At 48.3% G+C, this 144,179-nt stretch overlaps 2 protein-coding genes, 1 long non-coding RNA gene and 2 pseudogenes across 3 annotated transcripts; 2 read left to right on the top strand and 3 right to left on the bottom strand.

The window, feature by feature from the left end:
* Positions 1–1,583: 1,583 nt before the first annotated feature.
* On the top strand, positions 1,584–2,377 carry LOC144110737 (uncharacterized; annotated as a pseudogene).
* A 10,689-nt stretch (positions 2,378–13,066) lies between these two features.
* LOC144111052 (uncharacterized) lies at positions 13,067–27,536 on the bottom strand. Its single transcript, XR_013309973.1, has 3 exons — positions 27,340–27,536; positions 16,164–16,216; positions 13,067–13,539 (listed from the first exon to the last, which is right to left on the bottom strand). It is a non-coding gene; the product is annotated as an uncharacterized LOC144111052 (long non-coding RNA).
* Positions 26,257–26,964, bottom strand: LOC144110852 (uncharacterized). Its single transcript, XM_077643930.1, has one exon. The coding sequence runs from the start codon at positions 26,962–26,964 to the stop codon at positions 26,257–26,259; it is 708 nt and encodes a 235-aa protein (XP_077500056.1).
* Positions 27,537–40,923: 13,387 nt separating the features above from the next.
* On the top strand, positions 40,924–127,677 carry LOC144110661 (uncharacterized). The gene is made up of 2 exons (XM_077643719.1): positions 40,924–41,665; positions 127,157–127,677. The coding sequence occupies exons 1-2, from the start codon at positions 41,602–41,604 to the stop codon at positions 127,510–127,512; spliced, it is 420 nt and encodes a 139-aa protein (XP_077499845.1). The 5' UTR covers positions 40,924–41,601; the 3' UTR covers positions 127,513–127,677.
* On the bottom strand, positions 106,272–107,784 carry LOC144111337 (uncharacterized; annotated as a pseudogene).
* Positions 127,678–144,179: the final 16,502 nt, after the last annotated feature.

The following is a 144,179-nucleotide window of genomic DNA, read 5'->3' as shown; positions in this document are numbered from 1 at the left end:
ACCAGGCATAAGCTTCCACTTCTATCCGAAAGACAGGAAGCTACGAGAAGCCTGGTTAGTCAAGTTGCGAATGGGCAAAGATGCGAGTGTACATTCTCGTGTGTTCAGCAAACATTTCACCGAACAAGATTTCGTCTATGGAGTTGGCGCTAAACTGTTCGGCGAGTAGCGGCCGAAGCCGCCGCGAGCATTTACGTCCGCGCATGTCTCTCTTGGGGAGCTAACGAAGGTTAATTGCTGACAGGATGGAAAAGGCGCTGGCTTCTACGCGACGCAGTGCCGTCCCATAACCTGCCTGTTCGACCTTTGGATCGTCAGCCGTCTGCTCGGCGTCGCCGAAACAGGGCACAGGGCGGAGGTAAGCTGAATGTGCGTGGTAGCAACGGGCGCGATTACGCAGTTTTAATGTCGCGCACAGCACGCCGTGCGTAACATATTTACATGTTTAGAAACAAGTATTGCACTATGTCTCAAATAACTGTTTTTGCTTGCTGCGCTTGTTTTGTGCAGTGATGCTTTAGGTAACGTTGGCGTGTAATTGATGAATGGATGTATTCATTGTGTCGCGATACTCATATAAGTGCACTAATGCTTGCCTGTGGCACGCGACTTCTATAATTAAGCTAATTTTGTATTTTGGCGCTCCTATGCTTGATGATGTTACCTTTTCTTACAAGTGTTAGATTCAGTGTCTCGTAATGATGCTCATGTCACTGCTTTGCATTTCGAGCCCCTTGCACGTGCGTGACAAGCACGTACGAGGGTATTTTAAAACGGCTTGGCTAAATGTCCACTGCATCTATTCTTAAAATCATTGTACACCATAAGCTAAAATTTTGTTTCCACAAATGAGCTAAGCAAACAGAAGCACAGTTTTAACAACCAACGTTAATAAATACAAAGCCCTGGTGCTCTTCAGGATGTTGGCAATCGTATCTTTATTGGTGTTACATCATCACCTATGTATCAACTGCGAGCTTCTTTATTTGTTAATTAAGAATGTCAATAGAGAGAAATTAAGGCTGGTATTGCAGTGCATGCAGCAAGTTTGGAGAATTTATACCTACTTGCATAGCAAAGGCTGTGGCCAACTGTTTTAATTATTGGCTTTCATACAGCTAGAGGTTTGCAGTACCATTTTGGGAGAAATGCATATCTGAATCTGACATTTTATTTCCAGAAGACAGGGCATTGAGCGACATTTTTTCTAAAGAGAAGCCGTTTCCGTTGCCTGCATGTGAGCCAGAGATTGAAGCAAGTGCATCTTCCTCGGGAGAAATCGAAGACAGTGCACCTGACTCACGGGGCAACGCAGATATCAATCCCAGTCCAGGTGGCAATCAAGGTATCATTGTCAGCTGTGTTATTTATATATTTATTGCATTTGTTGACTGCGAAAATAATTTACATTATCTGCTTCAGATATCCCCGCTGAGCTTCAAGCCGTAAGGAAGGAGATTGGCGTGCAAGCCAACACGCCCAATGCTGCACGAAAACAACCGCTGAGCACGGCAAGCATTCAGGGAGAATAAGATCTGAACATCTTAACTGGGATTCCCTGCTTCCAGCTGTTCTATAACATATGCGATGTTTGCCGGATGCTCATGCAAGCAAAACGGTTTTGCTTATCAAACGAAGACGCGGTGTTGTTAACGCTCATCAAGCTTCACCACAACATGTTATTCGCATTGCTTGGTGTGCTTTTCGGCATTCATCGCACCACAGCATCAGAAATATTGAAGGCCAGTGTAATAATCTTGGCTGAAATAATGAAAAATGCAGTTTTTTGGCCGAGCAAGGAAGCTGTTGTTGATAACTTGACGGTGTACTTCAAGGAGTACTCGAGTGTGAGAGCTGTGCTAGACTGCACGGAGATCCCAATTCAGAGGCCAAAGGATATGGAGTCCCAGCTGCTGACATACAGCTGGTACAAGGGTGTGTACACAGCCAAGGTTTTAGTCTGTGAGACACCGGGAGGTCACGTAAGCAAAGCTTATGGTGGCCGGGCATCTGACTCCCATATAACGAAGGAAAGCAAGATACTAGAATTGTTTCTACCTCAATTGACAGTGTCATGGTGGATAAAGGGTTCTTAATAGACAAACCTTGCCTTCAGCATCAAATCAAAATGGTGCGTCCCCCGTTCCTACGCAAGAGAAAGCAACTTACAAAAAATGAAGCTGAAAAAAATCAAAGCATCGCCGCCGCTCGCGTTCATGTGGAGCGTGCAATCCAGCGAATGAAAGTGTTTAAGATATTGACGGGGAACTTGGGCACCGAGCTTTTTGCTTACATTGATGACATTATACAAGTCATTGCGGGAATTGTGAATCTCTCCAAGCCCATCTTCAGCAGCGACAAGTTTTTGGTACAATAAAGGGCTACCAAAGTGCATGGAGATAATGTTTCAGTACAGTTTCTTCTTAGATTCTTTCCTACGGCTCCTTTATATGTTTGCTTGAACCAAGTGGTAAGCATTTTTGCAATATTCTTTTAAGTAAGTTGTACATTGCATTTGCTTCCTTATGTTCTTATCACCAGTTTTCATCATATGCCTTACTTTTGTTACTTCCGTTACATATTTGCTTGGTGTCTTGCTTCTCTTGACCAAAATGTTTTTCTGTAATCGTTTAGTGTTTTCATTCTGTACACGCTTTTGACTTCCTTGTGTCAGTCCCTCCAAATGTGTTCCCCCTTTGGAATCACAGGGCATTCCTGTATATCAGTAATTACGCAGCAAACAGCATGACATTAAGTACGCAAGTTGCATTTTTCATAGTGTCAGTAACAGCAAAGTCCGAAATGCTCTAAAGTAAACACATTTTTTACTGCCAGCTATGGGCATAGTAAAAATGAAATAATTGTGGACACCAGTGTTCATTGAGAGACAAGGGAAGGCAACACATATGACTTGAAAAAGTAGACAGCCCTCTCCACCACATCATTGAAGAAAGAAGCGTTGAACTATACAGGGAACAACAAGTAGTTTTCGCTGTCTTGAAACACAAAAACATCTGCACTATACACCCCTGCCAAACCCACCTGGACCTGCACTTGACAGAAATACCTGCTGGTCTTCTTCAGAGACAAGCTTATGCCTTCACTTGTTATTTCTTTTGCCTTGAATTTGTCTAAACTCATCGGGCACTTCACTTCAAGAACTCTTGGAGCGCAGCAGTCGCATGTGACTACCCCATCTGGACTGGCGCCAATGCATGGATGCTGGTCTGAAATTAAAAGTCCGCACTGTTCAACTTTCACATTTTCATGCTGACTTGCAGCTAAATAAGCCATCTTTGCTGTTTCTTCTGGAAGAGTGCCTCTTAACATTGCAGGTGTCTGCACTGAGTTTTCTTTCAACACAACTTTCAGCAGAGGTCGCACATCATGTGGGCCCATCCTTGTTCTGAGTGTATGCACTCGTGTATAAACAGAATACGCAATTGATGCTGTTACCATTCCTTTCCTGTATATCAACCAGCCTGGAGAATTTGCTTGGGCTTTTTTTAAATTATTTATCATGTCAATTTCTGTGTTTGTGTATGTTTGTTGGAGGCAGCGGTAAATTTCTTCTGCTGAGAGCACTCCTGCTGCAATGACCTTCTCAGCAGCTTCAACAAGTGCTGGTGGGTTTCTCACGCCAAGGTTTGCTCGTCTTCCTGTGCTTGTTTGACTGTCTTCTCATGCAGCTGGACAGTGGATGAGATTGGCTGTATGGGTAGCAGTGGCGCTGTATCGCTGCATGATGGATCCACAGTTGTATTGCCTGAACCTTTACTTGACAATGGGTATTTCAATTGGTCACAGCGACTTCCGGAAATGAAAGAAATAAAAATTTATTCCTATACTTTTAAACACAAAATAAATTGGCCTGCATTTTTTGTATTTGGTTATGTTGCTCTCACTAAAAGACGTATACTGAAGCATCTGCTTTTTCCTTAAACCATTTATTTTATGGGTAACATAACAGTAAGCTCGAATAACAGGCACGAACAGTGACAACGCACTATATGAAAATGCTTACACACAGTAAATAAGCTTGCTAATTGTTGGCATTGGTAAGTTTCAATTGCCATGCTATAACAAGGTGCTAAGTCACGAAGCAGATTGCATCAAACTAAACTATAACAATATATCCACTTACTGCCTTCATTGTGGCGGAGTGCAACACAGTTGTATGGCAATTCTTGAAGCAACCTCTTCATGATGTTGCCATCAGGCACCTTGACATTATCTCTTTTAGCCTGAAAGGCGAAAAGTTCCATCAGCGTATTCTCCTGAGTACACTAATAGCGTTTTCACTTCACGTGAGCACTTTTTAATCATCATTATGATGATAAAAACTGAACTCAGTACAGCTCTGAGGCTGTTGGATGGCTGCTCTCAACAAACTTTCAGCTGCTTAACTTGATCGGTAGTCCAGAGATTCTCAAGGTACATTGGAAGAGGCTCTTGTGGCGCCAGGCTTACTAAACAGTCACGCTCGAAATGAGAAAGTTTCACTTAAAATTACAGATTAATATTTTTGTGAGTATGTCAGGCAACATTTCCAAGAATTTTTTATTTTGATGCTTTTTCTCCTTGCTTAACACATAAAACCTCATAGAAACAATTAAAAAGCATCTATTATATTATTTTAACCGTCTTAAATCAAGTATTCCAGCTATGCTGGACGAACAACTTTGATAACAGCCACGGCTTGTTAGTCTCAATGCACTCTGTGCGAGACCACAAAAAGCATTGACCTCAATGATCATTCACAGCACTTATCTGACACTAGTATTATGAACAAAGCAAGCACTTGAAACCACAAAAAGAGTCCCTGTTAAAAAACTATTGTAACTTTGACTAACCTGCAGCATGCATTGTAGAGACATTGGCACATATAAGTGCGCGAGTACAAATACCTGTGATACTGTGTTCATAATCAAATGAAACAGCAGTAAACGGCTCTCTTTTCTTATAAAGGGTACAGAAACCTGACAATACTCTGCCTTGGTGTATCTTAGTTTATAAGCAAAATAATGATGACAGACTATGCACCTTATTTTGCCGCTGCAAATTTCGTGTATGATTACGCCAAAATCAAACTTGCGCCACAAAAACAACATCTAACGTTGCTACAGTTTGAAGTGCAGTCATAACTGCCAATCAATCATATGCTAATAAAATAACATTCTGTAACACTCTATCCACCTCTTATTTCAAATTTGATGCAACATGTATCATGACTTTCCTTTTTGGTACAAGGCAGGTCCACTATCTTCATTGGTGCATATTTTCCTTTCACACCAGCTTTCTGATCTTTTCCCCATTGCTGATGCAAAACAGTAGATGACATGAGGTCGAAGGTCTCTGCATCATTAATGTGCAGCAGAAGAGCGACCATGTGCTTGCACTTGTGCTGGCTAGAAAAAATAAAGGCATAACTAACTTTTGTTTCCTAAAACAAAGCACGCATATCAGCATGAATTTGTAAGCTTTACAAAACACACCTTACTTTACAATGTTCTCACTTGTTTCAGCAGTAGATGCAGATTGCATGTTACAATGTTTCATAATATTCGTTAGTAATATGTGGAATTTAATTGACAGAAAACTGTCTGCAGAGCAAAAGATAAACTACAACAGTTATATTCCATCCATGAAACCAACGTTAGTATTCATACCCTGCTTTGCAAGTGCAAGATGCAGCAGTCACTGTCCTTCCTTTTATTTTTATCTCCAGTTCATGAGGATCTTTGTTGATAGCCGAGGTCTGAAGGATAAGCCCAACAAACGTGACCTCATCGTCTTTGCAAAGCTTCACGCTGCACACCACCACGTGCTTCGCCTCATAGACGGCCTCCCCTTCTATCAAAAGCCGGGAGGTCTCAAATTTCTTCTCAATGAAGTCATTGATGCTCGGCAGCGGAAGTTTCACTGAAATGAAATAGAAGATTGTACAGCGTAACAGACAAAAAATAACATGCACGCAGCCTTAAACGAAGTGGTAATTTTAAATGGCCGAGAAAGCCGTAAACACGAGATAGAACATTACAAATTGTGACCTCATGAGGAAAGGGTCAACAAAACTAGTCTGCGCGGATTAAACACACATTTTGCCCAAAGCTCGAATGAGAATATGATCGTGGTCAATAAGCACGAATGCGCGGCGTGAAATACAGCAAAGTTACTTTTAAATATTTCTCCGCGTCGTCTCCGCCGTCCAACCTGACTGCTCCAAGTTCAGTGGTGCAGTCGAACGGCGCCGCTTCCGCCGGCACTGCTCGAAATCGCTCCGCACCTGTCGCGGAGAAATTTCATTACCGAGATTAGTGACCACTTACCTCTGACTGATGGTGTTGAACCTTCAGTTCTCTCCATAGCATCACCATCAACGGTGGTCGATGTACGCTCGTTGCCAACAGCTCGCTCACACGGTAACGCGTGCTTTGCTTTTGTCGAGTGAGTGAGCTTGATGCCTCAAATTGAGCTTAAGCAGGTCCAGAACCAAGTGTATTTATTAAATGTATAAATAAACTACTAGCGCGCAACTAAACTACACGGGAAAGCGTCACACAGTAGCAGTTCAACGCCGGTTATCCCACTTAGTGCGTTAGGCGCGCGCCGCTTTGTTTCGTTCCCTTTTCTGTCCGTCCGTGTTTCGTGTGCGCTGCAAACACCTACAGCATGAGAGATGGCGCCACAGTATGTCCTCGCGCCCAATACGGTAGTGGCGAGCCTATCGGGATTGCGGAGAACGAGAACATCGAGAAAAGCAATACTTCCGGCGGCTTCTTCTTCCATTGGGAACTGAACTTTTGGTTGAAAAGTGTTGAGGTGGTCTAAAAAAGGTTTGGCATCCTTGCGTTGAATTACGCAGAAGCAATCGTCCACATATCGTAAAAACAGTTTCGGATGAGTATGGAACGATTGTAGGGCCGAACTTTCGATACACTCCAGCGCGAGGTTGGCACAGGTTACGGACACAGATGCACCCATGGCCGTACCAAGCACCTGCTTGTAATATACGTTGCTGAACACGAAATATGTGTTCGGAAGACAGAAGCTTAAGAGGCGGCACAGATCAACTGCTTCAAAAGGCGTACGGGATGGTAGTGATGGGTCTTCTTCCAGTGCCCTCTCACAGCATTCAACAGCGAAGTTTACTGGAACGCATGTGAACATCGATTTCACATCGAACGAGACCATGATGTCTTAGTTGTCAACCGCCACGACCTTGAGTTTAGCAACGAAATCAGCGGAATCTTTCACGTATGTCGGCGTACGTCCAAGAAGAGGTCCAATAACCTGGTGCAGATACTTGGATAGGTTATAGAATGGGGAACGCGTGAAGTCAACTATCGGCCTGAGTGGTATGTCCGGTTAAGAATCTTAGGTGTTTGGTACGGCCATGGGTGCATCTGTGTCCGTAACCTGTGCCAACCTCGCGCTGGAATGTATCGAAAGTTCGGCCCTACAATCGTTCCATACTCGTCCGAAACTGTTTTTACGATGTGTGGACGATTGCTTCTGCTTAATTCAGCGCAAGGATGCCAAACCTTTTTTGGACCACCTCAACACTTTTCAACCAACAGTTCAGTTCCCAATGGAAGAAGAAGCCGCCGGAAGTATTGCTTTTCTCGATGTTCTCGTTCTTTGCCCTCCCGATGGGCTCGCCACTACCGTATACCGAAAGCCCACACATACCGGCAAGTACCTCGATTTTAAATCTGCCCATCCCATAGGCCACAAACGCTCCGTCGTGTCCGCTCTGTTAAAGCGAGCTGGTCGTCTATGTTCTAGTCCTGGCCTTCTTTCTTCCGAGCAGCAGAAAGTTCGCGTCGAACTTGAAAATAATGGCTACCCCCGTCAGATGCTAAACAATCAAGAACGCCGCTGTAAGGAACCTGCTCAGCACCAGTTTGTTCGGCAACAGAAACGCGCGACTGTCCCGTATTCCCGGGGTACAAGTGAGGCTCTGGCGCGAATATTTGCCAAATACCGCGTTCGAATTGCGCACGTACCGTCCAGCAAGCTGAAACAGCAGCTGTGTCACGTGAAGGACCGCCTAGAGCGCACATATTACCCCGGCGTTGTATACAAGATCCCCTGCAAGGATTGCGATGCATCATACATTGGCGAGTCAGGCGCTTTTAAAAGAAGAATAAGGGAATACAAGAATGACGTCAAGAAAGGCCGCACTTCCTCCAACGCACTTGCAGAGCATGCCCAAATGATGCAGCACTCGATTGACTGGGAGAACGCCACAATCTTGGACACGAAGAAACCTTTATCTTCACGATTACTTCTCGAATCATTTTACATACAGACGACCAAGAATGCTATCAACAGGACGAGAGGGAATCTCCCCGATATCTACGCCCACTCACTGTGCAGTCAAGTCCGCTTATAAGTAGCGGCCCATTCCGCCCATCCTCATTGCGAACAAGGGACCCGTACGGGTCTCGAAACGTCATGTGTTAAATATTTTTTTCTTTGGAGAGTGTACGTTTCTTGTGCTTCCAATATGCTTCCCCCTCGTCAGACAGGATTCTGTCGAACCCTTGATTATGTAACTAAAGAATGTCATGGTTGTGTGAAAACGGGTAATGGGCTGTACAGCTACCCAATTCACAACGTCCAGTGTCAGTTTTCAAGCATCACTTATTTGCTGTCGCATACATAACATCAAGGCTGAGAAAAGGGAGAGCAAATCATGCCTTTTGCTGTGGCAGGAGCAGATTTGTCACATTTACTCGTCAGATGGTTGCACCAGCGGAGATTGGAAGCTTGTATAGCACATAGAATCCACATTTCGCTTATGATGGGGCCTAGAGAAAGGGTACCAGCCTATCAAAGATATGAAACTTTTGATGCGCGGTTGCGTAGCTCAGCATGTATCCGCAGGAATACTATTTCTTCCGTTTATTTTATCTCCTCTTCATCGAACTGACCTCTTCTGATAAAAGCGTGTTGTTCAAAGCCACGTTGGTTTTCTCGGGCATTTTTTTAATCTTGAAACCTTTGTCCGCCATGACAACATCACCATCATTGAAAGGTAAAGCCAAGAAACCACTCTTGCTCACGCATTCTTTGTCAGCAACAGAACCTGGAAACAAATTGGAGACAAAAGTCACTGTACTATTGGGTGAGATGCCAATCAGTCCTTTGAAGGTGTTCGCAGATTTCTACGATGAGAATGCTGCCGACTGCTGTGCAAGTGAGCTGGCTGGCTGACATTTAATTTCAGTTGCATCCAGGATAATTCGTGTTGCAGAATACTTTCCTTGGAAGGAAAGTGGCATTTCCATTTCAACATGTTCCTTTGACATCCACAGAGGTATCTGTATTAGTTTAGTGAAAGTAAAATTGGCCCAGGTAATACAGATTCTTTATACTCTGGCAGTTGACACACAGAACCTGTCAGCAAGGTCATTTTCAAAAAGTCCAAGGCGCATTCTTACAAGAAAAACGAGAAGCTCGTTTTCAACTGTGAGGCTTCTTGACCTACCTGCCTGCGATGGGTGTGCTTGTTATGAAGGCTTGAGTCTGATGTTTTCACGCTGTTTCCCTTGGATTACAGAAAATAAAAATCTTTTAAACATTCCATACGATGGCAGACCGGAAGAAAATTCATGTCATCATCACTGGGCTTTAATCGGTCAATAGAAAACTCTCTTCCAACTTTCTTTTCAAGCTTCTCTGTTATTTCTTTGGTGAGTTCCAGTTCTCTGCTGGTACGGAACAGCATTTATTTCACTGATTTTATTTCTTCTTCCTTTAATTTTGCTTGTTGTTTTGATCTTTGAAGTTCCACATGAGCATGTCGGAGTTGTTCTTCGGTAACTTGCACCTCATTCTTCTCTGTTGTGGATGATTTAATGACATTTTGCGCTTCTTTTTGTCCGGTGCAATCCCGCGTACATTGAGGCGGCTGTGATTTAAAGGAGCTGTAGTAAACTTCAGCATCCAGACATGATGTTGGTATATGAGACGCTCCAGAAAGTTCACAAATGTCGTCGGCTCGCATTCCACTGGCTGTTGTCACTTTTCCATTCAGAGCAACATTCTGCACGCAACGCTCTTTCGGTGGCTTCCTTTGCACCTTACTTTGCTTGTGTGCGAAACTAAATATGCTTGGCACCTCATCATCCTTGAGGCGCCTTGTGCCGGTAGGGTAGTTTGCATAAAAGTCACCATCGGCAAAGGGCTTTGAGCACACTTTTGTGTGCTTGTTTATGCGGAACTCTTTGCCCCCGTCTCTCCTCATTGCGAAAATCTATTTTTTTCATACTAGGATGAGTGGGGAACCCTAGGAAAGAGACCCGCAATAGTACAGCCCACTTAGTAATTGGCCAAGGTGCACAATGTAAAAGCATAAACAAACATGCGCTTTGAAAATTGGTATCAGATGTCATCTTGCAATATTCATCAAAGTAATGAAATGAAAAATGAACATTTTCTTCACCTCTTCGGTACGTACAGTTGAAGACAGAATAATGTGGACCACGCTTGAGCAATCAAGCTCCTCTAAGCATCGTCTCGCAATATTAATGTAGTGTCTCATATTTCTGCAAGTGTCACGTGCACTTGCACATAGAGGAAGAAAACCTTCACATGCTCATTACTAAATGCGAGGCAAGAGTTGAAGCCTCAGAGTGGCCCATAATATTTTGTCTGCGAATATGCTTCAGTCTGGCACAAAGTTCCGGCGATGCATATGTGCAGGAAAAGTCTGTCCGTAGCGCAGTAGCAGAGTTCAGTGTCTTTCAGCGCACCTGCGTACCATTAGTTACTACTAAGCTAGTGGGACGACTTTGAACACACTAATAAGGCTGCTAAAAGCTGACCGCTATGCACACGAAACTTCGAGCGAACGCCCTAGCGACGAGCGGCGCTGTCGCGTTCTTTTGCCCGTGTCTCGCTAGGTTCTGCGTTCAAAGAAAATGTTGCCGGTAGCCCAGAAATGCACGCCGCTTATGCTTTGTTTTAGGCTTCCAGCTTGTGCACTCTTCCCCATGATCCGCCGTCGCCTGAGCAAGCGCACCGGCTCGGGTCATCGGCGTTGCCGTAGAGAAAATGTTCCTTTTGCCGTGACTGTGAGGCAGAGCTGTAACACTTAGCTTAACTTAGTGAATTAATGTACTGTCTTCAAATGCGGGGTAACAACACCTGAAGCGGACTCGACTACGAGCAGGCGCACTGCAGGACGAAATGCTTGTCAATCCGGGTTCGGGCACTCGATCAGCAGTGCCGGTGCGCTAGCCGTCGGTGCAAAATCACTCGCGGTTTGCTCACCTCAGATCAAAGTGACAGATTACGGGAGTGTTTGCTAAGCCGGAGTGCGCAGGCACTGACCCAACGAAAACACACAACCGCTGCTGCACTCCGCTCATGTCGCCGTCGTTTGCCGCAGGTTCGCAACGGAGAGAACGACGGCGCTCCTCGCCGCGCCGCATCGTCGTGCTTTTTTTCGCGCACCCACAACTCATGAATGGTTGAGACGCGGATGCGAGCAAATATAAATTAAGCGCGCATGAGCAACGTTTTGATCGTTGTACGCGCCGAAACAGTCGACAGCATCGGAAACAATGCATCTTCTCGAGTGCACCGAAGGTGGCACCTTTATATTTGTGCTCACTATACAGCGGAAGGGCTACACGGCAGGAGGAACTTTTCGCTGCTCTTGCAATACTTGCAATGTGAACGCGAACAGCTTACGGACGAGAAGCAACAAGCATGCAGCTATTTCATGCGCTCCATGCTGAGGATACACACGTTTGTTCCGTGTGCGTCTCTTACGCCGCGCTGGCTGCAGAAGGGCACACAGCAGCATGCCGGCACCGCGACTGTAGCTTGGAGGGGAGAACCAATGTGAAGGAAGATGGCTAGAACGCAGAAACAAGAAAACTGCGCTTGTTGTGGCTGCGCCGGGCGCCGTACCTTTCAATCCGGTCCGAGCTCAGTCCGGCAAGCGTATGCCCAAGTAATGGCGGAGGCACACCGGTTCGCGCGCCACATACTAGATGGCGCTGAATTTTCTAAACAGGCAACAGCTTTTTTGGGAACCCAGAGCTCTGGGGGAACCAGTGTAGAGAAGGAACAACCGAGGTCAAAGAGACCATGGAATCATAGGAGAAGTAATAGACACAAGCGCCAGGGCCAAGTTAATTCAGATATAGGTTACATTAACATGCAAGGTGGCAGGAATAGACTGAAATGGGAGGAAATAGAAGAACGGTTAAAACAGGAGGAATTATTGGTATATTGTTTAGTGGAAACGCATCTTAGAGACATGGAGCAACCACCCTGTAACCCAGACTACTCATGGGAATATTGCAATAGAACAGAGGGCAGCAGAAAGGGTGGGTAGAACTGGGGCATTCATTCATAAAAAGTATGAATTTTCGAAGGGTTAAACTGGGATGCAAGGAACAGTTATTGCTAAAAAGAAAAGTGGCAGGGGAGCAAACATTCCTTGGCTTTTTATACCTGTGGACGCGAGCTAATGCCAAAGAGGAAAACAGAAAAATGTTAGAATGTATTGCAAGCGACATTGATGAGCTAGGAGGACAGGGCGAGATAATTATATTAGGCGACATGAACGTACATACAGAAGACCTGGATGGGTTCAAATTCCACAGGAAGCATGCTGCAGGATATATACGACAGGCATGATTTAGTTTTAATCAACAGAACCGAGAAGTGTGACGGGCTCATAACATAAGAGGCAGGGAGTCTGCACACGACGATAGATTATGCACTTATGTCACAGAGGATGTAAATAGATTAGGGGTAACGAGCTTAGATGAACATGGTCCCAGAAGTCTAGGTAGCGACGACCACAAACGTATAAAGTTGAGTTTCAGAAGAGAAACCAATGTAGGACTGAAGCGAGGTGAACAACCAGAGGGGAATTTTTACTCAGAAAAGCAATTGGAAGCAGCAGCCAAACAAATTGAGAAAGTAATTTTTGAGGATAATGAAACAAAATGGACTTATACTAAATTACCTCGATTACTTGCGCTAGAGCTAGCTAAGGTGTGAGTAAAGCTAAAAGGGAAAAGACGTAAACTGAAGAGTTGGTGGGATGAGGAGGTCAAGAGGGCGATAGAGAAACATAGAATGGCTTTGGCATACTATTCCGGATGATTGATCTTTTACGCCAAACTACAACGTTTTTTCATAATGGTGCAGAGCACCGACAGCACATGTTTGAAAATGTTGAAGACACTCCCTACACATATTTGAAATATTCTAGCCAAGTGCCCGTAGAGTAGCTCAAGACGCAGTCGCATGAGGGTGAGCAGCAATTGATCTTCATAAGGCAGCAATGAGAAGACCTTTTTTGATTCGACTATCATTGCTGTTTTTTAAGTTGTGAAAGTCGGTTTTGGCCAGCCCAGTATAAAAGACACAATCATCTTCTGCTAATGTTGGTGCAGACAACTGCTGCTTATTTTTTCCTTTGTAGAGTCCAGGCCTGCAATAACTGTGCTTGTTGTGCATGTCCTCCCTCTGAGTAGAAGTTGCCTTCATTGCAGTAGATTTTTCCTGCACAAAAAAAGTTCCAAGAGTTACTAACAGCACAAAAAGAAACAAAATATTGTGCAATTATTGTGGCTATGGTCTCGTGATTACCCAAGCCCACATGTACACTAGCCAGAAATCAAACTGAAATACTTTTTACCTCCATATCACAAGGCTGCCTATGCACAAGATGGAGCTAAAGGTTAATATGGGCCGGATGCATTACAAGAAAGGGTTTATATACAAATGAAGCAAGCAGAAGCAGTCAGTGAAACCAAGGAAAACACAAGGGCGTGTTTCTATTTTTGTGAGGGAGGCACGTCATAAATACTTTGAAATAATCATGTAATGATTGTTTTTCTACTTTATAATAAATTATCTTTACGTCGTGAATGATTACATGATCATTTGAAAGTATTTATCACGCAACCCCCCCCCCCAAAAAAAAAACAAAAAAAACACGCCCATGTTTTCCGTGATTTCACTGACAGCTGGTCTCCTTTCGTATATATGTATTAACGAGTCCCTCAGTTCCCTCCCTTTGTCTGCTCATCAGCTTAATGGGGGCCTCAGTTCAGGCAGCCTTGATGTCATAGGTAGCATAAAGGACTCTCACACGGATGGCGCCCTCTCCTTTCGGTCACGTACCACGTAACACTTGCGGTAATAAAGGACGTGCCACGTCCGCCGCTTTGGAGGAGGGTGGCACTGGTGAACACTCTCATACTTAGCCTACACTCGATATGAATACCCAAAAAAGTAGAAGATTTAACAGCCGCCGCTGTAGTTGTTGGTAGAGCACCGGGTGCGTATTTCGGAGGTGGTGGGTTCGGATCCCACCAGCGCCGCATGGTTGTTTTTCTTCTACTTTATAATTAATTATCTTTACATCATGAATGATTACATGGTTATTTCAAAGTATTTATCACCCCCCCCCCCCCCACAGGAAAAATATAGAAACACGACCCTAAAAAGGGATTTACCTAACTATTATAGAAGTATTTCCTGTAACATTGAATTTACTGCTTCGCAGTCACCCTCAATATATTTGCATCACCTACCGGGATCAAATATGCCCTTAAGTTAGAATGAACTTTCATCCATCTATAGGAACCCTTTTACCACCTTCCCGACTGATCATAAGAAAATTGTTGCCCATGACGAAATTTCTTCACCTTGCAATTAATTAAAGAACTAGGAACAAGGTGCTAGGTCTGGATTTTGCCATGGATGGTAAACCGATGGAGAGTATTCCCTGACCGAAGATTGCAAACTGCCAATTTTTTGTAAAGCAGTGGCGCGCCTGGTGACAACTTTTCAGTGGCTTTTTCCGAATACCCTATGCAACACTTTTGTTAATGAATCATAGCTGTAAGCACTTGAAGTGCATTCTGGTAATAAAATTATCCCTGTACTTTAAGGAACTATTGTCTTGAATGTTTCAGCTGCACAGTAGCTATTTCTTGTAGTAGTTGGCTGCTTGTACTTCCGCTTTATTACAATTTTGGTCTCATGGTGTTGGACCCAAGCCTCAGCACCCGTAACAACCCGGCAGTATAAAATTCCTACACTTTCTCTGAGCATTTAAAATTTCTCCGTGCAAAATTGGCGGCGACAGTGCTTCTGCTGAGGCGTCAAGTGTAGTACACTTGACATCAGAACATCATGGAAGATACTTTGAAATTGGCTGACAGAAGAGCCCCAATTACGGCCTGCAGAATTTATTTTGAGCATGTGGTTTCCTAAAATCACCTTCTGCCCGTGTGCTATGCGAAGTCAGTGCACGTTAAAGATCCCCAGGTGGTCTAAATTATTCCGGAGCCCTCCACTACGGCACCTCTTTCTTCCTTTCTTCTTTTACTTCCTCCTTTATCTCTTCTCTTAAGGCGCGGTTCAGGCGTCCAACGATATATGAGACAGATACTGCGACATTTCCTTTCCCCAAAAAACGAATTATTATTATTATTATTATTATTATCACTCCACGTCTCCACTGAAAACGCTCTAAAAAAATAACTGAATGGGGGTAATCTTGATTTCTTGTGCCATTTAAATTGCTTGGCCCAAAACATTATTTTGCAATCATCTTTTCATACATGTTTTTTTTCTTCCTTTGCATACAATTTAATCACGAAATGAAGCTCCTAAGGCCCCAGTTTCTTTTTGCAACCACTGCAAATTGCATCTGTGATCGCGATGTGCCAGCGTTTATAAGGAGGCTGAACAACTCTTGTGTTGCATGTGTGGATGTGTAGTGACATGTACGCCCCGCGTCAAAGGCGTACAGCCCAAGGGGATGGCTTCTGAGCTGTTTAGCAGGGATTCTTAGCGCATTTTGCAGTCCAGCGCCTGGAAAGATTGAGCAATCGAGGACTTTTCACTTTCAAGATTACACTTGCTGAAGATAAAAAACGAGGCACGCTACATGACTCGGTAACAAACCCTTGGGCTGTATTCTTTTGATGCAGAGTCTATATAATAAATCTCGGCTTTCTAGCACTGGAAAAACATACTGGTGTTGACAACCCATTATGAGGCACTTGTACATAATTTTGAAATTCAAAGCTTGTGTGCTGCGTGCAACCACTGCCATTAGCTTTGATGCCAACATTGTACCTTGGAGGGCATATCGGCGTGTTGCCACTTACCATGGTAGGATCACTGCATCTGGCATCCCCTCATCAGGCATCTCAGGTGCTGCCTGAATAATGGAACAATAAAGGAGGGGTGTAAGGCAGGAAGATGTGATCTCTCCAATACTATTTACAGCGTGTTTGCTCGAGGTACCAAGGACACTGGATTGAGAACAGTTGGGAATAAGAGTTAATGGAGAATACCTTAGTAACCTGCAATTCGCTGATGATATTGCCTTGCTTAGTAACACAGAGGATTATTTACAAAGCATGATTACTGATTTGAAAAGCGGAACAGAATGGTGGGTCTAAAAATTGTAATGCAAGAAACACGAGTAATGTTTAACAGCATCGGGAGAGAACAGTGCTTTTCGACAGGTATCAAAAAACTGGAAGTGGTAACGGAATACGTCGACTTAGGGCAGGTAGTCATCCCTGATCTCGTCCATGAACCTGAAGTAACCAGAAGAATAAAAATCGGCTGTAGTGCAGGCATTGTCAGATCATGAATGGCAGTTTGCCATTATCCCTGAAGAAAAAAGTGTACAGCAGCTGCATCTTACCGGTACTTAGCTACGGAGCAGAAGCCTTGAGAGTTATGAAATAGGTTCAGCTTTAATTGAGGGTTACGCAGTGTGCAAAGAAAAATGATAGGTGCAACTTAAGGGACAAGAAGGAAAAGAAGGGAGCAGATTTGGTAAGGAACCAATCGCGAGTTAATGACATCTTATTTGAAATCAAGAAGAAATGAGCGCGGCATGTAATCAGACGGCAGGATAACTGGTGGGCGTTAACGGTAAAGTTAGGTTGACAGATGAGATTAAGAAGGCAGATAGCGCAGGGCAAGGTAACTGGAAAAATATTACAGAGCATTTGCCCTGCAATGGGCGCATGCCAGACACACACTATTCTCGCATGTCAGAGAGTGGGTCCCACCATGCAGCCATAGTTATAGATAGATAGATAGATCTTTATTTCAGACAACAAGGTCTCGGATACAGGGGCAAAAGGCAGATGCGCTCTGCCTGACGGGGCCCAAGCACCCGATACAATGCTCAGGACAAGCGGCAAAAAAACATAATTATACAAGGTAAAACTAGGAGGAAGGTGCATACTCTTGCAATGACATAATTATAAAGTAAATATTTACAAGGCATAACACAATAAGAAAAACATGAAAATTCACAGAGTTGACGGAAAACAGGGACATCAAGAATTTCTGCGTGAACATCCCTTTAATTATCCGGACGAGAAAGGAGGTATGCTTTAGCATTTCTATTGAAAGACTTTTGGGAAACAGATTTCTGAATAATTTCTATAGCCTGTGTATGTTTATTTAGAAGACTGGGAATTAAATATGAAAGCATTTCGGTTCCATAGTTAGTCCTTACGAATGGTACTCTGTAACTGACGTGTCTTAGTTTATAAGGCACGTCACTACTAGAGTTTAATTGAACATATTTAGTGGGATGATGTTTGAAATCGTTAAACACATAAGAAAGCAGTTTCAACTCAAATAATTCATTGACTTTTAGAATAGAATGCTTAGAGAAGTACAAACCTGTATGATCATTGTATGCAAGGTTTTCTACGTATCGTATTGCTTTCTTCTGTAATGTTATCAGCCTCGTGAGGTTAGTTTTCGTTGTAGATCCCCAAACAAGTAAACAATAATGAAGATGTGATTGAATTAGGGTATAATATAATTGCCACTTCAGCCATTTCGGAACAAGGTCTCGAAGTTTATGCAATACACATAATGACCTTGATATGCTGGCATGAATCTTATCAATATGCAGGGTCCAACTCAAGTGTTCTTCAAAGATTATGCCTAAAAATTTGTAGGAAGAAACACGCTCAATTACGCTATTCTTGCCCATCTTGAGAAAACGAAGCAGCACGAAAAAACGGGGACGAAAAAGACACACATACGACAGGACGTCGTATGTGTGTATTTTTCGTCCCCGTTTTTTCGTGCTGCTTCGTTTTCTCAAGATGGATGATTACCAACTGGCCCAAACTTCGGTGCTTACGCTATTTTTGAATGTAAGCTTAATTTCACTGTTATCAGGCTTGTTACGTGCCTTAAATACAATAAGCTTTGTTTTATTAACATTTAACTCTAGTTTATTTATACTCAACCATAAAGACAATTCTTGTAACCATGCATTTGCCTCAGCCTGAATATTAATAAGATGCATGCCAGAAAAAAATACACTGGTATCATCTGCATATAAAATTATTGTGGGAGTTCGAGGGATGGTTATTATATCATTGATATAAAGAATGAAAAATATTGGACCCAAAATAGACCCTTGTGCAACACCGTATATTAATTGGCCAGGTTGTGATTGGTGACCATTCAAACATGTATACTGCATGCGACCGGAAAGATAAGTACGGATCAGATTTAAGGCAACTCCTCGAATGCCATAAAACGGCAGCTTAAAAAATAAAATGTCATGTTTAACTGAATCAAATGCCTTCCTGAAATCTAAAAAAAGTCCAACTGTGAACTGTTTGTCATCTATATTAGAAAATATTTTTTCCTTTATACTAAGCAATTCCATTTCTGTTGACTTCTTCTCACGAAATCCAAACTGTTCGTTAACAAAAATTTGTTTGTCGTCAAAGAACTTACACAGTCTGATTTTGATCAAATATTCCAGTAGTTTAGAAAACAAAGGGAGTACAGATATAGGTCTGTAGTTGTTTATATTGTCATAAGGGCCACCTTTGTGCAAAACAACCACTCTGGCAATTTTCATACCATCTGGAAAAGTACCTTGAACTAACGCGTTGTTACATATATGCTGCAAGGGCAAGCTAATTAGATCGGCAACAGCAGTAATAGGCTCGGCCTTAATTTCATCTGCGCCTGCCGCAGTGGATTTGTCTAGGCTTCTAAGGAATGTGAATACTTCATGTTCACTGCAAGGATTCAAGAATATGGAAGTACCAATTGGAGAGGCAATATACTGAGCAATTTCATGATTTCTATCCTGCTTTTGAGATGATTCGCCAGAGGATAGGAAATGAGCATTAAACTTGTCTGCCAAAGCAGCGCCACTGTATTCAACACCATTGAATGTTAATGTGCTGGGAATATGGGTCGTCGCCCTTCCCATGAGGTCGCTCAAACAATCCCATATTTTCTTAGGGCAATTGGAGACTGCTTAAAATTTATTCTGACAATACTGTTTCTTAGCTTTTTTAATATCAGAGCCTAACTTATTTCTAAGTTTTTTATATTCCTTAAGTATGACTGGATCTTTTGATTGGATGAATTTGTCAAAAAGCCTGTCACGGGTTTGAATTCGTCGATATAACTCTCTCGTAACCCACGGCTTTCGAGACTTTTTGTGAGTTTTTCCCACTGTCAAAGGAAATGCGGTGTCATATTTGCTTTTTACTAACTGAAGAAAGATATTGTACGCTATACTAGGATTTAACTCATTGTAAACTTCGCTCCAGGGAGTGCTTGCAAGAGTGGCAGATCGGGCTAGTTGGTAATTTTCCATAATGCGATAAAGCGCGAATAAAGACGGGGACGAAGCGAGACAAGACACCACAGCGCTGACTTCAACTGAATTTGTATTGCGGAAAGGGGATATTTATACAGGAAATGGAAGGGAACGCATGATGCCGCTACTGCTGGAATTGATACGCGGGATAAGATATTTACAGGCGAAAAGAAGAGGCTGCAACAGCGCACAAGGATGACTGCTAGTAACAAACAACAACGCAGTGCAAGTCAATGATGAACGATAAGACAAGGCACCGGCATTTTGCAACAAAAACACAAAAACAAGAGCCAAAGGGCCTTAAACCGCAGTACAAGGCGAGGAATGAAACTAGGGAGCAAAAAGCAGGGCACTAACAATTTGCTAGGAGAAAATAAAGCCAAAAAAAGGGTAAAAAAGATCTAAAACCGTGCGAGAGAGACTAAAATTGCAGGGCCAAAAGGGGCAAATAAGAGGCTGCTCATGACATGGCGGCAAACACCCTGAAAACTACTAAGAGCCAAAAGGTTCTAAAATCGCTGAAAATCAAAACCGAATGAAGAAATCACCGAGATGACATCTGGCTCAAATAATCTACTTCTCGTTTCGTCAGGGCGATCGAGGGAGAGCTGACACAGTCCTCTCCTAGTTTCAAGATGTGCAATGCCTCCATGATTTCGCGAGTGCTTTGATGGGCATTTTTATCTAGAACAGTGCAATCTTGAAACAACGGCTTGCAAGGGCGAGACGGACACTTCAAGCAATGCACTCCAAGGTTCCTCTTTGCTGTGTTGCTGACGTCATTAGAGTGCTCCATCAGTCGCTCATTAAGGCACCGACCAGTTTGGCCTATGTAAGCCCTGCCACAACTCAAAGGAATTTTATACACGACACCGACTTTGCAGGATACAAACGGTGAACGGTGTTTGACCGGGCAGGCTGGTTTACGCTCTGCAGGAGCGTTTACTCTGTGGCAGAGCTTGGAGAGCTTGTCGGGAGCCGAAAACGCCACTCTAACATCAGCCCGCTGGCCTATTCTCTTCAACCGGTGAGACACCGCGTGCAGGTAAGGAATCACAACAACCTTGTTGTGCTTATCTGGAACCGCCACTTCGCGTATTCCTCCCTTAAGCTTCTTCAGGAGGCCTTCTGCTACCGAGATGAGAAGTGTCTTAGGGTAGCCTGCTCTTTCCAGCCTAGAAGACTGTTTGTTAAAGCTGTCACCCATAGAGTGCAGACAAGATTTCTTTAGAGCATTAGTAAAACACAGGTTCGCGATGCCGCGCTTAACAATCTTAGAGTGGGCAGAACTATAAGGAAGCAGGGACTTGCCCCCTCTCGGCTCATACCGCCAGCATAAGTGTCTTTCTGCTAGAGAAAGCCTTAAATCAAGGAAGCGTAGTGACCCACTCTCAGGTGTCTCATGTGTCAACATGAGAGGTGACAAGCACTGCTCAAAGGAGGAGAGAACACGAGAAACAGTACAAGGAAAGGAGCAAACATTGTCAGCAAGTAATACTAAGTAATCGTCTACAAATCTAAAAACTTTTGTGACAACTGAAGGGAGTCGTTCAGCAAGCAGTCGGTCATGATGGGCAAGGTAGATGTCACTGAGGATGGGAGCAATGCATGAGCCAATGCACACACCGCTTTTCTGAATGTAACTGCTCTCGCCCCATTTAACAAAAGTGGAATTAAGATAGACCGTCAACAATTCTAAGAAGCCACCTACCGACATACCGGAAGAATTTTGAAATGCAACCGAGCCGAACGCATCGATGCTACTTTCAACGCAAGACAAAAGCTTGTCATGTGGCAAAGAATAATAAAGATCTTTAATGTCAACCGAGAATGGCATGAGAGCTCTGCGGTTAGATTTCAGGAAGTCAAGAACTTTACTCGAGTCCTTCAGAAGGAAGGGATCGTCAAGGGTCAGAACCTTGAGCCTAGACTGAAGGAATTGCCCCAAAGCTTTCTGCCAAGTGCCATTCTCAGTGACAATTACCCTCAATGGGCAGTCTGCTTTATGCGTCTTCGCTGTGAAGAATATGTCCAGACTGGCCTTGCCAGCAGCATTTATGTTTGTAACAAGTTTTTCTAGATTTAAGCGGCTGCAGATTTGCTTAGCTTTTGATTTTATCCTTGACAAAGATACCCTTTCACGCCGCTCAAACACTGATTCCAAAGCATCAACAGCTTTTGTGCCAAACATGTCTTTGGGCAGGACCAGGAAGCCATCTTCTTTGTCAGCTGCTAATAACGAAAGATCATGGCTTCTTAAGTAAGAGACGACATGATTGAAGGGCCTAGTTTTGTCCTTCAATTTGTGGCGAGACAACACGTCAACTCCTTCAGACAGGCAGCTGGCGAAATCAGAGTCCTGAGCACGATGAGCCACTTGCCTGACCAAGCCCAGTAGATCCGGTGGCGACTTCTTGGGTTCCACGGCGAATTTCGGACCTAGGCTGAGAACACGAGCCACTTTGTCCGGGAGCACCACATCTCCAAGGGTGTGCACTCGATTGCTGTGACTTGAGCGCTGTTTCGGTGAGATGGCACGAAGGTAGCAAAGCTCATGTTGCCATAAGGCTTCAGCAGTTCTGTCAGTTCTGTCTGTCTTATCCCGCGTATCAATTCCAGCAGTAGCGGCATCATGCGTTCCCTTCCATTTCCTGTATAAATATCCCCTTTCCGCAATAAAAATTCAGTTGAAGTCAGCGCTGTGGTGTCTTGTCTCGCTTCGTCCCCGTCTTTATTCGCGCTGTATCGCATTATGGAAAATTACCAACTAGCCCGATCTGCCACTCTTGCAAGTTATATTTCTAGTTCCTCGGGCCCTTTCATGTGTTTCTCTGCTGAACCTTCCTGCCTCATTGCCCTCTTCGCTACTGCTGTCTGTCGCGCTCGCTCTCTCGCCTTTTGCATCCGTGTCAAGCTGCTTCCTGGCGCGATTAAGACCCTCCTGGGAGGTTTCCAGCCCTCGCTCCATCATGGCATAAGAATCATGAAGATCCTACGGTCAGAGTGGCAGCGCCAAGCACGCTTCTTCCGAGAAGCGCTGTACCTGCAGCTTCATCGCCTCGACAGGTTCCCAAGGGCCAGGATGAAGTGGCGTGAGCTTTCCGCGCTTGCTGACAGAACTGCTGAAGCCTTATGGCAACATGAGCTTTGCTACCTTCGTGCCATCTCACCGAAACAGCGCTCAAGTCACAGCAATCGAGTGCACACCCTTGGAGATGTGGTGCTCCCGGACAAAGTGGCTCGTGTTCTCAGCCTAGGTCCGAAATTCGCCGTGGAACCCAAGAAGTCGCCACCGGATCTACTGGGCTTGGTCAGGCAAGTGGCTCATCGTGCTCAGGACTCTGATTTCGCCAGCTGCCTGTCTGAAGGAGTTGACGTGTTGTCTCGCCACAAATTGAAGGACAAAACTAGGCCCTTCAATCATGTCGTCTCTTACTTAAGAAGCCATGATCTTTCGTTATTAGCAGCTGACAAAGAAGATGGCTTCCTGGTCCTGCCCAAAGACATGTTTGGCACAAAAGCTGTTGATGCTTTGGAATCAGTGTTTGAGCGGCGTGAAAGGGTATCTTTGTCAAGGATAAAATCAAAAGCTAAGCAAATCTGCAGCCGCTTAAATCTAGAAAAACTTGTTACAAACATAAATGCTGCTGGCAAGGCCAGTCTGGACATATTCTTCACAGCGAAGACGCATAAAGCAGACTGCCCATTGAGGGTAATTGTCACTGAGAATGGCACTTGGCAGAAAGCTTTGGGGCAATTCCTTCAGTCTAGGCTCAAGGTTCTGACCCTTGACGATCCCTTCCTTCTGAAGGACTCGAGTAAAGTTCTTGACTTCCTGAAATCTAACCGCAGAGCTCTCATGCCATTCTCGGTTGACATTAAAGATCTTTATTATTCTTTGCCACATGACAAGCTTTTGTCTTGCGTTGAAAGTAGCATCGATGCGTTCGGCTCGGTTGCATTTCAAAATTCTTCCGGTATGTCGGTAGGTGGCTTCTTAGAATTGTTGACGGTCTATCTTAATTCCACTTTTGTTAAATGGGGCGAGAGCAGTTACATTCAGAAAAGCGGTGTGTGCATTGGCTCATGCATTGCTCCCATCCTCAGTGACATCTACCTTGCCCATCATGACCGACTGCTTGCTGAACGACTCCCTTCAGTTGTCACAAAAGTTTTTAGATTTGTAGACGATTACTTAGTATTACTTGCTGACAATGTTTGCTCCTTTCCTTGTACTGTTTCTCGTGTTCTCTCCTCCTTTGAGCAGTGCTTGTCACCTCTCATGTTGACACATGAGACACCTGAGAGTGGGTCACTACGCTTCCTTGATTTAAGGCTTTCTCTAGCAGAAAGACACTTATGCTGGCGGTATGAGCCGAGAGGGGGCAAGTCCCTGCTTCCTTATAGTTCTGCCCACTCTAAGATTGTTAAGCGCGGCATCGCGAACCTGTGTTTTACTAATGCTCTAAAGAAATCTTGTCTGCACTCTATGGGTGACAGCTTTAACAAACAGTCTTCTAGGCTGGAAAGAGCAGGCTACCCTAAGACACTTCTCATCTCGGTAGCAGAAGGCCTCCTGAAGAAGCTTAAGGGAGGAATACGCGAAGTGGCGGTTCCAGATAAGCACAACAAGGTTGTTGTGATTCCTTACCTGCACGCGGTGTCTCACCGGTTGAAGAGAATAGGCCAGCGGGCTGATGTTAGAGTGGCGTTTTCGGCTCCCGACAAGCTCTCCAAGCTCTGCCACAGAGTAAACGCTCCTGCAGAGCGTAAACCAGCCTGCCCGGTCAAACACCGTTCACCGTTTGTATCCTGCAAAGTCGGTGTCGTGTATAAAATTCCTTTGAGTTGTGGCAGGGCTTACATAGGCCAAACTGGTCGGTGCCTTAATGAGCGACTGATGGAGCACTCTAATGACGTCAGCAACACAGCAAAGAGGAACCTTGGAGTGCATTGCTTGAAGTGTCCGTCTCGCCCTTGCAAGCCGTTGTTTCAAGATTGCACTGTTCTAGATAAAAATGCCCATCAAAGCACTCGCGAAATCATGGAGGCATTGCACATCTTGAAACTAGGAGAGGACTGTGTCAGCTCTCCCTCGATCGCCCTGACGAAACGAGAAGTAGATTATTTGAGCCAGATGTCATCTCGGTGATTTCTTCATTCGGTTTTGATTTTCAGCGATTTTAGAACCTTTTGGCTCTTAGTAGTTTTCAGGGTGTTTGCCGCCATGTCATGAGCAGCCTCTTATTTGCCCCTTTTGGCCCTGCAATTTTAGTCTCTCTCGCACGGTTTTAGATCTTTTTTACCCTTTTTTTGGCTTTATTTTCTCCTAGCAAATTGTTAGTGCCCTGCTTTTTGCTCCCTAGTTTCATTCCTCGCCTTGTACTGCGGTTTAAGGCCCTTTGGCTCTTGTTTTTGTGTTTTTGTTGCAAAATGCCGGTGCCTTGTCTTATCGTTCATCATTGACTTGCACTGCGTTGTTGTTTGTTACTAGCAGTCATCCTTGTGCGCTGTTGCAGCCTCTTCTTTTCGCCTGTAAATATCTTATCCCGCGTATCAATTCCAGCAGTAGCGGCATCATGCGTTCCCTTCCATTTCCTGTATAAATATCCCCTTTCCGCAATAAAAATTCAGTTGAAGTCAGCGCTGTGGTGTCTTGTCTCGCTTCGTCCCCGTCTTTATTCGCGCTGTATCGCATTAGGGAGTGCTTTCCATCATGGATCTAAACCTAGCTAAGTTTTCTTGATTGAAACTGCGATATACTATCTGGGGAGGTGGTACTTGCTTCCTTTTTCTTATCGCTCGAGCAAAAAAACAGAATATAGGCAGATGGTCGCTCAAATCAAATGTAAGCACACCTGATATCACACCTGATAACTCATGATTTGTAACACATAAATCTAATAATGAGTCCCTCTCTAAGGTTATTCTTGTTGGTGACTGAATAACATTGGTGCAGAGAAATGCATCAATGGCTTCACAAAAGAGACGTCGCGAGGAGCTATTTGTCAAAAGATCAATGTTAAAGTCTCCAACCAAAACAACAGGGATATTTATGATACAAGCATATTCATGAAGATCACGCACAAATTTGATAAATTCGGCACTTTCACTAGATGGGGGTCGATAAATACAAGCGATCAGTGTTCCATGACATTTTATAGCAACCAATTCGTAGTTGGCATCGACAAGAGAAAAATCTGATAAAACTTCATAGTCAAGGTTTTCTTTAACATACAATGCGACGCCACCTCCTCTACGGTTTTCTCTGAACACGCCTTCAAACTTGTAGCCACGAAAGAAAATAACATCATTTTGATTTGTGAACCATGTTTCAGTGTACGCTAGTATATCAAATCTATGATTCAGGGAATCCAAAGCTGATTGCATTTCAAAGTGCTTATTTTTTAGACTTCTAATATTCACATGAAAGACTGACATCCTGTCATTTTCGTGAACCAGACAACTGCGCACCGTAGAGTTAAAAGATAAAGCATCGTAGTAAAGAGGCTTTGTTTGTGATGCCATAAAAGAAAAATGATAAAAAAAACTGATCAGTAAGACGAAGTAGAGGCGGTGCTTGCTTAGATGATATTTTCCAGGTCAGCAACACACGCGATCCGTATTGCCGTTTCACCCTGGCACTTGCGCACAAAAAGCTTTCCATTACTGTGCCAAGCATATTCGTACTGCTTTTCTGTGGCCCTTGTCTTCATCATCCATATGAGCCTTTTGTTCTGCGCTGTTAAATTGTCAAGAAAGTACACTGTGGATTCAGCTTCCCGCATACTTTGCTTCTTTTCCATCCATTGGTCCTTCGTTACACGTGAGGAAAAGCGAACCAGAACTGCCGGGGTTTTGCCACGTTTAGCGGGCAGTCTATGAAGGCCTTCAACGTCGTGCTCAGTCAACTGAGGAAGCTCTAGGTCCTGGGCTATAGCATTGATTTTTTGGAACAAGTTTTCATTTTTGGTTTGTGCAAGTCCATGTACTTCCAAGTTATTCCGCCTGCTGTATTGTTCCAGACTGTTTATTTGCTGTCGTAGTTCGCAGATTTCCGGGTTAGTGTTCTCTGACTGAATCTGTGCCTCAATCTTTTCAACCCTTTTTGATAAAGTGACAATCTCAGTCGACTGAAGCTGCATTTTGGCCAGCACTTCATCATACTGATCTGAAAGATGCTGAACAGACTTTTCCATACTTTCCACTGTCTCTTTGACCTGGAAAAGGATATCTAACTTCTGTTTGATTTCCGGTAGTTCACAGAGCTTTTTGTTGATTTCCATTAGCATCCTTTCTGTCAGAGACAGCTCATTCTGTACCTTTGTTACAATTTTTGAGCCTCGAGCAGCTGAAACTACGCATGTTTGACACTTCCAATTCTTTTTATCGATATCTGTCATTGCTTTGTGGGCAGTGTTCGTCGTATTAGAACAAGCGCCTAAGTGGTAACCGTATCGGCATTCTGAGCAGGCAAGGGACGAGCCCTCTGCTGGAAGTGACTGATTACAAACCAGGCATATATCACAAACAGGATCACCCATAGCACTCGCGATGGAAAAGCATGCGGCACAATAGAAAACAACTACAGCAACAGCACAGACTCAAGCGGCGGCGGCGTTTGGCAGAAGGTTTCTTATGACTTCAATAAGTGAAAGCACACAAACCTGCAAAGCGAAGGATTTTCAGTTATTCTCTGCCGATGTTGCTTCCGCCACCGCCACTGAGCAAGTGTGGGGGGCACAGGTGAGCCTCGTCCTTTTATATGCTCCTGGCTGGCGCTGCTTGTGTCGTTATCTTGCGGGGCCGATCGTCGTCGCTCTTGCCACTTTAGTTCACCAGGTGTATCGCTGTAGGCCTGGCCAAGAACTGCAAAGCGAAGGATTTTCAGTTATTCTTTGCCGATGTTGCTTCCGCCACCGCCGCTGAGTTGAGGCACTAACACGTAACCAGAAAATCGCGCATAGCCATCAGTAGGTTGGCACTTCCCACGGCATATGCCACTTTCACTTCCATCACCTCCTGAGGTGTTTGAGAAGCTGCCTGCATTATAGAAAAATGTTGTGCATTCATAGTCAGTTGCGGGTGATGGCGGTAGCACCGGGTATGGCTTCTAATGCACAAGATAACCTCGGAGCCATTTTTACAAAGCACTGAAAGTCCGGTGTGCTAAAGATTAATCTGCCTGGCTGCAGATTAAAAGACCATTTTAAGTCGCAACCCTTTCAAGCATTATCTGGGAGATGTCATACAAAAGGCCTTTATCACAGAGTGCTTCTGCAGAAGTTGAAGCACGACTGTCTTCGCTGCTGTGCAGAGCTGCAGGTACTTTACGTCACGCGGCACAAGCATTCAGAGTGTGGCCATTTAACCCTTTAGCTGTTACAATGTTAAAACAATGTGCAAAATGCAGCTGATAGGTGGGCACTTGCCATTGTAGGTGGAGCTACATCAGAAATTTCCTCCTGAGCCACGTCAGGCGCTACCTGTATTAGAGAAAAATTTGTCAACTGTTACTGTATTATTATCAACTCGAACTACACATTAGGTTGTTAGAATTTACCTAGCAGCTAATGCAAACATGGACACTGTGGAAGGCACTGACACTAATACTGAAACAAAGGACCGCACACAGGTGACAGTATGGGGGCACTTACCACAACAGGCGCCACTTCATCTTCTATCACCTCCTGAGCCATTTCAGGAGCTGCCCGCATAATGTAAAAACATTTTACATTCAGTGTCAATTGCAATCTGATATGCAGTAACAATCAGAATGGCTTGCGATACACAAGATTTACTTGGTGCTTCTTGTTTTTTACGCAGCACTGAAAGACCAGTTTGGTAAAGGTTTATCTGCCTAACCGCAAATCTAAAATACATTTTTAGCCGGACCCCTTACAAGCATTATTTATCCGACATTATACAAAAGTCGTTTTATCTTATCACAAAGGGCTTCTACAAAGGTTTCAACACAACTCTCCTCATCACTGCATAGAGCTACCTGTGCTTGTCACAGCATGTGGATTCTAAGTATACCCATTAACCTCTAGCTCTAGTACCATTAAAACAAGGAACAGAACGCAGCTGATTTACGGGGACTTGCCATAGTAGGTGATAATATATGTGGAATTGCCGCCTCAGCCACATCAGGCGCAACGTGCAGTAGAGAAGAATGCACGTCAACTGCTAGTAACAGTATTATGCACATCTAAAACTAAACCTTCGCTTGTTGATTTATCTAGAAGTTAGTCGTAGCATAGACACCAGAAAATGCACTGGGCTTATGCTAGAAAGGCACTCAACACAGCAACGGCCAAATCATCTAATTTCAGCTCCTCATTGATGTCTTCAACAGCCTGCATCAATGGAAAGTAAAACACAATTACCATTGTGTGGTTTAAAGGAACCTGAAAACTGAATAAGTGTTCCGGATTACACATCCATATTTGTCACATTTCATTTGCAATATGCAAGGTCAGTTTTCTGCTGAACGAGAACGTCTCTGAAAGAAGTGTCATATGGTAAGTTAATCACGACAGAACATGATACCAATATGCTCAGGTATGTAAGTTTTACACCTACTTGCAAGAAAGAAAGAGTAAAGCATTTTAGGGCACTCACTTAATGCTGTTGTGCATTTATCAAGAAATTCTTCTGCCCATGAGGTGCATGCCTTACAATTGGACATATTTGGCTCTGAAAAGCACACACAATAGCTATGTAATAACCTACAGTACTCAGTGGAAGCAGGGGCTTGTCTGCTTTGCTGTTCTGATAATTACCAATACAACTATATAAAAGTGCCAAATAGTTTGGTGAGTGTTCAGAGTATTTTCTGCAACTCAGCACACATTCAAGTGGCCCAGGACGCGAACAACTTTTGACTGCGCATGCTCATATGCATGGATCTCGGCTCGCTCCTCTTCGTATCAAATATCTGTACACGCAGACAGCGACGATGCCAATAATTCGCAACAAAGCACGACATTGGAGCGCTCTAGGAAAGTATGAACATGACTGTGCCATGCTCTGGCTGCTTCGCTTTCGCTGATATCATAGCCCCAAGTGAAGTCAAACAGGTGCTAAAGGATTCGCTGACCGATGGTGGCATAATTTGCGCTCGCATTAGGTCGCAAACGCTTGCAAAAAAAAATGGTAGGGCCAGGGTGAACTATTCCCCGAACTACTTACATACGTGAAACGATACTGCGCCACTAATTTCGACATTTCGCGACGTTGCTGCCGAGCGCAAGCTTCGAAACCTAAGACATCATTTCACCGTGCCCTTCGCATTATGTCTGGGCCTGGCACTGCAAGAACTTAGTAAATCAAGGCAGGCTTGCGGGCTGGCGTCACTTATCTGCCCAGCATCGCTGCACACTCCCGTCTTGGAGCCAGCAGATGTGCGCTTCTGCAAAAAGATACGGGGTGTCACGCTGGAAAAATATATGCAAAGCGCGAAAGCATACCCTCTTCGCTTGCGCTGTGTTCGCCTGCCTGACTAAGCGCCGGCGCCCAACAATTACCTGCAAAAAACACGCCGTTACATCGCAGTAGCATGCGCGCTTTCCTCGGTCATATTGAAAGACGATGGAAACTTACTTTCCTCTCGTAACCCAAATCCAGCATGAAGACAGCGTTTTAGTCCGTCTTCTTCCCTCCGACGAGGTGTCGCGAACACACACGGGATGATTCTGTGACGTTAAAGCCCTTCCTGTTGATGGCACCGATGCACTGCCCCCGCTGTTCGGGCGACTTTGGGAAACGGTGCAATGTAAACATATCACACCGACACTCCTCTCGCGTTATGCTGTGGTCTGGGCACACGATGACGCCTACAGTATTTCATTTGCGCTGGTCGTTGGCGCAGCCGTAGACAGCGCAATGCCGCCGGATGATTTCCGATTACAGTACGACATCGCAGAACCACGCCGCATCTAAAACCTCACGAAGAGGCGCGCGAACGCTGCACGGGTTGGCGATGCCACAGCTCGGCGGGAGGTGGCAACCATGGTGGCATACTCTTCACAGCAGGAGCGCCGGCGCTGGCACGCTGGTTCAAGGATAAGTCGTGAAAAGGTCTATAGGCGGCTGCGTTTTTATGGAGAAAAAACGATAAGGCGCCCGTGTGCTGTGCGACGTCAGTGCACGTTAAAGATCCCCAGGTGGTCGTAATTATTCCGGAGCCCTCCACTGCGGCACCCCTTTCTTCCTTTCTTCTTTCACTCCCTCCTTTATTCCTTCCCTTACGGCGTGGTTCAGGTGTCCAACGATATAATGAGACAGATACTGCGCCATTTCCTTTCGCAAAAAACAACCAATTATTATTGTGCAAAACGGTTAGAGGAGTGTGAGGCAATAAAAGCGGCGATAACTGTTGCGGTAAGTGTGAGGAAAAGGACAGCGACTATAACTGTTGTCGTAGGCTGGTGTGACGTCATTCCGATGTAGCACCTCCAATGACAATTTTTTCTCTCTTCTTTGTTCAATTTTATCTGTACCTTGTGCCCTGCTCCTCTTGCCATGAATTCTCAGGGGGACTTGTCTTCCGCATTCCTTTCCAACCCCCTCCCACTTCCTTTCATGTTTTTTCTCTCTATACGTTAAAATGTTTTTTCTGGTATTTGTTCCTCCATGCAGAGTAATCCCTTATCTGAGTTTTGCAGGTCAGAACAGCCAGTCATATCAAGCCCCCTGTGGCAGCTGGACACCCATCCTTTCAAGACCACGATCGCTTTCTTCCGCGCTCCACACCACCGATTTCTTTTCTGCTTAGCCAGCCTTTTGTAGCGAAGGCTGCACTAGGCTAGTCAGCGGCGCATTTCAGGCGAGCTAAGCTAGTCACTACTGCGCATGCGCCACTAGTTGCACGGAGCCACACGCGTTCCGCCGCGGCACCGCATCTTTCCTCAAATTCAAATTTTCAATTTCCTCTATTGAAGCGAGAAGCTTCACTTCGCTAGGTAAAGTAGCCGTCGCGTCGGCCGGAGAATGACCTTGTACGACCTGCAGCCCGGCCACGTTAGCCGTGTATGACCGTATGTGGTACAGTTATGGTGTCGAACCTTTGACACTGACCCATGACCTTTAGTGGACCTTTGATATTGGGGGCCTTTGGGTTGACGTTCGACCTTGAGAACATCCGATGGGGTGACGTGAAGCCACCCGAGGACATCTGATGGGGGTGTCGTAAGACCATGTAATACACGTCATAGCCACGTAGTGGAACACTACACGCACCTTCGTCTACTTTTTAAAAGAGACGAACTGCGCAACAAGAACACGGACGAAAGGGAGGCAGACACACACTAACGCAGACTTACAACTTTACTAAAGGAAGGAATACAAGGCAAATATATATAGCGATCCCCAACGCACTTCAAATCTGATCAATATGGCACGTGACAATCTGCCCAGGCGATAAACAGACCACACAAGAACCAACCGCTTACAAGATAATCTTATACCGGGCCGGCCCTTTCTATGAAAACAAAAAGCAAAGGAACGCTTAGCGACAGTGCACACTTGAGAATTACGCGTTCTGCAAAGTAAGGAAATTCATAGCAAAAACCACACCACTGTAGCCATCTGATACCACTGAAGCTCGAACCGCTTACAAGCGCAGGTGCTGACACCAAAACCAAGAGACGAAGCACTCCCCCTTTTGAAAGCAAACAAAACGGGAAACAAAAACAACCACATCGGTCATCGTCAAAAACAAAAAAACAGTGAAAAAAGGCACCAGGTCAAAAGGGTAAAAACCATGAATCAGCTCAAGAAGCTACGTCACAAAAACAGTGAAAATAGGCACCGAGTCATTTAAAAAAACAAAAAGATGAAAGACAGGACAACAGTTTAAGACAACAACGGTTTTAAAAAAGGGGGGTGAATGGAATCCAAAGCGTAGGAAAACATCTCAAACCATGACATAACCGAAACAAAACTGAGATCTCTAATCAAATGAACGCCGAAAGCATCAAACGCAATCAGGAGGCACTGCTCAATCACCAGGGCACAAACAGGCCACTAGGCTACACATGCCCCCGCAAAAACGAAAATTCTTTGGATGATAAGGAAATGGAAGCCTTGCTAACACAGTTGTCCGTAGTGCCGATGTAAAATGTTTCGACGACGAGACGCTCCCATTTGTCATTCAATCTGGCCAGAAATTCCGTCTTTTCGAACGATGGTACACAGTCCCGTTGCTTCATTTTTGTGCAGTCCGCACAATGCTTAGCCAAAAACCCTCCATCGTTGTTTGCCACGCTCAGCCGGTGCTCCCTTGCTCTTTCATTAAAGCATCTGCCGGTTTGGCCTACGTAGACTTTTCCGCAGCTAAGGGGAATGCGGTAAACAACGCCAGAAACGCAATCTTTGAACTTCCTTAGATGTTTGATTTTGCAAGGGGTCTTCTTAGAGTTCATCATCACGCACACCTTGGACAGTCTGCATGGAGCCGAGAAGACAACGTTGACGCCTCCTTTTCTCGCCACTTTCTTGATGTTGTGCGAGAATTTGTGGATGCATGGAATCACATGGGCCTTCTTTTGCTCGGCGTCTTCTTTGTCTTTGCGTTCTCTCTTAATTTTTTGAAGCACATTTTCACACACACTCGAAATGACGTGCGGAGGGTATCCAGCTGCTTGCAAACGCTGAAGCTGGTGCTGGAAGCTCTCTTGGACTTTGTGGTCACAAGTCTTTTTCAGGGCCGACTCAACACATAGGGAAATGATGCCTCGCTTGACCAACTTCGAATGGGCACTAGTGTAGGGAAGCAAAGCCTTTTTGGACCTGGGTTTGAAGGACCAGCACAAACGCTGTTTCTCAAAGTGCAGATCTAAATCCAGGAACTGAAGATGACCATCAAGCGGTAGCTCACTGGTAAACCGGAGCCCGAAAGATTCAGATGAAAATGCCGAGAGGATCTTTGAGGCCAAATCCTGAAAATTGCCGTCCTCCGGTGGGGTCAGGAAGACCAGGTAGTCATCGACGTACCTGCACACGCTGGTGACAGCCATCCCTCGCTGTTTGTCTTGAAGACGTCGGTCAAAGGATGACAGAAAAATGTCGCTTAAGGCTGGAGCTATGCTGGAACCTATACAAATGCCTGCTTTTTGAATATGATAACTCTCATTGAAGTGGATGACGGAAGACTTTAGATAGAAATCTATAAGTTCCAAGAAGTTGCCAGTGTTGAGGCCAACTGAGTTCCGGAAGTTCGTCTCTCCGTGAAGCTCCACGCATTCTCTGATGGCAGCGAACAGTCCTTCGTGCGGAATGGAATAATACATGTCCTCGATGTCGACGGAAAAAGCCGTCGTGGAAGTTGGTAGCCCTTTTCCCATCAGCTCAACGACTTCTTTGGAGCTTCTAACGAGGAACGGGTCATTGCCTAATAACACATTCAAATGTATCTGCAGGAAGTTCCCAAGCTTCCTCTGCCAGCAGTTCCTGTCCGACACGATTAGTCGAAAGGGGCAACCAATTTTATGCGTTTTTCCAGTGAAAAACACTTCAAGGGTTCCGGCATCCTCGTTTTTCACGGCCTTCATCAAATGCTCCAACTTCAAATCCTTTAAAGGTCTCACCGCTTCTCGCTTCCTTTTCTTCGGATCGTGCTTGACTGGCGTGAAGTTCTTTGTAACGGCATCCACCGCCTTGCTCTGGAACAAGCCTTGCGGTAAGACTACAAAACCCCCTTCCTTGTCCGACTGGATGACCGTTAAGCCATTTTCTTTAAGAAAATTGACAACCTTCTTGACAGGTGGCTTAGAAGTTGTCCTGTTACTCGCATGGCGGTAGGCGCACTCCACACCCTCTCCGATGATTCTCTCCTTTTCTTGTTCGGTCACTCTCTCGCCGATACCGTGGACTAACCCGAGAAGGCTTGGCCTGGAGCATGGTGGTTCGAAGCAGTACTTGGGGCCTTTGTCCAGGATGGTCTCGATATCCTTTGGGATGCTGGCTCCTCCTAAAACTGTGACCGAGCTTGACGTATCTGCTGGACGAGGAGTGGCGGTCAGCTTCAACATAACCTGCCTCCACAGGAATTCTGTGGACCGTGCTGCCATTTTGAGGTGTTCAAAGTACCGCACGGACAGCGTCGGGGGATCGCTTTCTTCTTCAAAAAGAAACTTCATCCAGTCTCGCAAGAGCCGCACTTGTCGCCAAGCTTCAGACTTCATGAGCTTGCAAATCCTCCTGGCATGTGCCCACGACGGACCGATGTAACCAAAAAGATGAAGGACTTGCAGAGGAACGAGTTTCTTCTTCAGGCAAAAAGACAAAAACCTGGACTGACATGTGGCCACGGCGATGAGACAAGTGCATGAGATCGCTGCATTTTGCCTTGTTTGGGTACATAGAAAAGAGCCCATGGTACTAGAAAGATGTTTCAACAGGACTTGTCGAGCTAGTTGGTTGATCATAATGCAAAAAAGACGAACTGCGCAACAAGAACACGGACGAAAGGGAGGCAGACACACACTAACGCAGACTTACAACTTTACTAAAGGAAGGAATACAAGGCAAATATATATAGCGATCCCCAACGCACTTCAAATCTGATCAATATGGCACGTGACAATATGCCCAGGCGATAAACAGACCACACAAGAACCAACCGCTTACAAGATAATATTATACCGGGCCGGCCCTTTCTATGAAAACAAAAAGCAAAGGAACGCTTAGCGACAGTGCACACTTGAGAATTACGCGTTCTGCAAAGTAAGGAAATTCATAACAAAACCACACCACTGTAGCCATCTGATACCACTGAAGCTCGAACCGCTCACAAGAGCAGGTGCTGACACCAAAACCAAGACACGAAGCACTCCCCCTTTTGAAAGCAAACAAAACGGGAAACAAAAACAACCACATCGGTCATCGTCAAAAACAAAAAAAACAGTGAAAAAAGGCACCAGGTCAAAAGGGTAAAAACCATGAATCAGCTCAAGAAGCTACGTCACAAAAACAGTGAAAATAGGCACCGAGTCATTTAAAAAAACAAAAAGATGAAAGACAGGACAACAGTTTAAGACAACAACGGTTTTAAAAAAGGGGGGTGAATGAAATCCAAAGCGTATGAAAACATCTCAAACCATGACATAACCGAAACAAAACTGAGATCTCTAATCAAATGAACGCCGAAAGCATCATACGCAATCAGGAGGCACTGCTCAATCACCAGGGCACAAACAGGCCACTAGGCTACACATGCCCCCGCAAAAACGTTCGTCTTTTTTGCATTATGATCAACCAACTAGCTCGACAAGTCCTGTTGAAACATCTTTCTAGTACCACGGGCTCTTTTCTATGTACCCAAACAAGGCAAAATGCAGCGATCTCATGCACTTGTCTCATCGCCGTGGCCACATGTCAGTCCAGGTTTTTGTCTTTTTGCCTGAAGAAGAAACTCGTTCCTCTGCAAGTCCTTCATCTTTTTGGTTACATCGGTCCGTCGTGGGCACATGCCAGGAGGATTTGCAAGCTCATGAAGTCTGAAGCTTGGCGATAAGTGCGGCTCTTACGAGACTGGATGAAGTTTCTTCTTGAAGAAGAAAGCGATCCCCCGACGCTGTCCGTGCGGTACTTTGAACACCTTAAAATGGCAGCACGGTCCACAGAATTCCTGTGGAGGCAGGTTATGTTGAAGCTGACCGCCACTCCTCGTCCGGCAGATACGTCAAGCTCGGTCACAGTTTTAGGAGGAGCCAGCATCCCAAAGGATATCGAGACCATCCTGGACAAAGGCCCCAAGTACTGCTTCGAACCACCATGCTCCAGGCCAAGCCTTCTCGGGTTAGTCAACGGTATCGGCGAGAGAGTGACCGAACAAGAAAAGGAGAGAATCATCGGAGAGGGTGTGGAGTGCGCCTACCGCCATGCGAGTAACAGGACAACTTCTAAGCCACCTGTCAAGAAGGTTGTCAATTTTCTTAAAGAAAATGGCTTAACGGTCATCCAGTCGGACAAGGAAGGGGGTTTTGTAGTCTTACCGCAAGGCTTGTTCCAGAGCAAGGCGATGGATGCCGTTACAAAGAACTTCACGCCAGTCAAGCACGATCCGAAGATAAGAAAGCGAGAAGCCGTGAGACTTTTAAAGGATTTGAAGTTGGAGCATTTGATGAAGGCCGTGAAAAACGAGGATGCCGGAACCCTTGAAGTGTTTTTCACTGGGAAAACGCATGAAATTGGTTGCCCCTTTCTACTAATCGTGTCGGATAGGAACTGCTGGCAGAGGAAGCTTGGGAACTTCCTGCAGATACATTTGAATGTGTTATTAGGCAATGACCAGTTCCTCGTTAGAAGCTCCAAAGAAGTAGTTGAGCTGATGGGAAAAGGGCTACCAACTTCCACGACGGCTTTTTCCGTCGACATCGAGGACATGTATTATTCCATTCCGCACGAAGGACTGTTCGCTGCCATCAGAGAATGCGTGGAGCTTCACGGAGAGACGAACTTCCGGAACTCAGTTGGCCTCAACACTGGCAACTTCTTGGAACTTATAGATTTCTATCTAAAGTCTTCCGTCATCCACTTCAATGAGAGTTATCATATTCAAAAAGCAGGCATTTGTATAGGTTCCAGCATAGCTCCAGCCTTAAGCGACATTTTTCTGTCATCCTTTGACCGACGTCTTCAAGACAAACAGCGAGGGATGGCTGTCACCCGCGTGTGCAGGTACGTCGATGACTACCTGGTCTTCCTGACCCCACCGGAGGACGGCAATCTGCAGGATTTGGCCTCAAAGATCATCTCGGCATTTTCATCTGAATCTTTCGGGCTCCGGTTTACCAGTGAGCTACCGCTTGATGGTCATCTTCAGTTCCTGGATTTAGATCTGCACTTTGAGAAACAGCGTTTGTGCTGGTCCTTCAAACCCAGGTCCAAAAAGGCTTTGCTTCCCTACACTAGTGCCCATTCGAAGTTGGTCAAGCGAGGCATCATTTCCCTATGTGTTGAGTCGGCCCTGAAAAAGACTTGTGACCACAAAGTCCAAGATAGCTTCCAGTACCAGCTTCAGCGTTTGCAAGCAGCTGGATACCCTCCGCACGTCATTTCGAGTGTGTGTGAAAATGTGCTTCAAAAAATTAAGAGAGAACGCAAAGACAAAGAAGACGCCGAGCAAAAGAAGGCCCATGTGATTCCATACATCCACAAATTCTCGCACAACATCAAGAAAGTGGCGAGAAAAGGAGGCGTCAACGTTGTCTTCTCGGCTCCATGCAGACTGTCCAAGGTGTGCGTGATGATGAAGAACTCTAAGAAGACCCCTTGCAAAATCAAACATCTAAGGAAGTTCAAAGATTGCGTTTCCGGCGTTGTTTACCGCATTCCCCTTAGCTGCGGAAAAGTCTACATAGGCCAAACCGGCAGATGCTTTAATGAAAGAGCAAGGGAGCACCGGTTGAGCGTGGCAAACAACGATGGGGGGTTTTTGGCTAACCATTGTGCGGACTGCACAAAAATGAAGCAACGGGACTGTGTACCATGGTTCGAAAAGACGGAATTTCTGGCCAGATTGAATGACAAATGGGAGCGTCTCGTCGTCGAAACCTTTTACATCGGCACTACGGACAACTGTGTTAGCAAGGCTTCCATTTCCTTATCATCCAAAGAATTTTCGTTTTTGCGGGGGCATGTGTAGCCTAGTGGCCTGTTGTTGCCATGGTGATTGAGCAGTGCCTCCTGATTGCGTTTGATGCTTTCGGCGTTCATTTGATTAGAGATCTCAGTTTTGTTTCGGTTATGTCATGGTTTGAGATGTTTTCCTACGCTTTGGATTTCATTCACCCCCCCTTTTTTAAAACCGTTGTTGTCTTAAACTGTTGTCCTGTCTTTCATCTTTTTGTTTTTTTAAATGACTCGGTGCCTATTTTCACTGTTTTTGTGACGTAGCTTCTTGAGCTGATTCATGGTTTTTACCCTTTTGACCTGGTGCCTTTTTTCACTGTTTTTTTGTTTTTGACGATGACCGATGTGGTTGTTTTTGTTTCCCGTTTTGTTTGCTTTCAAAAGGGGGAGTGCTTCGTCTCTTGGTTTTGGTGTCAGCACCTGCGCTTGTAAGCGGTTCGAGCTTCAGTGGTATCAGATGGCTACAGTGGTGTGGTTTTGTTATGAATTTCCTTACTTTGCAGAACGCGAAATTCTCAAGTGTGCACTGTCGCTAAGCGTTCCTTTGCTTTTTGTTTTCATAGAAAGGGCCGGCCCGGTATAAGATTATCTTGTAAGCGGTTGTTCTTGTGTGGTCTGTTTATCGCCTGGGCAGATTGTCACGTGCCATATTGATCAGATTTGAAGTGCGTTGGGGATCGCTATATATATTTGCCTTGTATTCCTTCCTTTAGTAAAGTTGTAAGTCTGCGTTAGTGTGTGTCTGCCTCCCTTTCGTCCGTGTTCTTGTTGCGCAGTTCGTCTTTTTCGCATTATGATCAACCAACTAGCCCGACAAGTCCTGTTCTACTTTTCCAACGCCTCGATGACCACGGCCTACTCGTCAATGTCCTAAAGAGCACGCTCTGCGCTTCAGTCGTCTAATTCCTCGGCCATGAAATTTCATCAGAAAGAACTCGACTCGACCGTTTTCCTCGAAGAGTTGTTATGCAGCGCCCGTCCTGTCGTCACTGTTATTTCTTCTCGTGTCCTCGTCTGTTTCCGCGCTGGTCATTTCGAATCATGTCCCACCAACTCGCCCAATCGGCAGTTTTGTTGGAACCCGACCTTTGCTTCAACGCATCTCAGACCTGAAAAATTACCTCCAACCCACCACCTCTGAAGACCTTCGCCGTTTCCTCGGCATGCTGAACTTTTACAGGCGTTTCTTGCCACACGCAGGCGACTACTAGGCTCCCCTCCATGATGCCTTGGCTAGTCTATGAGGAAACCAACCCGTCACGTGGACACCGGCTTTAACGCAACTTTTCGAAAAATGCAAAGCTGCTCTCTGCACCGCCCCACTTCTCTAACATCCCGTGCCAGACGTCCTCTGGGGCTCTTCACGGACGCCTCTAACTTCGCCGTCAGCGCCGCCCTTTACAACGCGTTGACAACACCTGGCATCCCTTCGCGTTATTCTCCAAGAAACTCTCAGCTCGGAAAACGACTCCTTTTGCGGCCAGCCCCACCAACGAAACCACGACCCCGCCCCGTCGAGTTCGCCAGCTTACTACAGAGAACTTCTGGCTATATACGAAGCAGTTCAACACTTTCGCCACATTCTCGAACCACAGCACTGCACTGTCTACGCCGACCATAAACCTACGCCTTCTCTCAACGCCGCGACAAACTCCCGCCTGTCCAGCAGAACAAGCTCTCGTTCATTGTCCACATCCAACATGTCAGCGGGAAGGACAACGCGGTCGCCGACGCGCTTTCACATGTGGCAGTTATCAGTTCTTCGCTGATAACAGCAGATAACAGGCTGTTTCAAAACGCCAGCTTTACAGCTTTTTGCTGTAGCAGACAAAGCAACGGCTCTGCAACCAACTGCGCAGAGCATCCGCGCTCGAAAGTTTGGCCTTCTGGTACCGTCGTCCGAGAGCGCGGCCCGGCGGGCAGCGTCTCTCGAGAGAAAAGCCGCCCGCGATCGCTTATTCAAAGCGACGCCACCTGCACGAACACGGCTGCCTGATCGATGTGTCGAACATGGGCCACTACTCAGAAATGACTTCTTTTGTCTTCGACCTTCGCTCTTACGAAATACTGATCCACGGGGAGAAGAGAGAGCCTTCTCCTCCACCGCCAACGCACAAGGCACGCTTTTTGGCGGTCAAATCGTGTGCGAAAACGATCGACTCCAAACGGGGAAAGCAGACGAAAACAAAGGCGCTCGAAATCGAACGAGGGCATGCCGGCACTGAGCACTAGCCTTATCTATCGAGCTTCCTTTCCGCACCACTTGTTTGTGCTTTCTTGGGCTCCATTGACCCAAATCTCACGGAACTTTGGCACGCAAGATGTTAAGGGCAAGAATTTCTCCCCCCCCCCCCTTTTTTTGCTTCTCGTTTGACAGCACCCCCAGCTCACCCGCCCGCCGCTGCCTCTTTTCTACAGGTTGGCTGTCCGGTTGATCGTCATATCGTGGACTCTGTAATTCGTCCCCCTCGCCTTAACGCTCTCTCCCCTCATGCTCGCGGTGGAATCGTCGTCATGGCAACTAGGGGGCGTCCCTAGCGTTTGGCGCACGCGCGAATCTGAAGCAGCTGCGCCAGACGACAGCACGGCGTCCAGCGTCGTCTGCTACTGGAGCGTAGGCGATGCTGCGCGCGGTGCAGAAGCCGCCCGCACCACAGAGGCCGGTTAAGAAACTTCCCTTTGGTGGAGAGTGCTGTCTGCGCGAGAAAAAAGCTTCGAAGGAATACTCCGTCGTCCTAACCAAGGTGTTGCGGCCAACGCATTGCTCACCTAGCGACGCCGTCTGCTGCTCTCCGCTTACCACAGCCGTTGTCTTCAGTGATAAATAGTCGTCCTTGGCGTGCAACATGACATTGCAAGTGGCGCTTCTTAGTGTACAACATGTGCTGCAGCTGCTAGAAAGTCACTGCTTTCAGCGAAGACTACATATATCTCTTATCCCTGTTTAGCGATCTTGGCGCGTGCTATACTGATGGCATTTTCTCTTCGCAAGGCATCGTAAGAAAGGAACCATCCTGTGATGACTACCGGCCGTTCGCTGCGCGCAAGAAATTGTCGTGCTTTGCTGTTACTTTCGAGGTGCATCTAGACACGCGGCGGGGTTTTCTCGCAACTGTGGCGCTGCCTTGCAAGCGGCGCCGTTCGTGCCGCACAACACACTCGCTTTACTGAGGTCACACGCGAGCGGCTGTCCGGTGACTGGAGCAAGGGTGAAGAGCGGGAGACTGGCACTCAAATGACACACGGAGCGGCACTGTCAACGTGACTGCGACCTCTATCGAGCGACAGACATGTCACGAGTGAAACTCAAGGTCTATCAGCCGCTCCTAGGCATTGTCGTGGCAATAACTATAGGTGAGTGGTATGCGTCAATATTATTGCTTGTTTGCTAGTATTTACTTAGTACGCAGGAGAATTCGTGTGTGCTGTAGGCAGGATGAGCGAATGGACCACGACAGGGACTTGCAGGCCAGGCTAGCAGTGCTTTCAGGAAATGACGGACTAAGTGGATGGCATCTTTACTGGTACTACGCCAACCACGTTTCCATAAACAGTTTTCTGTTCGCCCTTCCTCTTCACCCTGAGCCACTTTTGGCAGAGCGGGGCAGCGGCGGCTGGATTTTCCCACTCTTCAGCAAGAAGTGGGCAGGAGTAGCGGTTTGAGAAATATCGCGGCGCTCAAAACAATCACACTGCCTGCGAGGCGTGCTTGAGCAAGGTCACCGACGCCGAACGACCACTTGGAGGAAGGTGGCCAATGCATTATCAGCGAGACGAGGGTCAGCCGATGAAGAAGTGAAATATTGTCGTCTAAATCAGGTGGCCGCAAAGCATGAATAACATTTTCGTTTTTTTTTTGTTTTTCGCTTTCGCACTTCATTCACGGCTCGACTAGAGTCGCCTTTTTTGAAGCCTTGACGCTGTTTTTCTGCACGCAATGACAACATATTCATCGCCACGATAAAAAGGAATAGGCTGCTTCTTCTGCCCCTTAAGCGCGGAGAGCCATGAAGTGGGCAAACCACCTTAATGGTCTCATTTTCACGCGCAGGTAGAGAATCACTAGAAATCAGTACACCTTTATGCAGTATGCTAAATGCAAAACGTATCGGGACTCGGTTAAATGTAGCCAGAATACAGCATTTTGTATACATGTGTAAAGGCCATTTTCAGCAACAAGCAGAGAGAAGAATGAAAAATGATCAGGCAAGTATGGTGCCTTTCATATTTAACTCGGCAGGATCTCTAATGCTGACAATACTGTCTGGTTCCAATCGCATGCAGGGCAGACATATGAAACCTTCGTACGTTATTATCAAGGCAAGCCATGCTCACCCGCCGCCGTATCTATGTTGAAGGTCGCTCTTGTGCTGCGTGATGCCAGAGCATATTCAAGGGGGGGAATTAACCCTTTGAAACGGCCTCTCGCGTAGACTGCACGCAGCTTGGGGGACGCTAAGCCGCGTTGGCGAGTGAGATACCGAAAACAGGAGGGAAAAGCGTACACAAAATTGGAGAGGACACTACTCGTAGTGCGTTAGCCTGTCCATTCTGAGCAGTTTGAAACCTTTGAACCCATTTTTCATTTTTTCAATTGTTTCGATTAAATAATTCGCAATTACACACTCTAAACTTTCTTAATTAGCATCATCAAGCATTGGCTTTTCATTCTGAGTATTTTAACACCATTGAACTCCCCTTTTCCAATGTTTTCATTTCTTTGATTAAGCGATTCATTACAATGATTTCATTAACTGGACATCGCCTATCACCTGGTCATCACCTGGTCATCATTAACTGGTCATCGCCAATCATCAATCACTTGACGCACAAATTACCATGATACAGTGTTTTTTACGCAGCTCCTAATTACTTCCTACACGCGGTGCCCACGACTACTACGCAGACGGCTTTTCCACCGAACGAGCTCATCGCGTATAAACCGCTCTTTATTCACACCGCGCCATCCACCTCGCATGCTGGGTGTAGTCTACCGTGATTTGAAGGTGATTTCTTCAGACTTACTTCATTTTCTCATGAAAGCTGCAACTGAAAAGCGACCTTTGCTAGCCGAAGAAGTCATTTAGCGTCATTTTTGTTGCAGACTAAGTGACCGTCACCCCAGGAAGAAGCGTTGAATGTGAGTACCGTCGAATCGCTCTAGACTGTGCAATGCTTCACGCGCTTTTCATTTACGAACGGAACCAATATCTTAACTTTGCGTGCGCTTTGCTTACCATTGAGATACGCATACCGAGCTGGCCAAAAAGCGAAAGGTATCCCGAGCGCGCACAGTTCGATCGCTCTGAACGGGCAACTGCAGACACTGTTGCGGAAGAGTCCGAAGCAAGAGACGCTGGATGAATGCAGAGACGATGGATATGCAAAAGATGGGTGGGCACTTTTTTCCTCGCATCCGCACACGGAAGCGTCACCATAATCGTCATCAGCAGCCCTGCTACGCCCAGTGCACTCTGTTGACACGCTTACCACCGATCGAAAATTCCTCGAAGAGCACAGTTGCGTCGCAGCGCCTCATTCGCGTCAGTGACTGCATGGCTTTCTTTGGAGTCGTATTGTGCGGTGCATACCTGCGGCTCCCCTGAAGACCCTACTGGGATTCATAGCTTTGGGGAAGCTTTGAGTGCAGGGCAAAAAGGGCATGTAGCCTGAACGCTTTTCACCTGGGCAGCATTTGACATTTTTAAGCGCGCGAAAAAGCTTGAGTCAGCTTGCCTGACGAAGCCAGACGGCCCCGTCTTGGCGTCTATAGGTGTTATGCACTGACGCTGCCATTACCGCGACTTATGCACGTGGATGATATAGTGCCAATGGCTGACAACAAGGAAGATTTGCGTAGGTTGATGGGCATCTGCGGTACATAGGGAGATATATGAGGTTTCAAGTTTAGCAAGGAAATATCTGCAGTCATATCATTGAATGTTGAGGGCGGCGAACATAGAATACGAGAGATCACGCTGGAAGTAGTGGATGAGTACGAGCATCTTGGGGTGTGGAGGGTGCTTAGTATCTGACAGAGCATGGAAAATATGTAATGACTAAAGCTAGCAGGAATGCAGCGGTCATGAAAAACAGGGCACTGGGGAATTACGATAGTTACGAAGTGGTAAGAGAGATCTGAAAAAGGGTGACGGTTCCTAAATCTGACTTCAGGGAATGAGGTTCTGTGCATGAGACAACATGTTCAAGAAAGCTTAGAAATCAAACAACGCGGTGTAGGGAGGCTCGCTTTGGGAACACGTGGCAATACACCAAATCGGGGGGCACAGGGTGATATGGGATCGTCGTCATTGGAGAGCAGAGAGGCTAGCAGTAAGATAGAATTCGGGATGGGAGCGCTTGAGAGAAATTGGGGAAAAGCGGCGAGCTAGGAAGGTTTTCAGTTACTTGTACATGAGGGATGTCGAGATTAAATGGAGAAAGCGAACTAGAAAACAAATATCTGGACCACAGTTTGCGGGCAAAAGTTGAATTATCGGTGAAGAAAAAGGTTAAAGAAACAGAGAGCTCTGTGGAACACACGGATGCTGACTAAATCGGTGCTGGTAACATAGAGATTGTTTAAGCAGGAAATTGTTAAGGAAAGCTATTCTAGTGGAAGCTCGTGGAATTCTAGTGGAAGCTATTTGTTGTTCGAGGCCAGGACAAGAGTTTTGCGCACTAAGACATATCGCGTCAGGTACCCCATGCGATAGGCACGTTATGCGGTGCGTGCGGAGAGGAAGAGGAAAGGGCTGAACACTTGATACTTAACTGTAAAGGGCTTCACTCTAGAGTAGAAAGAAGCGGGGCTGAATAATTCAAAGCATTGACGTTTAAGGATAGTGGAGGAAGAGTAGATTTTAGGCGGGTAGATATAAGCAAGCGAAGGTTATCTGATTAGCGGCTAAAATCAAGATAAGATTGAAATTTCACGAGCCATGGTTAGGTGGCGTGACCCATGCATCGCCCGATTTAAGCGGTTCAGCCTTATCCATCCAGCCAGCCAGCCAACCGCTATGTTCGCGGTGCACACTGCAGATAAACTCCTGCTCCGTAAGCATGTTTTAATCGCGTGCCGCATTCAGATTGCCGCTTGGAATCCGCGTTCATCAGAGACTGGGCCGGTAGTCGATGACGACACGAAACTACGTCGCAAACGAAAGCCACTCCGTGTGGGTTGGCGCTGCTCGAGCCGGTAGAGGAAGGGCACAACAACGACTGTTCCTCACGACTCAACAACAGTTCGTCACGATTCCAGAATCGGATAGTGGTCAGTGAAAGCAACGCTCCCCTGAAGAGAAGCACGTGGTTCAGGCGCATTCACGGGGAATAGATGGCCGTGAATCGAACAATCGATCCCTGCAGCGCGTGCGGAACTGTGGACGGCGTATCTATAGCCACACTGTGCTCACCTGAGCACAACCTTCGATTCCCGTACTAGCGTGTGTAAAGCCAGATTCAGTGACCGCTCCTTTCACTGGCTAACATAACTGCTGTGAGAAAGGCACGATGAACCAGAAGTTACGTACTTATAGACTGACACACGCTTTAAAAAATGGCTGTGGTTTAGGTCTGGTTAAACCTGGAGGGACGCGATAGCTACAGCTGGCCGAGTGGAACTCGCTCAGTCGAATTGCAAAGTCAGTCTTTCGCCGCTGTGTTCCGCTGTGCGTTCCTTCTGCATCTTCGTCCCTGGACATGGATTCACTCTCTCTCCCCTCTCCACTCCTCCCCCACTTGGTTTCGCCGGCGCGCCGCGCCGCCGGCAGCTGCCACGGTGGCCACGGCGCCGCCACGCTGAAGGCTCGAAATGCTAGCGTAATGTAGGCGCGCGCCGCGCACACCAGATGATGCTGATGATGATGATGCCAACTTTATTTTCCACCAGATAAGCTTCGTGCTCTGACGACACTCCGCGCATGCGCATAACTGACGAGACTGGCGGCGTCTGCTCCGCCGTGGTGAGGAGCACGGCGCGTGGCGCGCACACCAGCTGCGAGCTATGCTGTCATCTTCGACATTGTTATTGCGCTACTGATGGTTTACACAAACAAGAACATTGTATGTATGTGTCTGTATGTGTCGTTCTTGTTTGTGTAAACCATGAGTAGCGCAATAACAATGTCGAAGATTGCAAACCAACTAGGCCCATTTGAAGCTCTTCTTAGATTCTATGACGTCACTCCGCGCATGCGCGCAGCTGGCGGATCGGTGGTGCCACGGCTCAGCGCGCAGCCAGGCTGACCTCGCGAAGTGGCTGGCGTAGTGTAGGCTACAAAAACATAACAAGGGTTTACTGACATTTCGACTGGGGACCAGTCTTCTTCAGAGTGTTCCATGATTATTTCAGACGAGTATTTATAGGGGTTGGAAGAAGGCTGCGACAATGCGCCCGAGTTAATCCCCCCCCCCCCAAAAAAAAAGAGAAAAGTTATACAAATGGCATCTAAGCGCCTGGCGCGTGCTGAGTCACAGTCCAAAAGGGTGTCCAGAGGCCGTACTTCGGGCACAGCACAAAACGCCTAAATACACACGCACAGCCCACAGCGCAAAATGCTGGAACACACATTCCATTCCAGTGGAGCTTCCAATGAATGCATTGTCGGCGGCGGGTGGTGACCGGTACAAAACACGTTTTCTTGATCGGTCTTGTCGGATCGTATCCTCGCTTAGATCTCTACTCGAGTTGGTTCCGCAGTGCATGCAGCTGCCTCTTAATGTTTCCTCTTATTTTCCACCTCGTAGCGCATTCCAATCTGCTTGATACATTACGAAGCTGTCGTGTTATCCTTCATATAAGAGAGTACTGGCGAGATGCAACTTTCGCGATTCTTCTTGAAGGCCGTCAGCACGGTGCTCTTCATGTGGTACTTGAGAGAGTCTGCCAAGTGCACCTCCAGCCGTTTTCGAAAGCAGTAGCAGGAGCCAAAAACCGCAATTCAGGTCCACCTTACGCGTCGGCCGTCTCCCATTGCTTGTATACCTGGTTGCGCCTAAACTGCTTTCCCTTGGTGTAACGTTTTGGTAGAACTGCTGCCAAACGTGTGCCGCCATGTTCCTTGGAGTGTTGTTCAAGGTGTGTTACGTAGTTCCACTCCCCAAGTTAGCTCAAATTCATTGCTGCGTCTCCGAGTGGTTCGAGAATGGCACGCCGCCGCGGTTGCTCAGTGGCTATGGCACTCGGCTGCTGACCCGAAAGACGCGGGTTCGATCCCGGCTGCGGCTGTCGAATTTCGATGGAGGCGAAATTATAGAGGCCCGTGTACTATGCGATGTCAGTGCACGTTAAAGAACCCCAAGTGGTCGAAATTTCTGGAGCCCTTCACTACGGGATCCCTCATAGCCTGAGTCGCTTTAGGACGTTAAACCGCATAAACAAAACCGGAAATGGCGTGTCCGTTTCGGGCCCCAAGGGCTGCTCGTCTGGAAGCGTCTACTCATTTGTGCTTGGTGCGAGAAGCAGCCCACAAGAAGAAGCATGCGCCCTTCCTGGCACAGGCCACCACTCTTATATGGCGTTGGCAAACTGCAGTTTTTTCTTGGCCGGAAGCTCGCTTGTAAACTCCAAGCCGACAGATTGGGGCACTCTCTCGGGGTCAGTATCAGACAACCACCCCGTCTAGCGCGAATAGATAAAACGATACAAAAATATATTCCAGCCAGCAAAACATTTTTTGTCCACGCCCGCACGTCTTGGGAACTTCTCTCTCTGACAGTACGTTTTTCACACCACTGCCTTGAAGCATGTCCGAAGCTTGTCCACAGCAACACAACGTTGGGCGCGTTTCATTTGAAAGCGTTCCCAAAAAAGGTGCAAAAAAGGTGCCCTTTTCGAGAACAGACGCCACCGGCCTTCTTTCCGGTTTCATGAGCAGCTCCACAGCGAAGCACTGCACTGATACAGAAAAAGAAAGGGCAGAAGAGGAAGAAGACAGACCAGCAGCTAGCTCAAGCACTAACCCTTTCGAAGACATACAATTCGCGTATAGTATTCGGCCTAACTAGGCAAGCCTCCCACGGAGACTACGACTGGGCCCTCACGGAATGCAGTTCATGCCACGTCACTGAGACTGCTGACCGCGTAATCTGGGTATGTGCGCGCGAAATACGGGCGTTCGCCTTGGCGCGTTTCGAGAGCAGGGCACCACGTGCCCTCCAGACGACGGGCGCGCTCCCGCGTTTCTTGCGCAACATGGCTCTCGATTCGAGGCGCTCTCCTCAAGTGACCACCAACCGTTTATTCAAGGAAACGAAAGTAGAGGCTATTTGAGGCGCGAGCCCAGGACGCGCGACCACCCAAGTAAATTGCACATGCGCAGATAAACGCAGGGGGGAGAAATCTACAAAAAGCTGGTCACAATACTTAGGGCCTGATGATGCGCCAAGTAAATCTGAAATCACACCTTACTAGAGCTAATATATAGATACTAAAAAAAAACTATCATGTAAGCACTGCATACTGTCGCTTAACCAATAACAGGAGAACAGGTGAAAAGAGACGGAATAAAAACACTCACCGTGGCAACCTAAATGGTAAAATGCAGATCAACAGTTAAAAACAGTTAAGATAAATGCGAGGCTATAAAACGCCAGATGACGACATAGATGCAGAAAAGAACAATCAACCAGAGAAAAGGGTGAAGATTAGGCAGTACAAAGTGATAAGCCAAGTGCCAAGCCGTGCCAAGGGTACGGCGAGACCGCCACGGACGCAGCAATGAACCAATTCTTGCTATTTGCATAGGCCACGCTGTGGACGTTCGACAACGAATTCTTCCAGCGACCCCCCCTGGCTCACAGTCGACCACAACCACGTGCAATTGGAAGCAAGTCGTGGCATCGTGACGCAAGCAGCTCCACCCCCGAAAACAACAGCGCCACCACATTCCGTACTTAAAAGGAGCTTCGAGGCTGGAATCTTCAGAGGGCACGGCGGTAACGCCACGGATGCAGCAATGAACCATTTCCTGCTATTTGTACAGGTCACGCTGTGGACTACCATAGTACGTTCGACAGCGAATTCTTCCAGCGACCCCCCATGGCTCACAGTCGACCGCAATCACGTGCAATTATAGTACGTTCGACAGCGAATTCTTCCAGCGACCCCCATGGCTCACAGTCGACCACAATCACGCGCAATTGGAAGCAAATCGTTGCATCGTGACGCAAGCAGCTCCACCCCCGAAAACAACAGCGCCACCACATTCCGTACTTAAAAGGAGCTACGTGACTGGAATCTTCAGAAGGCACGGCGGGACTGCCATGAATCCAGCAATGAACCATTCGAATGGTATTTGTAGCTTTTAGGTGGCAGAGATTAACGTCGCGGAATGCCAGGATGCTTGTAAATGATTCGCAGAGGTCATACTGTATTTGGTGCATCAATGTTACACATGCGAGGTTCGTAAAAGGATGTTCTCCTTGTTCGTAATTTCGCCGCTTTCTTGCGTTTCGCCTGTTCGCAGAGTATTTTTGTGCAAGGTTCATGAGAGTGACACATGCTAGTAATTGAGATTGTTCAGCTGACGACAAGCACTGCTGTGAGCCGTGTTGCATTAACAATGGAGGCCCAAGAAGCAGCCTAGTGATGCGCCAAATGGCGACGGCAACTGCGTCGGTTTGTTTCTGTGTTCACGTGGAGCAAAATATATGTTCATTTCACAAAACATCCGGTGTCTTTTCTGCATTGGTACTGTTTGAGATAGGCCGTGCCGAAGCTGAGTTCATGGCTGGTCAAGAGCGCCCTGAATGAAATTTTTCCTTTTTCTGGACCGAAAAGAGATAATAGTGTTACATGACAGCCAGCCGAAGAAGGAGACACGATGATCGATGGCAATGAGATGATTTAAGGGCTGCTGGCTTAGCGCGAGCGCTCCTGCCTTCGCCACTGCACAGTTCGTCTTCGTCACACTACCCGGGGCCACCGAGCGATCGTCCCGATCTGTGACAAAGAGGCGCGCGAAGTGGTTACGGGCTTAAGAGGATGGTTGGACAGGGACAAGAAAGGGGTGAGGTGCTGGCCGCCACGATGAATGAGATGGCTGAATAATTCCTGCTCCACGAAGCTTTCGGGCCGCAGGTTGCCAGGAGCCAACAACCGAGGCCCCAGGACGCGCCAAACGGCCTGGGAAGGGGAACGGTGTCTTCAGATGTAAGTGACGTCTCGGATCGGTGGGGTCGGTAGGTCAGGTCCTTGCATCGGGTTCAGTTCGTCGTCTTCTTCGTCACAATAGGAGGCCATACTGAAGAGAAATACTGCGCCATGAGGGCATAGCACGCTACAGTGCATGCTAGCATTGGAAGTGCGCGCGCCTGGAACCGAAAGAGGAAGTTTCTCACTCAGCTGTTCGGTGCGCTACAGTCAATTAAGCCCACCTATGGGCGTGTCCGCTCTTTACGAATCCCTTTCTCTATGGTACAAGCAAGAAGTGTGTCAGCGCGGCATCACTCTGCCCGACAAAAGGGGAACTCGGTTTCCCATGGCAGGACGAGAGCGCTCTCGGGGATGCAATAAATCATTTAACGTTTTCATTTTATCGCATCTTTCGCCGTGTTACTGTTGGCGTTTTTAGGTTCTAATGTTTGGATCTGTGACCTCTCATTAGGTCTTTTTCTTTTTATTGATGAAATTCTGATTCAACCACATGAATCAAGGAGCAACAGGCAAACGACGTATAAAAACGCCTGTCAGAAGTCTGTCCTCCTGAAAGGCATAACACGGCGTTTGGCAATTGTAATTAATTAAATCATGCAGGTTCGGCGTTGGATGATTGCAAGTAATGTACATAATATTCTTACACAAAATGACACTACACGGGCGTGCTTGTACATCATGTGTTGCGAAGTGGTAATGCGTCCCCGACTGCCGAGCGGGAACGCTATCGCGTGCAGGTTCGAACGAAACAACAGAGAGAACAAACAAAAGAAAACGACGCCGTACTGATAATTTGAAGCAAAGGGCCAATAGGAAACAAACAAAAACAAGAGAAACGCGCACTCAACACGCGTACAACACTACATAATAAAGGAAAGAGTTCACCACGTACTGAGCGTCCCAGGTGAAGCGGGGATGCCTTGCAGACAGGGCGAACGCGGGTCGATGTAGTGCGACGCGTCGCTGGCGAAGCGTAAAAGCAAGTAGCGGAAGGAAGCCAGGTGGTAGTAGGAGCGGAGAGGAACACAGGGAGACGCCGGTGGTCTCCCGTCAACAGCCCGAAAAACTTAGCAGCAGCAGGAGAATCGTAGCCACACCCCGTCGAGGGTGGCCCAAAACGCCGCAGGCTTAAAGCAGTCTATCTAAGAGTGCCTTTCCGCAGCACCGACCCTCAGTCCATCGGCTGCCACCTCCACGCTTGCAAGGAACGCAGTAGGTTTCCGTCAGTGATCCAAGGAAGGTCACAGCAGCAAGGACCTAACGTCCGACGGCTGCCACCTCCACGCTTGAATGACACGGCCTCCGCTGCGCTGTCTCCCTTTACACCTGGGTTTTCTGACACGTCAGCTCTCCGCTCCTCGTGCTCGCTGCGCTCTTCGTCGCCGTCGCCTCGCACACACCATTCGCAACGCCATTCCACGCGCAACGCTGGGTTGGCACGTGTATCACTCCGCTGTCCGACGCACCACTGTAGACGCACCGCGTTCAAAAATAACCCTACGATTTCGTGTGTACATCACATAAGACCCCCCCCCCCCCCCTTTTCGGAAAAGTTTTTTTCACATAGAAAAAACTGCCGTTGGTGCACGCAACGCTTATGTTCATGTTAGACGCCGCAACAGTCACCGAAGGCACATTACAAAGTGACACTGGAGGCACATGGAAATGCGCACAGAGGTAACATGGGGTCAAACATGTTCAAAACTTGTGACAAAAGGGAAAATAAGAACAGTACAAAATATCAGACACAAACTTTAAACATGTCTGTACCATGAAGGTGAATATGTACACACTGAACAACCCATAACCAGAGACAGAAGAAAGAAGAAAGAAAAAGAACCCACAAGCACTACCACACTGCATTTGCACAGGTAACCATTGCAAACACCGGATAGTTGTACTGTACATTGGGTATCAGCCTCCGGCAATTTACAAACGACTGATGCAATCAGTGCCTACGCTTTCGGAGCCCTTGGTGCACTCTACATGAAAGGTATACTCTTGTAATGTTAAGCTCTAACGCAGTACCCTGATGTTCAAGCGCTTTGCCTTTGTTAAATATCGCAACGGTTGGTGGTAAGTCTGAATGATGAAGAACGTCCCGTGCAAGAATAAGTAGAATTTCACAACCACCCAAACTATCGCCGAACACTCGCGTTCAATCGTTGTGTAGCGAGACTCGCGAGGTAACAACTGCCGACTCGCATATGATACCGGGTGGAGGATTCCATCATGCTCCTGCAGGAGAACGGCGCCTATGCTGACCTCGGAAGCATCTGTGCGAAGCACGAACTGCTTACTGAGAATTGGAGCTCTTAATACGGGCCTGGAAGTTAATGCGTTCTTTAGCTCGTCAAAAGCGACTTGCCGCTGTGGTGTCCAAAAGACAAGGTTGCGCTCATTTTTGCGTGTCATCAACACGAGCAGTTGGACTTTGTCGGCATAGCCTAGGATAAAATCGTGGTAGTATCCGGCAAGCCCTAAGAAGGAACGCACTTGCTTCTTCGTCTTTGGAAGCGGTACGTTGACAAGCTTTTCCACCACCGTTTCCAATGTTCGGATGGTCCCTTCTCCAAGCTGGTGTCCAAGAAAGGAATTGTTAGTGGCTCCGATCTCACTCTTCTGCGGCTTGATCGTGAGGCCGGCCTCGCGCACCCTGCTAAATAGCCTGTTTAAAGTCCAACGACGTTCTTCCCAAGTACAGGTCGCTACGAGAACATCGTCGATGTAAAGAACGACATTATCTATGCCTTGTAATATAATGCGCATCAGGCGCGTAAAGATAGCCGACGCTGTCTTAATGCCGAAGGGCACATAGACGAGCTGGTAGGGACCGTGACCAAATTGGTTAGAGAACGATGTTTTTGGTCTCGGTCTTTCCTCTAAGGGTACTTGCCAGTAGACTTCAGCCAGGTCAAATTTCGAAAACTACACCTTGGTTCCAACCTCAGTAAATATTACGTCTGTTCTTGGAATAAGCTCTGCATCAGACAAAAGAACATCATTAATGCGTCAAAACTCGATGCAAGTCCGATAGGTGTCTTTCTTTTTAATGAGAACGAAAGGGGAATTGTATGGAGATTTTGAACGTTCAATGACCCTTTGAACGCTCAAACCGTCCACTTGCACTTTCAATTGAAGCAGAACAGACAGCTTGGCGCTGATATCAGTGATTTGACCGCTGTGGTCGCATATGTGTTAATTCGAAAGTTTGTCCCTCGGGTCTTTGCAATTTTTCAGGTCGGTCATTTCCATGCACTCTTAGCTGCTCCTTTTCTCTTTGCACTTTTTTCAATGCCTCCTGGGCAATTTCCACCATCACCATCATCAGCCTGTCTACACCCAATCCCGGGCAAAGACCTCTCCCATGTTCTCCAATTAACCCTGTCGTCATTTGTGTTTCTTCTCTGTCCGTGTCCAATTTTTGCGCCCACTTCTTTTATATCTCTAAGTTAATTAAAGTTAATATAGTTAAAGGGCGCAGATTACAGTATAGGGGAGGACTTTCCAAGCCTTGTCCATGCTGCGCGGAAGCAGCTCGTTGCATTCACACGAACTAAATCAACAGCATTTCATAGCCAATTGAGTCCTCCGATGCGCGGCGCCACCTAGTTTGTGCGGAGTGACGAAAGAGCTCCTGGATCATCGGACGCGTCATTCCAAATCAATGGCCTCGTCTCTGCACTCCTCCGCCCACCCGGATCGATGCGTGCCGCCGCGTTCGGGCCGGCTTCATTTCACCTTCGTGACTGGACTGTCGACTGCCCGCCCCTCCACATCGCGTGGTAAACAAGGCCGTCGCTCCATCTGCCCGAATGACACGCGGGGAGGGGCGATTTGTGCCACGACAGCTCCCTTCCCCTCGAGAACTAGCCCTACGGGACATAGCACTCGGTCCCTCCAACTGGGCGCTCAGTCAGAGTGCCGCTGCTTGCCGACTAAGCAGAGCACGTTGAACAGCGCTTTGCATAAGCGCTACATTAGATGACTTAAGCATATCATTTCATTTTCATGTTTTATTCTTTCAACTGAAGCGTTGGAAATTAGAATACATGGATCACCGTGTGGCATCTGGCTATGAGGGCTAGCAACTTACAAATTTATTCTCTTATGTTGTTTCGCTTTCAGGAAACGAATGATGACTGTGTGCGGTAGGTCACGTGAGAGACGAAAAGAACGGCAGTATGAACGCTGATGCGTAGTTTCCATTCATTACTACGTTTAAACTAAAGTGACTCAAAAGCTGAAATGGTAACAAACGATGTATCAGTAATTATATTGCAGTTTTTTTATGCCTGACGTCACCAACTACGCGTCACAGCCATCATTCGGTTGACGAAGCCGAAACAGCAGCAAGAAGAAATTCAATTATAAATTAGAGGTCCTGGACGAATACCACGGGGTGATCCATGTATATCGATGCTTAACGCATCATTTGAAATAAAAATTAGGGAAGCAAAATTTTGATGTATCTAAGACCACATATTCGGTCGGGACGAAAGCGCGAAAAGCTTATTTTATGTGCGATCGCCGGTTTGCTAATGCTCGCGTTTGTTCTTGGACTCGTCCGTTAAATTTTTTTTGTGTGTGAACTAAGAGCGGAGGCACACGGAGAAACTGTGCACTCCCACCTCTCAAATGCCTACAAGGCAGAAGCCGCCCACCTTCTCGAACTCAAAATCAAAATTGGCTGTGGTTTCGCTCTGGTTAAACCTAGTCGAGTAGCGATAGCTACAGACCCCCGGCTGCTCTTAGGCCAAAGTTTGATCACGCTTTGCAAGGCGGGCTGCCTTCAGAGACGCAGAACTCGAGCAGCATTCATCATCAGAGGCCGGCGCTGTAGATTCATAGGCTAAGACAGCCAGTCTAGCGTCATCGCTTTCACGGCGTTTGGCCGACCATTTGGCACGCTCCTCTTGAGTCTCTTCGGTGCGCTGTCTCTTCATTTCTACGGCAATCCCTGGTCTTCTTCAGGCTGGCCGACTTTTCACCATCCATACTGCGGCCTCAACTATGGCTGTGGTGACGCGTGCTCTCCCCTTCTATACTCCTGGTTATCACAGCTGCGGAGCGTGGGTGTAACGTCATACAGAGGGCGCAGCGGCGAGGCGCTGGAGCTATCTCGCTAATGCGCGCCGTAGAGAACTCCGGAAGAGTGGAGAAAAGAACTCCGGAGAGCGCCTAACCTTGTGTGTTTTGCTGCCCTCCCCACCTCATTCGCTGGCGCAGCGCGAAAGGGAACATGTCCGCGCGCGCCGTCGAACATTCGAGAATTTTGGAAAAAGAGAAGAAGGAGGAGGAGGGGCAGGGAGATAAACCAGCCGAATAGCCGGTTTGCTACCCTGCACGCGGGGAAAGGGGTGAGGGGAGAAAAAGATGAAGGAGAAAAGACAGTTGTAGGAAATTAAACTCACTATGTAAAGTCCCAGCGTTGAGTAAAGTCGCAGCCTATCGTGCAGGTCAGAAGTCTTCAAAAACAGGAGCTGTGCCTGGGAGGCCTTCACCGCCGACGACCGCCTCGGCCAGTGGCCGAGAATCTTCTTTTCCGTCAGTGGGAGCAGGTCGAGATGCTCTAGTGCACGGCAGAGAGACTGTCTTTCGGCGCTGTAGGCAGGACATTCATAAAGAATGTGGGCTATAGTCTCATCACACCCGCAGATGGCACATGCGGGGCTGTCAGCCATACCTATTAAGGAGTAGTGCTTGGTGAAAGCTGCACCAAGCCACAGGCGACACAACAAAGTTGCTTCACGTCGTGGTAGACCGGATGGAAGCCGAAGCTTTAGATCTGGGTCTAAGGTTTTTAAACGGGAATGTGAGAATTGACCTGAATTCCACGCGGCAAGCGTGAGGTCCCGCGACAGTGGTCTAAGCCTACCCGCTGCGTCGGCTCTCGAGATGGGGATGGACACACAATCACTCTCATAGTGAGCAGTTCGCGAGGCCTCGTCCGCGCGGTGGTTGCCTACGATGCCGCTGTGTCCTGGCAGTCATTGGTAAACAATATCGTGCAATTTGTTGATGGCTGTGTGGTGAAGCACTCGGATTTCGGCGACAAGTTGTTCATGGGACCCATGACGAAGAGCAGATTGTAACGCTTGGAGGGCTTCGTTTGAATCTGTGAAAACAGACCATTGCTGGGGTATGCTATATATATATATTGTAGGGGTGTGTTTATTCGGTGAACCCAGATGATTCCAGCCGCTCAGGGGAGACTCGCAGCGAAGCGTCAGGCGTGGCGAAAGAGCAAGGCAGCGAACAACTTCTTCGTCCTTGAGAGCGGCAGCACGCGACGCATGTCAGTGGTTATATCGATGAAGATTACCACACTACAGTTTCCCCCCGGGCAGAGAAGGAGCCATCCTGGCGACTCATGGTGCCGAAAGGACAGACGGATCGTAGTAGGGCTTGATTCGGTCCACATGAACTATTTCGCGTCCACGGCGACGCAAGTCCGCAGATGGCGTAACGGGCTCAACTACGTAGTTCACAGGAGATGTTTTTTGAAGCACTCGGTATGGACCGTGATACCGAGCAAGAAGCTTCTTTGACAGGCCGGCGGTTGTGGCAGGAACCCAGAGCCACACCAGGGAGTTGGGCGCATATGAAGGCGCCTCACCAGTGTCACGATGGTGTTTTTGTTGCCATTGATTTTCCTTTGTGAGCGAACGAGCGAGCTGACGGCATTCTTCTGCATACTGGGCGGCGTCCGAGAGTGGCGTCGATTCAGAAACATCAGGGCGGTAGGGAAAAAGCGCGTCCATTGTGCAGGTTGGCTCGCGCCCGTAAAGAAGAAAAAAGGGAGAGAATCCAGTGGTGGTCTGTATCGCAGTGTTGTACGCGTAGGTTACGAAGGGAAGAACGTGGTCCCAGTTGGAATGAGCGTCGTTGACGTACATGGCCAGCATGTCACTCAGAGTACGGTTGAAGCGTTCTGTCAGGCCATTCGTCTGAGGGTGGTAAGAAGTAGCGGTGCGATGAATGATGCGACATTCTTTCAGTAGGGCCTCGAGAGCGTCGCACAAGAAAACGCGTCCGCGGTCACTGAGCAGTTCCTTCGGAGTCCCGTGGCGAAGAATCAAGTTGTTGAGAATGAACAAAGCAACGTCTCTTGCAGTGGCAGAGGGTAACGGTGATGTTTCAGTGTAGCGAGTCAGATGGTCTACTGCCACAATAATCCACCGGTTTCCAGCAGGAGTAGTCGGAAGAGGGCCATAGAGATCTATGCCAACGCGGTCAAACGGACGAGCAGGGCAGGGTAACGGCTGCAACGAAACAGAGGACTTCTGAGGAGTTTTTCGGCGTTGACAAGATTCGCAAGCGCGCACGAAATGTCTTACGAAGCGGTACATTCCACGCCAGTAAAATCGCAGACGTAGGCGTGTGTAGGTTTTCAATACGCCACCGTGAGCACATTGTGGGTCACCATGGTACGCAGCACAAATGTCGGCGCGGAGATGACGCGGGATGACGAGAAGCCACTTCCGTCCATCAAGCAAATAATTGCGGCGATAGAGAAGACCGTCACGAATGGAGAAGTGGTGTGCTTGGCGGACGAGCGCTTTGGAGGAATGACCGGGAGTAGGACTTGAGAGAAAATTCAAAAGTGCATTGATCCAGGGGTCATTCCGCTGCTCGGTAGCCATGTCGTAGGCACAGACGTGGTCAGACGAATTATCTCTAGGCAATGGCGAGCGGGAAAGAGCATCCGCGTCCGTATGCTTCAGCCCTGATCGATAAATGACATGAATGTCAAACTCCTGGAGACGAAGAGCCCAGCGAGCAAGGCGACCGGATGGGTCTTTCAGAGAGGCAAGCCAGCACAAAGCGTGGTGATCGGTCACAACGTAAAACGGTCGACCATACACATAAGGACGAAATTTTCCGATAGCCCAAATAATGGCCAAACATTCCCTTTCTGTGACTGAATAATTAGATTCTGCCTTTGTCAATGTTCGGCTGGCGTATGCCACAACATACTCGCTGTAACCAGGCTTACGTTGGGTAAGGACGGCACCAAGCCCAATACCGCTGGCATCAGTGTGGATCTCCGTAGGCGCAGCCGGATCAAAGTGGCGTAGAATGGGCGGCGAAACCAAAAGGCGGCGTAAAGTGTCAAAGGCTTTATCGCAGGCTGGAGTCCAGGCGGAAAGGTCGGAGCTGCCGGCAAGGAGCTGGGTCAGAGGAGCGATGATAGAGGCGAAGTTCAAGATGAAACGTCGAAAGTAGGAGCAGAGGCCGATAAAGCTCCGAAGCTGCTTCAGGGAGGTTGGCTTCGGGAACTCTGCAACTGCGCGAAGTTTGGTGGGGTCGGGAAGAATGCCGTCCTTAGAAACTACGTGGCCTAAAATTGTGAGTTTTCGAGCGGCAAAGTGGCACTTCTTCAAATTCAACTGAAGCCCAGCGCCGGCGAGACACGTGAGGACATCCTTTAGGCGGAGAAGGTGAGAAGAAAAGTCGGCAGAAAAAACTACGATGTCGTCCAGATAACAAAGACAGGTCTGCCACTTGAGTCCACGAAGAACAGTGTCCATCAGGCGCTCGAAAGTAGCCGGGGCATTGCAGAGGCCAAAGGGCATAACGTTGAACTCGTATAATCCATCCGGTGTTATAAAGGCAGTTTTCGAGCGGTCATTATCAGCCATCGGTACCTGCCAGTAGCCGGAGCGCAAATCCAAAGAGGAGAAATACTCGGCTCCCTGTAAACAGTCCAAGGCGTCGTCGATTCGCGGCAAAGGATAGACATCTTTGCGCGTGATTTTGTTAAGCCTACGGTAATCGACGCAAAACCGGATGGAACCATCTTTCTTGGTGACCAAAACAACCGGAGAAGCCCATGGACTGTTAGATGGCTGTATGACGCCCCGGCGAAGCATGTCGTCCACGTTGTCAGCAATGACTTGGCGCTCAGAGGCCGACACGCGATAAGGACGCTGTCGTAAAGGTGCGTTTGTACCAGTGTCGATTGCGTGCGTAACGACAGACGTGCGACCCAGAGCAGTGTGAGGAAGGTCGAAGGCAGAAGTGAAGTTCTGTAGAAGAGCAGCGAGTTGATCGCGTTGTGCGGGTGGGAGATCTGCGTCAATAGCTTGTTGAAGAACATCGGGTGGCGTCGAAGCGGTCGCTGTATCGCAAGAGCTGAGCACATTAACGTCTAATGAAGTAGGCGTTGCAGGAAGAGTATTTACAAGCGCGGGATCAAGTTCTTCAATACGACCGAGACACTCGCCGCGTAGCAGGACGGACGGGCACGAAAATGGATTTGAGACGTACATTGCACTAAGGCCATCTTCGATCTTGAGGACCGCAAATGGAAGCAGGAGGCAGGGATGGCGTGAAGCGGCGTCGGAAGGTGTGAAGAAGACAGTCGAACTAATAACGCTTTCACAGGAGAGTGGAACGAGGGCAGCAGAAAATGGAGGAATGTCTGTGGCACTGGCGACGAGGAGTTTTGCAGGCCGGGTAGGGACGTCACACAAGACGGTATCACAAAGAGGTAAAAAGGAAACTTCCGCGCGGGCGCAGTCAATAACGGCATGATGAGTGGAAAGGAAATCGTAGCCCAGGATGATGTCGTGTGAGCAGCGAGACAGTACAATAAACTCGATGGTGTAGAAGACGTCTTCGATGAGAACACGGGCCGTGCACGCCGCTGAGGGATGAATGCGCTGTGATGAGGCGGTGCGAAGCGAAAAGTCGGAAAGTGCGGTGGTCACCTTACGAAGACGACGGCAAAGAGCTTCACTGATGACTGATACGGCAGCGCCCGTGTCGACTAGAGCGAGTACTGCGACGCCGTCGACAAACACTTGAATTACGTTAGTGGGAGAACACCGAGGACTTGAAGAGTTCGAACCAAGCGCAGTTCTTGCCCCGGGAACTGCGACTGTTAGTTTCCCTCAACGGTGCCGGTAGAACGTCGGAGTGGGGACGGGGAACGGCGACGAGGGGAAGGTGATCGGCGAGCTGTGTACGGTTGATTGTCACGAGATACAAATTCGGAACTGGGCGGATTTCTCGGCGAGGGCTGGTCTGTATTGTAGGAGTAGTTCCATAGTTCAGGTCGAGAAGGTGGAAGGCGTTGGCGGCAAAGGCGTGCGACATGGCCCGGCAGCCCGCAAGAGTAGCAGATTGGTCGGTTGTCCGCGGTACGCCAAGGGTTCGTAGGGCGTTGGCGTACCCTTGGAATAGGGACATGGAATGCAGACCCAGGCAAAGGCGAAGGAAGGTTGGAAGGAGCGGCCTGGTAGGAAAGAGATGCTGATGGCATGAGCGGCCTGGCCGCAACTTGGGCGTAAGTCAGTGGTGCCGTTACTTGCGCTGGCACGGGGCTGAGCGGCAGCACAGGGCTGGGCGGGAGCATGGAGCTGGGAGGAAGAACGTCAGCGATGTGATCTTGAACGGCACGCCGTATGGTAGGGGCCAAAGACGGAGCCATGTCAGGAACAAGGCGGCCACTATCCTGTAACTGAGGGACCAGCGATAGCTGGCGGGCGACCTCTTCTCGAACGAAGGCTTTGATTTGCTGAAGTAAAGGGCTGTCCTCTGATGGGGTAGAACCGCCCAGCGCAAGTGTAGAAATGGCGTCGTCTCTAACACCGGACCGCCGGGTAGAAGCGCGCTTCTTACGAAGCACGTCGTAGCTCTGGCAAAGCTTGATCACGTCACTCACCGTGGCAGGATTTTTTACCCAGAGCATTTGGCACGCGTCGTCAGAGATGCCTTTCATGATGTTCTCGATCTTATCCGCTTCAGTCATTAGCGGATCGACACGCTTGCATAGGTCCACGATGTCCTCTATATAACTAGTGAACGACTCATCGACTTGCTGAGTGCGCTCACGCAAGCGTTGTTCTGCCCGGAGCTTGCGAACTGCAGGGCGGCCGAACACTTCTGCAAAATTCTTTTTAAATGCAGACCAAGATGGCAGGTCTGCCTCATGGTTGCGAAACCAGAGGTTCGCCACGTCAGTCAGATAAAAGATTACATTGCTTAGCTTGATAGCGTCGTCCCATCTGTTGTAGCTACTGACGCGCTCATATGCCGCCAACCAATCGTCGACGTCCTGGTCGGCTGTGCCACTGAAGAAGCACGGATCACGCTGCCGTAGAGCTCCAGAACACAGCACGGTGGTTGGGAGGGGCGACGATGTCGTGGCAGTGTCATCCGGCATGCTGGAAGCAGAGGGTAACGTGCGGCTTCTTAGTTCCAGGGTGGACGGGAACGTACCCCGCACCTCCACCAATTGTAGGGGTGTGTTTATTCGGTGAACCCAGATGATTCCAGCCGCTCAGGGGAGACTCGCAGCGAAGCGTCAGGCGTGGCGAAAGAGCAAGGCAGCGAACAACTTCTTCGTCCTTGAGAGCGGCAGCACGCGACGCATGTCAGTGGTTATATCGATGAAGATTACCACACTACAATATATATATATGTTATATATATGATATTCTATAAATATGATAGACCGGTGTGATGTTATCACTTTCTTAGCTATGGTCCTTACGGGGATGACTACGGAGCCCGAGGAACTAGAAGGGGTCACTGAGCCATCGGTGTATACGTGCAGTCGGTGTCCGTGTTTCTCATGCAAATATTCTAGAGTTGTTTGTTTAGTGCTGCCGTCAATAAATGAGCCTTCTTTTTCATGCCCGGTATGGAAACAAGCACACGAGGTTGGTGCAGACTCTATAATGGAGAAAACGGTCTAGAGGCTAGTGAAAATTGGGTTGGTAGGAAGTCGCGATGGGCATCAATAATTTTCGCAAACGATGTACTCGGCCGGTTAGCAGGAAGACTGGCAAGACGGTGCGCGGGAATCCGAGAGAGGTGATGAATATGCGCTCTCAAGGCTTCGATTGGGACATAGGCAGTCACTGGATTCGCCTGAGCGATGAGTACTGTTGCGGCTGTAGACACGCATTTTGGCGGTCCTAGACACGTCCGCAGAGCTTGAGCCTGAACACTTTGCAGACACCGTATGTTCGTTATCCTCAAATTTCCTAGTGCAGGGATACTGTACCGAAAGAATCCCTTGAATAATGCGGTGTACAGCTGGAGCATCGACAGCACTGATGCTTCCCACGACTTCCCTCCGAGAAAGGAGAGAACGTGAACGATCGATGTCAGTCGCCTTTTCATGTACGAGACATGTGGGCTCCATGTTAGATTACGATCGATGATTACTCCGAGGAAGCGATGGCTTCTTTCATAGGGTATTGTTCACCCATTTATGCGTACTGGTTAATAGGACATGCTCTTACTTATGAAGGCAACAACTGAACATTTTTCAGTAGAAATCTCCAGGCCTTGCAGGCGGAGGTAGGCCACAAGAATGCTTGCCGCCTTTTGAAGCCTTGCTCGAACTTGTGGTCGCCTAACTCCTGATGCCCCGATACAACTATCATCTGCATAGAGTAAGACTCTCGCCAACTATGGTAGTACATCGACAAGGCCGACAAGCGCAAGATTGAAAAGCGTTGGGCTGAGTACTCCACCCTGTGGGACCCCACGGGAAGTGTAATGTGAAGATGTTGGTCCGTCCTCAGTCTGCATAAATAGTGATCGGTTGGATCCAGCACAACATGCGACCACCAAGTTCTGCAGCTTCCAGAGTCCAAAATAGCTTGATGAGTGATGTTATCATACGCCCCTTTAACATGCAGAAACACCGCCGCGGTCAAGCTCTTCAGATGTTGTTGATGTTGAACTGATGAAACCAGGTCAATCACGCTATCAATAGAAGAATGTCCCCGCCGAAACCCGGACGTTAAATCTGGGTATATTTGATAGCGCTCCAGACACCACTCAATTTGCGTTAGTACCATCCTTTCGATGAGTTTGCCCACGAAACTAGACAATGCGATTGGGCGGTACGATGCTAGGTCAAGCGGTGATTTTCCCGGTTTAAGGACTGGAACCAGACGACTTGATTTCCACACGTCCGGAACTGTACCCGCACGCCATAATGAGTTGAAGTCGTCTAAAAGAACACGTCGAGCCTCCTGACCAAGGTTTGCAAGTGCAAAGTATGTTACTCCATCGGGACCCGGCGATGAAGACCGTCTGCAACCGGCCTTGGCGTCGTCTAGTTTGTCCATGGAGAAAAGAAGGTCCATTCGTGAATCCCTAGATCTAGGCACTTCGCAGCAATTCAGAGTTGTGGATTGGTTTCTGGGACCTGCTATTCTTGAGCAAAAATCTTCACCAATCTCCGCTTGCTACGTGAAGTGCGAGAGACTTGAATGGTTGGAGCTGCTGAGGAGATGTTCGCAAACCACGCACTACACTCCAGATGCATGAGAGGCTTTCGAGGATCCAGTGATTCACAGAAATCTTTCCAATGGTCAACCTGCAAGACTTGAATTCTGTGCTGAATTTTCTTCTGTGTGCGCCTTGCATCCCTTAAGTCATGCAGCGACTTTGTACGCCTGTATCTTCTCTCTGCTCTTCGTCGAACTGATCGGAGGCGCTGAGGCTCCACATCGAAGTCTGCGAAATTTGGCATTCGAGTGAAGAAGCATCTCGCGTGTTTCATAGCCTCCTTGATGCGCTCTTCAATGCATGTTGTAATGTCTTCTGTGCAGGCTTCTTCCATAAAGGTTTTAAAATTGATCAGTCTATTCGTTGCAAACGTTTGGCAGATCTGCATCCAGCGAAACCAGAAACAATAATATATGTGGGGATGTGGTCACTTTCATGCTTTTCTACGTCGGCAAACCACCGGACGCGTCTCGCAAGGCACCGAGACACAAACGCTAAGTCCAGACAAATGCTGTAAGACAGCCCGCGAATGTACGTTGGAGAACCGTCGTTAAGGCTTTGCAGGTCGTGGTCAGATGCGAAACAGACAAGACTTCTTCCCTTCGAATTCATCCGGATGCCTCCCTACATGGCGTGATGCGCATTAAAGTCACGAGTGACGATATAAGGCCCAGGTGTTGCAGCCAACAAGTCCCTCAGTCTGTCGGCGTCAAACCTTATTGTTGGAGATAAGTACGCATCCACAAGCGTAAACGCCAGGGTGCGCCTTTTCACCGTTACACAGACATACTGGTTATGGTTGTGAGGGGGAACCATATGGTGCACATAAGTAAGCTCCCTTCAAATGTAGAGGATGATCTTGCTATTTTCCCCGTGCGTGGAGGATGCAAACGCTTCATAGCCAGAAATTCGAATGGGATTCTGTAAACTGGGCTAACAAATCACAAGGATTGGAAATCTGTGTTTATAGACGTATTCGCGAATGTCCGAAATGCGTAAATTGAGTCCACAAGCATTCCAATGGAAAATTGCCGCTTCTCTGACTTGACTTTCAAATGGTAACGCTGGGAGAGCCATTGTGTCTGCTACTGAAAATCTGGAAGGACTGGATTTAGCACGTTCAGTACCTGCAATGCATTCCGTGCTGCTGGCGACTGAAAGCTAGACAGCATCACACGCATGGCATTCATAAGGGACCTCAAGATGGCGAACACCTGGACTTCCTCTCCTAGGGCTGGATCTCTGCCTTGGGCTCGCTCAGCTGTAGGCGTGGGACAGTGGGGGCGTGGTGCCTGCTCAGACACCAAGGTCGAGCGTGGCTTCGGCAATGGTGGCCATGTCACCTCTGAAGCACTCGTTCCGGCTTCACCAGTCACCGGGCTTGCATTACTCGGTGGAGGGGGAGGACAAGTAGCAGGAGCGATGGGGGCTTCCCTGCCGCGGTCGGCCTTTTGGCTAGCAGATCGTCGACGACGCGAACGACGCCGACGCATCGTAGCTGCGGCCTCTCTCTGCGTTGAATGGTCTCGCACCATGTGCTTCAACACCGCCCGTTCTTCAGGCGGGGACAGACTTGCGAAGAAGCGTCATGAGGGCCACAGCAGTTGGCGCACTTCAAGACAGTAGCGCGGCAACTGTCCCCACTATGTGCTTCAGAGCAGCGCGGGCACGCTATGGTGTTATTACAAACACCACTTACATGCCCAAATTTCATGCACTTCCGACACTGAAGCGGCTTTGGGACGAATGGGCGAACTGCATGTCGAAAGTGGCCAACCTGCACGTGCATTGGAATACAATCACCCTTAAAAGTGAGCTTGACGCGCCTTGACCTGCCGAGGCGCTGAACCTTGGTTATTTCGATGCTGTTCGTCGCTGGTTTAATGAGTATCGGCAGGTCGGAGTCAGAGATGTTCGCATCGATGTTGTAAATGACGCCAGCGGTTCTGCCATTGCTTTCAAGAGCAAGAGAGCGGACGGGGATGCCTCCGGTCTTCTTGATGGTGGCTAGACTTTGCAAGGCGCTCCGCTCCATTACATCGATGACAAGGAGGTTCCTTCGGCTGTTGATCCTCACGTCCTTGATCACCCCCGGGACGCGAGCCTCCAGGAACACCGACGTAGCCTGTCTGTTCAGCAGGTTGAGGTTGTCGGTGGGGGATTCAGGCGTAAACAGGACTGTATGCGCCAATGCACCACGAGTCGTGATGACGGTAGATGTGCTTGATAAGGACGAGTCCTCACTCTTACAAAGCCTTCTCTTGGCTTTCTTGCTCATCACTGGGACGAACCCGTCGTCCGCCGAGGAGTCCTCGCTGGTGCCTGAGTACGGCACGGTGGCCTGGCTACTTGCCTCACTCGATTGGTGGAAGCGCTTCCTCTGGGCAGCTGCCGCCGACTCACTGGGTTCCAGAGGAGGCCTGACGTCCTCCACTTCCATCGCCGTCACGAAGAGGGAGCGGCGCCTCCCTCACACAGGACGGGGCAAGAAACATGCATACACTCACGAGCGCGCGCGTGAGTGTGTGCGTGTTTTTCCCTCCCGTCCTGTGTTATTCTGCGCAAAGTTTTATTGAATATGTCGCCACACCAAATGGCCCAACGTTGTACCCTATGAAACGAACAGACGCGGAGTGCACCTATATATGAAGGATGTTATCCGCTCTCTGTCAGCCCGAGCCACCTTTTACGCTTCGGAGAAGCGCGTGCCCGCACGACTACCGGGTCAGCACCGCTCGCCATGCCACGTCCGGTGAGACAGCGCAAGCAAGTCTACGAGACGGCCCCGTCGTGGTCCTCTGGTCACCGGGCAGTCGCAATGCCCGGTTAACAACTTGTGTTCTTTTGTTTTTGTCTCTCTCGTGTATTAGTGCACTTTAGGTGCAATATCTCTCTTGTATTGTAGTCTCATTCGAGGGTTACTTTGCATGACTTGCATTGTTTTGCGTATCAATTTGTATGTGTTATTACGAGTGATTGGAAATTGCTCTGTATCATCGCTGTGCTATACAAAGTTTGTTTTCTTTGTAAACCTTTGGCCCCGACCTATTCTCTGGCTTGCGACCGGCGAAGGCTGGGCACCAAACGACCACCCGCTTTGTAACATGGTAGCTGGTCTCCGGCTGAGCTTGCCACACTGAGTCGAGGGCACCTGCTCTGCGACCGCTACCCCCCCCCCCCCCCCACGCTCTAATGGCGTCTGGGAGTGCATGCACAAGTGCACGACAGGTGACATCCAAGAAGACGATATCTCGCAGCAAATCTCCTGACACAGAAAATCCGGCGTTGTCGTAAACGTCATTCACCGTCAGCGAAAATTCCGCATAGATGCACCCTAAGAGGTGGGGGAGTCGGCTAGGTCACTGGACCCTGTGGCGACATCATAACCTGCCCATTGTGGCAGGTGGCAGTTTAAGTAATGATTGGCCGCGAGAGGTTGATGAGAAGAGCAACCTGGAACGCAGATGACCCACCGGTGGCAGCACCTGCCATTGCTGGGCAGACGCATCGCTTCACCGTGGCACCACTGCGCCAGGAGTGGTAGGAGCACTCCCAGGGATCAATGAATATTAAGTAGTGAAGGAGTGTACGATGGGGGGCTAGTTGGTAATCCATGAACTAAGAACGAAAACCACGCAAAGGACGATACACAGGGAAGAAGTAGACAGGACGAGCGCGGACTTGCAACTGTTTATTGAAACACATCTTCCTTCCATCACCAACCCTGCGCATGCGCAACAAGCAAACTCTATCTTATCGAGTTCAAGAACTTCAGCTCCTTCTTGTACAGATAGACCGAAGCCTCGCTTACACACTTCTCGGGCCCATATCTATCAATCTGCCAGGCTTCGATGACCTCACGTGTTTTCTGGTCTTTGGCCCTTCCGATTATCTTTGTACGCTCAAAGAGTGGCGTGCATTTATTGTCACAAGAAAGACCGTGTTTGGGCAAATGCATGCCGCTGTGAGAGCCCAAAGAATTTTTGTGTTCTTGTAGGCGCTTATTAATGCAGCGTCCCGTTTGTCCCACGTAAACTGAGCCGCAACTAAGCGGGATTTCATACACTACTCCCATTCGACAGGACACAAACTTGATTTTGTGGTTTACACCACAGCCTGCTTTTGTTCTCGTTTCATTGTTAGTTAGCGCGCACAAACGGGACAGCTTACAAGGCGCCGAAAAGAAGATTTCCACACCGAATTTTCTTGCCACCCTCTTCAGGCCATGCGAGGTCTTATGTATATAGGGCAGTACTTCAAATTTCCCCCTCTCACGAATGCCAGATTCTCGAGCACTGGAAGTTGGGATGACGGTTTTCAACAGAGACCCGGCAGCGGCCTGCCGGGTGAATAGCCAATTGTGCATATATGAGCATTAACCCATTAGCTATCGCGTCATACTCTTAAGGTGTAGCTTAAGTGTCCCCTCCTATTCTCGCGCTATCGAACCTCATGTGAATTACCCACTAGCCCGAACCATCACCCTCCTCCAAAGAAAGGAGGGAACTAGAGAGGTATGCTCAAGGCACCCGGAACCACTCCCGCGCCCATCTGGGTAGCGTTCAAACAGTGAACGCGGAGCAGGATGATTCTAGAGCTGTCCGGAAACTTGGACGCGAGATTCATAACGGAGTGCAATCGCAAGAACACTGTAAAAGAACTAAGAAAGAGCAAATCGGGTGCTGTTCTCTCGTAAATGGGCTAGTTGGTGAATATTCATAGTGAAAAAGAGCGTAAACTACATCGAATAACCGCAAAAAGTCAGCTCGTGTGGTGTGTGTTGGGTCTAGTTGGCGCTCTTTTCCCCATCATATACTTTCTTCAGCAGCTGCTCCTCCGCCTAAATCGCCCAAGCAGCGAAATCATGCCTTCGGCGTAGCGCGGAACTCTCAACTTTGCACTGTCAGGTCGGTTAAGGAACGAGGCGGGCGGTGTGAGAGCCGGAGCGTGTTGACAAGTACCCTACAGGTTTATTTGCATTTTTTACAACGTCAGAGCCTTTTGGTCGCATTCGTTCCCTAAATAACCTAGATGGAGTACCGCCTCGCCGAAGAGGGAGCGGTCACTCATATTCAGTTTTTGCGCGCAGTCTCACACCCCCCTCCCATTCATGGTGGGCCCGCCCCCGTCACACGTTGAGGATGGGGGAAAGGAGGATGCTGTGGAAGTTAGGTCAGCAGGTGACGTTCCATGGTCAGCTGGTTCCATGGTTCCGCCACTGTTCTTCGTAACATCCAACGCGCAAGGCAAGTAGGCGGGAGAAGAAGCGCCAGAAATTGCTCCTTTGTCTTCAGACATACTCGCGACGGATGGGAGATCAAGCACGCCCACTCGCAGCTGCCGGGTTGGGCACCGGAAATGAGGTCTTCTCTGCTCAAAGTTCGGCGCGACGTACTCTGGCGTTGAAGGCGGCTGCGGTGTGACGCGGCCAAATACTGTCATTGGACCCAGGTGGCTCCTCTCCGGGAGGTTCATTCCGGCAGGTATTGAGAGCAAAATTCCTACGGTGCACTCGCAACGGTGTGCCTCCAAACCAGATTTGCTGTCGCCGCCACCGCCGTGGCTACGTTGGAGTCGACATCGCGTGCTAATTTCCGTAGGCTGGAGGTAGCGGCCCGATCATAACAGCACTTCCTGTGCTGTCAAGATGAGTTGAAGGATGGTCGAGGGCGCAGGTCCTGCTTTCTTCGCTTGCATAATGCGGCATAGCTTTTTGGTGGCCTGCACCTGTCTCAATGTAAACAAAGAAATCTCTGCAATGGCTATCGATGGGTTCCGTTCAGCAAAGGCTTGCATTTATGTGCACATGAATTTGAGAATGGGCTACGGAGGAGAAACTCCCAGGCGGAAGAGTGTGCCTGGTGTCCACAATATATGCTTCGAGGAGTCACTCAGCCCCGAGAGAGTGAAACCGTCGGCCGGCCTAGAAAGCGCCGCTGGCACCAGCCAGATAGAACAGGACTGAACAGGTCCGGATAGATTTATTTGACATCATGGGTCGACAATGCCGCCAAAATTGGCAAAATGCCCAAAAATGCTTGAAGGGATAGCGTTAATGGGTGCCTTCAGTGGACTCTCTCCACACAGACTCGCACAGGGGGAAATCAAACAAAGACGACGTGCATCAGTGGGGGAAACGGCGTACATCAGATCGCGATGGCTCTCCGGTGGCCGCACATGCCGGCTCCATTGTCAAGCAAGGAGGATATGAAACGCCAATATGCACTTTCCAGGTCGCTTCCTTCCGTTGTTACAACCTCTCTGAATAACGCATATTCTGACTAGCAAACAGTCGTAAGCTAGCACTTTGCGTGAAAGACCACACGACATGCCCCGCTCGTCGAGGCAATTTGTTTCTCTCTGGTCTTCAGCATTTGTTTGTCCGTCAGCTAGTTTCAAGGATTTTTTTCTTTTTTGAAACGGCAAGTCATCCCTTCCTCATAGCTGAGCTGAACAGACGATTAAATGCTCGTTTACCTATTTTGTTCGTGTCGACTTATCATTGACAGGGGGAGCCTTTGTAGGATCATGAGGGTGACGGATCGGGCTAGTTGTTGCATATATAAGTCGTTTTCAGAAGGGCTGCAAACAACGCGGACCCAAAGGGAGACAGACAAGAACGAGCGCTACTCCCAACCGATTTATTCAGTGAAAACCGCATACGTACACTCAAGCACTGGAATGACAGCAGCAACAAGAATGCATGTGAAAGATTATTAAGCTGTACTAAGGAAGGCGAGCCGTTTTAGTGTGGAAGCACTCACACGCTCACCAACACGGACCAAGAATCTTGTCACCAGCATACCTACGTGCGTCTTTAAAAGGAATCAAATAAATATCTACGACTCGGAGTAAAACCTACGGTGGCGCAAACAGATCAGCTTCGAAGGCCACTGCGCGAGAGCACTAGGCTAACGCAGCAGCCGGTCATGCCTCCTGTTAAACTGCAACACTGTCTCGCGCTGTACATTCTTTATTCTTTATTCAATTTTTACCCCGCTGCGCTACAGCAGGGGGATTACAGTTATGAAAAAAACACTTTCATTCATTGAGCACACTTGCTGACCGGAAAGGCGATTCCATTCACTGATAGAGCGTACAAAAAATGAATTTGCATGCATATTAGTTCTGGTACAGTATTCCAAACTCTTAAAACAGTGATCCATACGAGAAGCGACATAATGGGGCCTGTGTAAATATTTTTCCTTTTTAATGCCGGTTTTATCATAAAATGTTTGATACAGCAGTTTAAGCGCAATTTTCTTCTTCGAGCAGAAATACTTTTCTACTCTAATTCGTTTTTCATGTCGGTGCAGCTATTACCTCTGGAGTATCGACGTAGGGCAAACCTTGCAACCTTGTTTTGGATTTTTTCAAGCTTATTGCTCAGTGTCGCCATCCATGCTCAGCGTGAACAGACCAGATCAGCTTAACCGGAGTCTAGTATCGCTGCCAGACTTTCCGACGACCCGTCAAAGCAAAACCATGAGCCAACAAGGTTAAACAAAAGTTTTCGCACGTCTACTCGGTTTGACTCGGTTAAAATCATGCCAAGAGAAAGGGTTTATTGACGGGAAAGGCAGAGAGGTTGGACGGAAAAATAAATATCTGGCCCGCTACTCTGAACTGGAGAACGGGAAGGGGAGAGAAAAGAGGGTCACGTTGGGGTTTGATGATGATGGGAGGAGGCAAAAAAAGGCAAGGCACACTTTCTAATGCCACAAACGCGAGTCAAGGCCCGTGTCGCTTAAAAAGCGTGAGAGCGCTCGCGTTGCCTGTAGAGTTTTCGAACTATGTGGCCAAGCGCCGAGGATCAAGTCCTCCGAGAGAGGCTTGGTGTCGAAAGACTTCAAAGCAGATGCTAGCATGAGTCTTTCTCGTGAATATTGTCGCCGACAAACGTAGGGCGGCCGAAGGCCAGAAGGCCAGAATCCGAAGGCCAGAAACCCAGCAGCGCGCGTTCGAACGGGAACGTCCTCTTCTTCGCTCCCACACGAGCCCAGTAATGCCGCTCGGCCGCATGGCGGCGCTCGCAGAATGTGAGCAGTGTGGCATTGCCCCCCTCCTTTCAAGAGGCATCGCCTCGATGCCTCCGGCAAGGGGGATAAAGAGTGTGGAGACACCTAAAGTGCGATGGCGTGTGGTGGCAGCACTGAATGTGAACTCCGGGGGGCTAACGGGCGTAATACGGTTTCATGCGGGACACGTGGACGACTTCAGACTTGGGCGGGCGAGAAGACCGGACAACTCCTTGCGGGTACACTTCATAGTTCACATCGCTGAGTTGACGTAGCACCTCGTAGGGACCGAAGTAGCGCCGCAGAAGCTTTTCAGAGCGACCGCGCACACGTATAGGGCTCCATACCCAGACGTGCTCGCCGGGTTGGTAAATCACCTCCCTGTGGCGGAGGTTGTAACGCCGGGCGTCAGTTGTCTGCTGGTGGCGAATGCGTTGTCGAGCAAGGTGGCGAGCGGCTTCTGCATCGCGAACGAATTGGTCAGCGCCTGGGACAGACGAGGGGGTACAATCCGGGAGCAGCATGGCGTCAAGCATGGTCAGGGCATCTCGGCCATACACCAAACGGAAGGGGGTGAAGCGCGTCGTTTCTTGGAGGGCGGTGTTGCACGCAAACGTGATGTAGGGAAGTATTTCGTCCCAGTTGCGATGGTGAGCGTCGACATACATAGACATCATATCTGTGATGGTCTTGTTCAGGCTCTCAGTAAGTCCAGCACAATAGCCAAACGGGCGAGTTGGTGGTACATATTGGTGGCAAACAGCGCAACGACGCGGACATTTTCTTCCACTCTGTCCGCGTCGTTGCGCTGTTTGCCACCAATCAGTAAGACCATTCGTTTGAGGATGGTAAGCAGTCGTCTTTCTATGACTGGTGCCACTAAGACGGAAGACCTCGTGTGTAAGAGCCGACGTAAACGCGGTTCCCCGGTCAGTTAATACAACCATGGGGGCGCCGTGGTGAAGCACGATGTGGTAAACAAAGAACTGTGCAATTTCAGCCGCGGTGCCACGGGGAAGAGCCTTGGTTTCACAATAGCGGCTTAGGTAGTCCGTGGCAACAACAATATACCGGTTTCCCATGGAGGACACCGGGAATGGGCCCAGTAAGTCCATGCCGACTTGTTGAAATGGGATTTGCGTTGGATCAATTGGCCTCAGAAGGCCGGCCGGTTTTGTCGGTGGTACCTTCCGTCGTTGACACTCACGGGAGGTTCGAACGTAGCGTTGGACGACCGCAGCAAGCCGTGGCCAGTAGTACTTGTGGCGGAGGCGTCCCAAGGTCCTGGAAAAACCGAGGTGGCCAGAAGAAAGGTCGTCGTGGCATGCAGCGAGAACTTCTTTACGAAGCACGGTTGGGACAACGAGGAGATACGCAGTGTCGGTCGGACCGTAGTTTTTCTTGTAGAGGACTCCATCTATTAAGCAAAACGACGAAAGTCCGCGCGAGAAGAGTCTGTGCGGAGACGGAGCGGTTCCTTCGAGGTACTCGATTAGAGGCAGCAGTTCGCAGTCGGCCCTCTGGTGGTGGGCAAGGTCGGATGTGGTGACAGCGCCGAGGAAAGCAGAATCGTCGTCGGACTCATCTGGTGGGCACGGAAGAGGAGCTCGGGAGAGACAGTCTGCATCGCTATGTTGCCGACCCGACTTATACACGATGGTGACGTCGAACTCTTGCAACCGAAGGCTCCACCGTGCAAGTCGCCCCGATGGATCTTTGAGGTTCGCAAGCCAGCACAAGGAGTGATGATCGCTGACGACTCGAAACGGGCGGCCGTACAGGTATGGACGAAATTTTGTGATTGCCCACACAACAGCGAGACACTCCTTTTCCGTTGTGGAATAATTCACTTCGGAACGGGACAAAGTGCGACTTGCGTATGCGATCACGCGTTCCACACCGTCTTGCCACTGCACAATCACCGCACCGAGGCCCACATTGCTGGTATCTGTGTGCAGTTCCGTGTCGGCCTGCTCGTCGAAGTAGGCAAGGATAGGCGTAGATTGGAGGCGGGCCTTAAGCTCTCTGAAAGCTTTTTTTCTGATCTTGGCCCCAGACAAAGGGTTCGGAGTCTTTTGTCAGGCGAGTCAGCGGCTCTGCGAGCTTGGAGAAGTTTTGAACGAACCTCCGATAATAGGCGCAAAGACCCAGGAAACGTCGCAAGCTTCGTTTATCTGTTGGCTGGGGAAATGCAGCAACGGGGGCGGTCTTTTCTGGGTCGGGGCTAACGCCCTGAGCGCTCACAATGTGGCCAAGAAACTTGAGCTCCCGAAATGCGAAGTGGCACTTTTCAGGCTTGAGAGACAGACCCGCAGAACGAATTGCTTCGAAGACGGCACGCAAACGTTTCAGGTGCTCCTCGAACGTGTTGGAGAAAATCACGACGTCGTCGAGATAGACAAGGCAGGACTGCCACTTCAGGTCAGTTAGTACGGCGTCCATCATACGTTGGAACGTCGCAGGGGCTGAACATAAGCCGAAAGGAAGCACCTTAAATTCGTACTGTCCGTCAGGAGTAACGAAGGCGGTCTTTTCTCGGTCACGTTCGTCGACCTCGATTTGCCAAAAACCGCTACGAAGGTCGAGTGACGAAAAGTAGGTAGCATGGTGGAGGCGGTCTAATGAGTCATCAATGCGCGGCAGTGGATAGACATCTTTTTTGGTAACGTTATTGAGGCGTCTATAATCTACACAGAACCGTAGGCTGCCGTCCTTCTTTGCGACGAGAACAACAGGTGACGCCCAGGGGCTCGTCGATGGTTGTATGACGTCGTCGTGGAGCATTTCGGCAACTTGGCGGCGGATAGCATCGCGCTCCTTCGACGAAACACGATAAGGACGCTGACATAGCGGTCTCTGGTCACTGTCGACGATAATACGGTGCTTAGTTATTGGCGTCTGGCGAACCTTGGATGTTGATGCAAAACAGTCGCGGAAAGAGTCAATAAGGCTTTCCACGCGGCGTTTCTGATTGGTCAGAAGGTCAGGGTTCACGTCGGTCCTAATGGCTGTTGCAGTGTCCTGTTCAGCTATTTCGGGAGCCGTTGTTGATAAGGCACATTGGTCGGCATGTTCGCCAAGTTCTTCAAAATGGGCAATCACCGTGGTTTTCGTCAGATGTTGGGGTTCACAACTAAAGTTGGTCACTAAGAGCGTGGTACGCGCGTGAACAAGGTCGACAAGGGCGCGAGCAACGCAAACTTCCCGAGACAGTAGCAGCGACATATTCGCTTCTGCAATGCCCCGAGTACCGGAGCTGGTATCACACTGGACTGTGACAAACTTGCTTGCTCTCGGCGGTATCGTTGTGTGGTCATCAGAGATGCGTAATGGTGCTCTGTGCGGCTCGGGGTCGGTATCAACGGCTCGCTGTGTCGAAAACGATACCAATTGCTCGTGCAGGTTGATGACCGCCCCATACTCTTTAAGGAAGTCCATGCCGAGAATCAGTTCTTTAGAGCACTCTCGTAGCACGGCGAAGGAGCCAGTGAAAGTTGCACCGCGGATCTTTATACGGCTGGTGCAGACGCCAACCGGCGTTACCACATGGCAACCAGCTGTGCGTATCTGCGGCCCATGCCAAGGTGTTAGAACCTTTCTGAGGGTTGCGGCTAGGTTACTACTCATGACAGAAAAGTCGGCTCCGGTATCGACGAGTGCAGATACGTCATAGCCATCGGCGGCAACAAGAATTTCGGCGGCGGAAACAATTGTTTGACAATTTGTCGGCGAGGTTTTTGGTGCCGTCGTCGATGGGGTCGTCGCTGAGGTCGTCGGTGAGGTCGGCGGTGGGATCGTCTTTAAGGTCGGCGGGTGGGGTCGTCGCATAAAATCGTTGGATGGAGGCTGTTCACTGTCTGCGGCAGCGGCGGTCCTACCCCCAGAGGACGCCGTCTTCAGTTTTCCCGACGTGGGGACGTACCTCTGAACTGGCCAGAGGATGACGGGCGGCCGGGCGAAGAGAACCGCCTTGGGGATGGCGATCGGGACTGGCGTCGCTGCGAGGTCGAAGATTGCACGTTTTCAGCCAAGTACTGTTCGATATCCCGTGGTCTTTCACCGTAGCGTGGTCGAGGTGAGTCAGGTGAAAACCCCCTTAAACCCATCCTGCGGTAGGGGCAGTGGCGGAGGATATGGCCAGGCTCTCCGCAGTGGTAACAGAGCGGCCGATTGTTTGGCGTACGCCAAACGTGCGCTTTGCTCACGGGGGGCCTGAACTTCTGCGGCACGGAGGGTGCTGTTGCGATTGGCTCCTGCAGGTATTGCACAGGAGCGATGGGGAAAAAGGCTCGCATCGCTGGCCCGGGACTTCGTAGCGCCTCGCTGTACGTCATAACGGAGGGCGCCGGGTGTGGAGCTGGGGGTGGCTGCACAACTCGTCGGATTTCTTCGCGGACCACGTCCGTAAAGGCAGCGACGCTGACCTGTGGAGCTTCAAAGCGAAGTTTCGCCAGTTCCTCGCGCACCAGGCTTCTTACAAGTTCCCGAAGGTCCTCGGCGGGCAGCGACGTAGGCGTGTACTGGGACTGGGAAGAGGCTGCTACAGTAGCCTGACGTCCGTAATGGGCGCCCCGTTCCTGTAAAGAGCGCTCGATACCCATTGCCTCCTTGGTGAAGTCGGACACTGTTCGTGGCGGGTCACGGACCAGTCCGGCAAACAGCTGCTCTTTTACGCCACGCATTAAGTGTCGTACCTTCTGGGCTTCGGGCATACCAGGGTCGGCCCGGTTGAACAGTTGCGTCATGTCCTCGATGAACATCGCGACGCCCTCGTTCGGCTGCTGTGATCTCGAGCGCAGGGCGATTTCCGCTTTCTCTTTTCTTTCGCTGCTGGTAAATGTCGCTAGCAGCTCTCGACGAAAAGCCTCCCAGGTGGTAAAGGAAACTTCGTGGTTCTCAAACCACGTTTTGGCTGAGTCCTGCAGCGCAAAGTAGACGTTGCGCAGCTTGCGCTCGCCGTCCCACTCATTGAAACCCGCCACTCGGTCAAAGCTGGCCAACCAGTCTTCGACGTCCTCGAACCTGTCCCCGTGGAACGGTGGCGGCGATCGAGGTGCGTGAAGGACAAATGGCGGGGCACTCCCGGAGTGCTGACTTGTCTGGCTAGCCGCGGTGGATGTCATGGCCCTTACCGGCGCTGTCAGTTGGCCGAACTCGGGTTGTAGGCCTCGCAGGCGGCGGCTCGCTTTGTGGACGGGTGTTGCGTCCAAGCTTCGCTGATCAGCGTCAGAGTTGCCCTCGGGGTGAGCGTTCATAGAACGATACCCAGCGGCTCCACCAAAATGTCGCCGACAAACGTAGGGCGGTACGAAAAAAGGGCTTTTTTTAATCCGAAGGCCTGAAACCCAGCAGAGCGCGTTCGAACGGGAACGTCCTCTTCTTCGCTCCCACACGAGCCCAGTAATGCCGCTCGGCCGCATGGCTGCGCTCGCAGAATGTGAGCAGTGTGGCAATATGCTGGATACGCCACTAAAACATGCTCTACAGTGTGGCGTGCTAGAGACTGTAGAGCAGGAGTCCGCTTGTCCGCGACGAGTCCGCTTGTCCAGTTAAGCGCAAGTACTTGCGCGTGAAGGCGACGCTTCAAACTAGCCTATGTATTATACATACAATAGGGCGTGGTGTTCCGCGAGGAGCAGTCAAGCCCATCGCCGGATCTAGCCGTTTAAGGCGGATGTGTCGAGTGTCGGGCTGGGCCCAGTATCTAGCCGTAGCACTCCTCATAGATCTCGACAGGAGACAAGTGATGTCCGGTCTAGAGAGCGGCACCGCTGCTGGCAGGCTACTGCCGAAGGCGCTCCTTGCTTCAGCGTCGGCGGTCTCATTTCCACCGAGTCCGCAGTGTCCCGGGATCCACTGGAACACTATGCGGTGGCCTTTTTCCTGAGCAGATGACAGGAGTCTAGTGATATCAAGAGCCAGAGCCTGGTAGGCGGTGTGGCGTAGGAAGCAACTCAAAACTTGTAGCGTCGGTTTAGTCTGTGAAAATGCACCACCTCTGAGGCGGTTCTCCGCAGATATGGCGAATCGCTTTCCGAAGGTCCGCAAGCTCTGCAGCGGTTTAAGTACAACTGTGTCCTAAAATAAATCTTCGGGTCGTCTGCTGAGCAGGGATTCCCAAAGCTGCTGTCGATGCCATTAGTGACGCAGATCCATCAGTGTATACGTGGACACAGCTTTGGTATTCTGACCAGATGTAGGCAAGAGCAAGTTGCTTCACTTTGCTCACTGGCATCAAAGGTTCCTTTAGTATGCCAGGGACATGCAGGCATAGTGAAGGCTGAGCCATCACCCATGGTCCGTGATTGCAATGGATGATGCGGCAGGGCATAGTCTGACGACAATTCGGATTGATGGCAGTGCAGTGCACGTGCAAAACTGCTGTCCAGTCGCTCATCAAAAATCTCCGTCAGTGGGTGAAAGCGATGCCGTGTAAGCGCGCGTAAATATACACGAAGTGGTTCGTGTGACAGAACGATAATGGGCACGCACGATATTTTTTCAGGAGGACACAGGGGCGCAACAGAAACACACGGACATAGAAGTAGACAGGGACGAGCGCTTACTATCCTCCATATTCCTCCATCGTGCCTTTGTTCGAACCACAACGTGATAATCCGAGGCATGTCTTGAGCGCCTGTGCTTGAACACTCTCTAATATCCGCAAGCAGGAAATGCTCATCGTAGAGAGTACAGGGAGGCTGTAACGAATGTAGCCTATAAAGAGAGTATAGCAAAGTCATAGCAAGGAGCGCTCCCTTGGGTCCCATTTAATGCCTGCTACGAAGCGAAGGACATAGGAAAAAAGAGTGAGTCTTTTCTTTAGCATATTTATATGCCGCCTCGACCATGAGCGATCACGGTCAATGATAATGCCCAAAAATCTGGGGTGGAAGACGTATGGTATTACAACCCCTTGAAGTGTTACCGGGTAGCGGCAGACAGACTTGCGCGTGAATGCGACCAAAGAACATTTTTCAGCTGCCAAGTGCAAACCCTGACGCCGTAGGTGCCGTGAAGTAGATGACACGGCACGCTGTGATCTCAAGCGCATTTGCGGACGTGTCGAACGCGAAGCCCCTATGCAGATATAATCAGCAGAGGCACTGATGTAAATGGGAGTGGGAAGTTCACTCACCAGTCCAATAAACGCCGCGTTAAATTGGGTTGGACAGAGAACTCCTCCCTGAGGAACTCCACGGCAAACCTGATGACGGGTTGTCTCTTCATCAGGCGTAGACATGTAAACGAGCCGGTCGTTGAGGTAGCTCCCATTCCACGAGTACATCCGGAAGCCAACGCCCTTCGTCAAGGGCATCGAGGATGGTGGCATGAAGAATGTTATCGTAGGCCCCTTTTGATGTGTAAGGAGACAGCAGCGACGAGTCGGCGACTACGTTTTTCATGTTCCACTGTCGATATGAGGTCGATTACGCTGTCGATCAAAGAACGTTCATCATGCCAGGGTTATACACTTGAGCTGCGCCATTCGAGCCGCACCAGCACCCTTCGCTCCATAACCTTACCGACGCAGCTCTCTAGTGCAATTGGCCTGTAAGAGGTAAACTCATTTCAGGCTTCAAAAGAGCAACCAGGCGGCTGATCTTCCAGTGTTCCGGAACAATTCCGGAAGCACATGCATAATTGCAGTAACTGAGCAGCAAAGCTCGGCCTTCCATGCCAAGGTGAGAGAGAGACGCGTACGAAATCCCGTCAGGAGCAGGTGTAGATGCACGCTTACACGAGGAAAGAGCAGCTTCTAGTTCAGACATCGTGGATATATCGTGTCGTTGTGGTCGTCTGGTGAAGATGGCACAAAAGCCTCTAAACTGTTTGATGCTACAGAAGTTGTGCCCACAACCATTTTGCAGGAGTCCTCTGCTACCTCTACATAATTACGGCGTTGGTAAAGGGACAGGACATAGAAAGGATAACGTTCTTGTGGGGGTGAACGCAAGCTCATGGATACATGCCAAATAGCGACAGCAGTTTGCGAGGGTCCAGCGATGAACAGAACTACCTCCAGCGTTGCCTCCCTAATGTCGCGAGGGGGCTTTTTATTTGTCGTTGGGCTCGGCGACAAAGGGCGAGATCATACGTGGATTTAGTTCTGTATTTTCTTTCGGCGCGCCGACGGACTGCGCGTAGTCTCTCGAATTCCACGTCAATAGTAGGCGCACATATAAACCACGTGTTCTCATCGACAGAGGGCGTAATCAGGTCTTCTACTTTAGAAGAACTTGCTTTGGGGCTCTTTGTGTCATCCCCCTTTTTTCCTGTGTGTGTATCTTTTGCGCCTTTCAGAACTTCAAACTTCATTCTACTTTAGACGGTGACATGAGGTCCACACAGGAAGTCTCTACGGACGTCCTAAGGGCAGACCAGTCTGTGTATCGCACGTGAGACAAAGTAGTAGGTGCGCACCACTCGACGCATACATACGTTGGAATGTGGTCACTCCCATGCGTTTCCACGTCATAGCACCAGCTGACGTAAGACTGGAGACTTGCTGAAACAAACGCCAGATACAAGCAGCTGCTGTACGACGTGCCATGCAGAAACGTGGGTGAACCATTGTTGATATTGACGAAAATGTGGGAGTCCATAAATTCAAACAGGTTCCTGCCTCGTTTATCCATAAACGCACTTCCCCATTGATGGTTGTGAGCATTAAAATCGCCCAGTATTACATGAGGAGCTGTGCAACTCTGGATAGTTGAAAACAGGTACGAAGTATCAACGATATCTCTAGGTGGGACGTAGCCACTGACTATCGAGAGGACCCGTCCTTTTAGCGTGACTGTCAAGCAGATGTAATGGTTTGTGTTGCGTGGCTGTGGGACTTGGCGGACGTGCGCAATGTCTTGGCGTATGCAAACTAACAATTTGCTTGTTTCGTCTTCTTCGCGAGGCCACGGCAGCACATACCCAGAAAGGCGGAAAGGATACGGCATGTTGGGCTCACATATAACAAGCACAGGGAGGCGGTACTTGTGGACGCGTTGCCTGAAGTCACTCAGACGACCGCGTAGGCCTCGGGTATGCCATTGTACCACTACACTGCGGTGCACGTGCATTGTCACAGAGCAGGTGGGTTTCGGTAGTGCCATAAGGGATTACTGCAATGCCGCCAAGAGCGGCTCAAGCGCGTCCAAAAACTGCACAACAATCCTCGCTGTTGGCGTGTTGGTGCCTAAAAGCAGCACTGCATTGAACATAATTGTACAAGCCTTTTTAGCATAATGTTCACCTCCTGACCTTCGTGCTTGCCAGCAGTGTCAGCTGGAGTAGCAACCAGCCTTGGCGGTGCCGTGGTGATGTACTTGGAAGGCAGAGCAGCCCATTCAGCATCAGAGGAAGTTGATAACACAACCGCATTGAACTGAACCACTGCGGTAACAAGGGACACTGTCGCAGGCGTATTGTCATCGTTTTAGGCTCATGCCGCTGTGCCGGCTGAGCTGATACTTGCTGCGACGTCGGTGCAGCTAGACTAGTTGTACTGTGTGGATCCGGACGACGGCGCCAGGAGCGATGTTTGCGGCGACGAATACGCACAGTCGCTTCTTGGTGGGTCGAATTGTCCTTCACAATCTTCTTCTGGATGATTTTTTCGTTTTTCATCTTAGGGCAGTCCTTAGCTGTTGCTTCATGTGCACCTGAGCAGTTGGCGCACTTTGTAGGTTCCGTCGTGCAGCTGTCATACTGGTGCATCCCATCACATCGACGGCAGGATACCCCGTTTTTGCAAACAGCACTCGCATGTCCTATCTTGTTGCACTTGTGGCACTGATCAGGCCTTGACACACTTGGAGCGGCCGAAACGATGAATGTCAACTATCCGAGCCGTAGATTTAATCAGCGTCCGGAGGACCATGTCATCTATCTCCGGGTCAACATCAGTGATAACTCCAGCGGTAGTCCGCTTCCCGTGAGCAACGTAGGAGTGGACCGCCATGCCACCGAGGACACCAGTTTTTTCAACTTGTCTACTGATGCCGTAGCTTTAACATCTATGGTCAGGACATTTTTCCATGCATTAATTCTGACTTCAGAGACTTGTTCCGTCCCGCCGCGGTGGCTCAGTGGTTAGGGCGCTCGACTACTGATCCGGAGTTCCCGGGTTCGAACCCGACCGCGGCGGCTGCGTTTTCATGGAGGAAAAACGCTAAGGCGCCCGTGTGCTGTGCGATGTCAGTGCACGTTAAAGATCCCCAGGTGGTCGAAATTATTCCGGAGCCCTCCACTACGGCACCTCTTTCTTCCTTTCTTCTTTCACTCCCTCCTATATCCCTTCCCTTACGGCGCGGTTCAGGTGTCCAAAGATATATGAGACAGATACTGCGCCATTTCCTTTCCCCAAAAAACCAATTATTATTATTATTGTTCCGCAACCACCGGGTCGAAAAACTTGGTTAGCCGTTGTCTGTTAACGGTGTTCAGATTAGCCGTCTGCGTTGTAGGAACTATGCCACTGAGAAAACTCCTGGCTTGTCAACAGTCCTCGTGGGCAACTCACCCGTTGTCGATGTCCGGCGCAACTTCCTTTTCAGGCGACGCGACTCAACGAGCGCGAGGCTGCTGCTGTTAGTTTCCATCTCTGTCACCGTGTATTCATCAGACGAATCTGGAAGCTCATCAGCGGCGTTCGCGGCACTGGAGTTGCCAGCTGGTAGAGCCGCAGTCTTCTCGACGGCGACGACGGGAGGGCGCAGGGGATGTGCGGCAGCCATCCCGAAGGATGACGAGGACACGGTTCGCGCACAAAAGTAAAAAACTGCAGTAAAGAGGAAGAGCTGCAAACGAGGGACGTTCGGTACCACCACTTCTCAAAATCCTTCCAATTTTTCTTTGTAATGAACCAGACGGTCAACTGATACAGTTGCTTTCACATGATGCTGCTTATTTTGCCACTGCGCCCTCGTGCCTTTAACCTCCTATTAGGCTCACATAAATAATGACGCCGCCAAGGTATCGCCCACTCTCGGTTATCTAAACGTAATCTTCAAGACGCCCCATTAACCACCCGAAAAGTTGCATACCAGTTTTCTTCGTCTCCAACTTTAATTCGCCTTACCCATCTGCTCATCGCACTCAGCCTCTTAAATACAATGGCTCCAGCGTTTTCAGAGCACCGCTGCACGTTTTACAACCAGAAAATACGGGTGACAAATTAGCGTTACTAACCTGAAGTTATCGCTATCACTCCCGACTCTAGTGTTACATAGGAAGATCATTTTGCTTTGAATTTTCTACAAAATAATCTACAGTAAGCATCCTACTGCCCTCCCCGTTGCCAAACCACGTCATGCATCCTGTCTTCTTCTTTATAATCACCTCATCTTTAGATGGTTTTTCCGTCCAACCAAGGCTTTTAATTCATCAGCGCTTCCGCGAACCATAAGCAACTGGAATGGTATTCCTGATAGCATCGCTGCCATTCAAGACCTTGAAACCTTCAAAGACAAGCACTGCTGCCGTTACCGCAGTACTTTATGCGCTGTCTTATACTTTGTTACTAAACTTTTAGAAGGCTTTTTAGGCTATTCAAATATTGTGTAATATTCTCCTCAGCCTTATATTTGTAGCTTTATGACTCATGTGATTTTCTGCGTCTTACGAAATTCTGTATTGTATTGTACACTTACCTAGTCTATAATGATGCACAAGCTGCTTTGTTTTTTGTCCTTCGCTTCTTGTATACTCTCCCCTCACATCTGTGACAATTTTGAATCAATAAATAATTAAATAAACAACGTTAGCGGAACGACGTCGCTTTTTGCGCTGAGTGGTACCCTTAAAGGGCCCCAGAAAGGGGTTCTTAATAAAGTTGCGATATGCCTGGGATGTTACAAAGGACGTCGGTTCGTAACTATCCTCCAGCAAGAATTCTTTAATGTTTTTTTTTTGTGGAAGCTGAGTTATATGCAGACAAAATTTGAACTTCTGCGTCTTCGCGCAGTTCCCTCATCTCTAGCACGCCAGAACAGCGGCGCGCCTCTGCCGGCCCCTCCCCTACCTCCGCCGGCTGCGGCGCGTGCGGAGTGGCCGAGGCCGTAACAGCGCGTGACGTCTGAAAGGATATGACGCTGTGAACCAATGACAACCGTCGGCTGCAGACGTCACTTGCACGACGTGACGCCGTATGCTAGGTTTCGCGCGAAAACCCGGCACAGCGCGTCGCCGCGAGGAGCGAAAACGGGAATTTTAAAAATATATTATAAATTTCCCGCTTGCTGTTGAGGTCTCGTACGCGGCATGAACGCTCGGTGGCCTGTACTCCACATAGTGCAACCTTTTTAAAGCAAAGCTGAAACGCCCCTTTCTGTGGCCCTTTAAGAGGATTCACTAGTGCAAACATCTCCAGACAATACATGCGCATTTTCAGAAACTCCAGCGATTCAAATCTCCTCGCTTATATGACCCGATCTCCGCTGCGCTGTCTCCCTTCACACCTCGCTTTTTTCACACGTCAGCTCTCCGCTCCTCGTGCTCGCCACGCTCTTTGTCGCCGTCTCCTCGAACACACACTTCGCACGCGTACACGCCCAGCGCTGGGCTGGCACGCGCAGTTCTCCGCTTTCCGACGCACCGCGTTCAGAAATCCTACAATTTGTTGTGCACCTCAGAGCGACATGCTTGAACGCATCATTTACCCGCGCTTTGTAAAACAATGAAAGCGTGAATAAAAATTATGTTCGAAACATTTCTTCCCTTTACTAAAAGTGAAAACGTTGAGGCTTACAGCACGATGCTTACGAAGATTACATTTTACCGCACGCGCGGTAAGCCTCAACGTTTTGACTTTTAGTAAAGGGAGGAAATGTTGCGAACATAATTTTTATTCACGCTTTCATTGTTTTACAATGCGCAGGTAAATCATGCGATCAAGCATGTCGCTCTGCAAGGTGCACAGCAAATTTTTCTGAACGCGTTGCGTCTGATTTCTGAACGCGTTGCGTCGACAGTGGCGCGTTGGACAGTGAAGCGCTGCGCGTGCCAGCCCAGCGCTGCGCGTGTGCGCGTGCTAATGGTGTGTGCGAGGCGACGGCGACAAAGAGCGTGGCGAGCACGAGGAGCGGAGAGCGGACGTGTGAAAAAAAACGAGGTGTAAAGGAAGACAGCACAGCGGAGATCGGATGATTCAAGCGTGGAGGTGGCAGCCGTCGGACGTTGGGTTGGTGCTGCCGTGGACCTCCCTTGTATCTCCGACGCAAGCCTCCTGCGTCCCTTTCAAGTTTGGAGGTGGCAGCCTATGGATTGAGGGTCCGTGCTGCTTAAAGGCACCCTTGGATAGGCTGCTTTAAGCCTCTGGCGTTTTGGGCCACCCTCGACGGGATCTGGCTACGATTCTCCTGCTGCTGCTAAGTTTTTCGGACTGTTGACGGGAGACCACCGGCGTCTCCCTGTGTTCCTCTCCGCTCCTACTACCACCTGGCTCCCTTCCTCCGCTTCCTTCGACGCAAGACCAGCGACGCGTCACACTACATCCACCCGCGTTCGCCCTGTCTGCAAGGCATCCCCGCCTCCCCTGGGATGCTCAGTACCTGGGTGAAGTCTTTCCTTTTATTCTGTAGTGTTGTACGCTTGTTGAGTGTCTTTTTTTCTTGTTCGCGTGTGCGTTTCCTATTGGCCCGCTTTTCCTCTGAATTATAAATACGGCTTCGTTTTGTTTTGTTTGATCTCTTTGTTCTCTTGCTCTCTTGTTCGAACCTGCACGCGATAGCATTCCCTTTCGGAAAGTCGTGGACGCGCTACCAATTCGCGACACGCTCTTTCTCGTCTATTTTTAAAAAATCTGACTATCGAAATTTCGTCTGCAGCATTTCATCCCTTTTTTTTTCTTTCCGTATTGTTAAGGCACAATTTTCATCCATATTCATCCAGTGGTCTGCGTTTTGCAGGCTCTGAAAGTGTCGCGTGTACTTTCTTCGTGGATTTGAAATTGGCGCGAAATTTCACGTATGATGCGGCTCCACCTTGTGTCGGGGTATTTTCATAATATTCCACTCTACCACTAACCTCTTTGGTTGTGTTGGTGCGCGCGGGGTTTCTAGGTGCCACCTTTGCGCGTACGACTATGCGCAGGGCGCGTGAGGGCGCGTGGCGGATGAGGTGCTGTACGATCAAGTTTGCTGTATGCGACCGAGCGGACGACTCCGGTGTTCTGATTGGCGCGCTCGTCAGTGCAGCACAGGCATGCGCCGTAGCAAAACGCGAAGATATCTTGCCGTAAGAATACACACATTGATATTGTAGTTCACCCGAAACATGTTTAGCTGCGAGATTTTTCGCAGCAAGTAAAACCGCGATCGACTATGATAGCCATGGATCTCGGCGCGGACGATTCTTGCTTTCCGCGAACAAAGTCGCATTAAACTTTGAAACACCGCAGGCGAGGTTCTGAAACAGCGTCGCGGGAAACGATTAAAGTTTGCGCTATTTCTACTTCAGAAAGCGAAAAAAGGCATCACACAGCGATCGTGACGCAACTCGTTCGACCGCTAGTCGGCTAGACTCCGCTGAAGGCCATCCATATATGCAACTGTTTTAACAACGATTAAAATTTTTAAACGATTAAAACGAAGTGGTTGCTTAATACTTAGTAAAAGGCCATATATGCCTTTACCTTCAGTGTAAACCTAACATGATGTGGGAGTAGGTAAACCTAATAATAATAATAATAATAATAATAATAATAATAATAATAATAATAATAATAATAATATAATAGGTTTTGGGGGAAAGTAAATGGCGCAGTATCTGTCTCATATATCGTTGGGCATCTGAACCAGGCCGTAGGGGAAGGGATAAAGGAGGGAAGGAAAGAAGAGAAGAAGAAAGGGGTGGCATAGTGGAGGGCTCAGGAACAATTTCGGCCACCTGGAGATTTTTAACGTGCACTGACATCGCACAGCACACGGGCGCATTAGCGTTTTGCCTCCATAAAAACGCAACCGCCGCGGTCGGGTTCGACTTACATCTGGTTGAGGATAGGAAAGAATACTTCATATATTCAGGGAGACAGGATGCACTGACCATGCATAGTGGTTATCTCAAGCAAAATTTGTAGAAATATATTTACAATGCGAAAATTGCGTTGTTGCAAAATACAATGAAATAAAAAATAGCATTTAATTGTCTGTAGGGCATACATGCATATATCCTCTCATATAGCTTTACAGCAATATTTCAGACTCCTTTCTGACCAGAAAGAAACAAATGAGGGATCGTAAGAGTGATTCTGTTTCCCAAAACAGCAGACAAAAGTGAGCATTTTCTGCACCACTTGTCATGTATAAATTTTCGGAACATGCTAGTCTGTTGTTATTAGCAACATATTCTTCAAAGTAAACCTTATTTCATTGCCAGTTTGGTTTTCAAACTGCCAATGTTTCCTTTAGGTATGCCTTATGGTAAAATGACTTAGTTGTTAACTAAACTGCTTGAAGATCTTTGCCTAGGCTATGACTACTTTTCTGCTTCATACAGGGAGTGTATGTGAATTTAAACAGTCCTAGAAGGGCTGCATGTATTAGGCAAACAAATGTCTTGTTTTGTGGCCTCGATTTTCGAAATAATGCACCAAAATGATAATCCTCCTTAGTGCCTTATACGAAAACTCGTGTTACTAATGTAAGGAAAACAGCAACATTGTGAATAAATTAATACTGAGTACAGGTTTCACTGCAGTCAATGTAAGAAAATCACATTCACACACAAAATTCACAGCAGCTGCAATCTGACTCCATTCATGACGACAGAACTGTACCTGAAATTTAGCTTTATTATAGAGGAGAAACATGCACCCTTTTATAAACACTGTAAATGCTGGCCCCATAGTTACCTGGCTGGCCATGTCAGATGAGGATAAGGATCAAATGACACACACACATAAAAGTCACATGCATAAACATACGCACCTAGCATTTTAATCACATCACATAATGGAAATCTCTCTGTTGCTTCGCTTGAAACGGGGTATAGCATACAATCACAAAGGAAATACTGACACATATCAGCTCGTAATGGAGACGGGTATGGTTGACAGGAAAAATTATTCATGCAGTCCTATTAACAATGGTAGTTACATAGACCATTCTCGTGCTCAAATAAGGTTGTTCTGGAGGGCAGGAATGTTAATATTGATAGTGAGATGGCAGACCATACAGCAATCAATGAAGACTAGTTAAATGAAACAGTGAAAGGAAGGTCAATAACGACTGTAAAAAAAAGGAAAGGGTCAAGTACGATATCTTTGGGGACGCCCGAGATTCCAAAAAAGGAAAGGCAGGATCTGCACAAATTACTCATGGTTAACGAGCGCAAAAATGACGAAGACGAAGAGAAGAAGACGACAACACGACACAAGCGCTCATTCGCAACTGAACGTTCATTAGAAAAAAACAGCAGAGTGCACTCAAAAAGTCGAAAATACAAAGAAGCAAGAGATTAAGGTTCAAGGACGCTGCACCAGGAATCTTAACCGGTAATGGATTACATGCGCATCAACAAGAGATCTAAAGCAATGCAGTGAACATCGGCACGAAAGAAGAAATACACGAGACAAAAATCAAGTGTCATCAAGGAAAGCTATTTCATGGCTTGTTAGGGTGACTGAAGAGGTGCTAATGCACGTGTCTATTGACTTTGCGAAGTAATACGCTTCCTTTAGCTCGCGCGTGAGTTGATTATGGTGTCTGAAAGAACAGTAGTCTTATCAAATTTTGGGGCACATCGCTTGTGTTTTCCTAGCCGGTCACAATCACGGCAGTAGTCAGACAGGTTAAAGCGGTCTTGGTTAAAGGACTTTTTATGCTCCATGAGGCGGCCGGTTTGGCCGATGTACGCATGGCCGCACGTCGTCGCAATTTTGTACACTACATCTGTGTAGTATTCAGCATACTTGTTGACATACTTTGCTAATGGGACGGGGTGTTGCGTCCGCCCGTTTTTGGACGGCCGCGAACAGACGAGAAAACTTGGCGGGGGTGGAGAAAACGACGTCAACATCGCAGCATCCAGCTACATTTTTTCAGCCAATGTGAAGTTCTATGAATATACGGGATGGTAGCAACCTTTCCTTTTCACGCTTGGGCCCACTTCTGGCAGCGTGGGACCTAATAGAACTTGCTAGCTCCTCACATAGTCTTGAGAGGGCCGCTTCACGGAACCCCGATGCTCTCAGCCTAGCTGCCTGTTCATGAAAAGCGTTTTGAGCATTGTGCAGACAGGACTTTACGAGGGCCGATCTCAGAGAGGAGACGACTACACCATGTTTAATAGTCTTTGACTGAGCAGATGAGTACTTCATCAGTGGTTTTTAACTTCTGGGCGCGTAACATCAGCAGACATGACCAGGAAAAAAGTGCAAGTTAAGATCCAAAAACTGAAGCTTTGGCTGCTTTGGAAGTTCGAAAGTGAAGGACAGTCCAGAGCTATTTTCTTTGAAGACATTTAAAATATCACCTATGCGCCTATTGAAGTTGTCTTTTATTTTTCATTTAGAGTGAAGATTCTGCGCTGCTAAGCTGAAGAGGTGCGTCGCGTCGGTTTGACAAAATGTTTGCCGTCCTAACAACCAGATGACGTCACTAGTCTGCGCTTATCGTTGTGACTCAGATTGCACACTCTGAACTAAAAGAGGGATTGTGAGATATGCGTAAAGTTCCGCAAACATACCAGCGTTTAGCGTACATACGTAAGCTTGCATACGCATATGGTACGTCGACAGTGTCGCTTTATAAACTCTTCTAACCATATCTGTGTACGCCAATAGTGGCGAGGTGGTGGCCGGGAAGCATTTCGGCGGCGGCGGATTTCGCTCTCTCTCGCCGGCGAATGACCAAGTGTGAATGAGCCATGAGGCCAGTGACAGCACCGCCGCTATGCGTGCCGAAGCGGATAGACTGTTCTGCGTGAGAAAAAGACTTCGAGGAACCCTCACAACCGGCAGCTGAGAAAGTGCATGAACAAGTACTACGAGCTTCAACACGTACCGGATGTGAGTTGAAAGGCTTAGCGTAAAGCGAGTATAAGTAGTTTCATTTCGTTGCTGCTTGTTTACGAGCTTATCTGATGCTGTGCAAGTATCGGCGACACTCAGAGAAACAGTGAACGGGAAATATTCTTTTCCCCAACGCCGCTGTCCGCCAGTAAGAAAAAATGAAGGGATCCACGGCCTTCTGTATCTGTTTTCAGCAGGCCACAATGTGCATAATATTAAAACACCGCTAAGCAACCAGGACCAAGAACGAAGGGAACACACACACAACGGCGCTGATCTTACAACTAGATTTTATTTGAAGTAAGCACTTCGATTTATACGTACACCAGAACTACGCACATGCGCATCGTCAACACAGATGCACTCTTTAAAAATGAAAACAAAAATAACAGCGCATCAAAGGCTCGTGCAGTTATCGCCGATATGCTATCCCCTGTGCAACAGGCTCATTTCCTTGGAGGTTAGGCATACTGAAAGTGTGCTGACGCAACAGCTTGTCTTTCTTGTGATGTGGAAGGCCTCTGCTATCTCTCTTGTGCGCCGATCATTGTGCACAAAAAACACTTCCGTGTCGTCAAAATATGGTGTGCATTTATACGTAAAGCAATGCTGGGCTAGGTTAGTCTCTTTTTTTTCTCAAGGAATTGGCGTGCTCCATGAGGCGTACATTAATACATCGGCCGGACTGACCTATGTACGTAGAACCACATGACAATGGGATCTGGTAGACAATGCCAGTCCTGCACTGGACATATTGATTGACATGGTTGATGTTACACACTTTCCTCTTTCTATGTCCTTGGATTTTTCTTTGTACAGCGGCCCCTACTTTACTTAGTTTATTAGGGGCTGAAAAAAGAACATTAACTCCGTACTTAGCCCCCACTTTTTAAACCGGTGCGACAGGTTGTGAACATGTGGCATGACAGTCGCTGTCTTTCTTTTGGCTTGACTACGCATCTGAGGAGCGCTCAGAGGACTTAATTCAACGCTTTTAACACTTTATCAGCACTTGACACAGTAACCGAGTCCGGGTATCCTGCTTCCCTGCACTTGCGCATTTGGGCTAGGAGACTGCTGCTCATTTGATGAAGACAAGATTTATTTATTGCCATACTTAAACAACTAGTAACAATTCCAGCTTTTACAAGTTTGGAATGGAACGACTTATGGTTCAGTAGGGGCTTCTTGCTCCGAGGGGAATATTGCCAACACACTTGGTCCGGTTGAATAGTCAGTTTCAAGTCAAGAAATTAGAAGACATTTTGCTGGGGACTTCATGCGTAAACTTCAGTCCCGAGCCATTTTTGTATAAACATCAAGAACTCGTGACGCATATTCAAGATCCAGGGGCGTTCCAAAAATCAGGAAATCGTCCACATAACGGAAAATGCGTATGACTCTTCCAGCTAATTCATTCGACACTTGTATATCAACTCGGCTCCAAAAGATATTGCTGAACATAGGGACTGCCGCTAGCACCCACGCAGACAACGGACTTTTGCATGAGAACCTTGCCTACCCACATAATATACGTGTTATTGGGGTAGAATGACAACAGTTCTAGAAAGGACGCGGTTGGAATACCACAGGAATTCTGGAAGAGGCATTCATCGTTGTCTTCAGTGATACATTGCTGAACGTACTTCATGAGTTGGACGTGTGGAAGTGAATAGTACAAATCAACCACATCCACGTTAAAGCGCATGTGCGTAGTTCTGGTGTACGTACAAATTGACGTGCTTCAAATAAAATCTAGTTGTAAGATCAGCTAGCACCGTTGTGTGTGTTCCCTTCGTCCTTGGTCCTTGATGCTTAGCACTGTTTTAATATTATGGAGCATTTCCAACTCGCCTAATCCGCCGTTCTTCCACAATGTGCAGCTATCAGTTACTGCAAATAAGACCCTTGTATCCGAAAAAAAAACGAAAACAAGGATTTGTGGTTGTCAAGTGCCGGCAGGAACATATGCACAGCTTAACTCTTTTTTTTTTTGCCTCAAAACACAATTTAAACCGCTGTGCGTATACTTTAAACCTTCCCTTAGCTTGTTGCAAAGTCGTATGACAGCAAAACTACCATACTTTGCTCTAAACAGCAATACGTTTACTAAACTGCGAACGTGAAATCCAAATGATGTGTGTGCTTCGTATATAGAGTGTTTATTTTCTATTCTGCATCATCTGCTGTGGCGGCCTGGTCATATCCGTGCTTGGCTCCCAGTGCAGGTAGTGAGTTCAAATCCTGGTATTTTTATGTGTGTTTGTGTTTCCTTTCTCGTTGTTATATGTACCAATAAGTGCTTGCGTCCAGACTATCCCACTCTAAACTTCGAGAGAAATCGCGCTTAGTTATTTTTTCTTTAAACGGCTGCTCCCGGGGGCTAACTGCGGCACCCCTTTCCTAGGGTACCAACAGTTGAACTCTTTGCAGTTGATTCCTAAAAGTGCTAGTGGTTGTGGCAAATCGGTTGGTCCCCAAAGAGGCTAACCCCCCGCCTTCTATTGATACTTTTCGTCTTAGAATGCAGACGCACACTGCACGCATAAGGCACAAAATATTCGCACAATACGCCAGTGACCGCTATATAGCGCACGCTGTATCCAATCGGTGGTGAACGAACAGCGCAAATTCCCCTCAGTCAACAGCCTCCCGACGACGCCGAGCAGTGGACGAAACTTCCGTGTGATCGCTGTCGCTTGGCGCGTTCAAATGCGTGCACGCAAGAACGAGAGTTTTGCACTGAATTCCACCTTGAGATATAAGTGAACGGCGTCAACGTCAGCCTGTGAGCAAGGCCAAAAACAGAAAATCGAGCAGTTAACGAAAGTACGCATGCGCCGTACCTCTCACGGTCCGCTGCGGCCGGCTGCTGTCGCCCGATTTATAAATAGCAGCTATATGACGCCGTTGCTAAGCTCCGCCCGGACAAGATGGCCTCCCGATCGAGAAAGATCTCCTCCACATTTTCTCCCATATGGGCAGGGCCTCTCCTGAGTTTTCCTTCCTCCGAGGGCCCGGTTGTCGAGAGGGGGCGTTGCCAAGTGTTTCCAGGTTTGATACTTTTCTGTAAAGGGCTTCACCCTACAGTGGAAAGCAGCGGGGCTTATTTACCCAAGGCATTGGGGTTTAAGGACAGTGAAGGGAAAGTAGATTTTAAGCGGGTAGAAATAACCAAGCGAAGGTTATCTGATTGGTGGCTAAAATGAAGAGAAGAGTAAGTCATGGCTAGGTGGCTTGAGCCTAGCCCGATTTAAAGGGCTCAGCGTGTACATCCGTCCATCCATCCAAGTGCTTGCGAACAGGAGCCAGGTACCCTGGCCATCTTGATGCGAAGGCTGCAGGTGGGATGCCACCAAGGACGGCAGGAGAGCACAGACGGCGATAACGAGTTAGCGACGCGTGCAGAGGCACATCCGAAGAGAGAGCGACGCCATAATTAGTGGAACAGTTGTGGCACCCTTCGCGCTCTAAATCTGAGTAAGCTCAAGAGAACCCCGGCGCTCACGTTGGGGCGTCTGACGAGCAAACGACGGCTAAGACGGGAGGGGAGCGCCCACTCACTGGCTGCAGGCGTCCACTCTAATCCGCTCCGCATCGAAGCGAGTCACCCTGGCGTTCCGCGGAGAACCCGGTGTTGGCATGCAGGCTGTCGCCACGCCCAATCAAAGCGCCGCAGACTCGTTTGGGAGCTTGGGCGTCTGCTCTGATTTAAACCAGGCTAAGCCGGTCTTTTTGTGTGTGTGTGCACAAATTTCAAGTCCCTAGCTCATATCAATAGGTGTTTATGCATACCCATACGATTTTTTAAACAATTTTTATAGATGATTTAGAGATTGTCACGCGAAAATTCGGTTGAAAATTTCATCTAGTATATCTGTTTATGTGGTTTATGGTTTAAGGCGGTTTAACGTCCCAAAGCGACTCAGGCTATGAGGGACACCGTAGTGAAGGACTCCGGAAATTTCGAGCACCTGGTGTTCTTTAATGTGCACTGACATCGCAGAGTACACGGGCCTCTATAATTTTGCCTCCATCGAAATCTGACCAACGCGGCCGGGATCAAACCCGCGTCTTTCGGGCCAGCAGCCGAGCGCCATAACCACTCAGGCACCGCGGCGCCGATCAGTTTATGTGGGGAGAAGTAAAAGTGTATACGCATGACTGTCTGTATTATGTATGTTTATTGTGTTTATCATAGTCTGTTTAATATGTATACCTAATAGTATTTGTAATTAGCTGCTATTACTCATAGTTTTTACATTGATCCTAATTGAGAAGTTCTGGCACAAAGGGCAGGTACAAAGAATACACACCACGCAGAACTAGCGCCAACTACCATTTCAAGTTTACTGTCGAAATATTGACCAAAACTTTTCATTTACAAGCATGTACCAGCCAGCCCAAACCAAAGCACAACAGAGTCCACTTATGACGGCCGCAGATACAACGAACGGTTGCTTATTACGAACATAGTTTTCAAGGCAGAACGCTGGGCTAGTTGTCGGTTCATGATTGATTAAAAAAGACTTGTACAAAACTAGACTGGTACAAAAGAACAGAAACAAGCACGACGAGTGTTCAACATCCACTGAAAATTTTTACTTCGACAGAAGGCACATAAATGCATTTCCGTGGCACAAGCGCGCACAGGATTAAAATTAAGCAAGCAACAAGAATCACAGTTCCACACGTGGCAAACCGTTTCTCGCTTATGTCTTTTCTGTTTGTGTTTAGGCAAGAGAAGGCGTGCTGACGCAGTCTTCCTTGCTCATGTGATAGGCTCATGTGATTTTGGACCAAGAGGCCGCGCCGCAGAAAAGGCACGCGAACTAAGCGCGGCGCGAGGGCGTGAATGCGAGAACGTGAAATAGAAGGACAGCTGATGCGCGGTTTTGCCGGAGAATCCTGAGCCCACACCATAACAATATCTCCCAATGTAACGTCGATCTAGCAAGCACACCATCATCATCAGCCCGACTACGCCCACTGCAGCAGGGCAAAGGCCTGTCCAATGTCTCTCCAATTAACCCTGTCTTTTGCCAGCTGCGGCCACAGTATCCCGACAAACTTCCTAATCTCGTCCGCCCACGTAACTTCCCGCCGCCCCCTGCTACGCTTGCCCTCTCTTGGAATCCACTCCGTTACCCTTAAGGACCAGCGGTTATCTTGCCTTCGCATTACATGCCCTGCCCAAGCCCATTTCTTCCTCTTGATTTCGACTAGGATTTCATTAACCCGCGTTTGTTCCTTCACCCACTCTGCCTTTTTTCCTGTCTCTAACGTTACACTTGTCATTTTTGTTTCCATAGCTCGCTGCGTTGTCCTTAAGTTAAGCTGAACCCTTTTCGTTAGCCTCCAGGTTTCTGCCCCATAGGTGAGTACCGGTAAGATACAGCTGTTGTACACCTTTCTCTCGAAGGATATTGGTTTATTAATGCGTCTACTTAGGGCAGGTAGTGACCTCTGATCCGGATAATGAGAAGGGACTAACTAGAAGAATAAGAATGTGGTAGAGCTCATATGGCAGGTTCTCTCAGATCATGAATGGCAATTTGCCAAGCACACGCATTGCATTGTAGCACCCTCTCTTGGGCGGCGCCGACAACCCGGCTAGCGCGCGCCGCCCTGCGAAGAGAATAAAGACGGCACCTGGTCGTGGCTCGTGCAGCCACGGCTGGCAGTTCTGTTCTGGTGTCGGCTCGTAGCAGTGGTCTCGTTTCCTTCGCTCCTGAGGCGTTAAGCCTACATTGGTGACCAAGGACGAGCAATGACCGATCCCGCAACATCCACGCACCAGGATTCGCGTCCGCAGGACGTCTCGTCCCTGCAGGTTCGCCTTCCACCTTTCTGGCCCCGGAACCCGCAAGTTTGGTTCCACCAGGTTGAGGCGTAATTTTGCCTAGCCCGCATCACGTCGGAGACGACGCGCTACTACCATGTTGCCTCAAGCCTGCCTCCTGACGTTGCCGGTGAGCTCTCCGACGTTCTCTCCGCCCCCATGGGTGCTACACCATATCAGCACCTGAAAACCAAGGTGCTGGAGAGATTGATGCCGTCGGACAGCACCCGCCTCCAGCAGTTCCTTACCGGGGAAGACCTTGGCGACCGGCGCCCCTCCTAGCTTCTGCGCCGCATGCAACAGCTTCTCGGGGAGCGCGACATCCCCAACCACTCAGCGTTGCTTCGAGAGCTTTTCCTCCAACGCCTTCCCCAGCCCATTCACCTCGTCCTTGCGGCGGCCGGTGACGTCACCCTCGACCGCCTGGCTGAGCTCGCAGATAACATTCATGAGGCCACCTTCCCGTCCGTCACTGCTGTTTTGCCGCCAAGAGACCCAGCGATTTCTCGCCTTGAGGCCCGTCTCGAGGAGCTTGCCGCCTCAGTCGCCGCACTCCGGAGCCGACCTCTGGAGACCCGTCCGTCTCGTCTTGATCATCTCGCTCTTTCGCGCTCACGTCAAGCTCGGAGTCCCAGCCCTACATCTCTCTGGTGGTACCACAGGCGTTTTCGCCACCGGGCCACGAAGTGTACACCGCCCTGTTCGTGACCGGGAAACGCGCGCCGGGATCACTAACGGCGGCGTGTGGTTGCCCCAGTAATTCGAGCCGCCTATTCATGGTCACTGACAAGTTCTCCGGCCCCCGGTTTCTTATCGACACGGGCGCGGAAATCAGTGTGGTTCCACCGACTAAGGCAGATCGTTCCAAGCCATCAAGACTCTCGCTCCGTGCTGCCAACGCCTCGTCTATACCCACGTATGGGCTACGACCTCTCACCCTCGACTTCGGCCTACGCCGCACTTTTCGATGGGTCTTCGTCATCGCAGACGTGTTTCGTCCGATCATCGGCTCAGACTTCCTCTCCTACTTCGACTTAGACGTCAGCGTGCGGCATCGTCGTCTTACCGACGGTCTGACTCATCTCTCCATCTCGGGAGTCTCGTCCGACCTTGCTCCCATGGGCATTCGCATGCTGATGTCTTCCTCTCAGTTCAAAAAAGTGTTGGCGGATTTCCCGGAGCTCACTAAGCCATGCAACCTCACTCAGGCGCCTAAACATATTGTGACACACCACATCGTCACCCGGGGTCCACCCGCAGCTGCTCGACCGCGCCGCTTGTTTGGAGACCGTCTAGCTATCTCCAAACGTGAGTTTGACCACATGCTGGAGCTCGTCATTATACGCCCGTCGTCCAGCGCGTGGGCGTCTCCGCTGCATCTAGTGCCCAAGCGTAATCCCGGTGACTGGCATCCCTGCGGCGACTATCGGGCGTTGAATGCCAACACTGTCCACGACAGCTATCCGCTGCCCCACATCCAGGACTTTACAACGCGCCTCGCCGGCTGCGCCATTTTTAGCAAAGTTAACCTGGTTAAGGCATATCACCAAATTCCCATTGAACCCGCCGACATACCTAAGACCGCCATCACGACGCCCTTTGGTATGTTTGAGTACGTCCGGATGCCTTTTGGACTACGCAATTCGGCTCAAACCTTCCAGCGGTTCATGGCTGAGGTCACGCGGGGCCTACCGAGATTCGCGTACCTTGAATATGTCCTCATCGCCAGCCCTACACCTCATGATCATGAGCAAGACCTACGTGCTTTGTTCAAGCGTCTACAGCACTACGGCCTGATTGTGAATGCCTCCAAGTGTGTTTTCGGTGCTTCTGAGCTCGAGTTTCTGGGTCATCACATATCCTCAGTGGGTATCCGCCCTCTCGCGTCCCACGTCCAGACCACCGAGAATTTTCCCCTGCCCACAACCCTGCGCCTCCTGCGACAATTCCTAGGGCTGGTGAATTTCTCCCGCCGCTTTATCCCGCACTGTGCAGAGCTACTTCTCCCGCTCACCGACCTCCTCCGGTCAACCGCTGGCCCGTCCTCCGCAATCTCTTGGTCATCAGAAGCCCAGGCCGCCTTTACTGCCGCGAAGCAAGCAGTCGCTAACGCCGTGCTTCTAGTCCATCCGCGCAACGACGCCCCTACGAGATTGATGGTGGATGCCTCCAGCGTGGCCATCGGAGCCGTCTTACAGCAGTACATTAACTCCAAGTGGAGACCATTGTCTTTTTACTCTCGGAAGCTACTTCCTGCTGAGACCCGCTACAGCGTCTTCGGTCGAGAGCTCCTAGCCATCTACTCCGCTATCCAGCACTTTCGGCATTTTGTAGAAGGATGCAAGTTTCACTTGCTAACCGATCATAAACCGCTGGCATATGTGTTCCGGACCAACGCATCGAAGTACGTGTCACGTGAACTCCGTCAGCTCGCTTATATCTCGGAGTTTACTACCGACATCCGACATGTGAATGGCGCAGCCAACACCGCCGCTGACGCCCTCTCTCGTATAGTCGCGGCAGACGCTCTATCTTCCACCGTCGACTGGGCCGCATTCTCTTCTGCCCAGCCGAATGACGATGAGGTCGCCGCTTTTCGAGCGAACCCTCGTTCTCTCCGATTACGGCTTATGCCCCATCCTTGCTCGCCTGAGCCCTTGTGGTGCGATGTTTCAACGGACTTTCCTCGCCGTTTTGTTCCGGCTTCACTACGTCGCCCTATCTTCCATTCTCTCCATGACATATGCCATCCAGGCATTCGGGCTACTCAGCGCCTTCTCACCCAGCGCTGTTTGGCCCGGAATCAACGCTGATGTGCGTGCTTGGACGCGCCGGTGCCCACCCTGTCAGTCGACCAAGATCTGTCGACATACCAAGACACCTTCCCAAGCCTTTCTACCCCTTGGCCGTCGTTTCGACCATGTTCATCTCGACATCATGGGCCCTCTACCCATCTCTCGAGGCTACCACTATATCTTGACCATAGTCGACCGCTTCACTCGCTGGCCGGAGGCAGTCCCCATTCCTGACATCACCGCAGAGACTGTTTCGCGCGCCTTCATTTCTGCGTGGGTATCTCGATTTGGTTGTCCTAGCACTGTGACAACCGACCGTGGATGCCAGTTTAAGTCCTCCCTGTTTGCTTCCCTTAATAAATCACTGCATATCACCCGTGTGCTAACGGCATGGTGGAACGCCTTCACCGCCAATTGAAGGCCGCCCTCGCTGCCCGCCTCAATTGCGCCTCCTGGGTCGATTCCTTGCCGCTTGTGCTGCTTGGTCTAAGGGCCGTCATCCGAGAAGACTTACAGTGCTCAGCTGCAGAGCTCGTGTATGGTAGTGCTTTGCGTCTTCCAGGCGACTTCTTTACATCCCAGCAGCTTCCAGCCCAGCCCCAAGAATTCCTTCAACGCCTGCTGGACTGCGTTAAAGACCTCCGGCCTACTCCCCCACGTCCGTCCCGCCACCATACCATTTTCGCACACCCCGACCTGGCCACTTCGACCCACGTTTTTGTGCGCCGCGACGCTGTCCCAGCTCCACTCACACCGGCTTACGACGGACCTTTCCGCGTTCTCCGCCGCACCCCGAAAACCGCCACCATCCTCGAAAACGGCCGCGAAGAGACCGTCAGTCTAGACCGCCTTAAACCTGCTTACATGGAGACCGCCCTGGAACGACTCCCAGTGCCGCCTGACCTAGTGCTCGAGTGCCATCGCCGGCCCTCCGTCCGTTTCGACTTTCAGTCTAGGCGGGGCGCCCTGTTGCACCCTCTCTTGGGCGGCGCCGACAACCCGGCTAGCGCGCGCCGCCCTGCGAAGAGAATAAAGACGACACCTGGTCGTGGCTCGTGCAGCCACGGCTGGCAGTTCTGTTCTGGTGTCGGCTCGTAGACGTGGGAGTCTCTCCTGTGTACTTCCAAGCCAGCAGACCAACGCTGGCTTATCCAGCGCGCGGTGGAGGCCGCGGCATCCCAAAGGATCCCCGCCGACCTCCTCTAAGTCAGCGCAACCGGTCCTTTGACTGGTCCCCTGTTTTTGGGCGCAATAAAAGAGTTTACCTACCTACCTACAGCATAAATGCTGGCACGCACCCGCAACGCTTACAGTGCTTGGCCAACCCCCCTCCCCCCCTCCGCTAATGAATCAACCGCTGCATGGCGCTCCCGTAGCCGGTGCGGTGCGGACGCTTGTCTCGGTGCTCTTCGGATTACGCGTGGTGACCGGGACCTGACGGATGGACGACTGCGAGAGCGCGTGACTACGAGAAATCGATGAGTTATTTCCTTTCATATTTTGAGAGCTTAGATTTATGCTAGTTTTAGATCTGGGCTAGTTAGGTGAAGTGCTCGCTAAAAAGCAGGTCAGTGACCTAACGGCCGAGCCTTTTCCAGCTGACAGCTATAGATCTGCAGGGCTCACTTGTGAGGCAGGTAGTTAGTATTCCTTTAGTTAGTAGAAGACAGGTAGTTAGTATTCCTTTATAGGTGATTGGCTTTAGCGGTAGGCAGAATTTTAATTGAGCACGTGGTTGCAAGTGGTTTTTTCTTCTTCTCTAGCATTTTGTGGTAGGAATAATAGAGCGCTGCTAGGATGGTCAAGCAACTGAAGGTTAAATGCAAGGAGAGTGAGACGTTGGTGAATCTGAAAGAAATGCAGTTCGAATCTGTAGAGGAAGCCGAAGGCGCGGATTTTATGTGCAAATGCTGCGTATTAGGTGCACGCCTGGACAGGGCTGACGAAGCAAGCACCAGCCTAGCGCTACGTATGGAGGGCCTAGAAAAAGAGCTGCAGGTAGAGAGAGCAGAGAAGCGCAAACTCCAAGAGCAGCTTAGTGAGTTGTTGAATGCAAAAATGGTTGACACTGCCAAGTGAAGTGACATTGGCGGACATTCCAGCGCCAGCCACGTGGATGGGGCCTGCGCTGACATGGACAGCGAGAAGGAGTTAGGTCAGGCGGGTTCAGACAGGAACAGCCACGCACACGTGGCGGCTAGGAAGTCTGTTGGAGATGGAGAGAAGGGGAACAAGATAACTTCCAGGAATGAGGTCGCAGCCACAGATAAGCGGCGGCATAATAAACCGGAAGTTAGGACGGAGGAAGCGAGTACCCAAGTACTTATCGGTGGTGACTCAAGTATGAGTAGGTGCAAAAGAACTATAATAGAGCGTGTAAAGGGTGATAAGCGGGTAGCACTTGGGGCATTCCCAGGCAGGAAAATGGACGCAGTACTGAGCGAAACAAAAAAACGAACTTTCTAAGAATTCTGAAGAGCGCAATTTGGTAGTGATAGCGGCGGGACTAAATGATGTCTTGAATGGTGAAGCCGCAAAAGTAGCGGAAAGATTAGCGGAGGGAGTTGACGATTTAAGGGCGATAGCACAGCAAGTCCAGATCGTGGTGTACACAGTGCCGGAAGTGCAAGGACGGAAAGGAGAAATTGCCAAGGACGTTGTGGCTGTTAATCGGGAGATATGGAAGTTAAGCCAGGAGAAAGGCTTTGAAGTGGCAGACAAACAGGGAAGTGCATAGAGCAGGCTTTGGTGGAGGCTTTACACTAGATGGCATCCAGTTTAATAGAAGGCTAGGAGCCGAGATCGGGTGGCGCCTGGCAGGCCGGGCAGTAGCTTTTTTAGGGGGTCCACTGCGGCTCAAGAAATAGAGGTAGGTAGAAGCAAATTAGAAAGTGTAGCAATGAAGGCTGACGCCAATAAAATGGCCACTAGGAGGTTGAGGGAGAAAACTACAAAAAAGAAATTTAGCACTAGGATCAGGTACATAAACATGCAAGGCGGTAGAAAGAAAGCGAAGTTGTTAGAGATAGAACAGCACTTGAAGGACGAAGAAGTAGGTGTATACGCGCTATGCGAGACACATCTCAGGGATCTAGAAGACCCACCATATAATGATGGCTGCGTCTGGAAAGGGAGCAACAGAACAACAACGGACAGGAAGGGAGGAGGAGTAGGTATGCTGATACATCAAGGAACAAATTGGCAAACAATAAAGTCAACTTGCAAAGAGCATGTCTGGGTATCGGGTACAATTGCCGGTAAAAGGACATGGCTAGGAGTAGTTTATTTAGGGACAGGGGACAAATGCAGGCAAGAGAACACGGATCTAGTTAAGTGTCTTAATGACGATATAAAGCAGTTTGGAGAAGGCGCCAATATTATTCTGTTGGGGGACATGAATGGCCACATCGAGGATTTGGATGGATACATAGATTATAACGGGAAGTTGATGCTATACTTCTGTGAGCGACACAACCTAGTTATTGTAAATAGAGAAACTAAGTATGAGGGACAAATCACGTGGGAATACCGTAACAGGCAAACGACCATTGACTACTGCTTAATCTCGCAGGGGATGTATAGCAAGCTCGCCATGATGGAAATAGACGAAGAGGGTAAGTACAGCCTCGGTAGTGATCATAAGCGTATTAGTCTACAGTTTGGAGCCCTGCTCAAAAGAGAAATGGAGGGGGGTCAAACAGAGTGCGGAAAATTAAATGACGAACAAATAGCGCAAATAGCGGCATGCATAGAGGAAGCAATAGAGACATATCCCATGGAAAAGTGGGATTATAATAAGTTAGAACTCCTCATTAGTACAAAAATAAAACAAGTAAACGGAGTAAACCGCTGGAGAACAAAGAGGAAGCCACGAAGTTGGTGGAATAAGGAAATTAGGGAGGCCATCGAACGACGGTTGGCATCACGGGAACACAAAGAAGCAAAAAGGGCGCGCAGTTATCTGAAGAGGAAATAGGCCGAAAATCTGAATCTTATCGACAAAAGAAACAGCAAGTGCAGGTCCTCGTCCAAGCTAAAATAAAGCAGTCCTCTGATCGCTGGCTGGCTGAAGTTCGCGATGCAACTAAAGGGGGGCCAAGAAAATTCTGGAACCATATAAGCTGGCTGGGCAAAGCGAATCACAGAAAGCAGGAACAGATTCCTGATGCCGAAGGAAAATGTTTAGAGGGAGATGACGCTGTGAACTACATTTCATCAGTTATAGCGGAGTCATTTAAGAAAGACGATAGAGTAATCACCCCAAATGAGGGAGCAACACAGGAACGCACAATAGAAAACAGCGTGGAACTGACGAATCTTAACTGGAAAAAGGCGGAAGCAAATATTCCACGATGTACGTCAGCAGGGATCGACGAAATTCCAATCAAGCTAATTAATGAACTTGGCCCAAGAGGCAAGGAAACGCTGATAAAAGTATTGGAGGCAGTCATAACGAATCAGCAAATTCCGCACAGCTGGAAACAGAGTAAAATGAATTTGATTCATAAAGGAAAATGGAATAAGACGAACATAAAATCCTTCCGACCGATTACGATAACATCAGTTACATACAGGCTGGCGATCCAGACGGTGAAAATAAAGATGCAGTCATGGGTAGAAAGTAATAGAATACTCGGGGAACTTCAGAACGGGTTCAGAAGTGGTAGGCGCTTAGATGATATCCTGTTCGTGCTTACCCAGTGCATAGAAATAGCTAAGGCCGAAAACAGACCTCTGTATTTCGCCTTCTTAGACATAAGCGGTGCATACGACAACGGGAACAGGGAACTCCTGTGGAACATATTAAAAGGTGAAGGTGTCAGTCATGAGGAAATTAATTTTCTACAGGAAATATATCGAGAAAATGAAGTTGAAATAACATGGCAAGGAATTAAGAGTACAACAACTGTCCAGATACACAAAGGATTAAGGCAAGGTTGTCCTCTATCACCACTGCTGTTCATGCTTTATATGATAAGTATGGAAAGAAGGCTACAAGGAAGCAATCTAGGTTATGATCTGTCAAACACATTAGGCGGAAAGGTTGTTGAGGAACGACTACCGGGCTTAATGTATGCGGACCATTTTGTACAGTTAGCAGATAGCCAGGAATATTTGCAAACTTCGGTGAATTGCTGTGGAGACGAAGGAGGCAGTCTAGGTTTCAGTTTTAGCGCAACTAAGTCCGGTGTGATGGTTTTCAACGGCACAACTGATCAGGAGCTTACAATACAAGGCCATAAAATACCCCGAGTGGCCGAATACAAATATCTCGGGGTATCACATCACATCACTTTATTTTCCTTAAAGACCCCTTTCGGGGTGTTACATAAGGGGTGGGGTTTACAAGATGCAGGCGATCACAGAAGTCGAAAATGTGGATGGACAGGTTATGGCAGCAACATGGTGGGGAAGGCCGTTCCAAGTCAGTTGCTGTTCGTGAAAAAAATGAGTTCATGAAGGTAGTAGTACGGGCTCGTGGACGCAAAACTTGAAGAGGGTGACCGATGCGATGGGATCTGCGTGGTGGGGGCGCGCAGATGTATGGTTCTTGTCTTAGGGGCGAATAAAAAAACTTGTGATACAAAACAAGACTGGCAATGCGACGGCGAGCAGAAAGATCACACAAACCTGATTGTAATTTTAGAGATGATATGCCAACGTCGTATGAGTATGAAGAGTGAATAATTCTGGTAGCTCGGTTTTGTGCAGCTTCGATGGCATTTGTTAAATATGCTTGATGAGGGTTCCAGATGGGTGATGCGTATTCCAGTTTAGTTCTGATAAGTGAGATGTATGCTTGTAGTCTGACGTGTTGAGGGGCTTCCCTCAGGTGACGTTTTAAGAAACCTAATGTTTTATTAGCTGATGATATCAGATTAGTTACGCGCAGTCGCCAAGATAAATCATCAGAAATGGTCATACCTAAGTATTTGTAAGACTGGACGAGGTCAACAGGGCAGTTAGAAACGGAATATTCAAAAACAAAAGGGTTGCGACGGCGGTGAAAAGACATGTACTTACATTGGTTAGGGCTGAGTGTCATCATCCACTGCGAACACCAGTTTAGTACGAGGTTTAGGTTTGCTTGAAGGGATTCTTGGTCAGAAGGGTTAGTTACCGAACGATAAATAACGCAATCGTCAGCGAACAAGCGGATATGGCAAGATACGCGCTGGGGTAAGTCGTTAATGTAAATGAGGAATAACAAGGAACCAAGGACGGAACCCTGCGGGACGCCAGAGGTGACTGAGAGCGGGTTGGAGGATTGGTTATTAATGTAGACAGACTGAGAGCGATGCGTGAGGAATTCGTTAATCCACGCGATGATGTTTGGATGTAGGTTTAACTGGGAAAGTTTAAGAAGCAAGCGTTGATGAGGTACTTTATCGAATGCCTTAGCGAAGTCTAAGGAGATGGCGTCAGTTTGCAGATTAATATCAAGGTTGACGTGAATGTCATGAAGAAAAATGGCTAGTTGAGTCTCTCACGAAAAATCCTTACGAAAACCATGCTGTGACGGATGAAAGAAGTTATTAGAATCTAAGAATTGCATGATTTGGGAGTAAATGACGTGTTCCATGATTTTGCAGGGAATACTTGTTAATGAAATGGGCCGATAATTAAGAGGTGAATCAGTATTACCTGTTTTGTGCACAGGAACGACCTTCCCCACTTTCCAGTCGTCTGGAATGGTTCCTTCGGAGAGTGATTGCGAAAACAATAAACAGAAAATACTGGAACACGCTGGGTTAGCGTTTTTCAAAATTTTGGATTGATGTCATCTATGCCGGCAGCAGATGAATGTTTTATTTTATCTATTATGCACGAAATTCCACTACTGCTGAAAGTTATGGCGTCCATGGCTGTAGTAATAATAAGTGGTAATGTAAATCATGGTGCTTGGGATTCGTCGGTGAAAACAGATGAAAATGCAGAGTTAAAGATGTCTGCACAGTCGGAATCAGCCACGATTTCACCAGCATTGTTAGTGAGGGTGATAGCGCGCGATTCCTTCGGGTTTATCACCTTCCAGAATTTCTTGGGGTTATCAACTATCATTTTTGGTAGTACTACTTCGAAAAATGAACGCTTAGCACTTCCAATCTCGGCCAAGTATGCGTTCTCAGCTTCATAATATTTTTCCCATGCGTGGGGGTTTGCGTGGCGTTTCGCTGTACGAAATGCGCGTTTTTTCTTGTTTTCGAGCCTTTTCAGTGTCTTTGTGAACCAGGGTTTCTGATTGCTCTTTCGTAAACTGCATGACGGAATATATTTATTTGTTAGTTCGATAACTTTATCTTTGAAAAGGGTCCAGTTCTCATTTACACTTCTGGAAAAAGAGGACGTTTCAAAGACGGACAGAAAGTTCGTTATTTCAGAGTTCATTGCTTCATAGTTTCCCTTATCGTAGAGCCTAATAGTTTTCTGGGAAGTTTGTCTTAATTCAGGTGAGAAGTTAAAGGTGGCATGGATGACTTTATGGTCGCTGATTTCTCGGAGGCCTGTAATGAAATTAAGACTGTCTGGATGAGTGGTCAGTATGAGATCCAGAGTGTTCGCTGCTTCCCCTGCGACGCGTGTCGGTTCCGATACAACTTGGGTCAAGTTAAAATTAAGGCAAACGTCAATGAAGTCATTCGGCTCTTCTTGACTAACTATGGGCTGAGGTTGGTTACTCCAGTCGATATTGGGGTAATTGAAGTCCCCAAATAGTAGGATGTGTGCTTTAGGGTGCTTTGATACTAGTTTGTTCAGAACATTGTGAAGCTTGCGGGGAAAGTCGGGACTTTTGCGAGGCGGCCTATAACACACACCAATTAATAACGTCAGAGGTGAGGCTCGGCACATAATCCACAGCATTTCTAAGTATGACGCGATATCAATGGCAGAACAAGACAATTGTTCGCTGACTGCAATTAGGACTCCTCCCCCACGAGAATACTTGCGATCAGCGCGAAAAAGATTAAAGTTGGGCAGGTCAAACAGAATTTCTGAGTCAGTGATATCGCTGTTCAGCCACGTTTCGGTCAATATAAGTAGATTGCTGCCTGACGAAGTTACAAGGTTCGATACGATATCGCGTTTCGGCAGGAAGCTGCGAACGTTAGTAAAGATTACTGATAGTGAAACGTTGGCGCATGGCGTAGGTGGGGGATGAGCTGAGGGCGATGATCGGCAAGGATGAGCTGATTGCTAGAGTATTTCTCTTACAGATTCTAAAAGTTCATCGAAAACGTAACGTTTGGGGCCAATATGCAAAGTTTTAAATCTCAGGGAAAAAGGCACGGACTTCGCCCTGGCAAAAGCGACAAGATGTTTCCGGCCGTTTTGAACGCGGCGCGAAAAGTCTTCACCTACGCTGTAGTCTGTACCTTTGAATATAGAACCTTTAGAAAGAACTGATTCTTTAGTTTTAAAGGATGTAAACTTAACGATAATTGGGCGTTTCCTGTCCTTAGAGTGTCGTCCGAGGCGATGGGCGCGTTCAATGTCGTTAGGGCTCAACTGGGTGTCCAGGTGGTCAGAGCAGTGGCGAATGATCAAGTCTTCTGTAAGCGAATACGTTTCGGTGGGGTTGGTATCGGGTAAACCATAGAAAAGTAGGTTATTGCGCCGAAAGCGATTCTCTGCGTCATCGAGACGAGCTTCCAGCACACCAACTAAACGAGACGTTGCAGCCGAAGTGGCCTGAATCCCCTCCAGATCATTGCGGAGTGTAGACAGACTTTCGTAGTGAGTTTCTAAGGCGCTGAGACGCGTAGTTAGATTAGTCATTTTCAGGTCTATTGAGAGCAGTTGGCCCTTAAGCTCTTGCACTTCCTTAACCAATTCTGTCCAGCCAGTAGGCATCTTTTTTAGTTCGCCAAGGATTGCGTCTAGCTTGTCGGGGCCGGGGTTGCTCTCAATGTCACCGCACATCAGTAATAGGGACCAAACAACATGAAAGCACTCGATACAGGTAGCAAGGCAACACTGGGGGCTCGGAAGCTGTACCAAAAAGTAGTTGCTGGTTTTTTTGTGAATAGAGTTCGGTGGTTACCAACCTGCATGGCGAAGACAAGTGGGTTATGCAAACGTGTTGTGGCACAGCCACCGAGCCCACAGGGTGCGGTGGATGGTCGCTGCTCCTTTATAGATGGCACGGTGAGTGTTGTTGCTGACGATGGGGCCTCCCAGTCTGCGCTGAGTGTCAAGTTGACTTGAATCGGCGGGTTGGTAGTTGCTGCGCACAATGTCCTTCCGTCAGCCGCGCCGCGCAACGGCGCACGCTCAATCGCGGTCGCCCAGGTAGCGCAAAAGACAGCATTGAGCATGAGCCAGACGATCGAGGGCGAGTGCACCTGCATGGCGAAGACAAGTGGGTTATGCAAACGTGTTGTGGCACAGCCACCGAGCCCATGGGTAAACAACGGGCATATGTACACGGAAAATCACGAACAGTCTCTCATAGCAAAAGTGCGAAGAGATGCCGGGATAATGAAACATAGGGCACTGTGGGGGTACAACCGGTATGAAGTCCTCAGAGGTATTTGGAAAGGAATAATGGTGCCAGGGCTTACTTTCTGGAATGCGGTTCTATGCTTAAGGGCTGAAGTTCAGTCGCGATTACAAGTAAATCAGAGAACCGTCGGAAGATTACCACTAGGTGCCCACGGGAAAACCACAAACGAGGCAGTACAGGGGGATATGGGCTGGGCAACGTTCGAAGCACGAGAAGCTCAGAGTAAAGTACTATACGAAGAACGCCTGAGGAAATTGGATGATAACAGGTGGGCAGCTAAGGTATTTAAATACCTGAACAGAAAGAGCGTTGACACACAGTGGCGGAAACGGACTAGAGGCCAGTAAGTTTTCCAGAGACGAGGAAGGAGAAATAAAGAACATTAAACGATAGGTTAAAAACCTCGAAGGTAAAAATTGAATATATTCAATGGAAAAGATGCATAGTGTAGAACTATATCGATGCTGGAAAAGGCAGATCAGGAAGGAAGCGTTTTATCATAATTCAAGAGGCAGTGCCCTACTCTTTGAAGCTAGGTCAGGGTGTCTTAGAACGCGTGGCTACAGAAAAGAAAATTAACGTAGAAGATGACACATGCGCTGTGTGTGGTAAATCTGTAGAAACAATAGAACACCTCATCCTAAAATGCGATGGTATCCATCCCGATGTCGATGCAGGCACAGTCACTCTTCCTGAGGCTTTAGGGTTTAGAGATAACAATAGTCGTGTAAATAAATCTGCGGTGGAAATTAGCAAAAAGCGATTGGAGGATTGGTGGTACAGAAGCAGAGAGGTGACATAAGTTTTAAGGTGTAGGAAGACGTTTTTTTTAAAAGGAAATGGCGAAATGTATTAAGAACTTACAGCAGAGTAAACAAAAATAAAGGAAAAAAACTGAGCAGAGTGGCAACAACCACTGCCCCGTTTCAAAGGGGATGCTCCTATCTTCCATCCATCCATCCATCGTTTAGGCAGCGTCCCGTCCCGACTGCCCGCCATACCACGTCCCGCAGGAAAGCTTTTCGGGGGCAGTAAACAAAACGTCTACACTGCACTCTCCCTCGAGCTTTTTTCAGCTTGTGTGATAGCTGGTATACGTACGGGACTGCAGTTCGCCTCAACCTTTTGCAGTCTTTTTCGGCTCCCGTGACAGAGCGCCCGCCTGCCCCGATTTCTTTCATCAGGCATTCCGCCACTGCCGTCAATGTATCACAGTGGATACCAGCCTTCGCCCACCGCACCACTTGCGTCTACAGGCCCTCCGCAGTTTTATGGCGGCACGACCTCTCAGGGCACCGGGCAGGCAGCTTTTTGCAATACCCCGCTTAACAAATTTGGAATGGGCCGAATTATAAGACAATGTCCTTTTTAGTGAGTAACTGGTGCGCCTACCGAATGTGCTTCATGTCAAAGTAAGTACAAGCAGAGCTCTAGAAACTGAAGACACCAGTTCAACGCTCCTTTATGCGTAAACCTCAGTTTACTCGAACATTTGCCAAAAAACCTGTAAGACCCTTTTAACAACCTCAGGTTTGCCGCTTTAATTATCAACATTCGCAAAAACACAATCATCAACATATCTAGAACATTCCACGACGTGTTTTCCCTTCTTCATGCGCTCTGCAGCACGCTTGTTAAACTCAGCAAAAACGCTTCCACATAACTGCAGCGTAAAAAATTACGAGCACAAAAAGGGGAGAAACACATACGACACGGACAAAAGCTGCACTCACAACTGATTTTATTTCGCCAGGAATGGGAAATATAAAGGTTCCGCCGCGGATGCGCGCGCAGCAAGTACACGTACCTCGATCACAAAAACCAAAAAAAAACAAAAAACCAAAAACCAAAAAAACCAAATCCAAAAGACTAAAAACAAACTTTATCACACCGTAAAACCCATCTTATCGCCTGCCAGAGAAAAGGTCACATTCCGCTTTATACAGATGAACAGAAGTATCGCTTACGCAAAAAACGCCCTTTTTCTTTATATGGTAAGCTTCCAGTAGTTCACGTGCAGTTTGATCTTTGCTTTTGCCTAGAATCCTTGCACCTTCAAAATGCGGCGAACAATCCTGACATGACCTGCAATGTTTAACTAAATTAACATCTTCATCTCTCTCTAAATTTCTTTCATGCTCCCTCAATCGATCGGTGACACATCTGCCAGACTGGCCGACATAGGCTTTTCCGCATGAAAGCGGAATTTCATAGACGTCCTCCAAGAAAAGGGAAGTTGAGCGCACTGTGCGTCCGGAAGTAGCCCCCTACCTGCACACAGTCTCGCATAACTTGAAGAAAGTAGCGAACAGGTTTGGGGTGCCGCTGGTTTTTTCAGCTCCGAAAAAGCTCGGCCAACTATGCCCTCGCATCTCCGGTAAGGAGGCAACAAAAACTGGCTGCGGGAAAAAGCATACTAAGCCCCATGTAGAGTGCCAGGTAGGAGTGGAAAAAAAAACGCTGTCATGCGGAAAAGCCTATGTCGGCCAGTCTGGCAGATGTGTCAACGATCGATTGAGGGAGCATGAAAGAAATTTAGAGAGAGATGAAGATGTTAATTTAGTTAAACATTGCAGGTCTTGTCAGGATTGTTCGCCGCATTTTGAAGGTGCAAGGATTCTAGGCAAAAGCAAAGATCAAACTGCACGTGAACTACTGGAAGCTTACCATATAAAGAAAAAGGGCGTTTTTTGCGTAAGCGATACTTCTGTTCATCTGTATAAAGCGGAATGTGACCTTTTCTCTGCCAGGCAATAAGATGGGTTTCACGGTGTGATAAAGTTTGTTTTTAGTTTTTTGGATTTGGTTTTTTTGGTTTTTTGGTTTTTTTTTTTGTTTTTGTGATCTAGGTACGTGTACTTGCTGCGCGCGCATCCGCGGCGGAACCTTTATATTTCCCATTCCTGGCGAAATAAAATCAGTTGTGAGTGCAGCTTTTGTCCGTGTCGTATGTGTTTCTCCCCTTTCTGTGCTCGTAATTTTTTACGCTGCAGTTATGTGGAAGCAAAGTAACCAACTTGCCCAAAAGCTCGTTTTACTCAGCAAAAACGGTTGCACTAAGTATCGGAGCTGCACAAGGGCCTGTGCAAATTACATTTTTTGGCACATACAACTTGTCGTTAAAAGAATGAAAGTGAAATGCTGGCCTAGCACGAGCGCTCCGTCTCGGGCCACTGCCAACTTCGTCTTCTTCGTGACACTATCTACCGAGACCCCGCTGGCATTTTGCAATATGACCGCTCCCCAGCTCTGAATGCGTTCATTTACTGCATCTAACAGTTCTTCTTGGGAAATGAATAAAACAGTTCCTCAACATCTAAAAGCATAATTAGCTCCTGAAACGCCACATTGTTGGGCAAAAAAGTCAATGACATCCTTTGAGTTGCTGACGCGAAGTGCGTTGTCTGCTTTCATTATGGTTAGGTGCTTCTGCAGGAATTGGGATATCAGGCCTTGCAAGGTTCTTTTTCTTAAAACGATAGCTCTGAGAGGCATATCTTCTTTGGGGGTTTTTTCTGAAAAGAATAAGTTCAGACCCTGCAGTTTGGCTGTCTTCACAGAATGTTGTAACCCTGCCAAACTGATTCCCTCGCAGGGTTTCAACACCTCTGTTTTTACTTTTTGGCCGGATCTTCGCAGTGGAATGAAGTTCTTGACCTTGGCATGCTTGGCCCTCTCCTGATGCAATGATTTCCGCAACACGACAAACCACCCTCCTGATATGCGGTCAACAACGAAAGATTATTATTCTTTAGGTAATTTAGGTAATGAACAGTATAGCTCACAGCTAACGTAAGCACTTGCGAAACAGTGATGAAAGAAATCAGGAAATTGCGTGAGAAAATAAATTTGACACGGCTACAACATTCTGCGAAAGCAGTCAAACTACAGGGGCCGAACGTATTTTTTTCAGCAAAAACCCACACAGAACGTATGCCTCTCAGAGCTACCGTTTAAGAAAAAGAAGCTTGCAGGCCTGATATCTCAATACCTGCAGAAGCACCTAAACCTACTGGAAGTAGACAAAGCATTTCGCATCAGCAACTGAAAGGATGTTATTGAATTTTTGGCCAAACAATGTGGCGTTTCAGGAGCTAATAAAACTTTTAGATGTTGAGGAACTGTTTTACTCTCTTTCCCAAGCAGAACTGTTAGACACAGTAAAAGAGCGCATTCAGAGTTGGAGAGCGATCAGATTTCAAAACGCCAGCTGGGTCTCGGTAGATATTTTCGTAGCTTTAAATGAGTTTTGCCTGCATTCCACTTTCATTCGTTTAACAACAAGTTTTATGTTCCAAAAAAAAGTAATTTGTATAGGCCCTTGCACAGCTCCGATTCTTAGTGCAACCGTTTTAGCAGAGTTTGACAAGCGTGTTGCAGAGCGCATGAAGGAGGAAAAACGCGTCGTGAAATGTTTTAGATATGTCGATGATTGTGTTTTCGCGAATGCTGATCATTAAAGCGGCAAACCTGAGGTTGTTAAAAGGGTACGTCTTACAGGTTTTTGGCGAATGTTCAAGTAAAAAAATTCAGGGGATCACTTTGGTGACCTAAAGTGCGGTGCTTTTGCATGTGTCACTGATGTCTGGTTAAGGTGTTAAATACACTATTTTTGTGAATCTTAAATGCTGGAAACACTGGATTGCGTTTGGGAGGCATCCGTCTGATTCCACGCCTTTCCACAAACACTCTCCAGCGTCCTTGCTCTAGACATATATTAGGTTGGGGCAACCTAAAAAAGATTGAAAATAAGCCCCTGCCTGTACCACTGACGTATAACAGGCTTTCCTTAGCTAGAAAAAAATATTGTGCGACTATAAAAATAACGAAAAATAAAGTTTCCCTGCCCGTGTCACTAAGTATAACGGGAATGTAATAGGTTGGGGCAACCTAGAAAGCTTGAAAAGCAAAGAGAACTACATATGTGTTGGCCGAAAGTAGCGTAGTGCAGCAGTTCTGCACAGCTGAAATGTCAGCTTCTAGTGTGTTCGGTGCCCCGTCCGCTGTCAGCGTGGTTGGGAACGACGGGGTCCACTCCGCTCCTAGCCGAAGCCTTGGCTGTCTCAGAAGAGGCGATGGACAACAGCTCACCTTTGAAGCGTCCTGCAGATTATGAGGTGTGTGTCGATAGCGATGAGCAGAACGCACCTGGTGTGGTAACATTAGGAAGGGTCACCTCAAAACTAAATGCGATTTCTGCCCTACAGGCCGCCGATTTGCAGGCCGGCCACTCCAGTACAAGAGATGGCCTTTAATTTAAAGACAAGCACAAAAAATGGCGGGCGCCACAGCATTTCAGGTCGCTACCCTTAACATTAGGGATTTGCGTTACCGTCGAAGGCAACATCAGTTACGGCATATTTTATACAAATGGTCTGTGAATGTGGCAGCCATCCAGGAAACCAAGCTGTCCTTTGATGAGGAGACTGAAGTTCCTGTCGAGCCTTTTTTGTAAGAATTCAATTTTATCTTTAGTGACTCGAGAGGCTTATCAGAAGGGTGCATGCTATTGCTGTCGAAAACACTGGAGATTACTGCCGTGTCGTATCGTACAGATGATGACGGGCGACTTAACTACTGCGACCTCGCAATTTAAACTGTACAGTGACGTATTATTTGTGTTTATGCCGCTGTAAAGCAGTGTGACAGAAGGCTATTTTTTCTGTCACTGGTCGACCATTTGCGCACGAATCGTAAATTTATGATGTTGGGTGATTCAAATGTGTTTGTTGGGATGTAGACCGAGCAGTGTTAAGTAAGCGTTATGACCCTAGTGCTGCTTTACTTACTGATTTGGCATGCGAATACAACCTGGTGGATGTTGGGCAACGTAAGGGACATAACATTATTTTCACTCATTTTCAGCCCTCCTCTACTGCTCTTCTTAACAGGATTCCAGCAGACATGTTGTCCAGCGTTTTTGGTTACTGGGTGCGCCCCTATTCTTCAGTGCTCACTGCATGGTGTCTCTTCAGACAGGGAGGTACAGTCGTCGCATACTCCATCCTCGATGGGAGCTGTGGAAACTGAATAGCTGCCTGCTCTCAGATGAAATCTTCAAACGTGCTGTATCTACTTGCTTGAAGGACACATGGTCACGTGGTGATCGCTCGATTTTGCAAAAATGGGAGTTATTTAAACAAGAAACAAAAAACATTGCGATTGAAGCCTCAGTAAGAATCGCGTTTTTGGAGACATCACCATCGAGAGCTCGGCCGTACTTTGGCTGAGCGACATGAGTTACAGAGGATTAGAGAGCCTTTCCCCGACTTGACGATGAGCAGCGTGCTGTAGTGGAGGGGCCTATCACTTTGAACTAAATTAAATCTGCCATTTCTGACCTCACAGCTCAGAAATCTCCTGGGCAAGATGGCATTACTAGCGAGTTCTATAAAACATTTTCCACTTGAGTACCACCTGTCTTGATTGAGGTTTTCCAGGCTTCTTACGATGTTGATTTTTTGCCCCCCACTTTCTATTCTGGGCATACTATATTAATTCCAAAAAGCACAGATTCAAATCGGTTGAAAACAGTTGAGGGATATCGTCCAATTTCTCTCTGTACTGTAGATTACAAACTTTTTGCAAAGGTTATTTTCAATCGTCTGCAACTAGTTGTCGCTCACTTAAAAGGCACGCATCAGGTCTGCGGTATCAGAGGTCGCAGCATCCAAACCCATATTCATATTGCACGTTCAGTAGTGGAGACATTATCAGATGAGATCGGACAAGTAGCTGTATTTCAGATTGACCTTGCCAAGGCCTTTGATAAAGTTCATCACGATTTCTTGTTTGCGGCCTTAGAGCATGCAAATATTGGAGATGTTTTGCTTCGGGGCATAAGACTGTGCTATTAGGAGTCCTATGCAAAGCTAATTGTTAACCAAGAGCTAACCAAACCTATTCCATTGAAATTATCTGTTCGCCAAGGCTGTCCCTTATCGCCTTTGTTGTTCGTCCTATATCTTGAACCACTTTGCCTCAGTATTCTTAACTGCACATCTATCTGTGGTTTCTCCTTGGCGCAGTGCTAAGTTAAGATTTTAGCCCATGCAGATGATGTTGCCCTCTTTTGTTCTGACAAAAAGAGTGTGCTTGAGGCATTGCATTTGACTGAACAGTTTTGCGAGGTATCAGGTGCGGCTCTTAATCTAGATACATCCAAGGGGTTTTGGTTGGGCCATTGGGGCCAACGCCAAGTCATTATGGTGGCATAAGCTGGAACTGCTGAACCCTTGACTACCTGAGGGTTCCTCTTCACCAAACTCGCAACAGTGCAGCCTACTGGGATTCACAGATTGTCGCCATGAGCTGACAAACCCAGGCTTGGATGGGTAGAGAACTGTCAGCGTTTGCTCGGGCTCAAGTGTGCAACACTTTTTTTATTTGCAAAACTTGCCTATGTGCTGCAAGTTCTCTTTCCACTGTGCGAGGAAGGAAGTGCAGGTGATGCACAGAATATTTGCTTAATTCGTATGGCGTTCCCTATGGGAACCCATGCGTCGGGATAATCTATTTCTTTCTCTAGTGTCTAGTGGATTCGGGCTTGTTCACTTCTTCGTGCATGAGCTTGTTTCGCGTTTTTTTTTAATTCTTCAAAGCACCCTTTTTTAGTAGCTTTGCTTATTAGGCGTCTTAGTGCTCATTTGCCTTACCTATTCGCACCGACCGGACACACTCGCGAGGGGCCTTTATGGGGATTCCTTAAGGAAGTTGCTGTCACCTTCAATTTTCTCATCGTGCTCTTTTCTTTAGGCTACCTCTGCAGCCTCTCCAGAAGGCAGCTGACTCAGGCACTTACCCAGTATTTGTTGCCTGCACCGTTGTATCGGCAACCTTTTCTGGAGTTCCTTGACACCAGTGTTTTAAAACGTGTTAGGCGAATGTGCCTTTCCTCCACTGCTGAAACATTCTTTTTTTTAAACTGCACACATCTACGCTGCCTGTGAAGGCATGGCTTCATTGCGCCATGGTCGGTGAACTGCCGCCTGTGCAGTGCACCAAAGACGATAATTGACCACTGTTTTATTCTGTACATTGATGCTGGTTTCTTCTGGGATATATTACAACGAGCAGTTAAGAAGTACATTGACATGTGTAAGGAACTAGCACCACACTGCGGCTGGCGAAGACGCTCGACAGGAAAAGAAGAAGGGGAGAAGTGAGACGTGGCTTGGAGCCCGTGCGGGAGAGAACAGGAGGAACGCGGTCGAAATTTCGTCCCTTTCGAAAATTCGCCCATTCTTCGGCGCACTCCAAAGTGGTGAAGTGTGGAACAGCTGTGAGTGCTTTAAGGAATTCCCTCAACAGGTCCTGTCACCGCCGCATTTTCGAAAGTGTAGAGGCGCAAGCTCAAAGACTGAGTGCTGCTGGTTTATCCGAAAGCCATCATCAACAGCATTGCCCATCATCTTTTGAATGAACTGCGTAGACCAGCCGACTCCAAACAGCCTAAGCGAAGTTCGGTCAAGACAGCGGCCATCCCATATGTTCATGGAGTCAGCCATCGGCTGAAAAAGATTGCGGGACGAGGCGGTGTGCGTGTAGTGTTTTCGGCACCCAACAAATTGCGCAGGTTGTGCAGGAAAGTAAACGGGGTAGAGAAAAAGCGAGAATACTGCAGCACTAAGCACGTGACGCAATATGTTGACTGCCACAACAAGGTGATCTACGAAATCCCTCTGTCATGCTGTGCAACTTATGTTGGCCAGACTGGCCGTTGCTTAAATGACAGATTAAGAGAGCACGCTAATGATGTCAGAGTAGGCAGAGGGATCACACTCGCCAAGCAGGTGACAACATGCAAATGCACTCCCCAGTTCAACGAAGCAAAGTGCTGCGCACGTACGCAAGCCAACAAAAACGAGAACTGCACGAAACTTTCGTCATCCACAGGAGAGGTGAAAAGTGCTTGAGCGTGCCGTCTCTTCGCTTATCGAGAAAAGAGGTAGCCTTTTTAGATATTGCCCTGCAATAGTATCAATCTTATATCATGGTGTTCTCTTTGTTTATTTTATATGTACTTCCTGTATTTATTGCGCTTTCGCATGAAATGCACTCAGTTGTAAGTTCGGTGCTGCGTGTGTTGCTTCTCTCTATCTTGTCCCGTTTTTTCGCACCGTTTTCAGTATTAAATTGGGGTGAGATGCTTGGGAAAAGGTTCTTGACCACAGTTGCCTTGACGGATCAGAGATAAGTTCCGCCGTCAAGCAACCCAAACTCCTCCTTGTGTGGTAGAAGCCCATTTGCGGCCCTTTTTTCGACTACTCAAGGTGGGGTCAAAGACCCGTTTCCCAAGCATTTCACCCTAAAGAAGCCGAGTCCCAGGCAGGGGAAAGCTTGTACCCACTGTATCACCGGTGGATACCCGGCGGCACTGGGAATCGAAGCCCGCACCTCCCGCATGCGAAGCGGATGCTCAACCTCTTGGCGGTGGCAGGAACAACTCTCAGAGGAATGCGAAAAGAAACAAATTTAGGTAAATAGAAGTTAAGTTATTACAGTACCAACTCATGACATTTACAGTGTCAATTTGTAATTCAGCCACGGCCTGATCGTAATTAGTATGACGTGCTGAAAGACCCGGCAATGATGAGCAGCCTGACTGAGGTCGTTGACAAACAGGCTGAATAAAAGGGGGTCTAAAATCGATACCTCTGGGACTCTAGCGGCCAACTGTCTAAGCTTGCATTTAATGTTTCCGATAACTACTACTTGGGTTCGAACATGGAAACAATTCTCAAGGAGAGTCAAGAAAGGCCCTCGGAAGCCATAGCTATGCATTTTACGGTAATATATGTCATGGCTCGCAGAGTCTAAACCTTTTGGTACGCCTAAAAATAATGCACAAGCAAATTCACTGTTTTCGAGAGTATTGTTAACGAAATCAGTTAATTCATCTATCGCTAATTTAGTGCCACGCCTGCAAGAAAATTCATATTGGCTAAGCGATAGTATGTTATCTGCATCAATGAAGCTTTGCATTACATGGAAAATACGTTTGTCAAGTGTGAGCGCAATGCACGGAAGTATCGAAACAGGTCTAAAGTTCGCGACAACATTAACTTGTCCGCGTTTGCAAAGAGGAACTACAGGAGCTTCCTTGAGGCCACGCGGTATGTTTTGTGTTACTATTTATGACTGCTGAAAAAACATTCTTCACGGCATCGAAGCTCCTGGGAAGAACGTCCGCAGACAAGTCATCTCTTCCAACTGACTCGCGCTGTTTGAAGTTAAATAAGAAATCACGGATATCATCTTCAGTGCACTCTGGCAAAAATGCAGACTACCACCGCTTGCTGGTCATCTATTGCTATAGTCTACCAATGGCTTGCTGGTCATTCACGTGGTCTGTGTCGTCGCGGTCACGTAATCCGGTCGCCGTGGTAGTGACGGCAGTCGAAGCAGCGATGAAGACGGACAAAGGGGTCTTCTAAAAGAGAACTGTTTATTGGGTTGACTTGCACCCAAAATAAACTGAATCACTCGGTGGCGGCGAAGCGTCAAGCGTGCCCGGCGGTCGTCGAACAGAATGCCCGCGGCTGTCGGCCGTGCTCAATTTAAATCTGATAGCAAACTTTCGAGATAAAGCGTGCAAAGTTACTAGAACATTCCAGAACACATAGAATCAGCTCTGCCTGCCTGCGATCAATAGAGATAAACATAGTCGCGTCTTGTGTCGCAAACAAAGCGATAAAGTTGTGTGGCGGCAGATTTGAAGAATGAACAAACACTGCAAATGTTCGCGGCATTACTCCCCTCTCAAAAAAGCATCGACCCGACGCATTAAAGCAAATAATGCGACTAGTAAGAGATAAAACAGATCTTCCGAAAATAGAGTATGAAAATGCAGCGTCCTTTAGCGCGCATAATACGGCTTCAGTCGGAATACGTGGACAACTTCTGGACGTATGCGGCGTGGCTGGGATGCAGTCATTGCGTCAAGGATGACTTCGTAATCCAGTTCACCTAGCCGACGAAGAACCTTGTAAGGGCCGAAATGGCGGCGCAAAAGCTTTTCACTCAATCCACGGCGGCGAATGGGCGTCCAAACCCAGACTTGGTCTCCTGGCTTGTATACCGCGTTGCGTCTTCGTAGGTTGTAGCGTCTGGCGTCGGACCGCTGCTGATCTTTGATCCATAATCGGGCAAGCCTTCGAGCTTCTTCTGCGCGTTGAAGGTAGGCGGCAACGTCGACGTTCTCTTCTTCTTTAACGTTGAGCAGCACGGCTTCCAGCGTGGTCGTGGCCTCCCTGTCATGGACGAGCCTAAAAGGCGTCATCTGAGTGGTCTCCTGCATTGCGGTGTTATAGACAAAGATGACGTAAGGCAGGATGCCATCCTAGGTTTTGTGTTCGGCATCGACCTATATGTCGAGCATATCGGCGATGGTTTTGTTCAGGCGCTCGGTCAGTCCGTTGGTCTGCGGATGGTACGCAGTTGTCCTCCGGTGGCTGGTTTGGCTGTAACACAGGATGGCTTGCGTTAGTTCTGCCGTGAACGCAGTTCCTCTGTCTGTGATGAGCACATCGGGGGCGCCGTGTCGAAGAAGAATGCACTCCAGGAAAAATTTGGCGACTTCTGCTGCTGTTCCGTTCGCTAGGGCTTTCGCCTCGGCGTATAGCGGGTCAGGTAGTTGGTCGCTATGATGATCCACTTATTTCCAAACGTTGACGTTGGAAAAGGACCAAGCAAGTACATGCCGATCTGCTGAAAGGGCCTTGAGGGAGGTTCAATGGGGTTCAGAAATCCTGCTGGTCGTGTGGGAGGGGTCTTTCGTCGCTGACAATCTCGGCAGGTTTTCACAATGTGCGACATCGGCAGACAGCCGGGGCCAGTAATACTTGTCTTGAATGCGTCGGGGGGTGCGAGTAAACCCGAGATGTCCAGCTGTCGGCTCGTCGTGTGAAGTGTGTAAAACTTCTTCGCGGAGACAAGCAGGTACAACTAGGAGGTAGGCTGTTTTGCTCGCTGCAAAGTTCTTCTTCACAAGGACCTCATTCTGCACACAGAAGGAAGACAGTCCTCGCTTGAATGAAGCGAGGGGTGAAGAAACCTTGCCATATAGGTACTCGATGAGGCGTTTTAGGTCGGAGTCCGAGCGTTGCTGATGAGCAAAAGAGCTGGGGCTGATGGGTCCCAGAAAGGCGTCCTCGTCGTCGTCCGGCGGCGGTGTATCTACAGGGGCTTGTGAGAGGCAGTCGGCGTCAGAGTGCTTGCGTCCGGGCTTGTAAACGACGCAGAATCAGCAAACACACTCGACCTGATACTAACAAGCAGCCCCGAGAATGTATCATCCATCAGTTACCTTCCTGAAATCAGCGATCACAAAGTCATGCACGCTTTATTCTCATTTACTTCGACTCAAAAACAGACATCCGATAAAACGATACACCTCTACGATAAGGGTAACTATAATGCAATAACTGAAGAACTTAACACCTTTTTTCCTGAATGCGTATCCGCATTTCACACTCGCTCAATTCATGAAAACTGGCTGATATTCAAGAACAAATTAAATCATCTCACTAATATGTTCGTACCAAGGATTACCTTTCATACTAATCGCAATAAACCATGGTTTACCCAGCACTTAAAACGACTCGAAAACAAAAAGAAACGATTGTTTCGTACCGCCAAACGAAACGACACGCCTGCCGCATGGGGAAAATACTTCGAGGCCGAAAAATCATACCTACTTTCTGTTCGTAACGCCAAGTACTCATTTTATCACAATGACTTACCAAACTTACTTTTAAGAAACCCCAAGCAATTCTGGCAAGTTTTAAACCCAACACATCCTCCCGATATTAAACTGACGAATGATTTACATGAAGCAGTGACTGACCATGATTGCGCAGAAATATTTAACCATGCATTCACATCTGTGTTCACTACCGAACCCAACGCACTTTCACACTTACCACCCTTTAACTTAGAAACCCCCATGCCGGCAGTCACGTTCGTCGAAGACGGCATTTCATCCATAATTCGTAATATGAAACTTTCATCATCAGCTGGTATGGACCTGATTAATTCAAAACTATTGAAAAACGTGGAATCAATTTGTGCATCATATTTATGTCTCATTTTCTCACAGTCACTCTCCTCAGGAATTTTGCCTCTTGATTGGAAAACGGGGAAGGTCGTTCCAGTCTACAAATCAGGTAACAGAGACTCGCCCTTGAATTACCGCCCCATTTCATTGACTAGTGTGCCTTGTAAAATCATGGAACATGTCATCTACTCACAAATCGTAAACTTCTTGGACCGAAACCATTTCTTTCACCCCTCACAACATGGGTTTCGTAAGGGCCTCTCTTGCGAAACCCAACTAGCGCTTTTCCTTCACGACTTGCACACTAATCTAGACCGTAATATGCAGACAGACACCCTCTTTCTTGATTTCGCCAAAGCTTTTGACAAGGTTCCCCACCGCCGGCTATTACTAAAACTCTCAAAGCTGAACCTACCCCCTAATACTCTCAAATGGATTGAAGAATTCCTAACTAACCGTTCTCAGTCAGTCTATCTTAACGGCCATCTGTCTACATCTCTCCCGGTTACTTCAGGGGTCCCACAAGGTTCTGTCCTCGGTCCCCTCCTATTCTTAATATATATTAACGACTTGCCCCTGCATGTTTCCTGTAGTATTCGAATTTTCGCAGATGATTGTGTTATTTACCGCACCATTAATAACTGTCACGATCAATACACTCTTCAGACAGAGCTTAACAACGTACTAAATTGGTGTGATAACTGGCTAATGTCCCTCAATCCTACTAAATGTAAACTCATGTCCTTCACTCGTCGTCACAATCCATATCTCTTTCATTATTTAATTTTTAACACACAGATTGAGCAAGTACAATCATATAAATATCTAGGAGTCACCCTCTCTTCTAATCTATCATGGCAGGATCATATTGGTAACATCATTTCAGCATCAAACAAAACACTCGGTTTTCTAAAACGTCACTTTCGTCTTGCCCCACCAAATGTTAAATTGCTCGCGTATAAATCACTTATAAGACCCAAATTAGGATATGCATCCCCCATCTGGAGCCCACAACAAGCATATCTAATCACCGCATTGGAAGCTGTGCAGAATCGTGCTGCCCGATTCATTCATTCCTCATACTCATATGACGTCAGTGTCTCAACCTTGAAAGCTACATCCGGACTGCCACCCCTCTCTTTTCGTCGTCGCATTGCTAGCCTCACCCTTTATCACAAATTCTTTTATTCTTCTCTCAATCAAGCACCGTATATCGCCGCCGCATCACGCATATCTCACCGCACCAGTCATCCCCTTCAAGTTGCCCGCCCACTATCACCCACTACTACGTTTTCAGCTACGTTATTTCTTCGAGTAGCCACGGACTGGAACGGCCTACCCCATGACATCGTCGCCATCGCTTCAACATCTGCTTTTCAAGAAAGCGTAACAGATCACCTTCAATGTTAAATTACTATCGCTGTTTGTTTTCTTCACTACAAATGCAATCCCACCCCTTATGTAACACCCCCTGAAATGGGGGCCTTTAAGGAATAAAACTGAACTGAACTGAACTGAAGTCAAACTCCTGGAGACGCAGACTCCATCGAGCGAGTCGGCCAGAGGGGTCCTTTAAATTGGCGAGCCAGCACAGCGCATGATGATCGCTGACCACCTTGAACGGTCGTCCGTACACGCTGGGGCGGAATCTCGACGTAGCCCAGATGGTGGCAAGGCACTCCTTCTCAGTTGTCGAATAGTTTGCCACGGCCTTGGAAAGGGAACGGCTAGCGTATGCGATGACTTTCTCCAGCCCGTCGCTTTTTTGAACGAGAAGGGCACCTAGTCCCACGCTGCTTGCGTCGGTATGAACTTCAGTATCGGCGTTTTCATCAAAATGCGCGAGGATCGGTGGGGACTTAAACGACGCTGTAGTTCCTTGAAGGCTTCTGCTTGCGGCGCTTCCCATTTAAACAGCACGTCTGCTTTCGTCAGTTGGGTCAGGGGCTCGGCGATGCGCGGTAAGTTTTTCACAAATCTTCTAGTACTGTTCGAAGTCTTTTGAGGTGATCTTCAAAGTTCGAGGCGAAGACAACGACGTCATCTAAATATACCAGGCAAATCTGCCGCTTCATGCCTGCCAGCACTGTATCCATTACTCGCTGAAACGTCGCTGGTGCGGAACAGAGACCAAATGGCATCACCTTGAACTCAAACAGCCCATCCGGAGTGATGAATGCTATCTTCTCGCGGTCTCTTTCGTCGACCTCAGTTTGCCAGTAGTTGCTCTTGAGGTCCATCGACGAGCACTATTTGGCGTTGCAGAGGCGGTCCAGTGTGTCGTCGATGCGGGGGAGGTGGTAGATGTCCTTTGTTATGTTGTTCAAGCGGCGGTAAACAACGCAGAATCAAAGTGCGCCGTCTTTCTCACTAGAACAACCGGTGCCGCCCATGGGCTGTTTGAAGGCTGGATGACGTCGTCGCGAAGCATTTCTTCGACTTGGTCCCGGATGGCTTGTCGTTCTCGCGGGGACACACGGTAGGGGCTTTGACGGAGAGGTCGGACGTGCTGGTCCGTTATAATGCGACGCTTGGCAATTGGCGTTTGTCGGACCTTCGGCGATGTCGAAAAACACTCACTGTAGCTTCAAAGCAGATTGCGGATCTGGTCTTGTCTGTTCCGGGGCAGGGCTGGGTTGATGTCGAAAGTGGGCGATTCCTCTTGGTCTGGCGAATCTTCTGCGGAGGGGTCGGAGAGGGCGAAGGAGTCCCGTACGTCGGATAGTTCGTCGAAGAAAGCAATCGTCGTTCCTGTGTTAATGTGCCTGTATTCTTCGCTGAAGTTAGTCAACAGTACTTCGGCCTGGTCATTGCGGAAATGTGCGATGCCTCTTGCGATGCTGATTCCTCGGTCTAGAAGCAACTGCATGTTCCCCTCGATGATGGCTTCAGCGTTAATGGCTTTCGTGGCGCCTACGGTCACGATAACGCTTGAGCGGGGTGGGATGCTCACTTCTTCCTCCAGGACACTCAGGGCAACGTGAGTTTCTCGAGTTTTTATCGAAGCGATGGCTTCGTCCGTCGAAAGCGTGACCAGCTTGGATCGCAGGTCGATGATCGCCTGATGCTTATTAAGGAAATCCATACCCAAGATCACTTCGCGGGAGCATTGCGGTAGCACAACAAAGGTCGCAGGATAGGTATGTCCTTTGACAGTCACTCGCGCTGTGCATCGTCCTGATGACGTAATGAGGTGGCCCCCCGCGGTGCGAATTTGTGGGCCATCCCAAGCCGTTGTGCCTTTTCTCAGATGCGCAGCGAATGTTCCATTCATCACCGAGTAATCGGCTCCTGTGTCGACTAGAGTGGTAACTTTCCGGCCGTCGATAGTCACTTCTAAGCCGGAGGTCCTGGCTCTTGCATTGCATGTCGTTCTCGGCGTCGGGTCACGGCTTCGTCGCGTATGCCAGTAGCGGGTGGGGCGTGTGGTCGAAGCTTTTCTGGGTGGCGGCGTCGTTTTAAAGGCAGTTTGCGTCGTGGTCGGGGTTGTCATTTTGTGCGGCGTCGGTGCAGCAAATGTGGGTTCTTCATGCGGCGTCGCGGGTGCAGCGTCTTCATGGGGCGTGGTCGGGGGAGGATCTTCGGCGTTTTGCTCGTGAGCAACCTCACCTCCAGAGGTAGCTGCCTTTAGTTTCCCCTACGGGAGCTGGGAGACCTTCCTCGTACCGCGGCTGCGTAGCTGCGGCGTGGCGACGCAAAGCGCGAGTTTGACGGCGATGGTGAGCGCGAAAAGCGGTTCGGCGAGAGCTCCTCTCGACGCAGCTACTCGTCAATTTCCTGCGGACGTTAGCCGAAGCGTGGTCGTGGGGCGTAAACGGCAAATCCTCGAAGACCGATACGTTGGTGCGGGCAGTGACGAAGAATGTGGCCGGCCTCACCGCAATGGAAGCACAATGGCAGGTTGTCGAATGTCCTCCAGGCGTCGCATTTCCTGGAGCTTGAGCGTCGGTCATAGGCTTGTTGGGCGGGGGCTGGGAGGCGGCGTTGTTTAACAAGTGGCTCATCTCTGGGAGGACGTACGGGTTGTCGTTGGGGCTGAGGAGTTCTTACTGGTGCGGCGTAGGTCATGACCTGGGGATATGTGGCCGTCGGGGTGCCAAGTGCCTCCCCGTACCACATCCATCAGAGTCGCTGCTTGTGGCTGTGGGGAGGATGTCAGTAATCGGCGTAGCTCCTCTCAGACTATTTCGCGGATAACTTCCCGCAAGCTGTCGCTGATGGTGGCCGTCGTGTCCGAACGGATTGCGCAGGCAGAGGAAGGGCGATTGTACTGCCGAGCTCGGGCGTCGAGGGTCTTCTCAATCGTGCAGGCTTCTTGTATGAATTCCTCGACTGTTTTTCTCGGCTGGCGGACGAGGCTGCCAAAGAGTTGTTCTTTTACGCCGCACATTATAAACTGAACTTTCTTGTCCTCGGTCATCCCGGGGTCGGCACGGCGAAATAGGCGCTTAATCTCCTCGACGTAACCGCGGACGGGCTCATTCAGAAGCTGGATCCTGGACTCGAGGAGTCGTTCGACTCTTTCTTTCCTCACGACACTGGTGAATACCTTCAATAGTTCTCTCTTGAATAGCTCCCATGTCGTAAGGGACGACTCGTAGTTTTCGCACCACGTGCGTGCGGAGCCATCCAATGAGAAAAACACGTGTCCAATTTTTGCCGCATCATCCCACTTGTTGAACGACGCCACGTGCTCAAATTGGTCCAACCATTCTTCAGAGTCTTCGCCCAGGGATCCGTTGAAAGTTGGCGGCACCCACGGCTGCTGCAGTATGATCGGTGTCGACATCTTCGGCGAGGTTGCGGTGCTTGTAGCAGCGTCTTTTCGCTGTCTGGTGCGGTCCGGCAGGGTCCCTAACTCAGGCTCCTCTCCCTGGAGACGTCGGCTGGCTCGCTGAGTTCCTGGCTCGTCCTTGGATGCGAAGCGCTGAGGGCTGGCTTCACGACTTGAAGGGGGCGTCCGGAACATGGAAGGCTACCCAGCACCTCCACCAGATGTCACGTAGTGGGGACGACAGTCGAAGCAGCGATGAAGACGGACAAAAGGGTCTTCTAAAAGAAAACTGTTTATTGGGCTGACTTGCACCCAAAATGGACTGAATCACTCGGCGGCGGTGAAGCGACAAGCGTGCTCGGCGGTCGTCGAACAGAATGCCCGCCACTGTCGGCCGTGCTCAATTTAAAGCTGATAGCGAACTTTCGAGATAAAGCGTGCAAAGTTACTAGAACATACCGGAACAACGTAGAATCAGCTCTGCCTGGCTGCGATCAATCGAGATAAATCTAGTCGCGTCATGCGTCGCAAACAAAGCGATAAAGTTGTGTGGCGGCAGATTTGAAGAATGAACAAAGATTGCAAATGTTCGCGGCAATATGTCAAGATATGAGCGCGGCAAGTGAATTCTCTCTCTGCTGGTGACAATACCACGTGACATGGTAGCGAAGTAGAGCTGCAATAAACTTTTTCGCGAGAACATGCGTCGCGTAATATTTTTTTCGCGTTAGTACACAGCAGGCAGCGCAGCTGATACCTGCTGTGCGCACATGCGCTGCGCTACCTTCGTTACTGCATGGAACCATCGACGACATATTGAGTTGTGGAAAACACTCGCGATCAGACACATGAAATTTGTGGCAACGCGTTGTTGATGCACAGCTGAGCTAATGTGGCCTGGAATGACTGTGTTGGTGCGGATGCCAACATCGGAAGTCGTGCGCTGACGAAGCCATTCTTGCGAAGTACAAGCACTTCCTGACCCCTGGTAGTCTGATCATGTATAGAGCTACCTGTAACCAGCTGCCTTTCAACACATGAGCCGCAATTAGAATTGTCGCGTCTTAAACATCTGGTTGAGAACAACATTACCGCGCGGGAGAGTTTGGTAAGCGCCACTGCTAGGTCTACTGTGATGAAGTACATGCACATAGTGGCTGTCTTTTAGAAGTGAACGCCACTTTTGTCGTACTTCGCATCTTTAGATGTGATATTACAAGTCCACTTACAGCGAACTTGGGATACAACGAACACACTCCGTGTAAAAGTCAGGTTCGTTATTAGTGGGCTTGACTTATATTGAGCTTACACGACGTCAAACCTGTGTGGGAGGCAAGGACCTCTGTAAGAATTTCTCATCACCTCCTCTCCAGCGTAGCAGTAATCAACAAATCAGTTTCAAATTTTATTCCAATTTTGCGCTGCCGCAGGTGTGCAAGCAGCCTCCTCGGCGCCTCCTCGGCACAAGGTCACGACCAGAGGTCAACTCGAACTGGACGTGGCGGCGGCGAGCCGTTTCTGTCCCGGGGGAACTCTGTCCGCCCGGCTGCGTCGCCGCGACCGAGGCCCAGACGTCGTGGTGTTCGTGCGGCTGCCGGCGGCATCCGATCGACTTCAGGTGCACGGACTCGCCTGGGCCGCTCGATACGACGTCCAGCTGTGGGTCAACTGCAACGCACTCGCCCTGCAGCGATTCGCCTTCGACGCGTGTGAGTGCTGTTCTTTATTCGGACACCGCGAGAATAAATTCAAGTTGTCCAGCTGTACCGAGAGACTGCCGCACTAATTTGCACTGAAAGCAGAGATTTTATCAGCCTGAAAATGACAAAAATTGAAATAGAGGTATCGCAGGAAAACAACAGTTACGTCAAGGCAGCTTTGTGATGCGGTTCCCTGAGGCTGGCTACACTACAATTTGTTTTCAAATGTTAATCACGGAGTCATTTTCGGTCTCGACGTCACGAGCGTGAAGAAATCCAATCACCTCCGCAATAAATCTGCTTTTTTGCTCCTTCTGGGTACTTAGTTTAGTACCCAGAAGGAGCAAAAAAGCAGATTTATTGCGGAGGTGATTGGATTTCTTCACGTTTAGTACCCAGAAGGAGCAAAAAAGCAGATTTATTGCGGAGGTGATTGGATTTCTTCACGCTCGTGACGTCGAGAGCAGCGAACGACTCTTTTTTTTTTTAATTTATTCAACACAATAACACATCATTGTCTTTGAGGACGTGACTAAAGGCAGGAAACTGCCTGACGCGGTCACGCCATCCTGTGGCAAGCAGTAATTCCATCTATTCAAAATCTATTAAAGTCATAAGTTCGAATGCTAGAGGAGTAACGGCACTTTCTGCCATTGCTCACGGGTTGCATGCCTGGCACGCTATCAACAAACGTAGCTGGCGCAGACCCCGCTTTCTCAAGCCACAAGAAGAGCGGAGACTTCCTGTGTCAACGGGCTGTCTTCTCGTCACCCTCTCGTCCTCACTGGACAGAGTTGACAGATGTGCACACAGCGAAGCGAGAAGAATACGAGCAAAACACGACTGCAGCAAAGAGTTAGCACGAGGAACTGCGCTATAGCAACGTTGCAGCGAATAAACGTGGCGCAAAATGAGCGAGCTCTTTCTGGTCCGCTCGAGAGAAGAATCGAACGGACACGGGAATTTCTTGCTTCACGCTGTCCAGAATACGTTTTGTGTTCGATCTTCCTGCACATACTTATTATTGTGTAAATAGTTTTTGCGTACATTACCCCTATCCCTATCCTCTCTTCCTGTCGCCTCACCTCTTTCATTTCATTTCTTCACTCTGCCTGCGATCATTTATTTCCGCTGCCCCAGCTCAGCTGCTGCAGTATCGATGGCATATGCCGGGGCTAGCAAAAATCTTTTCCTTCCTTATTATTATTATTACTTAAAAAAAAACACTACTAATACTACTGTCTGGCTCAGAGGAAAAGGTTCAGTGGCAGTTGTAGTGTCATTTCTCAAAAACCCTGCGGTATTGGTGTGGAGAGTGTATGCAGGAACGGACAGCAGGAAAGCGCAGTCAGCATGGGGGGGACAGGTGGAATGTATAGAGGAGGCAAGTGGGAGGAGGCGTGCGGAGTAGGTGGAGAGGAGAAAGAAAGCGTAGATGGGGCAAATGGAGAAGAGGAAATGGAATGCGAGTGTCGAGAGGAGGCCAGTGACCCCGGCGCCAGAGCCGTTGGTTCATAGTCGGCTATGTCGCCTCATGCAACCTGGAGCGCTTCTTCAGGGCAAATCTGTCAAGAATCGTAAATGCACTGACTCCACTGCATCAATCGGAATGATTGCCTGTGAATTTGTTTTGCGTCTTAGCATTTGGTCTTCGTTTTTCTACGTGTAGCTACCCAGTGGTAGCATTCTTTTTACTCACAATTTTTGAAAATAGAGCACTATATCTATAACATCGCGCGTATAGTTAACCGGTAAGGCAGATGAAATGGGCTTTGATTGCACATGATGGAATCTTAAAAGGCGTCACCCGGGACTCGCAGTGTCTACGGGTAGATTGTCGGCACCTTCTAGCCCTCCGTAGCCAGAAAATCTTTTCGGGATGCTGGGAGCACATTTGAGGGGGGGGGGGGGGGGGGGATTTCCACAAAAAAGTAGCAAAATATAGAAAGAAAAATTAAGAGTACGAAAAAGTAACAAGAAGGAACGCGGATGACTTTCAAGCCTACCTTTTATATTTTTTTAATACAAACTTAGTAGTCCGGATGACTGGGTGAGTAATGGCGTGTGTCCGGCCCGCTTGCAGGGCTTTGCATGTTCATAGCGAGAAAATATAGCGCAGAGTATACGATGGGACAAAAGAAGAAGAGCGCTCACTTCGAACCCCTGGTTGGTAGTTGGCGCTCGTGTTGTTAGTTTCTTCTTGCGTCCTGTGCTACAGTGCGCTATATTCTCTCGCTATGATCATGCACCAACAAGCCCAAAAAGCCACGCTTTTGAACTACATTTGCATGTTATTCCAAGTGCACATGGCGTATACACTCCAAACACGAATAAGCCTATATCGACGTAAGAAGGGAGTAAGTTGTCCTTTGAGTTTACAGAGAGAACATCGGAATGATGGGCCTTCAAAAGCAACTAATTGTTGGCGCACGTCTAGGTAAGACGATAAGCACGAATAATAGACCGGAATGTGTGACCCCGCGGAAAGCTTTGCTAAAATCCAGCAATATAACGTCTGCTTGAACAGAACTGTAGAGAACAGACGAAGATGAATGAATTGTTAAAACTAGTAGTGTGGTAGTCGACAAGCCTTTGCGAAACCCATGCTGGAAGGGAGAGGTAATGTTTTTCGTATCTAGTAATCAGTTATGCAGTTTGAAATTATCTGCTCCATGAGTTGGTATCATGTGCTGTTGAGTAATATCGGGCCCTTTCTTAAATACAGGCACAATACGTGCGAGCCTCCGATAAGTCAGGGCGACACCCCTATAAACGGATAAATAAAAGATAACAACAAGAAACCGCGCAAGTGATTCGGCATAACGAAGTAGAAAAGGTGTCAGAAACAGCATCAGGGCCACGCGATGATTTTTATTTAGTAATAGTAATACTGCAGGCCAATACTTTGGCCCAAGCAGGAGGGGCATATCACGAACAAGAAAACACAGAAAAGCGTATACAATGCAACATGAAATGAACATAATGCACTAAAAGAAGCACAAATGATAACGTCAACATCGCTAACTTGCACAAAAATGATTTTGCAATGCAGCCATGAAGTCGTTAGGCCGAAATACACTAATGGGAAGTGGATTCCAATCGTTCACCGTTCGAGGGAAAAAAACTGTACTTGTAGGCGTTTGTTTTCGCGAAGATCGGTGCAAGCAAATACTCATGACTGTGTCGTGTTCTCCTCGTAGAAGGCCGACATACGGAAGCTGGTAGCGTCATATTTTTTCCAGAAAGATTGTTATGTATTAGTACAAGACGATTAATTTTTCTGCGTATTTTGAGTCTCTGTATTCTATTTTGTAATATTATTGAGGACGGCGAATCCTTCCTGGCATATTTCCCGTAAATAAATCTCACTGCTTTTCTCTGTACTCGCTCAAGTTCTTTTGTGTCTTTCATGGTATGCGGGTCCCAGAGTTCGGAAGCATATTCTAACTTTGATCTCACTATTGCATTGTAGGCTAACATTTTAGTCCTTACAGGCACGTTTTTAAGCTTTCTTTTTATGAACCACAATTTTTTTAGCGCAGCTGAGCAAACATCCGAGATATGAGTTGACCATGTAAGCTTATTGTTGAGGGTAACGCCAATGTATTTGTATTTGTCGACTTCGAGGACATTTCTATTTCCAAGTTGGTACGGAAAAATGCTAGCAGATTTTTTTCTTGTTACGCGTAAAAGTACAGTTTTTTCCGCATTGAGCTCCATTCCCCAATTGGAACACCAGTCAGTGATTTCAGCAAGGCATCTTTGCAACACATAATGATCATCATAGGACACAATTTCCTTGAAGATAACACATTCATCCGCGTATAACCGAATGAACACATTACCAGGAATAACATCAATCAAGTCATTAACATAAATTAAAAATAACAATGGTCCTAGCACACTGCCCTGAGGGACTCCCAAGGTGACCTGACGAGCACTGGAAGTACAATTCCTAATATCAACAACTGTTCTCTGTTTTTGAGATAAGCACATATCCACTGTATGATACCAAATGGGAGACCAATTTTCTCTAATTTATGTAATAGCTTTGCATGGGGAACTTTATCAAAAGCTTTGCTGAAGTCCAGAAAGAGCACATCTATTTGTCCAGATAAATCAAGTATGCGGGATAGCTCATGTACGGTTGTTACGAGTTGAGTTACAGTAGAGAGTCCTTTCCTGAAACCATGCTGAAAAGGTGATAGTATGCTATGATCTTTCAAAAACTCTTGTATAAAACCAGCGACAATATGTTCCAATAGCTTACAACACGAGCTAGTAATAGATATAGGACGGTAATTTGAAACAGTTTGGCGGTCTCCTTTCTTGTGTACCGGCACAACACGTGCTTTACTCCAGACTGATGGTATTGCACCTAATTTTAAGGATAACTGAAAAAGATTAGAAATGAATTCAGATAATTGCTCAGAATATCGCCTCAAGAAAGCATTAGGAATGTTACCGGGCCCAGCTGACTTCTTAGTATTTATATTTAGAAGCAATGCCAGGACACCTTCGCGACTGATTAAAATATTATCTACCGATGGGCTACTTGTACTGGAAAGTTCACACTGATCACATTCTGTAAACACACTTTGAAAATATACATTGAAGTATTCAGCAATGCAGTGCGCATCCTCTATTTCAATTCCGTTGACGTTAATGCTTTGTATCTGTTGTTTTCTCTGGCTTAGATGCAGCCAGAACTTTTTAGGATCGCTAGAAATAAATTCAAGATTCAAGCTGTATAACTCATCTCTAGCCGAATTTACCTTTCGTAGTAAGTCTTGTTTCAGCTGCGTAATCTGCGGGGTTGTCGCTTTGTTCCTCTTTCTCAGCCTTTTTATTTTACGCTTGGTCTGAATAATATCTCGATTTATCCAAGGATTTAGGCGCTGTTTTCGAACTACATTTAAAGAGACAAAGTGCTCCATACAGTACTTTACAGTCTCCTCAAAACGTTGCCATGAAAGTTGAACATTATTTCCGATTATATCAAGTTGTGTATCTAAATAATCTATAATCGCAACATCATCTGCCTTAGTGAAATCTCTAATTGTTTTAACTGTTCTATGATCTTAGTGCTTCTGCGCAGGAACTTTCCAGCAAAAAGATATCAGCTTGTGATCTGATATACCAGGCTCGACCATTGTTGTTCCATCAGAAAATACTTCGCTCAGGAATAGAAGATCGAGAATATTATTTCCACGGGTATCACTATACACAGCCTGCTGGAGGCCCTGGCTGAACATAATATCTATCGCCAAGTCACCAGAAACCGATGAACCATAGTTTAAACGATTCCAGTTTAGACACGGTAGATTAAAGTCACCTGCTATTATTAAGTTTTTTCCCTTTAGTTTCAGAAGATGATCATACAGCTGATGCATAAAAGAGTCATCAGCCCCTGGGGTGCGATATACAGAGCACAAAAAAAAAACATTCCCCAGATAGATACCTTCAAGAGTAAACTTTCGTGTTCCTTGATTTGATCTGCAACTGTTACATGAACACTGGATTTTGTTATGACTGCAATACCGCCACCGCGAGAACCCGTCTTTTCTGTACAGATGATAGTTCGGCGGAACTATTTCGTCGTCACGAATGGCTTCGTGCAACCAAGTTTCTGAAATGATGCAGACATGGGGGTCATATAACAAAAGCAAATCTTCCAGCTTATCTGTTTTATTTACAATACTTCTGGCATTGAATGAGAGAAGCCGGAGCTGGTGCGCCTGCAAAAGCTAGCTTTAGGACGTTGAGCTGTTCGTTCTAGAATTTTGTTTGCAGCTCGGTGTACTATCAGTTCCAGAAATCTGTTTACGGGAGTTGGAGGCATCATCCCAAGAAAAATACTGGTCATCAATTCGCAGCTTATCGTGAATCAGCTGAACCTTTTATCCGCTATCTTTGTCTGCCTTCGCACTAGTCCAAAGGAGTTTGCGTTTGCGCCGCGTGTCAGTGCAGTAATCATTCTGAATAGAAATGTTTGAACCTTTTAGCTTAAATGCGTTCTGCATGACTGAATGTTTTTCGGTTTAGTCCTGGAAATACACGATAATCGGCTTGCCATCTGAACTCCTCCCAAGCCTATGTATTCTTGACACCGACGAACAGCTCCAGCCCAATTTATTCAGAAAGACGTCGTTTAAAACCTTGTCACGTAAGAGCGACAAAGTTTCATTGGGAATTTCCGGAACGCCAAAAACTATGAGATTTGATCGCCTACTTCGATCTTCTAGGTCGATCATCTTGGCTTTCTGTGATTTTAGTATCTCTTCCATTTAACATACAGTTGTGACCAAGGTAGCAGCTGTGCTCGTATTTTCTTGTACGTCTTCTTCCAACTGAGTCAAACGCTTTTCAAAACAATCGACTGCTTTTTCTGTATTTTCAAGGCGCATTTTCAAGTCCGCGATATCATTTCTTATTGCCTGTTGTCCTTCTATCAAGGATTGAAACATTTCTTCAACTGTTGGCCCAGGATTTTCCTCAACATCGCCACACAACATCAGTTTGCAGGAGCAAAAACAATCATAGGCTATACTTATACAAAGTTGAGGGCACGGCAGAACAACTAAAAACTTATTGTCACTACGAAACGAACAGTTGTGACCAACCTGTACAAAGAAGATGAGGCGCATGGTGAACGACCTGCGCCAAGCGCTTTCGCCGTGCCCACTGAAGATCCTCGGGTGCGGGACAGTCTTTATAGGGGTAATGGCCGGTGACGTCACGAATCCATGGCTTGGGAAAGGGGGTGGTTCGATGATGACGTTGAGTATCCGAGCTTGATTGCTGACGCATGGTGTTGTCGATACCGGCGTTAGCGTGGTTGCAGGCGATATACCTTGCGCTGACAGCAACAGAGCCTGTACAAAGAAGATGAGGCGCATGGTGAACGACCTGCGCCAAGCGCTTTCGCCGTGCCCACTGAAGATCCTCGGGTGCGGGACAGTCTTTATAGGGGTAATGGCCGGTGACGTCACGAATCCATGGCTTGGGAAAGGGGGTGGTTCGATGATGACGTTGAGTATCCGAGCTTGATTGCTGACGCTTGGTGTTGTCGATACCGGCGTTAGCGTGGTTGCAGGCGATAAACCTTGCGCTGACAGCAACAGAGCCTGTACAAAGAAGATGAGGCGCATGGTGAACGACCTGCGCCAAGCGCTTTCGCCGTGCCCACTGAAGATCCTCGGGTGCGGGACAGTCTTTATAGGGGTAATGGCCGGTGACGTCACGAATCCATGGCTTGGGAAAGGGGGTGGTTCGATGATGACGTTGAGTATCCGAGCTTGATTGCTGACGCTTGGTGTAGTCGATACCGGCGTTAGCGTGGTTGCAGGCGATAAACCTTGCGCTGACAGCAACAGAGCCTGTACAAAGAAGATGAGGCGCATGGTGAACGACCTGCGCCAAGAGCTTTCGCCGTGCCCACTGAAGATCCTCGGGTGCGGGACAATCTTTATAGGGGTAATGGCCGGTGACGTCACGAATCCATGGCTTGGGAAAGGGGGTGGTTCGATGATGACGTTGAGTATCCGAGCTTGATTGCTGACGCTTGGTGTTGTCGATACCGGCGTTAGCGTGGTTGCAGGCGATAAACCTTGCGCTGACAGCAACAGAGCCTGTACAAAGAAGATGAGGCGCATGGTGAACGACCTGCGCCAAGCGCTTTCGCCGTGCCCACTGAAGATCCTCGGGTGCGGGACAGTCTTTATAGGGGTAATGGCCGGTGACGTCACGAATCCATGGCTTGGGAAAGGGGGTGGTTCGATGATAACGTTGAGTATCCGAGCTTGATTGCTGACGCTTGGTGTTGTCGATACCGGCGTTAGCGTGGTTGCAGGCGATAAACCTTGCGCTGACAGCTACAGAGCCTGTACAAAGAAGATGAGGCGCATGGTGAACGACCTGCGCCAAGCGCTTTCGCCGTGCCCACTGAAGATCCTCGGGTGCGGGACAGTCTTTATAGGGGTAATGGCCGGTGACGTCACGAATCCATGGCTTGGGAAAGGGGGTGGTTCGATAATGACGTTGAGTATCCGAGCTTGATTGCTGACGCTTGGTGTTGTCGATACCGGCGTTAGCGTGGTTGCAGGTGATAAACCTTGCGCTGACAGCAACAGAGCCTGTACAAAGAAGATGAGGCGCATGGTGAACGACCTGCGCCAAGCGCTTTCGCCGTGCCCACTGAAGATCCTCGGGTGCGGGACAGTCTTTATAGGGGTAATGGCCGGTGACGTCACGAATCCATGGCTTGGGAAAGGGGGCGGTTCGATGATGACGTTGAGTATCCGAGCTTGATTGCTGACTCTTGGTGTTGTCGATACCGGCGTTAGCGTGGTTGCAGGCGATAAACCTTGCGCTGACAGCAACAGAGCCTGTACAAAGAAGATGAGGCGCATGGTGAACGACCTGCGCCAAGCGCTTTGAGGAGCACTGAAAAAATACCCTCGCATGTTATGAAATCCGGGCTGATACTGCTCGTGCTATTACAAAAAAATGGGCCGGGGGCGGAAATCTCAAAAAAGACTGACCGGTAGAAACGATTAAATTCTGTGGCGACCTGCGCCTTGTCGCGATCAATTTTTTGCCGGTCTTTATGAGATCGACCGTTTTGCGTGCTTCCTAGTTAAGGTCTATGCAAAATTTGGCAGGATCACTGATGATGAACTGTGGTAATGTCCTTGAATAATAATACTGCTCACTGGCACGAAGTTAAATTTCGTTAAATATCGAAATACAAAATTACTCCTCGTGCGCTATTTATGTCTTTTGATTTAACGCAATAAATGAATCATTTCAGGCTAATCCATGGGTTCTTACGCTGCACATTCTTAGTTTCACATCCTGGGGGCGTCCACTTCAGTCGCAAACGGATAATTTCCCTACAGAGGACATCGCGGGACGGGCTTTTTGCACCGCCAGTCCCCATCCAAGGTTTTTCCTATGATACGTGATGCTAGTAAAAACTTTTCGAATATAAAGCTTTCAGTCTCAACTAAGTTCAACCCAACCAGCCGTACAGTTTGCCGTCTAGAGTGAACAGCAGGTAGCCGTTCTACGTTCTACTCACGAGGCACGAAAAAGACTTACGGTTCTCGGCGTGTACAGAAAGCCAACCCACACGAGATGGCACCTCCAATTCGGCTCCGACCACCGCACTCTCCACAAGGCATCTGTCATTAGAGCTTTACTGCAGAAAGCGGACACCATCTGTTTCTTTCCGAGAGAAAAAAAGAAGCGAAAAGAACCGAGTTGTCTACGATCCCCAAAGAAACCGATACTCGACCTCTTTCATTCGACATTTCATCCAAAACTAGAAAAGACTCAACAAAAACAAAAATCTGTAAATCTGTATTATGACAAAATGAACCTAGCCGCCCTTCTCTGAACTTTTTCATCCCGTCAATTTGGTTTTTCTGATGCGGATTCCGTATGACGCCCGCATATTCCAGTGTCGGTAGTACCAGCGCGAGATTGACTGTTAGTTTTGCTTTTGTGGAAGCAAGCTTCAGTTTTCTTCTTACAAACCACAGTTTTGTTTCGGTCTTTGAGCATATGTTATCGATGTGTGTATTCAAGTTTAGATTCTAAGTTATAGTGACGCCTAGATATCTGAAATGGTTGAATCGAGTTATATAGTGCTCATCTATTTAATAATCAAAAGAAAATATATTTTTGGTTTGATTGGAGATTGTACCAAATGAAGTTTTTGCATAATTGATTTCCGTTTTGGTTAATGTGCACCATTGATTGATAGCGCTCAATGCCGAATTTAGTAGTGACTGGTTTTCTTGGTTTGAAATGACAAAGTAAATTAAACAATCATCCTCAAAAATCTGAACAGTAACGTCGGGCGGAATACAAACTGCACTGTCATTTACGTAGCATAAGAATAACAAGGGACCCAGCACAGACCCCTGAGGGACTCCCGAGGGTACCCCCAGTACATCTGGTTTAGCGCCATTTAATTCCACGAACTGGGTTCTCTTCGATAAGCCTGTATCCACCGTTCAATATTCCTGTTTATGCCAAGCTCGAACAGCCTATTAATAAGTTCATCATGTGGGACACGGCCGAATGCTTTAGACATGTCCAGACAAACTGCATCCACTTCATCCCTGTTGTTTATTGCTTTAGAAAAATCGTGTACCGTTTCCGCTACTTGGGTAGCAGTACATAACCTCTGTCTAAAACCATGCTGATTGGGATTTAGCTTGTGGTTGCCCTCAACATAGTCGGATAAGCAGTTTGCCAAGATATGCTCAAGTATCTTGCAACAGGCGCAAGTGATAGATATAGGTATGTAGTTATCGGGAATGTGCTTGTTTCCCGATTTGTGTATAGGTACTATCCTAGCCTGCAACCAATCATTTTTAAAGAATGCTGCTCTAGAGGTGCCTTAAATATGATAAGTAAATATTTAGCTACCCATTCGTCATATCGTCTAAGAAACTCATTTGTAATAGAATCAGGACCAGAAGACTTTTTCGTCTCCAAATTAAGCAGGAGGGAAAATATGCCAGGCAAAGTAACATCTGCCCTTTCAAGAAACGCCGAAAAAGACAATGCACAGCAAGTGAGACGAGACAGGCGCTTATCTCGTCTCACTTGCTGTGTGTTGTCTTTTCGGCGCTACAACCCTTTTCTGGAAACATGCACCAACTAGCCCTCCCAGCAAGTATTACATCTGTCATGTCTGACGGCGGTATGCACTTTTCGCTACTAGAATTCTCAGGCGAAGATGTAGGGTGGTTGAGCACAGAATGAAAATAAGTATTGCACTTGTTAGCAATTTCTGATTTATCAGTAATGTGACATTCCTTGTGTGCTGCGAGGTTCCGCGTTCCACGGCGCGGCGTAGACGGAGACCCAGATGACAGCGGCATCATCAATTACCCAGCCATGCTCTTTGAGTGACGACCAGAACAACCGGACCCGCCGCCGCCGCCGCGGGGAAACAGGCTTTATCCTCCCCAATTTGCGTGGCCGTTCCAGGTGCGGCCCTCCCGGGCACATTCCAGGACAAGGGAGCTGTCAGCGGGCCAGAGCGCGCCGTACCACAGCCGACGCTATGCGCTACCGCGAAGACAACATTCTTTCCCTCCTTCCCCTTTCGACGTGGGCTATCGCCGGGAAGGCACCCACAGCTTCCCGCCGTGCCTCGTGAACAAAAGCGCATTCCCAGAAGGGCCGTGACGGACACCTGTCATGGCGGACAGGCAGTACTCGCCAAGAATGTGGAAAGACAGGCGCTAGTGAATTAGCTCCGAAGAGAGAGCCTGTGTATACTCTCACTTGAGAGAGAGTGGTGGCGTTTTTGTTGTTTATTTAGTTTGTATTGTTAACAGACTCTGGGTTCGAGGCTAAGCCCAACCCAAGGGGTTGTCCCCATCTCGCATGTTATTTTGGATTGGAGAATTGATGCTTTGGGCGGGCCACTGGAAATGACCGCCCTTAGTCCTTTGTTAATCAAGTGCTTAAAAGCACATGTAAACGGATGCAGTCCAGTCTGAGCTGGGGCTCCATGCTTAGCATGTAATGTGATGCTACTTAGGCACTAACCTGCCCGGTCGATGAGTAAAGTAGTGCAAAGTTTGTTCTTTTGTAAATTCAGTTCTGCTTTTTCCAGTTTAACTCTCTGTATATGTATGTTGTAAAATTATGCTCTGCTGTCATCATCTACAAGCTCGCCTCCTGTTCATCTTCCAAGCCGAACGACACTAGAGGAAGGGTTTGTGAACCATCTTCGAAGAAACGGACGACTATTGAAATTCTACTGCAAGCATGCTCAGGACGACATCGTTCGCCAAGAGGGCCTTCAGCGCCGAAGCCCGACGGCGTGCAGCTTCTGCCAGCAACCGCTCGAGCCCAACTCCGGAGCCACTCCATCGCCCCCATGAAGTCGTCGGCACGTAAGCTCGGACGCCCCAGCCTCTGATGTATAATCTTAATCATGTGTAATTATTGAATATACCTGTTTGTTTAAACTGAGCCATACGGTGTCTCTTTGCCTCTCCGTCCCGTGTGGACCTGCGCATTATGGGGGTCATCACACTGGTGTCAGAAGTGGGGTCTCAAAAGCAAATGTCCTCTGAATGCTGTGACATTCATGACTTCAAAATTGTAATCAAAAGGGAATCACGGGACTGATTGTGGGACTTTTACCCCCATTTGAGAGGCTTGAGGCACTGGAGGGCTTGAAAAAAAAAATGACTGTATCTGAGGGAGCTCCCACTCCACAGCCGTCGCTCGGAGCAAGCATGCTGGCATTAGGAAGCGTCATTCCGACGTTTACGGGAGATAAGACAGGGGTTCCAATCTGCGATTTCTTTTCCATGCTAGAAGAGATTGGGAAAATGGGGGGATGGTCCGATGCTCAAATGCTGGGAATGGCGAGGTGTAAGATGGCAGGAGCTGCTCATGATTTTGCATGGCGAGACGAAAAAGTAAAATCCACAAAATCATTTGCGGAATTTAAGAAGCTCGCGTTTGAGCATTTTTACACGGAACCACGTCACGTGCGAGTACAGAGGTTCCGTGACGCCGGACAGATGGTAGGGGAGGACGTGCGAACGTTTGTGTCGCGGCTTCAGCGCTTAGCGCGCGATACGTTAAGCAGGGAGGAGGAAGGAGACCAGCTTAAGAAGAAATACGCGGAGGATATACTTAAAGAGGAAATGACCGCTTTGTTCGTGGCTGGTCTGCAAGACCCCGTGCGCCGGTTCGTGCTCTCGCGCAAGCCGAGCAATTTCGACCAAGCCGTGGAGGCCGCATTGGATGAGGAACAAAATGAGGCGTTAACGACAGCCGCAGCGAGAGTACGCGTCATAGAGAGAGCGGTGCTCAACCCTGAGGTTGCTCTCTTGACAGAGCGGTTAGATCGCTTAGAACAGCTGCTATCTCAGCAGGTAGAATGCCAGGTTGAAGCGCGCGCTCAACAGCGCCCATTCGCTGGAAACCGGAGACCGCCACAAAGCTACAGGCGCGGTATGCGAGATTTTGAAGAAATCGTATGCTTCGCTTGCCAGGGTCGCGGACACATCGCCAGGTTCTGCCAAAACGTGCGCCGTGGGGAGCCACAAAGAGAAGCAGGCGAGACACGCCCTAAGCAAGCCTACAGCGGGGCTCCAGATACCGAGTCAAAAAACTAGTTAGTCCTCCCCAGCCTGAGGAGCGTGGGGAGGGAGCAGTAGATGATGAGGTGGTGGTAGTTTGTGTGGCCGACGAGGCATGCCCTGTTGTGCGTTGCAAGTTAAATGGTTGTTGTATGGAATTGTTGATAGATACGGGGTCAAAGGTGACATTGCTTAAGGAGAGCAGTTTTAACACGCTTCGAAGGAAGGGGGACCGCGAGGTGTTGGAAGCGTCTGGTGGTATGGCAACCAAATTTGTAGGCATAACGGGGGATCCTCTTGGCATAAGTGGACTCTACCGGTTACACTTCTCTCTCGGCGGAATTGCATTGGAGCACCCCTGCTACGTATGCACGGACACGGTGTCTCTGCCAAACGGAGTGTCAGGTATATTAGGGCAGGATTTTTTGAGAAAAGGGAAGGTAGTAGTCTCATTCTCTGAGGAAGAGGTTAATGCGGGCGGCTCAAAAGTTCCGTTTTTGAACAGGAGAGGGGCTGAGATTCGCATTACCGATATTGACACCCGTCAAACAGTGGGATCATTGGAGAAGGTATATTCGCGGGTTGCCGTCCGGCTGGTCGAGGAGGCGGTCGTCCTTCCTTGGTCGGAGCACATTTTGTACACGTTTGTGCCTTCAGATGTAGAGAGCGGCGCCGTGGGAGTGCTTGAGCCGGTCGACTCTCTCAGCAATGGCCTGAAGGCAGCCGCGTGCCTCGTGACAGTTAATGACGCCCACAGAGTGCCCCTACGGGTGGTTAACTGTAGCCAGCAGCCACTGAGCCTTCCCAAGAACAAAACATTGGCTTTCTTCACCTCTGCGATAGAGCAACGTGAGCCCACCGATACGGTACTCGCAACTGTAGAGCATGCTAGTCCTTCGGCTGCTCCAAAGGTGTCGTTCGATCTTTCTCACGTAAAATCCAGGGAGAGGGAGGCTCTGGCTGGTTTGCTGAACGACTACTCGGAGGTATTCGCCGCGTCCAACCTGGATTTGGGCTGCTGTGGCGTTATAAAGCACAGGATAGAAACCGGCACTTCATCGCCCGTTTACCAGCGTGCGTACAGGATTCCTTACTCCCAACGTGAGGAGATGGAGCGGCAGGTGCAGGACCTGATTGATCGCGGCATTGTCGAACACTCAAAGTCACCCTGGAGAGCACCAGCACTATTGGTGGAAAAGCCAGATGGCTCGTATCGATTGGTAGTGGACTACCGCAAACTAAATGCCGTAACTCGCATCGATCCATACCCCATCCCCAATATACAGGAGACGCTTTCTCAGCTGGGCTCTGCCAGGTACTTCACGGTAGTGGACATGGCGGCGGGATTCTGGCAGATAGCAATGGATCCGGCAGATGCCGAGAAAACGGCATTCAACACGCCCTCAGGGCACTATGAATGGAAAAGAATGCCGATGGGTCTGGCCAACAGCCCTGCTGTCTGGCAGAGAACCGCTGATGTTATCCTGGCAGGTCTTCTGGGGAGGCTGTGCTTCGTGTATATGGATGACATTATCATATACAGTGACAGTTTTGAGAACCATTTGCGCGATATTGAGCAGGTTTTGGTGCGACTAAGAGGAGCGGGTCTCAAGCTGAAGCCCTCTAAGTGCCAATTCCTCAAAAACGAGGTGAAGTACCTCGGGCACGTTGTTTCAGCTGACGGCGTGCGACCGGACCCTGAGAAACTAAGGTGTGTCTCGGATTTTCCATCCCCGACTAGCGTCCGCCAGGTCCGGCAGTTTCTCGGCCTGATCGGTTACTACCGAAGGCACATAGAGGAGTTCGCCAAGCTCGCTAAGCCGCTCACCGCCTTAACAGCCAAAAATGTCGCCTTTCGCTGGGACGAAAACGCGGAGAATTCTTTTGGGGCCCTGAAAAGGAAGCTAATGAGTGCACCGCTGTTGCGCCACCCGGATTTTAATTTGCCCTTCGTTATGGCCACAGATGCGTCAAAGTTCGCAGTTGGTGCCGTGCTATCTCAGGTTATCGAGGGCAAAGAACATCCCGTTGCTTTTGCTAGCCGACAGCTGAGCCCCACAGAGCAAAAGTACGGAGCTACGGAAAGGGAGTGCCTCGCCGTTGTCTGGGCAGTAAAGCACTTCAGATGCTACCTTTACGGCCGCAAATTCAAGCTAGTCACAGACTGCCATCCTCTGAAATGGGTGATGAGTGTCAGGGACCCTAGCTCGCGACTCGCTAGATGGAATCTACACCTGCAGGAATACTGCTTTGAAGTTGAGCACAAGTCAGGAAAGACACATCTGAATGCTGATGCACTCAGCCGCACAGCTGCCGTGGCAGCTATAGATGAGTTTGTCCCCGTAGTCGACCCCGCCGAATTACGCACAGAGCAGTGCAAAGATCCTGACCTGAAGCGAATAATCGAAAGCTTAGAGGGCGCACCGTCTCACCCCGAACAGCTAGGTTATTTCATTGACAAAGACGGCACCCTGTGTCGGCGCACGAGGCCAACCAGGAAAGGGAGACCAGAGAAAACCGCTTGGGAGAGAGTCGTCATACCTCGGTCGTGGACAGAAAGGGTTCTTCGCGAGTTTCACGATGCGCCATGCGCCGGTCATTTTGGCGTAGCAAAGACACGCAGGCGTGTGGAGCGTTTGTACTTTTGGAGTGGCATGCGACAGGATGTTAGAGACTACTGTGCGAAGTGTCATTCCTGTCTCGAAAGAAAAACACCCAAGGGACGAAGACCAGCTCCAATTCAGCCGTTCTCTGAGGTTTCGGCTCCCTTCGAGCGGACAGGTATGGACATAATGGGCCCATTGCCCACGACCACTTCCGGAAACAAGTACATTTTAGTATTTGTCGATCACCTTTCAAAATACGCGGATGCGGTAGCACTCCCAGATCAGAAGGCAGGCACGGTTGCAAGAGCATTTGTCGAACAGATCGTGCTCCGACATGGACCCCCGAGGCAACTCTTGACAGATCGGGGAACGAACTTCGTGTCGCAGCTAATGAGGAGAGTTTGCGAGCTGCTTAAGATCGCTAAGAAGCAGACAACACCGTACCATCCGGCTTGCAACGGCGCGGTGGAGCGACTGAACCAAACCGTGGCCGGGTTCCTGTCGCATTTTGTTTCGCGCGACCAGCGGGACTGGGACTTGTGGCTCCCGTATGCAATGTTTGCCTACAATTCCGCAGCACACGAGAGCACGGGCGAATCGCCATTCTTTCTTCTCTACGGCCGAGACCCGGACCAGCCTAGTGAAGTGCCAGAGGGCCCCCGTCGTGTCCCATACGCTTCACTGGACGACTATAAGGTTGAGCTAGAATCGCGCTTGCAAGTGGCGAGGGACATCGCAAAGGAGTCTTTAAAGAAAGCGGCGAAGCGCAGGAAGGAGGTGCACGATCGCAGTGCTAGAGACGCGCCGTTTGATGTGGGGGACAGCGTGTACATTGAAAACTGCCAAAGGCAGATTGGGCTAGCTCGTAAGTTCCAGACGAAGTGGAGAGGACCGTGCGAGGTTGTCGAGAAGCTTTCTCCGGTAAACTTCAGAGTCCGAGACGTGAACCGGCGTTTGATAAGGATACACGCAAATCGCCTCAAGTCGGCACCGGTTCAGTATTCACGAAATGAGGAAAGG

Source organism: Amblyomma americanum, chromosome 11 (genome assembly GCF_052857255.1).
Source record: "Amblyomma americanum isolate KBUSLIRL-KWMA chromosome 11, ASM5285725v1, whole genome shotgun sequence".
NCBI classification, from domain to species: Eukaryota; Metazoa; Arthropoda; class Arachnida; order Ixodida; family Ixodidae; genus Amblyomma; species Amblyomma americanum.
Note: the sequence above shows the minus strand (reverse complement) of the source record. Positions and strands in the feature narration are given on the sequence as shown.

Excerpts from the sequence above, each read along its gene's own strand:
- LOC144110852 (XM_077643930.1), bottom strand. The coding sequence starts at position 26,964 with ATGCTAATGGAAATCAACAAAAAGCTCTGTGAACTACCGGAAATCAAA.
- LOC144110661 (XM_077643719.1), top strand. The coding sequence starts at position 41,602 with ATGTCACGAGTGAAACTCAAGGTCTATCAGCCGCTCCTAGGCATTGTC. Across the intron at positions 41,666-127,156 it reads TGTCGTGGCAATAACTATAG|GTGTGCAAGCAGCCTCCTCG; the intron begins GTGAGTGGTATG and ends GCGCTGCCGCAG.